Below are 104,379 nucleotides of genomic sequence, written 5' to 3'. Positions count from 1 at the left end.
ACTAAGATATTACAGTAGGTTTCAAGTGCTTATGTTGTTCCCAAGAGCCTTTTCCCAGTTTCACATTTATGTTATTTTTCTTTTATTTCTTTTTAATGCTTCATACAGTGGAAATTTGTGTGCTTGAAACAGCAGAATTCTGGTTTATTGGGATTTGGAGGAGCTCCCAAATTCTCCAACATTCATTGTGACTTGGTTGTCGCACCGGCCTGCCCCAGCAGGTTTTGGTGTACTGAGCTACTGCCTTGCTGCTGCTGGCTTCTGGTGTCACTTTGTCACCAGTCTACGCCCCTGAGCAGCACCTACTTGCTACTCATCCATTTGCTCTCCAGTGAGACCATGATGGACAATAAGCTATGTACCCACAATTCCTGTTTCAATTCTTACAATTTCCATTTACAATTCACATTTCCCTGCCCATTTATGTGTCCACTTGTATACTTACCTCGCCCTCTGGCCAGTCAAAGGGAGATCCACACACTGGCTTTGCTTCCTGCTAAACCATCACACTTCAAAATTGGCTAGAATGGAAATCCATCAGCAGAATGAAAACTTTGAACAAAATTGCAATTCCTAGGACACAGAGGGTCAGGTGTGCCAGCTTGCTTTGCATGGTTCTCATGCCAGCTCCATAGTGAGGAAAGGTTATGTGCTAGAAAAGCTTTATAGTGGATAATATGTATATAGCACAGAATAGTCACAACAGCACCCCTGTGCTGTACTGAAAGACACACTGCCAGGCCATTATTTATTTTTATATTTATCCTCATGTCCTGTAGCACCAGTGTGAATCTAACAAGTTTGCTTACTTATTTCTGCCTCATTTCTGTCTTAACTCAGGCATGAGTTAACAAAACTAGATCCAACCTGTTTAAACAATCCAATATTTTAGCAAAACTAGAACCCAGCTGGTTTTGGAAACTCACTGTGCTGCCCACTGAGGGCTCAGTGTGCTTGTTCCAGGGTATGGTGCTGCACACCCCTCTAATGCCTTGCTCCTGGCTTCTCTTGCATTTGGTATGAGGATTTTCCTTGGTGGATCAGCAGCCACTTGCAATCAGCATTGAGCCCCTGTGGTTAATTGCTCCACAGAACTCTCTCTCCAACACAGCACGACTTCTCAGTGGGCTTGTTTTTTCAAAGGGTAATCTCATAGGAGGTGGTCGGGGTACAGGATTACTCATAGAAGGACAATCTCATTAATAGCTTCCCCTCCTGAGATAGATACATTTATGTGTTTTTGGCAACTCTTCATTGCTGTTGGTAACGTAATTCCACTAGAGACAATGTTGACCAGAAGTTCTCTTTAAGCAAAGCCAGAAACTTCATCTGCCTTTATTTCCCAATGTGCTTATTACACACAGACTACAAAGTAACAGAGGTTCGAATCTAAAGCACCATCTCTTCTCAGAGCAAGGCAATTTGGAAACTGTAAAACCTGCTCTCACTTGGAGCCTAACATGGATGTCACACAGGACTCTGCTCATTATGTTTGTCTAACATTTAAATGTGAGACCTAAAAACCTTAGAGCCCACACCAAACAGCTGCAACAAATGATTCAGTCAGTTTTCAAAGGAGATGCTTTGGGGGTTTCCTAGGTAGCCATTTCAAATACATGCTAAAAACCTTTTTTAATCCCTTTTTCTGTCAACAAATAATTTATCAAGCTTTTCTTCCTCTCCAGTCCTATCTAAGAAAAGTATTTTAATTACATCTGACACCTCCTGCAGAAAATTTCACATGAGGAATTTTACACGGGTTATTTCTGTTCCCTTTGCTTTCTGAAACCTTAGCTCTGTGTGCTATAAACTTCAGTAATATCCCTGACTTCCATGAATAAACTTCATGGTAAAGGAGATGTGCTGCTGGATGTCTGAGGGACAGAAAAGTCAGTCCCAGTTTAACACAGCCTTGCTTTAGGCAGGTTAAATGTGAGGCAGCAGGGAAAGCCAACAGCATGCTGGGCTGTGCCAACTGAAGCACAGCCAGGAGCTGGAGGGAAGCAATGACTGCCCTTTCCTCAGACACAGGGATAACCTGGGGGGGAAGGGAGTTCAGCAGGAAGACAGAGCCAGCAAAGGCAGGTTCTTCACAGTGCTGCATGGCAGGAGGATGAGATGGTGAAATAAAAATGGTCCCATCTAGACACAAGGAAAACATTGTTTCACCCAGAGGATAAACATCACAAGGGAGACCCAGAAACATGATGCCAACTTTGAAGGCATCTGGACCCAGCTGAAAAAAGCCCTGGACAGCCTGGTGTGACCCCAGTGTTGATCCTGCTTTGAGTCCTAGATGACCTCCAAGCTTCCTTCCAAGCTAGCACCTATGATTTGTACCAGTTTCACAACAGAAGTCATGTCAAACCTAAGGGTAAGCAGGCCACCATTATTTGGTCAATAGAAAAACTCATATTGATAGTTTTATCTGAATAACAGCTATCTTGGGCGTATTTATTCTCTGTTCTAAAATGTCAGACTGTGATGCTCTGGAGAAAACAGGCACAAGTACAGCAAGTTTTACTGGAAGACCAGTAACAGCCAAGACTGCTCCTTGATTGATTCTGGCCAATAGATTATTTTTAAATTATTTTATTCTCCAAATATATTTCTGGATAGAATCAAACTGCAGAAGCCCATTTGTCTAGCCACAGATCTGTTAGAGAGAGACAAGCTAGACAACAGAGCTAACTGAAAATCAGGAAAACACAACTTCTACTTGGTGGTTTCCCAAATCTTTCCTAATAAACTAGTCAATTACAGCTACAAGAACAAAAGCAACTCTTGTTGAAATTATTTCTTTGATACCTCATGGTATTTTCATTAAATTCTTAAACAATTAACTACAATATATACAAAGCACTGAGTGTGCCAGTAAGATGCATAGGTTAAGGAGGAACTCTGGCATACAACATTTATTATAGCTGCCAAATAATTAATTCATGTGGAAATTAGCAAGAGCACTAAACTTAATTTGACCCACTATTTTAATGGGAGGTTAGTACATTGGCAGGCAAATCAGCAAGAAGTCTTCCCATTAACTGTGGAAACAGATCACCACTGACACTGCAAAAGAGCCTGCCAGTATTTGGCATGATGACAATGAACAAAGCACTGCCAACTGCCTTTGCCTTAACCAAGAAAGAATTGAAAATATCATCTTCTATTTGTGGATTAAGAGAAAACTGCTAGAAAATTGTTTTCAGTATTTGCAGGTGTTTCATTAGAGAATCCTAACAAAAATAGAAAAAATAATTCTTTTTTATACCTTTCTTTTGGCTACATCTAAAACACACTGCATTTTGTTAGATTGTTGCTTTAGGTAACAATAAAATTTTAAGGTGCCCTGACTTCAGCTGGAAAATTATCCTCATCTCTTTAGAACTATACCACTGGCTGTGCTTTTTTCAGGAGGATCTATCTTGATTTTTAGTGCTGTTTATCCAGATGAAGAAATATGTAATTATCTTTCATTTGGAAGAAAATAAATAAGTGAAGACATTTCTCCATCAGCTAAAACTTCTGGGGTATCTGAGATTCACAGCTCTCACTAGGAGCAGGGTTTGCTAATGAAGCTTTTGAAGCCACAGTGGCAGTGTCTGATTGTAATTGCTGAAAGGTGACTCTTGAAGAGCTTTATTTGCACTAATCAACACCACGTTGTGCCTCAAAGCTAGAGTTCCCTTAGAAGCACTGTCCCTACTGAGTTATTCTGCAATAACTAAACAAGCCTTTCTGTTTACTTCTGTTTTTCAGAAGTGAAAACTTATCTATGTATTTCAATGGGATCCTTTGGAGTCACACTCCAAACCTGTTGTACAGTTACAACTTCATCATTTCTTTCTAATACTTTGCTCTGGTATTCCCAGCCCTTTCTCTTCTGATGCCAGAGCCATAGGGACCATCTGCAAAAGTAGTAATGTAAAATACCCAAGGGCTCAGGGGTGGCCTGGGAATATCAAACCCGTTAGCTGTATAGTCAAAATCATTTTTCTTGACGGTGGCCATTTGGAAACACTACATACACAGTGCTGAACTCAGCTGGACAGTATTCAAGAGTGCTTCTGCTTCACAGCTGAAACAGTTCTGTGCTTCCTTTATGTTTAGTTCCCAGTAAATTGTTCAACTGTTTTCCTGTAAAGAGGAAACACCTGAATTGAGCAGACCTGTGAGCATTTCAGTTACCAAGGTGAGCTTACTGTTTTACACCATGGGGACTCTTGATCCACTAGCAGCCACCAATATCACCAAATATATATTCAGAAAAATAATGTTGGTGCCATGGAAAAATGCAACAACTCACCCCAAATTTGCCCGTAGTATGTAGTTTTGGGCTTATCATCTTGGAATTATAAACTGTTCTAAATCCCCTTCAGAACAGTTTACTGTGCAGTCCATGCTGTCACATTTTACAAAGTCCTCACCCACCAACACTGAGCTCACTGAGTTGCTCTAATGCTGATTAGCACGAGGCAGCACACAGCATTGTCGTGGTCTCCAGCTCTCCAGTCTCTGCAGGCCAGTTCCCAGTGGGTATCTGTGCTTGTGTCATGTGTGTAGAAGGAGTATCTCTACAGCTCCATTTGAAGGCATTTTGAGCTGCGTGAAATCCTGGTCTGATGAATCATAATATCACCTGAAATGCACAGAACACTACATGAAGAACACCACCATTAAGTGAAAGGCAGGACCCACAGTGAGATAACTTTTGCCTGTAATGATGCTAGGTTTGGAGTTTCAGTGCTATTGCTGTGGCAGCCTAAGGCAATTACAGATGTTGCCTTAACAAACAGACCTTTCCTGCATAGACCCATTCCCTGGACAAGTGCAGTGCCTGTGGAAGGCTGTCACTGAAGTCAATTATAGAAAAATATTGAAAAGTCTGTAAAGGTGCCTGGCAAGTGAGAAATAAATCCCACCCGTCACTTCTTACTCAATCCCGCTAGCAAAGCATAATCCTCAGTCATCACCACCTCGGAGCTTGTAGCACGGGAAGGATTTAGCTACGAAGAGCAAGGATTGCACGTCACTTTGGGGACTGTGATTAGCCCAAGGCTTAGGTAAATGAGCTTGGCAGTGTCAGCTCAGTCAATACTGCAAAGCCACTGTGCACGGCCGGCACACGCTGCCCGTGCCCACCGGCGCTCCGCCTGCCACAGCGGCTCAGCGGGAGCGAGCCCCGAGGCTGAATTACGGCTCCTCCCGCAGACAGGGTGAAGCTTTCGGGCGAGGCTGAGCTCATCGGCCAGACGCTGCAGAGGAGCCATCTGCCCAGAACACAAATAGAAGGCAAGCACTTCAGTAAACAGAGGCTTTTGCGAGAAATTACAACCTTCTCAAGAGCGGGACAAACCACACTCGGGTCTCAGCCACAGGACTGCATCGACAGCAGTGTGTTTGAACTCTGTGAGGAAAGGTGCTGCCTGTGTCTGCCGGGCACTGCCTGAGCATAGGGATAAGGGTCACTCACGGGGCCCCTCAGCTCCCCCTGGCTCATTCTTTCCTTCAGCCCACTAAAGAGAATTCCCCTCACCCGGGTGCATTACCAATACTTGGTTTTGGAAAGGCTGTAAGACAAAAACTACCAAATACAACATTATGGGCCACTAGTTGCTGCCTGTGTTATGTCTCTCAGCTCTGGAGAAATATTAAGGCAGCAGAGAATACCTAGAATCTGACCTAATTCGAAGTTGGATTTAATTCCCTTAAGACATAGGTCTGTCAGGACATTGCCACAAGAATATTCAGAACAGCAAAGCCTTCCCCTGCTCATTTAAGTATACAAATGCCTTATTTTGGTCATAGATTAAGCATTTCTCATGGGTACAATTCTACCTTGGACTGGAACAAAAACCAATTTCAGAGGAATTTATTAACATTTTGAGGCTCTCTGAAGGTCATATGTAATCAAGATTTGAGGCAAAAAGAAGGGGATGCTTGTTTAAAGCAAACAGAAATCTGATTAGCCTTGAAACCCTTCAAGCTACTGAGGCCAAAGTCTTTCCTAGTAGGCAAAGGAGGTTTCTGATGTAAGTCAGAGTAACAAACCTCTTCCAAGACTGATATGCAGAAGGTGCAGGTTCATCTGAGTGTTTCCAGGTCTCATGCCAATGACTGGAAACAACTTTAAGACTTCAAAAACTTTAGAACAAAACCAACCCAAAAAAATTCAGTCAAGATTTAGAGCCACAGATGCTGAAGCCATATGACTTTAGGAGGTACTTAGCTGTCATTAGAAACATCTCATCCACATGATTGCTCACAATCAAGTAGTCCAATTTCAGATAAGAAAAAAAAGCTCCAAATCTGTTGCATTTTAAATTCAATCTGCTGGGTTTGGCTGCTGGTTTTTGTGTACATGGAATTGGCAGAATGAGGAAGGAGTGGACTCAATCAATCAGTAGGTCTTCTTTTTTCATCTGAATGCTCAAAGAATTGTCATCACCAACTGTAAAGTCTAAATGCCACTAAGATGAGATTTACAATGTGGATGAATTAGGAACCTCATTTTCTCAAACTTGTGGTATGTTCAATCCATGTCCCGAAGACACTGATTGCATTTTTTCTCACATTTTTCCTCAAAATGCAAAAGTTTCGATTTTCCACAGGATGTAAAATCAAACATCCCTTCACTCCTGACCTACATTTGCTGCAGGTCATTCAATTATGAATGAAAATGCCACTTTGTTTATACTAGTTCAATTTATGACAGAGATTAAGTTATGGAATTTGTTCTCCTGGCATCTTATTAATACAGCTCTGCTGTAAAATTCCTCAGGCAACAGCAAAATAATGACTTAAAACTGCAATGAGATAATTACCTAACAGTGCAGGCATTTTGAAGATAGACGTAACTCTGGATTTGAAAATACAATTTTTAGGACCTTATCCTTTATATAAAAGGGTGTGAAATACTTACAATTACTTTAATTTATGTTCATGACACTTTGGTTTCGATCTAATCAACTCCAAGTGCATTAAAGAAAATTTTGTCATTATTCAATATCAGGATTTTAGCTATTCACAGCAATTTTCTTAACTTTTAATTTTGAAAAGGTAAATCTTCAAATCCTGGTAAAATTAACTTTGTGCCATGATGAAACACTTTGATCTATACAGTGCCTTTATTGCATCTGGTATGCCAAGATGCTTTGATGAATGAAAAAAAAATGAGCAAATTCAGCACTTCCCATCGACTTCCAGCTGACAGGCAGTTGTACATGTGCTGAGGAGCCAAATCCTCATTGATGCAAGGCCATGGAGGATTCTTCTGAAGCATCTCTAAAGCAAATGTCATAAACTACATCTAAATCTTAAGTGGACACAAATAATTAATTTATTTGATTTAGCTCCCTCCCCTTTCAAATGGAAGTAAACAAAACTTCTCTCTCCTTAGTGATAATTCACACAGTTCAGGATCATGAACTTTCCTAAATGTCCCTTTATAGGCAACACCTGATGTAGAAATAGCACAAGAGATTAATCCACAAGAGTGGAGGGGGTTAAACTCCTGGGAAAAGATGTCTAATATAGTCCTTTTCCCCCTGGTCAGTTCTGCAAGCCAAGCCAGAGGAGACACCCTGCTTTCTCTACACATGGATCCAGTTCCTCACTGGCCTGGTTATTCACTGTCACAAGAGAGTGACAGTTATATTAATATGGGAACATTGTGACTGATGAAGATGCACAAGCCCACGGAAACAGGAAAGCCTTATCTCTGGTGTTCCAGGTACACAAAGCAAGACAACTTCAACCAACCAGGCAGCCTGGAGAAAATTTTTTATATTCTTCTTATTCCAATTCTAAAGTTGAAAGATTCTAGACATGTGAGGTGCATAACTTTGTAATTTCCCCACACAGCTCCAAAACAGACATGACTTATTCAGACACTTATGGTCAGAGCTCACACTGGTGTTTTCAGAGAAACATCACTCTTGTGTTTTTTCTCCTCTGTAAGCAAAGCAAGACTACTGTCAGGATCCAGTCAGGACAGCCTTTCACAAATGAAAAACATCAATCAAACAGGCACCAAAGGAAACCCATACAGGCATTTCTGCTTGGACACCAACACATGGGAGATGGCAACCCAACTAATGGAAACAGAAATAAAAATCAATTGCCTCCTGAAAGTGTTTTCTGCCTCTTTTGCAAAGACCTGCAAACTTTGAAACTAAAGGCTATTTGGGAACATACATCCCCATTCCCCTTATAGCTGGTCTTGATGATGATTTCTGAGAGAATCTAAGAGAATCACATTTAGAGAGCGTGATTACAGAATATTACTGTAATAAATGTGAAAACATTGGAGTTTGCCCCTGATTCTGTCATTGCTTTCCTGGTTTACTTTTTTAACAAATACTATTAGCAATTTCTGAAAATAAATGTAACAGTTCCACACAATCAAAATAATTCTCTATCAAGTGAGTGTAAAGAAAGGTGAAAGCGTTGTCTTTGAGCAAGAAGATTGCAGTATTCCCCTGTAGCCTCCTAGCACAATCCGCCACTCTGAAATGATTTCAGATGCTCAAAAGCCATCACAGAGCCCATCCAGACAGGATTTACAGGGGTTTAATTCCTTATGCACTCCAGATGTTGTTCTGAGTGTAAATTACAGTTTATAAAAGCTAACAAACATTGTCCTTCCAGGCAAAAACACCCATAATGCCTGTAACATTTAGCTAAAGTCAGACATATTAAAGAAGTGATGACATATATATATATATTAAAACAAACAGTTTGTAATTTGTCATTACTGCCTTCCTACAAAAATAGCCCTGGAATGAAAGTTCAGGATTTGCACAGGGACAGTGATTAGATGCTAACACACATACGAAACTGTAACATCAGGTATGGCACTGCATTATTGTTTCTTGTTAACTCTAAACATGGACTTTTAAAACAAACCTGCCTCACTGGTCCTTTGTTCCCTTCCTATTTAGCAAATGCAGCTTTTACCTGTACAGAATCTCACTTTGATAATATTAATTACAAAAGGAAGCAGCTGTAGCAGGTATAAAAATTCCAATCATTTACAGAAGGCATCTCGAAAAAGCAAATACAAAAAGATGTTACTGAACTGGGCCTTCCAAGTGAAAACCAGAATAGAGCAGAATAGACACAGCCTCTGTGGTAAGTTCTGTACAGATAAACTAGGTCCTTATCTGCATGTTACATGAATTTTCCAAGAGGAGATTTACATAAAAACAATGTTTATCACTTGGGCAGAAGGAGATAAGGCTTTTCAGTAACCTTTACCCAACCAGGTATACTCTTACTGTTTTACACCAAATGGAGCAATGCCTCCATTGTATTCCATTTCTTTAAAAATTTGAACATCAAAGTGGTCCTATTAGCTATTCAACAATTAAAAATAAAGGGCAAAAAACCTCATCTTTAATATCACCTGTTCAAATTACAACTAATTAATGAATAAAACCACAGGGGAAAAATCAGCACAAAAACTTGTCATTTTTAGGCACATCAGCTATGCAGTTTTCAGTACAGTCCATCAGAGAGAGAGGACAGCTGACTGCAAAGGCTGAGGTGTGTGAACTGTGGATACCAGAGAGCCAACAAGCACGGCCAGCTTGTAAAGACAGTGCAATCTCTGTCTGGGTTCCTGTCCCCTGCTTCCCAGATTTACAGCTGATGAGCTACATTAGCAATGATTCCCACTCCAGTAGTTGATGGCAGCTTCTTTAAGGCTTCTTCAATGTGTGTGCATGCAGAGCACAGTGTACACACACCCACACACATCCCACAGTGTCACCAAGAGGGCTTGGAACACACCAGTGCCTCCTTTAGCTGCAGACCAAGTGCCACTTACCAGAACCGTGCAATGAAAGCCTGGCTGACAGCTCAGCTCAGCCCAAATTGATGGTATTGCTGTAATGGAGTTATCAGTGACAAATACCTCCTATGCAACTTCCAGGTCACACTCACTTAAGCAATGATAAATGAGCATGAAACACTGTTAGCACAAAACAGGATCATAAATACTCAGTTCTAAGCTTAAAAAACCCTACCATTTCAGACAACTGTGCATCTTGCAGTCTCCATGATTTTATGGATGTTCTCACTCTTGTCACAGAGGTGCCACAAAACAGGAAAAGATGACTTTATGCAGATATTAAAAAAAAAAAAAAAAGTTAAAAAAAGAAAGAAAAAATCCAAGTCATCCATCCAGAGCAAACATTGCATCACCCTACATTGGCTAATATACAATTACCTCAGTGAACCAGGCAGAGTTTGTAACAGCTTTTGGAATCCCAAAGTCTGACATCCATCTGTCCATCCTTCTGTCACAGAAAGCTGCTCAGGATGAGAGGATGCAGACTGTGAATGTAAACATGAAAAGTTGTGAAATTCAGGTGTCTGAGATTCCTTTGTCCAAACACCTACGTAGGTGGGAAGACAATGGAGAAAACCAGGAAAAGTCCACAGTGAAACAGCCGTTGCAACTGTGCTTTTTCCCCAGGGTTATCTCCACAGGCTATGGTTGCTTTAAAAGTGTATTCACGAGGGTATTTGCTGCTTACAGCGTGACCAGAGACAGCTTGGGACAGACTGGCAGCTGCTTCTGCACGGCAGCAGCACAATGGGAGCACCTTCTGCCTCCCCTGCACCTGGGATTTCCAAGGTACAACATGAAGGGCATCAACCCTCCTCTGCCTCCCCAGGTGTCACGCAAACAAAGCCCAGCAGCCCTAGCTCATCCAGCACTCAGGCAAACATTGCTTGTGAAAATGGGATCCCTTTGGCCATTTCCATGAGCAGAGTTACCTGGGCACGGTGCAGGAAGCTCCCCGCTCAGCCACAACCCACCTGCTCATTCCTGCTCCCTCAGACGTGTCTGTCAGTCAACATCTTTGCTTCCACTGCTGCTGCTGGTTGATGGATCAAATCCTTTAGTATTAACACCACAAACTTCCTAAGCAGAGATACATACAAAACCTTAAGAGCAATCAAATTATGTTTTTATCTCAATTTCCTGCAATGCTAAAAAAACTAATTCCTTAACATTTCGGAAAAAGTTTGAAATGGTTTTATTTAGGAGGATCTCAGCCTCACTATTACAAACCATAAAAACTCTTATACAACACGTTAATTATTTATAATTTTTAGGGGGTTATTTGCCTTTATTTTGCGACATTTCCTTCATGAATGAATAATCCAACATCTACTTGCTTACCAAAAGCTTGGGAACATCAGAATATCTGCATATAGTCATACATACAGATGAAACCTCACACTTATACTGACACCCTTCCAATTTACAGTAGCTAGCTGTGCTTTACATTGCTATGCAGACAGAAGCAACTACCACAATACTGTACAGGAAGAATAAATTTCTCAGATCTGTGTTATGTGTTAGTTTACTGCTAGAACTATCTGCAGTATTATGCCCTGTGCATTCAAATGTGCTGGAATTCTTCTGTCCTGCAAAGTATATTAAGTGACAAATTACACAACATGGCTTCAGTCAGAATTTTTTAATTGTATTCCTACAAAATTATGTAAACATTAGCATACAGATCCAGAAAAATCAATACAATATAATGGTGCATAAACTGTAAGTTTAGAAGAATGTCAGGAACACTTCAACAGTTTATAAATTAATATATACAGTATTGGATACTCCTCACTGGATAAGGAAACATCAAAACTGAGCAATTTAGGTGTAGAGCTGTAGAACAAAAGTGCTCAGACACCAAACTTGACTATGAGGCAACATTGAAATCAACCTGACTGCCTGTTATTGTTTCATATTAAGCACTCAATTTAGCTGCTAAAAAGTATAAAACAAAAGTTTTGGTAGGAAGTTTATTTTTATTGGAAATCATATAGCAAATATCCCTAAAATAATAAAAAATCCCAAACCTAGAATACTCCATCACCATTTCTGGAAGAGTGAACCTGAAGCTTTCTAGGCTGCACAAGGAGATCACTGGCATCTCCATTCCACACTACTTCCCCCAGAGCACCAAAGGCATCAGCAGCTAAAGGAAACATTTCAGGGAGTTTGGAAATGGGGAGTGATGGGTAGGGGGAGAAAAAGAAAGATGTAGAGCACATATTGGGCTGACATGCAGCAATCTGGGCAGTTCAGCTCTTACTGAATTAGAACATCATGGGACTGTAACACCACTGTTAATTATTTCTGGGCTATTTTGCTTTAAATAAACCCCAAAACAGAAAGCAACAACAACAAAACAATCTTCAGCCTGCCTGTGATCAAAATGATATTCAAAGCATTCTTATAATGTTGCCCTTTACAAGATCAGGACCACACCACAGAATCCAGGATATATCATTCTTTTTCAGAAAACACATGAAATGAAAAAGGAGTTATTTTCCTTTGTTCCTGTCCATACAAGCATAATTCACTAGAGAAAAAGGTACAGTAAACATATCCTAATGAATGATCTCAAGCAAAAGGCATTCTTTCCCATATTAGAAAATGCTCAGTATCACTGAAACTACAGATTGCATAAGAACACTAGGATCATCCTGGAAGCACTTGACACTGCAAGAACTCTTTTAACTGCATACCTAAAATATGATAATCAGAGAATCTCTCCAAAGTTTAAATTTTCTGTTTCTAGACCTGAAGTCGAATTTCATTCCATCAAATTCCATCCGTACATTTTTCATGCCTGACCAATCACTTCTCACAATGACTACACTGCACTAAAGAAGAAGTATTTATATATAATAAAGGGGAGGGGATTTCTAGACATCTAAAACTTTTTATTGTATTTTTTCCAGTTGTTTAGGAACAAATTCTGTTCATCTCTTCTATATGAGATCCTGAGTAATAAGGTGAAAAAGGTTTGGCTGATAGCACCACTTTTCCATCACTTGTCATAATTCCCAGGGTACATCTATCATTGGCAATGCATCTAGAAGCACTATCATACTTGAACCTAAATGCCCAAATAAGAGCTAATAAAAGTTATTCCTATTGCCAGAATCTGAGCCAACACTAAAACACCAGGAGCAGGGGAAAAGACTTCTGCTAAATCTGAGGATGCAGGTTGCAAACACAGGAAAAAAACCCCTGAAATTCTAGCCAAAATATTTTCCTCATAATGTTTAGGGGCGGAGAAAACTACACCTGGTGGGAAGAATAGGAAGAAACCTCTATGTCCATCACTTCCCAAGTAACACACCTGCAAACTGCCCACTTAGAATTAATGCCAATGTACAGCTCCCTGAAGGTGTTTATAAATGACCCAGACTCTTTCCTGTCTCTTCCCCCAGAGCAGATCAAGCAGTGAGTGATTTATTCTACGTCAGACTGCCAACAGCTTCCAGCATTTAATTACCATGGTGTGTTTGAGGCTTGGAGAGTTTTATCTGACATAACTCAAAAGGATTCATTGATTAAGAAACTTAGGTCACTACACTTCCTGCTGCAGATTTTACTTGTATTGCTAACTCGTAATAGCCACTATGACAGACAATAAAAATCTAACACAGAAGAGGTTAAACTTAGGAATCTGGGCTGAAACTTAAACTGGGCTTAAATATGAATAGACAAAAGTCTCACTGGATTTGCCCTGTACATAGACCTGAAAAAGTTTTATCACAGATGTATCTGCAGTTTTGTGTAAACTATTAAAGTACTACAGCAACACTAATTTGGTATTCACACATAGTAAAAGCACAGTTTTAAAATGTTTTGCCAATACTTCACTGTTATTCCCATGTCTAAAATTACACAGGCAGAAATTCCTAACAAGACCTCATGTTCTTATCTGTAGCCTGCAGACTTTCCTCCCACTGATATGTGATTTGTTTCCTCACTCACATATCCCATGGGGATCTGATACTCACATATATGCATAGTGAGAGAAGGGAGAACTGATATGACAATATGAACACAACTAGCAGACCTTAACTCAAATATTGCCAGCAGCAGTGAACCTTGAGAAACTTCCAGTAGACTAACCTGTCTTAGACCTTGTTCAATGTGGTAAGAGATAGCACCAACAAAATGGTACTGATGAGTTTAATATGAAAATCTTTCCCTCTGCTTCCAGCTTTGGTCACATTTCTCATTTTCCCACTCTCGTTGTACTTTCTCTACTTCTTTAAGCTAACTCTTATGTCTAATTTGCAGTTGTGAAATGTATTCTTGGCTTCACCAGAACATTCCAATTTCTAACCATTTATTTAATAAATTAATTAGACCCAGGACATTTTAAGTTAAACAAATGAAAACTTTGGTAAGAACACCAATGGTACCTTGGCACTCCTAAGGATTATGACAATTTTCAGTAAGAACAATCATTAAAATGCTTCTCTCTAACATCATCTGAGAAGTTACATGGCTGTCTGTACTCCAGCTCTAAGCCTCCATGAAAAATCTATATAAGAGCTCTGAAAAATAAAGGCAAAGGAGTACAGGGAAATCAGAAGTTTTTTAGCAATCTTGAGTGAAATGTACATGTGTACTAAAATATTCTACTTAACAAGGTATAACGCAAACCAGACTTACCAAAGAATTTTTTCTGTACACACATGAACAAGGTTTGCATGTATCAAACTACCAAACAAATAAATCTCATCTCTCAAAGGTGTTTGTGGGGTTTTTTGTTTGGGTGTTATACATAACTACCAATGCAGTCAATATAAGTTAAGCCAGCTCATTCATTATGTCCAGCAATTCACACAATATACCAGTGGGAGGAGATAAACATTATTCTGATCAAATACATTTATTTTAATCTTCAAAACACAACCCTTTTTCTTCATCCTCCTCCTCATCATCAGTAGAATGTGCATAGGACTCTAGGGTGTTGTATATGAAAGAGTACAGCTTGACATCTGGTCCTGAAGTAGAACAGTTTCTGCATTGTTCATTGTAGTATCTCAGCAACAGCCTATAAATGTCCCCTTCAAAAACCAAAAAGAAATCATTAACAACCATGTAAGAACATGCCATATGAGCAATATATGATTGCAAAGGAAGGCAAGAAATGCACATGCACAATGAGACAGTGTCTAGGAACATCTGTAAATGAGCAGTGACAGAGGAGGCAGACGACTGTGTAATAGGAATGTCTGCACGTTGTTCAGAACATAGGATGGCCTCTCTCAACTTCCTGCACAAGCGATCCCAACATTAACCTTCCATACACATTACTTACAAATATATTTCCAATTACCCAGCTTTGTGCTTCTGGCCCAGAAATTAGGACACATAACAATTACAATAGGACAATGGATACACTGCTTTTCTTGTATTGCAACTGAATAACACGTCAGACCACATCTTGAAGGATCAAGACAGAACCACTAGAAGACAAACCTATATCAAGAATGCCTAAGCAGCTTTGGCCTTTTCAAAACTTTTACTGAGTTATATCAAAAGCTTTTGCAAATCTTCTACCTACCACATGTATGTCTAGTTTTCAAATTCTTCAGCATAACTCCTAAGTGAATCAGAAAAGCATCTAGAAGTCTTCTAACTGATAAGCACTGTGCAGTAGATCCCAAACCAGAAGAGTTCCCCATTCTGGAAACAGGTACAAATAAACTGAGACTCATTTGCCTGTGTTCAGGACTTAGTGGCAAGAATTAATATTGGAAAATTTCTTATAGAGATGGTTATGTCTCTTTTGTGCACACAAAGATTTCTTTTTGCTCACCAATGGTTTGGCCCTTCTCACAGAGAAAAGTATGCATGCTGTAAATGTCCCGCATCAGCTCCACATCTCCAAAGGTAAAATACACAATATCACGTCCAGCCTCAGCAGCTGCTAATATCTGAATTAAGGCTGAAACAACAAAAAAATTACACATGAACACAGGATAAAACAATGTGCTAAAGGAAAAACCATAGCTTAAGTTGACAGCAAACAACCATAGCATCCATTTCCATTGTAATGCTGCAAAGCACTACAAACAATGGGTATGTAAATATTACTTCAGTGTTTTAAATGAAATAAAGAATGCTGGGCACTGCAGGTCATATGTGTGAAGCATTATGCAAGAGCTGTTAGTGACACCCACCTTTACTTAGAGATAAACACTTTGCTTAAAACTGAGAGGGGTTTATTATGGTCCATGCTGCCCCCAAGCAGCATGCAATCACTAATTAGGCAATAAATGCCTGTGGGGGCATAAGGCAACAGAGCAGCCCCTTCCATCCTGGTATGAGCTGCCCAGACAGCCACAGACAGTGGGGTAAAAAGCATTCATGAGCACTCAGCAATTTCCATTCTGTGCCACCTGTAAGAAGGAATAGAGCCAATCCTTTCACTAGGTAAGGTATGCAAAGTGAAAGCTGACCCAACTTTTAGCTCCAAGAAAAGAACTATGGTTCTAAAGCCTCTTCCTGCATAATTGAAGATGTCCATCATACCTACAACAGAAGTATGCAACAAGGAATACCATGGCTTATTCTGACCTGTGAGGGGTGACATCAGCAATGCAATTCATGTCACTTAACTTCCAGCTTTCTGTCAAACTCATTGGTCTAAGCTGCATCGCAAGGTCTGCCAACAGCTAACATTACAATATAGACTTTTGTTCCTCTATATGTAAAAGAAAGAAAAATATTTCCTAACTTGGAAACAGTTTTTTGAAAATTCACCTTTAGAAATCATCTGGATCAGGAGTGCTCCTGAACCAAGCTAATGACCTACTGCAACAGGAGAAAGCAGCTCTGGTCCACTTCTCACCCAGCTTCTGACTTTTCTGCAGCTCTCTGGTACTCATCAGACATCACTGTGCCAATTTCATTCACCAAACTGGCAAAAAAGTTATAGATTAAGAATAAAAGCAAATTGTTTTCTGCTAGAACAGCAGTTGAATTGGCAGAATGAAAGGTTTGCTAAGGGTCAGAGCTGTGGCAAGGGAGGGCACCAGACCACAGAGGCAGGAACAACGAAGAGGGAGAAGAAATAATGAGGGGGAGAGGAAAACCAGGACCCCTTTAGGCAGCACCAAACTTAGAAGAGTGCAGCTTTTTCACCAGCCAGCACCGTGAGGGTGCAGTGCCACAGAGGCGTGCAATCAATCACAGGTTCATTTCAGGGAACTACAACAGTCCTAACAACAGACCCCAGCAACTATTCCATCTGCTGCAGCCTGTCTTAATTCAGAGCCTGTTGGTGCAGCTCTGGTATTAATTCTTCCTTTTTCTACCCAGTAAGTAGAGTTAATTAAAATGTGATTAATATTATCTTTGCAAAGATTAATTTCAAATAAAACAGTGTACATAGTGCATTACCACCTGCTAGTGGAAGCTAAATAGAAAGCTGTTCAGAGCTCAGCTCAAGAATCTTTCACATTTTTAAACAGAGATGTATTAAAACACTGCATTCCTTAATCAAAAACCCATAGCCAAAATTATAAATTACAAGATTCACATGTGAAATTAATCTCAATCTGGGAATGATATTTTAATTAAACCACTGAACCAGCTGTGGATTTAGTAAAGCTTCAGTAGTTTAGCTTTTAAAGAGTCTAATTAACTAGCTTGCATAGGGGAACAAAACCTAATGAATCTTATTATTCATTCCAAACTGCAGTTTCTCTTTACAAGATGTTAAAAATATCCTAGTGCTTATTTTGAATTGCTATAGATCTTAAGAAATAGGGATCAAAATTTCTGTCATGAGTCAAACTTCACAATCTTCTGGACATCAATGATATACAACACCATGGGAAATTTCCATGCTACTGGTACAGAAAGAATCATCACAGGAAGAGCAACAGAGCCTATGGTACTGGAGCCTGGAGGGATCTGAGCTCTCTTGGCCCTTGCACCCAGCTGATGTGATCCCACTTAACTTCTGGACTTGCACCTGAAGCAATGGCTGTACTGACATTCCTTCTTCTACTTTAAGAAAACATACATGGGATATTCCAGTTCAGATCCAAGATCTTATGCAAATTGAAGTATTTGTTAAACCTTCCTAATATAAATCAAGCATGCTCAGATCCTACAGTAAATATCAGTCCTGATATTGGTAAGATATGCATTTGGCAGCCAATTTTATCTAATGGAAATCAGAAAACAACTGCCAGGAATTCAATGAGCATTGATAAAAAATTAGATGCTTTATAAATTAAGTACATTAAGAAAGAAACAAAGCTAGTAGCCTGATGACTGTCTCACTGTAGCTACCTAAAGCTGTTCTGAAAAGCAAATTTGAAATACTCTTCAAATGCTTGGAAACAACAAAGACATGTAAATTTCTATTTAGAATTATATGAGCCAGGATATGAATTTATATGTCAGGATCCATCAGTTCTTGAATTGATGGAAAAGGTCTTAAATGAATGTAGGCATGTGATATCTGCTGCATTACAAATACTCTAATTAAATATAAAAGAACATGAGAAAGTGCGTGATATAGCAGGCAAGTCAGGAAAGAAAGCAACATGACTGAGTGACTGGAAACCTCTCTGGCATACAGCAATATATTAAGGAGTAAAACTAAACATTAACCATTGCCAGCAAATTTGTGAAGCCTTGCAAATTACCAGATACTTTAAACAGCTTTGCAGAGACATGAATTTCAGGCAGAATCTAAAAAGACTGCTCCAGGAAGGTCAACAGATTTATATGACCGACAACTGCAATGAACATGCTCTTGTGTGAACTAAATCTGCACGTTTGTGATTTGGAAGGTTTCAGTGCTACAAGTCCTTGCTAACCCACCATTTCACCATCATGTGCTTGCCCCAAACTTAAAAATGAAAATAGCATAAAAGTCTACAGCACAAAGAATAGAGTGGAATGCTCTTTTATTGTTTAAGGCCACATTACTCAAGGCCTAAAGATCAGCACTAATGTACCAATTCTGTAGAATGCCATTTCTTGGCAAAGATGTATTAATTAGAACAAAAGCAAAAAATGTACTTGAACAAAAACATATGGCCCAGAATCAAAATGTAAGTGATCTGATTAATGTGAACATTAATTAATTGCTATGATTTACCTTTTAATCGGGAGTCCCCTCCAAAGGCACCACATCCCCAGTTTCCTGTAGCTATTGCAGAGAGATGTTGAGGTGGAACGTTGGGTCGAGAGAAGCCACAGTAGGCCTGCATGCACACAAGAGTCAGAGATGGATTTAAGAGGCAGCCTGGTGCAATATTTTCAAACAATAAAATGATAACAAAAATCAGTATTGTCTTCTAGCAATACCGAATTCAAACTACTTCAATACACCATTAGTTTTCCTTTAAATTCAACATCAATTAAAAAAAATTAAAGGGAGAAAAACTTTCGCCTTATTTGGACCCAAGTTAAAAATTAAGATATAGGCCCCGAGTCCCAGGCATTTCATCACAGCTATAGGAAGCTTTTCAGGATAGCCTGAGCAGAAAATTAACTCGAGACTTAAAATTTTCCTTAAATACCAATCAGTCCTCATAAAAAAAATATCAGCCAAACCAACACACCTTCTAAATGTTGCAGTGATTTACCATAATTTATTTTAACAATTCAAACCAAATCAATACACTGGAAATTGTAGGCAGATCACAAATTCACTGATTTAGGTAATTAGAATTTTGTACTAAGATATCAGTGAGATTTACAAATGTACTTAAATGTCTTTTTTAGGGCTAATTTCATTACCAACCATGAAGAAACAAGCTGATGAATGTTACTTTAGTCAAGATGCTAAAGTTTCACAACTAATTTAAATTAGTTCTTCAGCACTGTACATCATTTCAAGAGGATGCACTGCCTTTCCAGCTGAGTATTAGGGTGGTGTGTTCCTATGTTTGAATTTATTTAAAACACATCCTATAATATTCTATACAGTCTTGTACTGCAGAAAGCAGGAAGCTTTAACAATAGTAGCATTGAGCTCTCATTTTCAACACCCAAGCTCACTGCATCTGTAAATGCAGAAACACACTAAGGAGACTCATCAGCACATTTTGATCCCACAAATTGGCACACTAGCAGACTGCAACTGAATTAGCATTTTTGTACTCCACTGCCCAGTAAAAACAGCACTGCCACTGCTGGAACAGGCCACACACCTCTCACTACCTATGCCTTATACTGGCCATGCAAGGCCCTAATTCTGGCCCATTAACCTTATTAACTTAGGAGAATCTGCTTTGTGAACTGGAGACTGATTCCAGACACAGCATGTCAGCAGATAAAATTTGTGCATGGGATAACAGCAAAGACCTTGAAAAGCTAAGGTCCCATAACCATAAACAGTTCACTGATAGCAATTACTAGTCCCTGTAAAGTACAACCTTAAAAGCTGGGAAAGACTGCTTTAGCTTCAACAAAAGAGAACCAGCAAAACAAGAAGAAAAACAAGTGACAGGAAAAAAAAGTGACAGGCTATGTAGATGACAAAGCACCTGCTACAGCTTGTGAAAGTAACTCAACATTCCCAAAAATGGTGTTTGGGAATCCATGGCAGACACCAAAGACTGGGAAACATCTCAAGTATCTTACTTAAGGAGAAGATGCCAAATTAGGGATAGCAGAGGAGAGAAAAAATGATGTCCACCACAATTCCAGCTTCCCCTGTCAAAGAGCTCTTCAGCCTGGGAACTTTGATGTGTGAGATTATCAAGGACCACAGTCACTGCAAAGTGCAGTTTTTACACACACAGCTGACTTAGGGCAGGGTCAAGGACTGAAAACTTTGAATAAATGTTGATAATGATTAATAATGTGTAATAATTATTAGTAGGAAGCATGTTAGTTTTGAATGTCAGACCAGAAGCTTTGTTTAAAGGATTAACACTGGCCTGCATTGTCAGTCTTCTTGAAGACTGTAAGCTCTGACTAGCATGTATACACATATATGTAGTTACAACAGCCCTTATAGCTGTTGTGAAAACAAAGGGGATTTACAAACAGCTAGATCTGATCTCAAGACAACGTCAATACAGGAAAAGGCAAATTCCCAGGCAATATGTCAATACTCCAAGAGCAAAGAAGAAAGGTGGAAGAAAAGCCAGTGTCAAGATATTTATGAACTGCCCCATGTTAAAACATGAGGCACCTCCTTTTCCATCTTGACTGCACAGCTGAGTAGGATTCAACAGCACGGAATTTAGACTCATCATTCAGAATTACAGAATAGCTTGAGCTGGAAGGAACCTTAAAGATTACCTCATTCCAACCTGCCTGCCATGGGCTGGGTTGCCTTTCACTAGCTCAACTTGTTCAGGGGCCCATCCAGCTTGTGACTGAACTCTAGCAGGGATGGGGCATCCACAGCTTCCCTTGGCAACTTGTTCCAGTGCCTCACCACCCTCACAGTAAGGAATTTCTTCCTAATACCTAATTTAAACCTGTCCTCTGTCAGTTTAAAATCACTGGCCCTTGTACTGTCACTATCTGCCCATATTAAAAGTCCTTCCCTGAAGCCTTCTCCTCTCCACAATTAACAACCTCAACTCTCAGCCCATCATTTGGAAGCAGGACAGGGAAGAATTAACAACATGTATATCCAAGTTTCATTTATATTTTTGGAAGATATATAAAATACACCTTTGAACAGCACACCAAAGGACAAGAAATACATTTGGCAATCTTTTGCTTTAACATTGGACAGCAAATCCCTGTCATATGAAACACAAATAAGCAAGAACTTCCTTAGACGAAGACAATAACATAAAAGTGTTTGAAAAGGCTCTATAAACATTAGACTGCAGGCTGTTGTAAGAAGTTACTGGCCTTGTTGAGCTCTCTTCTAATTTTTTCTGGACCAAATTGATCAAGGAAACGTCTGAAGTGAAATGCATCTATAGCAACAATTTCAGTGTAGCGTCGTTGCCACTCATCCCTAAAATTGAAGGGGGAGAAAAGTAGATGACATTAGTTGTTTAATATCAGCCATATATATAACCCAACGCAAAATGAGCAAGTCCTTTCAGAGCTCCTCTTTAGAAGCAGCTGAAGAGGTGAACTCAAGAGACAACGGAATACTTTCTTTGTGAGTTGGGAATGAAAGCAGCATCAGAAATGAGACAGGCCTCCTCATAAATTTAGAAATACCCTGGCTAGACTTCGAGCATGAACGTGAAACAAATCTAATTACACAACACTATTTATCAAGTATGTAAGAACATTGCAAGGTCAGTGTTTCTCTGTCTTCCTCCAACCTCTAAATGAGAGTACACTGTGTATGTTTCTCTACCAAATGAGTAATTTTTTGTATATACTCTAATGACATTGCTGGAGAAATAAATTAAAGAGCTCAGAGCTTTCTACTCAGATTCATGGTATTGATTCTTATTTTGCCACACATCAACTGCCCTGTGGCATCTGAGGTATCATTGTCAAACTTCTTGTGACATTGCAAACCATAGTTCACTCAGTCTCTTAACAAAAATGTGCATTAAATACATATATCTCTAAACTGTAAAAGATGTTGGTCTAAGAACTGACATAAGTGCAGTTACCACTTATTACCATTAGTATGGCATTACCAATATAACATAACTTAATTAGCTTGTTGGCTCTGCCGAAGAGAGCAACATCAAGCAAATATCCTATTAAGGCAAATGTTAAGAAACACTTAAAAGTTTTCAAACTTCTAACATTTATTTCTTCCTTCACTTAAAATACTTATGTGGAACTTTACCTAGGGGTCTTATCTTCATGGCTCCTTGCCCAGCGGTAAGTCTCTGCATAGCCTGTGTACTCACTGTACTGCTCAGTACCTGAAACAAATTATTTTCCAGATTACATATAAAATATTTACATTTTTTTCACTTGGCAAATCTTTGATAGGAATCACTGCTTATCCAAATTAACACGCAGCTCTCAGAAGTAATGGGAAACAGAATTTGTATTTGCACCACAAATGCAAGATTTCCTTGTAAAGCTCCCTTCCCACAGGTTATGAGCAGCACCCACCACAGAACATTATGAGTGCACATCTATATATGCTGCCCAGTATATAGCAAGAAGTGCTCAGCACCAACAAACTACCTCTGTACAAGCACAAAGACCCAAAAAACCACAGTCTGGAACATACTTGGCTGCTCTTGAGAGGGTCCAAAAGGGTATCTTGGCAAGCATTAAAGGCTGTCAGAAAGTAGCTCCTCAAGGCCACCAGTATTTTAGTTACTATGCTGTGCTATATCAAATCCTTTTCAAAGGTTTATCAAGACAAAGACAAGACAAAGAAAGATTGAATCTTAACTGAGAACAAGGATCATAATCTTTCTAAAAGGTTGCATTTCCCCTAATTTTATAGAGCTTCAAGACCTGCTTGAAAACCTGGGCATTGCACAAATGCTTCAGATAAATACTCCTGAAGTAATGTCACAGCAAAATTACACCTTTTCCCCATTCTGAGCTCACAACAGCTGAGTTTCAGAAGCAATCACAGAATCCTAGAATGGGTTGCAAGGGACCCCCAAGGACCATGAGTCCAACTCTTCAGTGAACTCACAACCTTGGCATTATCAGCACCATGCTCTGACCAGCTGAGCTGACTTGTTTGGAGGTTCATGCAGGTATAATTTGGCACAATTATAAACAGTAAGAGTAAGAAGAAAAGTGTTAAGGAATCCCTTAATTTCTGATACCAGCTATGCCTATAAATAGAACAGAGAGAAACAGGTTTTAAAGAATTGCAACTTGACAGCATGAAACATCTGATTGCACAGATCAGCAATACCCTGAGAATACAAATGTTTAAATTTAATCTGAGTTTTCCAATCTCTAAATAAAAATGCAATGGAAGTTAAACAGTCAAAAATATAAAACTATTAACTTTAAACCTCACTGACAAGGAAATTTGAATGTTTACATCCAGTAGTCTCAAGCATAGGAAACAAGCTGTTAAAAACTGTTTACAACGATGCATATACATCAAGATATTTTCCCCATTTACCCATATTAATTTTAACTGACAAGACTTATCAATGCTCATTTAATTCATCTGCCCTGTTACCCACTTATTATTTATTTAGTCTAGAAGATTAATCATTCTGAAGGCACACAAATCTCACTTAAGGCTATTTTGAAAAGCTGCTATGCAAAATGAGTGGGATGGTAAGAGATTCCTCACTGAGTTCACTTCCTGATAAAAAAATCGTCTGAAAAATGTGGATAACAAAATATGCCTATGTATTCACACACACGCATGCCCTCAGACAAAGGACAACCACAAGCAGCTTCCATATTCTGAAATCAGTCTTCTAATTGAATTGCAGGCTATCAGTCTTCACTAAGACTCTCCGTGACATGAGTAAAATTCAGTTCTCTTGATGGGCTTGGTGAAAGTGTCTAAGCACAGAATAAGAAAAGACAGATAAGGGAAGTATGTGACACTTTTGAGACCTCTCTTTAGAGGACATTTTTAGAGCATTTCAATTTTTAGAGGAAGTATTTCCTTTGGCTTCTAACATGGGGAAAGAAAACTCTAGGTCATCGAGATACTGTACTGGGATAGATTACATGATAAAGTATTAGGCTGGCTTTTTCAAGGTTCATTGTTTTCATTAATTTTTATGGAAGAGTAGTGCCTGATGACAAAAGCACCAGGAAGCAAACAAACAAGCAAATACACACATATAAACACATATCTATTAATAAAAAAATCAATGCTGGAAAAACTCAAGGAAATCACACAGACTCTAAAGTCATGTCCAAGAAACCCAAAGTTAATGAAAATCAATGAGTTTTCACAAGTGAAGTTCTGGAAATTTGTCAGACAAAAATTATTCAACTGGCAATACTTCTGCCTGCGAACTACTAGGATACAAATTTCTGTTGCTGGGAGAACAGAAGCAGTATGGGATAAACTAGATATGTTAATGCTTTTGGTGAATCTTTTTTCTTCCCATAAAAAACATTAAAGAGGTAAAAAAAGGCAAACCACAAATAAAGTTTCACCAGAATTTTAAAAACAAGCTACAAAACCTAGAAAAGCCTAAAGACAAAAGAATGTATATATTAGTACCATTCAAAAATCTATCCTTTGTGAGACTTATATAAGTTACAGCATCAGACAAAAAGTGAAATTGCCAGCCAAGTGTCAGTGTTTATGGGACCTCACCAATTTTGACAGATTTGCAATTATTACTAAAAATAAATATACCTTTCTCAGACTCCATAGTCTAGCTTTACATTTGCATATGATCTGTACAGCATTACAATCCCTAATAATAATTATAAAGGATTGAGAAAAATCTCACCATAATGTTCCTCTAGTATTTCTAATGAGCTAGAAATTATAGCCCTGAAGAGGCAGGATCACTAGCACTAAATAAAAAGTAGATGTGAAAATTGCAAGACTTTAGTTTTGTAGTCACCAACATAAAGGCATATTTAGTGCCATAAGTGAGAGGAAGGTCCTTCTTTCCCTTTCACTCAGTTCTTTCAATTCTTATCTTGTACCACCATTAGTCTTTGGCTCTCCCAACACTGGCACAATCAGCCTGCTAAATCCAGCTGAAACCAATTTTCCTCTCAGTCAATTTTCAGCCAAACCAAATATCTCATCTCATTTGCTGCCTGGCTAATGTGGACAGAATTCTCCAAAACTGTCCTGCTAGATGTCATTGATAGATCTGTAGATTTAAAGCAAACAAGGAACAGAGTTTCATCTGCTCTTAACACTGCCTGAGGATGTGTGAGCTCAAACAGGAGGGGGAATAAAAGAAAAAATCTGAATGAAAACCACTCACACATATTCACAGCTCTACCAGAAATGCAGCTGTAGGAATCTCTGGTGTTGCTGCTGACATGTCTGTAGGTAGATGTCTGTGCTGAAGAACTTGACTGCTTGCATGACCAGTTTCATAGTCATTACAGCAGTGATCTTAACCAGATACTATAAAATCACAACAAATTTAATTTATCTCCCAATTTCTTAGGCTCCTCTGCAAATTTAAGCTACACAGCTTACAAGCTACCCATTAGGCTGCAGAGTCAAGATGCATCACAAAGAATGTAATTTATCAAGAGGATCATGACACAGAAGAGACTTGGCTAAGAACCAAGGTGGAAAAGCTCCAGGGACTAAATAAAAATGATGGAATGGATATTGCCATTAGAGAACTCCATAACCCAAATACTAATTGCAAAACACTGGAAGATAAAATATAAAAAAAGATAAAATGTTGCAGTGAAAAAACATTCTCACCTTTACTTGTCCATGCCAAATCACCCTTTTTGTTTGGAGGGGAATGGAAGGTCTTTCAAAACACTAATTTAGTGTCTCCCCCTAATCAGTTATTACCCAGACTGATAGCTGTGCTCTGTTTTTACCCTTCCCAAAAAAGTCTCTCCCAGAGGACAGTGCTTAAAATATGTTAATGTAGTATCACATCCAAAATACAGAACAGAAGTCTCTGACGGCCAAGACTTATCTTTTAAAAATGTAATCACAAAAGCCAATTTATCAAAACCTTTTCACAGAAAAGGCATTAATTCTGGAAGAGTGGAAAAACAAAATAAAACACTGTCTTAAATAGATTGCCAAGCTAAGACTGAAAACAAAAGATACTCTGCCCAGTACAATCAGTAGCTAAGGACAGCCTAAGACCTGCAAGATTTAAGCTCAAATTTCTACTGTGTATCCATGTGAGAGGAAGAAGTGCTATTGATGGATTTTTCCAAGAAATGTGTTCTAGTACCTACAAAACTCTTGACTTTTGAGACAGCTCAGGTCACTAAACCCAGTATTCTTTATTTTTGCTACAGTAGACTGAAAAATATAAACATAGTGTATTATAATATTTACCCAGAGGATCTCTCTGGGTAAATATTATAATATAGTTGCTTTAGTGTAAATACACACTTTATATATCTTTGTAGTTGCTCTTTAGTGTAAATAAAGTAGTATGATAGCATAATTTTATTTCTTCAGTCATTAAAAATGCTTATTCATGTATAGAACTGAGACATGCAGCATGAGCTGGGCTGCTCCAGTTCTTAACAGTGACATTTGGTTTTTGATGCTGTTTTAATCCAGTGGATAATAAAACAATCCAAGCTCTATGACAGAGTGAGAAGCAAAAGAAAAAACCCTTTCAGCTAAGCTCTGGATAGACAGGACATCTCCACAACCCCTCAGCAACATACTAGAGAAACAGGTTATTTTTGATATAATTAGGAACCCATAACTGCCCTACAAGTAACATAAACACATACATGAAACGTACAAGATCAAAATCCTTCACAGACAGTTCCTAGCTTTCTACCCTTTCCTAATGGATGCAGATTTTCTACTCTTCATCTTCTTCCCCTTTTAGGTAATCAGAAGGTAGTTCTTCTTCTTAAGTGTGTTCAATCCCACTAATCACATCAAATATAACAAACTCAGGAGAGGAATAAAACACCCACATCCTTTAAAATGAGAGAAGCAATTATCAGCTACTAGCTGGAAATTGTGGCTGTTATCTACATTGCTCATCAGCATTTTTTAGCTAAAGACACCAAGTCCTCAAACACATTTACAGAGGACAAAATAAGTTCTTCTGCTTGCTGTCACTTATGTTTCTCCTTTCACAAAACATCTGTGGAACAGCATCCCTTTTGGTTTTAGCTGGGATGAAGTAAGAGGCTCTTTGTCAAATGAGTATCAACATTTTTCTCCTTTTTTTTTTTTTTAATCCTTACAGCATTTAAACATACTAAACTTCAACTTGAAATATATTTTATATATATAAAACCAGAATTTGATGTGAAACATTTTCTGCAAAGACTAACCTGTGATGATAAGACATTCATTGTGATCCAAGACTTCAGTGATGAGCCTTGATACAATCAGTTCTGGATTGATTAAAAACCGAATTTCTTCTTGTACTAGTCCTGCCCCAGTCACACCACCTCCAACAAAACGGTTTGCAAAATCAACCTACCAAAAATACATTCAGGAGGATTATGATAGTATAAGTTAAAAAAAAAAAAAATCCTTTCATTACCAAAGTAAATAAAATCCTGAACAAATTTCAATTGTTGTGTTGAAATCTGCTGCTATTACTTAAAACTACAAGCAGAGAGACTGATTAAACAGCAAAAGAAATTTTGCACCTCAAATACTCCAAATCCAAGTTGTGTGGGTTTCCCTTGAAGAGGCACATATTTCAGAATAAAACACATTTCACTAAATGTGAAAGATGAAAACAGCATTCTTTTTAGGGACATTGAAAAATCATTAGTTTGTCCTTTGGAAAGCATTCTGCCCCAGCTGTCCACACAGAAGTATCTTTAGATTAGCACTGCCCCTGTAACTGTTATATACCCAAAAAACCCTCTAATGAATTCTTCTTGAATGAATTTCTGCTTGAAATAGAGAAGCTCTGGACTATATTTTGCTGCAGTAGTACATACTTTAAAAATTACATTTTCATACAGACAACAGTTTTAAAAAGAGTTTGTTTATTCAATAAAGCAATTATTATTCACTCAAATTAACTGCCCATATAAATTTATAATTTTAAAAAGTTATTTCATCATCCCAATACTATTAGCTTTTTACTGGTTTTCAGTTAGGTAGCTGATAAGAGAACAGGTACAGGAGAGGGACAGAAGTTGCTGGGGTGACATGAACACCTGTGTAGATTACAAACTGAGCAGAAGGCAGAGTCCAAAGCATACCAAGAGCCAGCCACTACAGCAGCATATGTTCCTCTAGTCTATCCTGGAAATACCAGCACGTTTCAGTTGTTTAAGATTTGTTAAACTTGACTATGATAAAAGAAGTTACATGAAAGCCACTGAGATGTACAGCATGCCAGAGCACTGTAACTGTGCTGAGCAGCCTCCCCTGGGGCCCAGCCTTGTCTCACACAAACATCCACCCTGTGCTGGAGCTCACCTGGGACACATCACCTGTGAGCCCAGGCCCAGCCCTGCTGGTGCCCACGTGCTCACCAGACATCCCACACAGTCCTGGTGCCCTGACTCCCACCCTGCCTTTGTCTGATGGCCACCAACCAGTCAGCAGGGGCTGTGGTTGTCAGCATCCCTGCCCACTGAGGCTGAGTGGACATCTGCACTGTCCTGCCTCTCTGCTGGAGTGACTGCTCCTCATCTGAGCAGAAGTATTTTGTTTGATAAGACTTGAAATAGCCAAGAGGAAAAAAATCACATCCTAGGCAATGCTCCCTTATAAAGAGTACAACAATAGAAAAATTATTGAGCAATTGTTGAGTTCTTCATAATTTCAGCACACATTTGAGTGCTCCAGTTTCATAAAGTTATGAGACATTTTAAATTCTGAGCAAAAATCATTGAAGAAAAAAATTCTCCATGTCTCATTTCTCCTCTTCCAATGCAGTACTTGTCCCTGGCTAAAAAAGTTCTAATTTTTACTTTTTTTTGTAAAAGAATTCTAGAAGGCAGACTTTTTTCTTTTAAAGAAAAGCAGAAAGTAAACAACTGATCTGACAACTCAAATGTGTTCCTTCCTCTATCATATCTACAGACAAGACATCCTCCTTATGAATTTCTTTTGCTGACTGCCTCCCAGACTAAAACACTGGTGCTGGCAGCAGCAAGAAAGTCTCTTGGATCACTGACCTGGTCACTGTCTGGGGCACAAGAATAATTTTTTTTAAATAAACTGAAACCGTTGACAAGTCATCAAGATCGCAGCCTGAACCTTTTGTCCTGTCAATCTTTGATCCTGGCTTGAACCAGAAGACCTGAAGCTGTCCAGGACTTGTGATTTTCTGTCAGCCCTTTCTGTAACAGGTACCTGTGCTACTTAGATGAGCTGAGGAACATTGACAGTACTAAGACTGCCCATGGAATTAATTGATAGGGGTTTTTTTGTGCTGCATAACATCTTGTCATTTAAGTCAGTTGAGGATAAACAAGTAACTTTGTTACGCTGGCAGACCATGAAAGTACAACCAAAACATGAAATTCACATGAACTGTTATATGCACTTACCTGTAGCATACCTTGCCCATTATTTTCGATGGTGCCTTCATAGGTGACATGCAATCTAGATAGTTTTTTCTGAGATCTACCATTGAGGAAAAATATAGCACAGAAATGATCATTTAAGAACCCCCACAAAAACCATTAATTTTAAAACAAAATTCACCCAAACCCCAGATGCTTACACACCTTAAACGTAAGGTGGTTTAAAAAAAAAAACAAAAACAAAACCCCTGATGGATTAAAAAAAGGTTTGCCTAGCAGAAACAATGTAATAAAGTTTAACATAGTCATTTGTTCAATTTTTCCACCTTTTACCATAAAATCCCACATCTGGATTTCTAAGTTTTTCTTGTTCCCCAGCAATGAAGCTGCAATACTTGTGCTCATGCTGATCATCACCCATAGTTCATTACACTACTTGTCATTTCTTAAATCAAGAAATGATTGGTAATATAATCCCTCTCCTCCCTCCCCCCCCCACACTCAAGCAACAGCATCCAAGATATATTACTGTTTTAAAACTTCAACTAATACTTGTTTCCTTTACAGACAAACATATGGGAAAACTCAGGACACAAACTACTTGTGGCAATTCAGCCACTGCCCTCTTTATTTCTTTCTGCAACAGTCCATAGCAAAGATTGTTTTCTGTAATACCTCTAGACCTGAATCAAATCCAAATGAATGCCACTCAGTTATTGTGTACTTAAGAAACTTCTTACATTAACAGATGTTTGACTTACCTCTCCCAGTCTGGAAACTCCTGGAGACACTGCCTTGTGAACGTCACCAATCCCGTAGGTTCTACAGGCAAACGAACCCCAAAGGAAAATGTATTAAGTGTGGGAGCTCAGCCCTTAGATTATCTTAACAGGTCATCTTTGAAAACTACAAACATCATTCCTTGGTAGATACCAAGAGCTTAACTTTCCTCAGGAGTGACTCTGATTTTTTCCCTGACAGCCCATGCTCTAATTGAAGACAGGTAACATGAAGACCAAAATATTACTTCCCCTCCCACTTCGCAGTTTGAGTATTTCAGTTTTTCCAGATCTAGTAAAAACTATTTCTTAAGTGATTTCCACTTTAACAACACAAAACACTGCTAGAAAGACCCAGTAGTTGAAGTAAATTGTGCTGCTTTAGAGAAAAAGAGATTGTGAAACTTTAAAATCAACAATGTTCAGTGCCAAAGAATATTCAACATATGGAGGGAAGAAGCAGCAGCTCATATTTCCAAGAAAGTCCAACTATGTCAATAAGCATGCAGTGTTAGCAGATTCCAAATCAGGCAGTTTTTAACCCTGCCAGGATGGAGGTGAAATTCACTGTATTCCAGCTGAGAAAAGACTCCTGCCCTTGAGAGGAAAAGAGGAGCTGCTGCTCATTGCAGGAAGGGGCAGTAGCATCTTTTCTCTTTATTTCACTCAAAAAAGTTCAGTTTCACAACAGAAAGAAAATGTTAACCTTTTATTAGGTGATACGATCTTAATAAAATCTTCAGTTAAGACTTATTTCTCTGCTACAGTAAATCTACTGTGATTTATGAAAACATTAAGAACATTATGTCAAGCACAAATGCATCCTTCTAAAAAAGCCTTAATTAGTCCTATGCTTTGCTTTAAAATTTAGGTTTAAAAAAAGGTTACTTTCTCTGAAAAAAAGTGCATAGCTTTCAAGCAAAATAATCAAGTGCTCTTTCAAAGGGAATACTAGTATCAGTTGTGGTATTCTGCAAATCAAGCATTCACCTTTTAAGCACAAAGTCTTCAGTTTCCACTGTGTTCTTTCACAGAGAACTCAATTATTATTTACAATAAAAAGAGCTACAAACTATTACAGTAATTTACAGAGCTAAGTTACTTCAGCCTTACAAATTCCTGGGAGAAAAAAAAAAAAAAAAAAGAAGAAATGGCATATTTTAAAGGTACAATACAAATTTTTAATTTAAGGAAAGAGCATTCAAGAATCTCATTAAAAATTATTTAAAGTTATAATGTTAGGAAATCTAACATGGTAGTTTCATAAAGCATGTTCCCATCAGAGCTCATATTCTCAGGGGCTCAGGGACAGCTGCATCAATTTTAGGATTTGGTTTGCACAAAAACATTATAACTCAGGTATTAAAAAAAGCTGGTACACTGTATCTCTTCTCAGTCCCACACATAGATCACAAGTAACTTTTTAGCTCAGAGATTACCTTCTATTGCTATTGCTTAAAGTCTGACAGCTAAAATAGGATATAGCTGCATTTATTTTGTGGTGAATTAAAATGATGAAGATGGCCCAAATCAAGTAAGGGGCTTTTGTATTGAATAGTTTAAATCTGTCTTTCTTTTAAAACAAACTCTTCTGAGAAAGTATGAAGTTAATAGTAAACTGCTGACATGTAAAGAGAAAGTTCTTAAAAAAAAGACTATTGTAAGGGTGTTGCTGCTGATCTGATGTATGCTACTACAGTAAAATCTGTCTCCCCAAAAATGCAATATATGAGCTATGGTAGTTTTCAATAGATCTGTTATTGAAAGCTTATGCAAATGTTCAAATCTCTGGTAATTACAGAAGATGTGACTATGCATTAAATTCTCCAAGAGCAGGAGATATCTCATGTTTTGCTATCATTTGTTTTATTTGAACTGGGCAAACCTAAAAACAGCTTTGCTCTGGAACCACAGAAGGGAAAAACCTGAAATACCAACACAAGTAGGGGAAAATCCCTCAGAACTCCAAACATTATAGTCAAAAGACTAAATATGCATTCTGCAGGAAAAATGAAGCCTGACTCAAAATCTGTAATTCTGTGATTTAATGGCTGTAATGGTGCCAAGTTCCCTCTACAGCCTCACTTTGAAGTGGTGATGCAAGTGGTTGGATATATTATTAGCATTATATATATATACATATATTTATATCTACACATCTACACAATGATATATACACAAATATATATACACACAGAGGGCTAAAAGTATATTTCTGTATTCCACACACACCCCGTATATATTTATATATATTTATCAGAAAAAAAAAAAAACCAGAATGAGCTCTGGGCAAATAATTTGCTTGCATGCATCATACATATACTAAGAAGTGGCATTAGTATGAAAATCAGTGTATTTTGCAAGCTGTCTTTTATTAAATACTTCCATCATGGCTGTGTACACATTTCTAAATTTAATGGGATTAAATTTTTCATCTATCTGCTTTGCAACTCAAAAAAAGAAAAAAGGACATACTTTTTTCTGTGACTCTTCTAAAATAGCAGAAAAGGGTCTTAAGTTTCTCAGGCTTTCTTGGTGACCTCCCTTCAAACAACCTGAAAAACAGGAAATAAAACCAAATTACATTTCAGAGACACAATGCAGAGCAATTAGTGCTACTGACTAATTGCAATTTGTTTTTTTGTAATTATTATGCACACATTTTATTAGCTTTGCATTTAAATACTGTACTGTAGAAAGAACACTCTAGACAGCCCCACTGTAATTCAAGATTTTAGGACTAATGAGCTTATTGACTTGCTGTGTTTCTGACGAAGATGCCAAGTGAATGCTTATCTCGCACCAAAATACCAAGAAATGTAATTTCAATAAGAATATTTTGGAAATATACTAGTTTTAGTTGCAAGAAACTGAAATGTTTAACAGGTCATTAGGTGACCAAGGGGTGAAAACATAGATATTGAGTACTCCAAGATCCAAATGTCACCCTCCTTTCAGCTCAGTGAGTTGCTCAGTACAATTAATGCAACCTTGTTGTTTTCAAGAGCTGCACTGCACCAGCAGCATTTCTAAAGAAAAGAACCTTCCCCCAAAAGAAATGGCTCCATCCACTGGCTTGTTACAGCCATTCTAACAGACATTTGTAAAAAAACCTAAGCATTAAAACGAAGGATCCTTTTTTTAGCCATTAAGTGAATGCATTCTTTTAAGGTTAGCTGAAATACTTTTACTGCATCATCTATCTTCCAGCAACTTGAGCACACATTACTTAATTTCACTTCCAGCAGAGTGACAAGGCATTGTTATTGGCAACACATAATGGAATTTATCTGGAAGGAAGAACAGCAGTGACTTCAGAAATAATACCCTTGAATAGGAAGTTTACAAAAAGATGTCTGATCCACTGAAAGCCCTAAGGATATAAGATTCCCCCCCAATAAACAGTCTAAGTAAAGCAATGACACAACATTATTCATTTGTTTCTGTGTAGTGGAACAATAATCTGCCTTTAAAACCAGAATGCTGAGAGGTGAATTAAACTAGATTCAGCAGGGAAGTGAACTAGATTTTTTTCAGCATTTAAAAATCCTTATGATGTGTACAGGCTGAAGAGATCAGCTGCATCTGAAATCTGCATTAAATCACAGAGGTTAATTTTATTAACATTTTATTGTTTGAACAGAGAACAAGTACTTTAGGAAGGTAAACTCCAGACTGTTAACAGTCCATTCAATATGCAAGTTCTATCAAAGCCTTGAGCTTGAACAGGTAAAAAGGGCTTTATAAAAGGAGCCAATGTGTGCATGTGTGTACAGGTGTTGCCTAAATTACCCCCAACCTCTTATGTGGAAGTCTCATTTGGTATGAAGCCTTTAAACTGGTTCGTTTGTCTGTCAGCCTGATGATGTCTTTACTAGTTTTTTTGCCTCTTCACATAAAAGTGACATCTTGCTTACATTGCAAACTCTCAGGTGAGAGTTCTTCATGTCACAAAGGCAATATGTGATCCAGCATAAACAGCAGGCTGGGCAGGAAAGGTGCAGAACTATGCCTGAAGTAAGTCAGATCACTAAAACCAGTCATATTTGTGAATACAACAGGAAAAGCAAGTCATATTTACATGATTCAAAAATGGCCTTGTCCTACCCCATTAACTTAAATGAGGACATCACATGGCAAAGTTACAAACATTTTGACCTTCAGTCTTGTTTCTGAAAGAATCAGTTGGGCAAAATAATGAAAATCTTATTTTTGAAGTAAATACTTTAAAAAATAGAGCTATATGAAGGCATCACTGAGATATTTAATAACATTATGCTTCAAGTGCTGCAACACAGATCCTACTAAAAATTCATCCAAAAATCTAAGTGAAAACCACATGATTTCCTGACAGAACCACCTAGGGCCAAAAGCCATTAATTTCAATTAAAGAACTCATCCAGATGAAGTGCACTGTAAATCAAATGCAAAGCACTGTAAGTCCACTTTCAGGTGAAGTAATTAAAATCTTTGTGGCAACTGCTCATGTAAGCTTTGTACAGGATGTTCCCACTGCCATGCATTAACTTCAATTTATCAGTTACAGGAACTAAGAAAGCCTCCAGGACTGATCACCAATTTCATCTCTGGCTCTCCAGCCATGCCAGGGGAGTAGCAATTTTAATCAAACAGAAGACCTTCACAGAGATACATTTAGGTATTCAAGGCCAGAGATTTCAAAATATAAGAAAGTAGATGTAAGAACTTTGTATTTATGATATTGTAGATTGTTAAAGTCATTGTGGCTAAATGAAAAATCTTTCCCAGCAAATATTCAGACATTTAATTGTTTTGAAGAGAAATACAATATATGAGAAATAAAATACTAAAATTAGTAAGAATGAATTAATGCTTTGTGAAGTAAGCATACAGTAAAGTTACATGGCAACAGTTCATACCATTTCAACAGTTAATACAAAAACACGCATGAGCATTTTCCTAAAAAATTTGGGGTGGAAAAAGAAGCATTTAAAAAGGGCAATCAATATTCTGTTTTTCACAGTCTTGACTGTCAACTGAAAATTGTCATATTTGCAACCAACATTTCCACCTTCTAAAGCTGGAGTCAAAAGCTCCAGAGAACCTACTCCCAGCTCCTTCTTTACTGAGGCAAGTGGACCTCAAACTTGCAAGGAATTTCAAAGGGTGCATTGACAATAACACAAGAGAAAAATTATTTAAGAACATCAAGAGCTTCACAAAAGTGACCTTGGCTTGCACGGAGTTTACTGGGGAGAATTTGAACCAGCTTAAGTAAACACTTCCCAAATACACTGTTTCTGATCAAGCTAAAATTAAAATACAGTATTTACCTGTAAAATTTAATTTCCAAGGAGTTAAATTGCTCCCCCGATGTTAGTCTAAGAACTGGCTCCAGCAGGAGCCATTACAATCACGTGATTTAATCTCCCAGGTCAATAATTTCCTAATGATATTTCCATACCCAGACTGGGCTTCCTTTGAATGTTTCTTTTCAAAGAGAATAATCATGTCTTTACATTGAAGTTGGAACCTATTGTAAGACCCAGAAAGGTGTACACACTGTAATAATATGCAAAAATGTGCATTATGAATCATACTTCAAATAATAATTCCCATTCATAAATCCATGGCATTTCATGGGTACTCTTTGAAGAAGTGTGGATGCACAATTTTGTACTTGTGATTCCTACAATTAACTATGTGTACTGTTTCCTCTACTACCCAAAGGAACTAAAAAGTGCCTTTGTCTTTACTACTGGACTTAAAGAAACACTTGTGTTGTTTTCTTATATTTTAGTGGGATCTCACTAAAGATAACAGAACATCTGAACAAGTAAAAAACATTTAACTAAAACCTGATCTTCTCCTACAAATAGAAGTCAAAGAGGGACTTACACAGAAGTCATATGGATAGATGCATTTCACCCAGTAAAGGGACTGAGTGGGGGAAAGACACGTTAAGGCAGAAATGAAAATACTGGATAGATGTTTCCTTCCACCTCAAGAACACAGCTCATCACTAAACAGTTTTGGTCTAAGGCACTAGATAACAAAACACTTAGAAAAGGGAATAAATCAAGTATCTTGCTTTTTCTATGTTGCTCCATTTCAAGCCTATGCTTATCTGACGTATACATACATGTAGGGGTGGAAACAATATACTTAACTATGTTACTGTCAAACTTGTACTGTCCTCCATACAATTGAGGGCTATTTTGATTAAGTGGGTGAGCATTCTCAGTTGCTGAGCATCCTCAATGGGAGCTGCTGAAATTTCAGGTTGATACGCAGCACTCTAAAGGAAAAACTAATATAGTATTGAATGGTCCAATAACCTCATCATTTAGGATTGCATTTATTGCACTGGGGAGCACATAAGCACCTCTTCCATCTTTCTCCTGCAATTCCCAACCTCTTGGAATAAAAAAGTGGAGTTTCAGGAACAAACAAGAAATATAAAACTCTCTTTTTCAAAACCAGTATATTTCTAAAGAAGTATTTTTTGAGCTTTGACTTCTAATACTAAGCACAGCTTATCAAAACAGTTTCAGAAGGATTCTCTCTCAGTATGATTTGACATTTTTTATTCATTTGTGCTCAAGGCAACCTTAGTCACATCCACATTAAGGAATGCCTATAGATATTAGTGTATCAAAGGTCAAGCAAAGCTGTGTGCATTCATGCGCACAGAGAGAGAGAAGCCCACCATGCAAGATCTGAAATGTGTCTGTAATTATGTGTGCTTATCACACAATTGCATGGGACAGACAACAATTTCATTCTCTAAATATATGAAAGAAAACTTGTTTACCATATAGGAATAACTGGAATTACGTAAATTAACCATATCCTTTGCCTTAAGTGTTCTCTGAGAATGCTGTTTTGTTGATTATTTATTGGGTAGGGTTTCCCCCATACAGAAACATATATCTACATTTTAAAATGGAGTTTTAAATCTCTAAAGCTTCACTTCAGTGAAAAAGACTGCAGACAGGACCAGTCAAGGACTTTTCATGAAGAATGGAACTGCAAAAAGTGTTTCATTGTTATAATTTATGCTTCCTTTCCCAAGAGAAACAAGCTACACTGTATTTTGGGAACAGCAATACCCCAGAGACCCACTGTGGTCTCCAAAGCACCCCAGGTGGTGTGCAAGACAATCCAGTAGGCTGCAGGAAGAATATATTTTTGTCCCATTCATCAAATTAAAAAAAAAACTTGAAGTAGTGGTTATTTCATCTTTATCTCATCCTTTCTGATTTTTTTCCATGTTTTAGAATGCAAATATTAGTAAAGTAGCACATGTATGTAACTCCTAAGTAAATGAATACAAATACATTGGTGTGTATAAATATACATATAGTATATATACAGTACATTGCTCAAAAATGTTTTACTGATAAGCATGTGTGATCAAAAAAGTTTGGAGACCACTAGCTAGAAAGCTTTAAATATAAATACCTAAACATCAATTAGATAATGCAATATGAAGAAAACTTAGCAAGTTAAAAATGGGACACTCTTGTAACTTTAATATATAAACCCTTACTAGGAAGTCCTGCAGCCACTAAAAATATTTTAAGTGATAAACAGAAGGAAAACTATTCAGCATATTACAACTTTATGAAATTTGGACTTAATGGAAATCAAAAGCAGAATAATTCAAATTATAAATTCCTTCCAGAGAGATGAAAGGCAGGCAAACTGACCATCCCTCTGAAAAAAACAAAAGGAAATGCCACTGTCCACATCTGGCATTTCCTGATAGAAAAACAGAGCACAACCTCCCACAGGTCAGGTACAGCAACCTCAGTTCTTCTGTGGTGCCTGGTGTGTGCCTCTTCCACTCAACATGAATTGTATCTGTCTGTATTAAAGCTGCCTTCCTTCTCTCAGGTTATAAAGGATGTCATTTTAGAGTTCTCTAATTTCCTTCATATCAAGCAAGAGAAAAACAAAACATTCAATATTTCAACCTCATGGGCAATTTCTTATTTACTGTGAGGTGTTATAGGTACACACTGTCATCATCTGAGAAGTTATTTAGGAACACTGCGCTATTCAATAACCTCATGTTGAATTAGAATTTCATCTGTAGATAAATAATGACTTTTAAGATGTGTGTAAACAAAAACATGGAGCAATGTAATTTTGTTAGGGAATCTAGATGCAAAAAACTATCTTTTATCTCAGACACTCCTATATACTCACATGTCTCTTCGCTGTGCTTTTCATTTTGTCATTCTGTTTATTTTGGCAAGTAACTTGGTGCACTATAAATCTGTTTAACAAAAGATTTTGGCGATTTACGAGAATTGAAATGCATCAGGTTTTATCTGACCTCAATGAAATTATAAGATGCTAACTGCAAGTACTCAACACCAGAGAATAGTGGGGTAAAATGTTTTATCCTGGGGGATCTAAAACAAGGGACAACCAACAGCAGGGTACAACTAAGTTCTCAATGACATGACTATATTTACTAAGCTAAAAAACACTGAGATTCAGTACTGGTTTAATCACTACAGCAAAATAATTATGCCATATTCAGAAGAATAGTGTCCTTTTGAAGAAGTCTATTTAAAGACTGTTTCCACATTTACCAAACACAAATGTTGATTTAAATTTTTTTACAAAAAATTACACTGGACTTAAAGTAATCCATCCAAGGCTAATCAGTTCACATGCCCAAAGCAGGCATAACAGAATGAGTTTTGTAGGGCCAGTGTCCTTTAACTCAGAAAATCTAGAACCACTTATCAGAGGAGAAATATGTCAGTCCAAAACAAGTCTCTCAAAGTCATTAGATAATCTATTCCCCAGAGAATATTCATTAGTGTTACGAAATTGATGTTGTTTATGGAGAGATAATTGCATTACTGGTAAATTAGATTTCAATTCTCCTGCATAAATGTACCATACAGTTTCCCATTTCCTTTCATATATTATATACTCCATAAAAGAAATACATCTTAACTAGTGTGTTTTTCTCCTCATTTCCAATCACTTGAAATTACTTTAAAGGTTTGTTTGATAAAGATGAAGAAATTTAGTCCCAGTGGAATACTGGTGGTTTCAGACCAGAGCATGCACTGATACATGTGCCAGAAGACCTACCAGGCTCAGGCTGTTAGACTTTACTGCCTTCAGTTATTAATTCAACCCCAGTGCCTTTAATGGGAGCTACTACATCTTCAGTTTAACCACAGAGTTTTTGAACAAGGCAAATGGAAGAGTTCTTCTAACTTGACACAACAGCTAAAACATCTGTAGCAGGTCAAAGACACAGCAGAAGCAAAGCAGGTCCTTGGCAACCCGTGTCATTTTCAGAACAGTAATTCAATATTGCAGACATTTTCCCTCACATTTTGGTTTCATATATAACCAAACTAGATAGTTTCCTAACTTACCAAATTCTACAGTGTCTATAGTGTAATTACAACCATCACTCTGCAATGAACATCATAAATGTAGAGAGTCAATGCAATGGAGGTTCTACATTCAACCAGAATGCAACTTCCAAGATAAATATATCAATAAGATAAATAAAATGGCCAATTCAGTTATTTCTTTCTTTTGTGATGGGTTATTTTGGAATAAAGCTGCCCAATCTAATGTCATCACATATATTATAGTAGCGTTTTTAAAAAGAAAAATTGACCACTCTAAGTTTAGCTTGATATTTTGAACAGAAGCAATATTTTATGCCATTAAGTATGATCTAATGTTTAGCCACTGAATGGATGTCATTCTACCTACTCAAATTCATAAATATTAAAGCTCTTCAACTATGAATTCTTTTATCAACTACATTTGAAATTAATTATCTTATTAATGACTTAAGACTCATAATAGGCTCATCCCTTCCTATTAAAGCAAAAAAAAGGGAAGAATTCAATTAAATTACTGAGTATTTAATTATACACAGGTGACTGTCAGTCTGTAGCAAGACAAGGAATCAAAATGGACAGTCAGTGTCAACACACACCATTAAACCAAGTGTTTCAGTGTCACAGGAGAAATGATCACATTGATTCTCCTCTCATTTGGCAAAACTAACAGCAGGAGAGGAGAGGTAAAGCATAGATGATGTGTGTTAATACTAACACATACAACAGCCTTCCAATCAGCTGCACTTATGTCTGTGAGTCTTAAATTTTAAACTATCTTGCAGTGACTGTCTTGTTTTGTCAAACAGATATGAACCTTGGGAAGAGTAGGGGTAGAACTTACAATATGGTAATTAATAGCACATAAAAACCTAAAGGAGGGAGAAGACGGAGGAAAAAAGGAACATATCAGCATTTAAATGTAAAAACCATAACTATTTTATGGTTTATAAAAAAGTATTAATGTTCAAGTCTGCATAAAGTGACCTGACAAAAGACTTCTGTGTAAAACAAAAACCACAAGAAAACATACACACTCGTGTTTCTAACTCAGAAGTTGCAAATTTCAGTTTCTCAGTCTCAGAGATTTGAGGGGAGGAATGGGAGCCTTTTGTATGAGTGTAGACAGGACATGAATAAAGTAATGGAGGAACACCCCCTTTTCTAAAGAAAAGCCCCTCAAATGCTAGCATCCATGCACTCAGTAGTTTGGCTTTGTTAGGGAACAGCAGCAGATTATTTTTGATACCTTAAGAACAAAGTCATTCACTCACAGAATGTAGCAAATGCATTATGCTGAGTAAAGAACTAAGTTTGAAAAAAGCAACAGACCATAATACTGTGGGGACAAAAGGTTGATGTCGGAACAATCTGTTATGCTCATCCCTAAGCAGAAAGAGCAGAGCAACAGCCTCCAAAGCCTTTACATCAAAACATTTTTATAAGCAGGAAAAAAAGTCACAAATATTTTAACTTCAGTCATTGCCTACTGCCTTTTGAGTACATCCAGCTTCCCAAAATGCTTTTTTTAAGAAGCTGAAAACGCACACTGCAGTGAAACAAATCCTGTCATCTTTACAAGTCTGAAACAATAGCTGAAAACATGACCGTTCAGTCTGTCCTTGCTACTAAAGAAATAACTTTGCAGGGCAGGAAAATACAGGGTTGACAGGAAGAAAGAAAACCATAAGATACTATCTATCCTCCTTCTCCCCTCTCATTTTAAATTTTAACTAAGTCAGGTTATATACAGTAGAAGAAAACTGTACAGTCCTGTAGTATTCTCTCCAGAACTCTTCCTTTTACTTTTATCCTTCCAGTCTCCCACTCTCACTGACACATTTTCTCAAATTTTATCCACTGCCTGCCACACTTTGTATTCCACTTCACTAATCTGCTTATTATCAAATTCAAAATACAGGGGGTATAGGAATGTGGATTTGGTGCAACAAATGGTTATGTAAAACAAGGAGTGGAAAAGGAAACTGTACTTATCTAATAAATGCATAAATTGACAAACACTGAGGAAGAGCCACTTTTAATCCTCAATAACCAGAGGGCATTAGCTTCCCTTCTTTTCTCCAGTTTGGCAACAATATTGCTGTTCTTGCACAAATAAAAATGGCTTTCTACCCAATGTGACTTGAAGCTGAGCATTGCCTCATTCATAATGCAAAAGGAAGGCCTGAAGGTTGTCTGCTCTATTCCCCTTCTAAATAACATTGTGGGACCTTACCATGATAGCACCAGGCAGCCAAGTCAGAAAACAATGTTGGGCTGGCTGGAACAGAGCAGAACATTCTGAATGCTTGATACTTTATTCTGGTCATTCTTTGAGTCCACAGCAGGAAAATATTTATCTAATAATTTGCCAAGGTTTTTTATTTAGAAGTAGTTTGCAATATTATGCCCTGAGTCAACCACAAGTAGCACTCTAATACTATCACCTTACATTGCTCTGCAATTTTACAGAGGAGCATATGGATTTACTCCAGTTATTTAACAGCTTTTTATTCTACAGTTGGTAAGAAATTATCCAACTTGCAAAATTTAATTGCTTGGTTTATAAAATGTTTTAATTACATCAGAAAAACCAGTAGCTTGAAGTCCTTTAAAAATACACCTAGAAATGTGCAGTCAAAGGGAACTCCTTCCAGACCTTTCACTCTCCTCTTTCAATGCTCTGAACATCAGTATTTTTAATGTGACAATGGCACTTTTCATTGATTTGTTCTTAGGAACTATTGGTAGAAAAACACATTGAATTGTATGGCACGATAATGTCCACGCACACTTCTCTTCTGTAACCCACTGCACTCTTAGGATAACCACCCAGACAGTGACCCTGGTCTCTCCTCTGAAATATACAATATGGACAAACCTGTGATAGCCCTTAAAGGCAGCAGCTGCCAAAACCATCATTAGTACATTGGTATGCCTGACAATTTATTCTGAGAAGTCCTAGTCTAATACAGCTTTCATAATACATGCACCCAAGTGTGCTGGATCACAGGCAACACTGCTTTTGTGCTTCATCTCAGCTGTCAGAGCAGATACACTACATCTGTTAACAGGGAGGAATAAGAAAACTCTAGATCAATAATCTATCCAAGCTTCAGCCTAATAAACTTAAGGTTGATCTACACTTGTACGGAAATGCCAATAAATGATGAACTTATATTTCTAATCTACAAGTCCATGTGAACCATAATATTCTGCAGCAGAAAATGCTTCCATCTACTTCCCTCATTTAAAATTGAAATAAGCATATTTAAATTATAAAAAATATGTGAAGAAAAAATTATAATCAATCTGTAAGTTAGCACTAAGAAAAAAAAAATGCTTGCTTAGACATCAGAGTATCTTTAAGTAAATTCTTATTGTGGCCTTCTTAGGCTAACTTGCAGCAAAAAAAAAAAGTTAATTTTAACATGCAGCTCTCCAACTGCCTTAAAATAATGGTATGGATGCTGAAGAATGAAGTCCTCTTGATATGACTTAATGTGCAGATCACCACTGATGACACAGGAGACAACAAATGTGGCTGGGGAAACACCAACCTTTAATTTAAATACACACGGAACACTTGAAGCACAACTAAGATATACCATTTGCAGATGATTGCCTTATGAGGAGGCGGGGAATTATATCAATCTAATTATGCCAGAGCAAGGGTGTGTCTGTGCATGCTCATGCATAAAAGAAAATTTGGAATATTAATCATATCTTCCTGTGCACAACAAGATCCTTTCTTACATAGATGCACAGTTTTCTTGTCCCTTAGAGGTAATAGAAAAAAAAAGACAAAAAGCAAACTAGTGAATTTAGTGACAGAAACATGAAACAAATGAGTTTCATTTCTGTGGCAGGGTTATCAGGTTCATTTACTGCCGAGTTGCCATACCTGTTGAAGTTAATGTCTGGATAACTGGAATACTCAGACTTCATCTTCGCATTGCGACGTGGAAAAGTACAGAAGAAAGCATTGGCCAGAAAACTGGCGATCTGCTCCTGTGACATTGTGATGGAGTGATTCATCTTTTGTTTCAGCAGAGGTATTGGCTACCAACAAAAGAAATGAGGGGGAGGAAGGGGCATGGGAGAAATGAGAGAAATAGAGAGAAGAATAATTAGCTTACCCTTTTTGAAAGAAAAAACAGAAGCACAAAATTGTATTTGTTATATTAGAGCAAGAGTAATTTAGGCTGTTGGTAAAGCCTTTAATCAGCACCACCGTTAAAGTCAAGAACAGTTTATTCAAGACAATTCAGAAGGGCTTGCCTTGCAAATTGCAGATTTCTAATCAATAATAAAAATATCAAGAAAGCATAACTTATCAAACAAAACCATCAGGATTGCAGAGGGGAAAAAATAGATGGGATGCTGCAAATCCTGGGCAATGTTAAAAACTGAAATAAAAAATCCACTTTCAATAGCTGTATAGTTAAGAACCCTCAGGGAATGCTTTCAGCTACAATAACCATCCTTTGAACTTTACAAAGAAACAAGGAAGTCATGCCATAGATCATAACTCTATGACTTGCTTTGAATTTTTTTCCATCCTACTTGAAGAAATAACACTGATGGCATTTGCAGAAAGTGTGTAATTATTGATTCTTTTATAATCAGAATTAACAAAAAGCTCAGCCTCACTTTGGTCTTCAATTTGAAGTTTTATTTTACTCTGGTCATGATTTCCTTAATATAAAAAGAAATAAAGGGGCAGAGGGAAGAAATAACTCCCCAGCTTGAATCATTATACATCTTTCATTTTATCAGGCATTAGACTTCTGATTTTGAGCTTTGGCTCACATTCATGGTATTTAATTTTTAAAATTATGTGTTAATATGGAGTGTGGCAGGGGCACAACATTCTGACTGCTGAGTCCAGTGACCACTATAATAAACCCACTTGGATAGGAGAAAGAGAACACAGTTTTCACTTGCTTCCAAAATTCTCAGCCATCAACATTAGCCTAGCTCCAGTACAGCTACATGTTCATCCTTCTAGTTGTGAATAGAAACTGCTGTTGATTTAGACTGTTGAATACACAGCCCTGTTTACTCCAGAAAACAAACAAACATCCCTTTATTCTTATAACTACTACATTGACATTCACTGAATCTCATTCTGTCTTCTGGCTATTTAATTAACAAGCTATATTATGATGTCTGAAGTCACACAGCTAGAGGGGGGAAAAAAAGCCTGGGAAGCTCATAAGTTCTACCAACCTATAAAAACAGAATATTTTGGATAGTGTTAAATTGGAACAAATTTATCTTTATGTCTAACTAAAAAAATTAGTCTGACAGAGATCTTCACAACTTACATTGCCTAGCAGTACATGATCTCTAAAAATCCTGCAAGTCTTGTGCTTGACTTGTGTTCAGAAACTTCCTAGCATTTTCAAACAGCCTCCCTCATCAAGTTACCAGCAAAAAAAGTAAGAAATATTCATAGCTTGAAATTATGTATATACTTCAGGACTCTTGCAGCATAAAAAAGTAGGGAAAGATTTTCCCTGCTTATTCCTATTAGAATCAATTCAGAAAATGGTAACAAAGAAGTTTACAAATTGTTGTCACCCTGCTAATACGTTACATACCATACATCCTCACTTGACCAGCCCTACTCACTTTTATCAGCTTTACTCCTTAAAGAACTAATTCCCATAGCATTAATATAGAATTAGTTACGGTTTGTATGTGTGCAAGGTCTAAACAGAATAAAGTATGTTCCCAAGTAAATGAAAGTTTTATGAAAATACAGCTTCAAGGATTTAAAAAAATCTGAAATAAAAAAATTAGATCAGATTGAAATAAAAAAAAAAATCAAACCAGATTATTCAATTGTTCCACTTTCTAAGGTTGATTTTACAACCTGATTGGTTGTGTGGTCATTTCATTTAAGAAATGCAAGAAGCAACTTCAGCATATAGAAAGGAAAGGGTTATTGAAGTTCAGGCTAAAACTATGACAGTGAGATTTACTTTTTTTTGCATTCTATTACATAACTGCAGATATGTATTGTCCATTCTGCTCCTTAGGTCTCATCTGCCATCAACACAAAAATTACAGCTTTTATTAAGAACACAATATGACCCTGATATTTTGACCTTAGCCATCAGCCACAGTTTGCAGAGAAGTGCTCTGCCACAGAGTACTTGCAGGCTGGGTTTGCTTACCTGGGTGCAGATACTAGGGAGACAGAGTGCCAGTTTGACCATATCAGGAAGAATGGACTGGAACAGATGTTGAGCCTCTGCATCTTCAAGAACCTGTTAAAAAATAGAAGGGAAAAAAAAACTTTTTACCTCAGAAATAATTATTGAATTAGAAGTTTGCGAAAACAGGACCCATGCAAAAGAAACAAAAAAAAAAAACAGATCCTCTTAGCTTTATACTAAATCTGTAACATTTTCACAGTAGTGCCTCACTGAATTTACCTTGCAATAATCCACTGACTGAGATACAGAAACAAGTCTCAAAAGTTGCAGTTGAGAAAACAAGTCACCAAATGCCCTTTAAAGAAAGCATTTGACTACTTCCAAGGCAATGAACCAAATTTTCATCTGAAAAAATCACTAGCTAACCACAGAAGTACTGGAATGAATTACTCAAATTTCACATTCAGGTCACAGTCCAAGACAAGTACCTGTGACATCCTCCTATAGAGGACAGATAAAATGCACTCCTGACTCAGATCAGTGGACCTGTGCAGCAACAACAGGAAATCCTATACAAGAGGATGCAATCCTGGGCATTTTCTGCCATCCTTCCCCACCATGTTTCCTCAAGAATTACAGCCACTGTAACACAGCAGGTGCAGCCTTGCCAATCCCCACATGCTGAGGCTGCAGTCTTTTCAGTCTCTTCCTGTAGGACACCTGACACTATGACTATTTCAGCTGCCTCACTCTCTCTTCTAACCGACTTTCTGAGAAGGGGAGACCAGAATTGACAACACTGAAAACAAACAGGCACATCCATGTCTCACAAGGCCTCTCAAAGCTTTTATCCCCCAGAACAAGTCACATCAAACCTTTCTTTCCCTGTTCTCAGTTCCCCCCTGACGCTGTCTGGCCCACTGTGATTGTATTCAGTTGCCAAAGCCTATCAAGCCAATATATTCAGAGCAAGTCCAGGATCTCCCTTCCGCTTGCAATTGGCAGTTCTGAGCACAACATCCCACAGCCAGGGTTTAGATGAACCCACCAACATGCCTATTCGTGTATCACACACCTATTTTTCAAAGATGTAAAAATTTATTTAAGGTGGGCAATGGTCTTCTAAGAAAAGCTAGGATAAGGGTTATAAAAAAAAATGCAACGCAAAGTGGCACATTTGCAATACGTGAAGCAGCACAAAAGCCTCAAAACTCACAGTCTGCTGAATGAACAGGCTGAAGGGAGATGTAGAGAAAAGCACATTCCTATGCTATGAAATTTTTCTGTGAAGTTTATCTGTGAATACAGGCATCAGATGTCAGTGGCTGTTAGATTTGATTTGCATGCTGCATTCAAAGCAAAAAGCAGAGAGATCACACAATATGCACTACAGCTGGGGAACAGGAGACAAAGGTCACAGATCAGTTGTCTGTCTCCATCCTTCCCCTTCAGAGAATCTGTATTTGAGACCAATTCTTCCTACCAGTTTCTAGACTAAAATCTTCAAAATTCTGAAATGGTGGCTTTAAAACTACACAATATTATTTTTTCAAGTAGCACTTAAAAAATGTATTTGCTAACAGTTTTGCACAAAACCAGCTGCAGACAGAATGGATGAAACAGCATGAAGGTATTATCAACTTTAGTCTACAACACTTAAGACTAATTGTGAAATCACAGGAACAGATCTTTTTCATCATATTATCAGGGCTTTGCAATTCCCATTTTTATGAAAAGTATCACATAGGCTTCGGAATATAAAAAAGACACTGGCAATTCTCTTGAGAAGGAAAATTCAGCGCCTCTGGCTCAAGACACAGTGATCCTCATAAACACTGAAAATATTATTTGAAGGCTAGCAACTTCTGCTCTTCCAAGATCATTAAAATAGCCATAGAAATATCTTGTCTCTGTTGTCTCCTGCTCCAAGTAATAATATAAAGGAAGAAGAGTACTTAGGAATTTGAAAACCAAAACACAAACAAATGCTCAAAGCACAAACAACTTCTGTTCAGAAAAAGGGGGAAAACATAATAACACCAAGACCTACACAGTTACTTTCTATGCATTATGTATGTTGCTTGTGGAGGCATAAAAATGAGGGTTTAATATAAAGTTTTAAAATGAAAGAAGAACTTACAAAGAATAACAAGCCCAGGAAGCATGAAAATAATTTGATATGAGAAGAATCCAAGTAATAAACAAAGTACTTCAGAAAATAAATTTATATTTAAGATGGGAAATGAGCAAGATGCATCTCTCTCTCCTGTTGCTGGCTACATATGCACCTACATATTTACACAGCATAAGTCAAAACCTGAAAACTATGACCTAACCTTTAACATTACCTGCTCTAGCAGGAAACTTTTCTCTGTTCTTAGGCACAATGTTTTTAAGTGCCATAAAGTAACCAAATGAGCATTTAAAGTCTAGAATTTCAGATCTCAACCCATAAAATGAATACATAACTTACAGCTATTCAAAATCTGACATTTAACCTCAGATGTCTACCAGGCTGTCAAATTCTGATATTCTCTTCCCTTCGGGTAACACTTCCTCTCTTTTAAAGTTGACATATAAATAGTGGCTGCTGTGCTTTGCTGACTGCCACAGACTATACAGTATCACTTATCTGGTGACACATTATGGCACCGGACTCTGTCATAGCTGTCAAGACTTCAACCTTTTCTTTATACTTCTTTGAAAACAACATAATAATAGTGTGAGACAATTTCTTCCCAAAACAGAGGCAGGCCAGCAATTGCACAGCTCAGCTCTGATGCAGAATATTTAATTATAAAGATCACTTCTACTCTGAAATACTACTTTTCCTTCTTCTTACCTGTCTAATAATATACCAGAGTATGCTTTCTTTTCTATAGTATTTCTATGCATGAGTTTTACTCGACCTCCACTTATGAAAAATGTCAATATTTAGAGGCATTACTGCTCAAAAGTGTTCTCCCTGACCTGATTATTCTTACATGTGAATGAAGTTTTTTAAAAGAGTGTTGGGTGCCATGAAGACCCCACAACTACAAATATATGATTATTGAGAATTCACAGACCTTGTCAAGAACTCCTAACTCAGCATTGCCCTCTATCAAATGGCTACATCCACGTAACTAAAGTTTACCCTGTCTGCCCATATACTCTTCCTGTACAGGTAACATTCCTTTGAGGTTTCTATAAAAAAGAACACCTGCAAATCCCTGGCTGCTTGGCCCTCACAGCCTCTTTTGACTTCTCACCCAGCACACCATCACAGGTGCAGCTTTGTAGACCCACCACTGTCACTGCATATTCTCAGCCATGCTGAGTGCAACAAAGAGCCGGGGTTACCGTAACAGTCTTTCCAGGCTTTGAAAGCAGCCTGGAAAAAGGAACACTCAATCATGGAAAGTAAAAGAATTCCGGGACGTGAGTGCTGACAACATAGCAACATCTGGCAGATATCCCAGGATGCAAATGCCAACCTGGAGAACCTAGCATCAGCAGAGAGAACACCTGGTCACAGAACTGAGGGCAGATTTATTTAGAAGGCAACTCCCTTCAGGAAGCAGTGACTTGTACTGATGTAAAATCCAGCATATTTAGAATGACATTGCACATTCTACATATTTGATGCTGCTGAAAGAGGAATGTGTCCATTCTATCCATTCAAACACAGGCACACACCCCCACACACCACATTTCATCAGTTTCCATGTTCATCTGACAATTTCCTGAGATTCTTCATCTTGCTGATTCTACAGAAAAAATCTGGAGGTAGGGATAGTCTGCTCCTGCAGTAATAAGTTGAAGCAGCCTACCCAAAAGTTAAGCATTATTGGAAGTGTGCAGAGTGGGTGTTAAGTGAAAAAGAATCAGTCATGACCATTGCCAATGTGCTGCAAAGGCAGATCTTGGTTGCAACTCTTCCCACTGAAAAAACAGGAATGTTCTAGTCAGAATGAAATTGTTAAAATGAACACCTCACTTGGAAGTCTGTCTGTATGAATTCACTAATGTGCTTTTAATTGTGTACAAGTTTTTCAAGTCCACAACTCTGCAAACATTAAGAGAAAGGACTGAGTTTTCATTTTTAAAGGAACTAACATTTGTTTTACAACTTAAGGAATTCTAAAATGTGAAATGTTTGTCAACAAGTCTTCATAAAGAAAAATATATTTAAGTACTGTGGCAATTTTGGTTTTAAACAATTGATCAGTTTCTGCTTTCCTTATTTATGCACTTGAAATAAAAACATAAATACAGTGTTGACTTTATCAATGCTCCAGCCATGCAAAATATGTAGGAATTAAATACATGCAGGGCTTATACCCTGAGGGAAAAGTATATGGAGTCAGAGTTGCAAAGCATGACTTGCTTTTAACCAAAGAAATAATTTGGCAACTCCATCACCATTTTCACTGGAGTTTCTGATTAAATGAACAGGACTTAGGGCTCCAATTCCTAAGATGCAAATGGCTCAGCGAGCCATAGCAGAGGTATGAGCTCTTGGCCAAACCTGCAGTGCAATTTAGCAAAATGAACATTTATCCTGCAGCAAAGAGGCCTGACTAAACATGGCTGTAAGTAATGGCCCCTTGTCACTATAAACCAGTCCTCCAAAATGCAGCAGACGAATGCCTGACAGCCTAATAAGAAGGATCTGAGGTAGTATGGGGTGATAGTGATGGTAGAGAGTTTAAATCTAAATCTGACAGCTCATCAAAGCAAACAAACTGCACATAGGGTGCACAAATTTGGACAGCTCCATCTATAACAGCCATCATGCCAACAGGCAGCCAGCATGCTAAGACAGCAATAGCTTAATGCTTTCAATTTGTTTGGTTTTATATGCCCATATTAACTTCTGTGGCAGGACAAGGACCAATTGAATCATGTTCTTAAGGATGAAGAGGAAAAGCAGAGTGCTTCCTTCAGACTGTGTGTCTCTTATTTTCTAATTCTAATGGATTTTGACCTCCTGACTTTTTCCTTCACAGCTGCCATAATACCTCATGCTGTCAGTGATCCAAACCATCTACAGTTCCTACACTGAACCTTCCAGTAACAAATTTCCAAATTATTTTAATATAAGATACCATACGGTTAGAAGTGATAATTCCAAACTAAATAATTGAACAAGCCAAATAACTTGTATATATTCGATTTACAGTAGGTTCATTCTCCTAATTTCAGGAATTTGTTTTTTTCTTTCTTCGCTATCTTCAATTTGTCTCAAATAAAATATTTATAGTTTTATAGGATATTTTGAGGCACATTAAATACTTCTAAGCTGAAAACATTGTCCTTGAAGGTATTTTAAAAATGTGTGGCTGTGGCACTTAGGGACATGGTCTAGTGCTGGACTTTAGTAGTGGCAGTGCTGTGTTAATGCTGGATTCTGTAAACTTCAGGGTCCTTATCAACCTAAATGGTTCCATGATTTTGAGGCATTTAAACCCTGAGTGTGCTCAAACAATCACAATCTGTGGCTGCTCCTTTATCACAGTTTTCATTACTCGTCCTTCCAGAGCCTGTAGTTATTTCCTTGTTCTCCTGTCTTATCCAGAAGTCCCCTGCTTTTTGCATACTGTTAAACACTTAAACATGGTGAAGTCTAAATCCATGACTAGAACTCTGCAGTGCAAATAAAACAACGAAGCCGCAGGTTATGACACTGAAGTCCTTTACCTGAAAGTAACCAACCTCAGACGGGCAATCTGTACTCCCTTTAATCCTCTAATCGTTGTCACAGATGCCTTTAAACATTACAGAATCCTAAGAACAGGCTTTCTCAATCTAGTATTTGGAACAGCTGGGGAAAAACAACTAAACAAACACACAAACAACAAAAAGGCCCATGTCTCAGTTCTTACTGAGTGACTTTAAAAAATAATCTATTTAAATTAAACCCCCAAAACAAGCTTCACTATGTAGTACTCTCTACAAAACCTCTCTTTCTGCACAGGGAGATCAATTCTACTTAAAGGCATTGTGCAACAACTATCAGTGTACTCACACCCAGACAGAGATACCAGGCTGCAGCCCAGTAACTCAGATGCCTCTGTAAAACAGACTCATCATAAAGTCAAATACTGTACATATTAACAAGACTGAAACATAGAAGAAATGTGGGGTGGAGGGTGTGTTGTGTGTGCAATCTAGTTCCCATTTTATCATGTTAATGAATTTCCAAAGCTGCAGGAAAGAATACTCTCATCTGCCTCTTCCAGTTTCCTTACAAAACTAATTCAGTAGAAAACACACTTAGCTGTCAAATCCATCCCATTTGCTGAGTGCTTGTCTGATTAGAAATAAAAGGAAGGACAAAGTAATCTTTGGAGGAAAGAAGAAGGAAATTGTAACACTGGATTATGCAGAGAAGAATCTTATTTGAGAATAAGAATGCTTCTGACATTTATCAAAACCACAAACTGACACTTCAAAAGGAAAAAAGAAGACAGCTTACAAGGCAGAGGTTAATTTGGTTATGTTTAATTTTTTTCCCCCAAAAGGCAAATTCATGTCTTCTGCCAATCCAACTCTGGAATAATCTCTCAGGTGTATCATCCTTAACAACTGCTGCTTTGTTCTCAAAGCTTTTAAACATTCTAAATAAAATCTGAGAGAAGAATGTGTGTTTATTTTCATTCTCCTCTTAATGGTTTTAGAAGCCCAATATATACTTCCAAGGAACTGGAAATTTAACCTCAGTCATTTTCACTACCCTTCAGGCTGCCAATAGCCTCTATGCTGCTGCAGAGTGATTCTGTCGTGGCTAGAAGCATCACAGCCATCTCCAAAGCAGTGGCAGAATCCTGAGATGAAAAATCAAATACCACTTTCTATGTACTTTCAAGTTATTCTAGGGAAGTAGAGCAGTGGAGATGACAATGACCATGTCTCTACAGAAGAGCTGTAACATCAGGGGAAGATAAAAGTTACCAGTGAAAGTGATCTGCTTCCAGGCTTATTCAAAACTTTAATCTCTCTCAAAACAGTAATACTGTAGAAGTATTTGAAAGCCTTTATATACTAAATACGTTCTGCAACCACTTTTGAAACCTTGGCACAAAAAGCTCCATGAGACAATACAGCTGTTACCCTTATGAAAACTATTTTCTTTAACATGCCAAAACACCAAACCAAATAAACAAACAAACAAAAAAAAAAAAAACCAACAAGCACAGGCAGAAGGAAAAAAAAAGGATCAAGTAAAGACAAAACTATACCACTGCAGTATACCATTCTTTGCTTGACTGTCAGTATTACACAGGCTCAAAATGACCAATAATTAAAGACAAATATCCAGTAATTACTATTTTATTGGCTAAATAAGACCCTCAGACCATCTTGAGGCTACACACCTTGCCACCTCTGAAAACCTGCTCTTTAAAAAATGCATGGCAGCAGTAAGAAACTCTCCAAGGAAGAGTTTATATATATAAGCAAAATCCAGTTTTTCAGATGAAAAGGAGGAACAAACCCAGGAATATAGCTACAATCCACTTCATTTATACCCCATAGTTATCCTAAAAAATGGCAATGCGTCTTTATCACTTCCCTACCTACATGTACACTTTTACAGCAGGCATTTCTCTTGAAAGCTTTGACCACCAGGGTTTGTTTTGTGGGGCTTTTGTACTCTTAACTGCTCAATACATTATAAATAAAATCTAAAAAAAAAAATCCAAAAGCACTAAGCAGCTAAGGAAAACCCCCAAAACAAATATAAACTTCTTTTAGCCATTTGAGATACATAGGTGAGCACAGATAAATGATGATTTACACATAATCAAATGGAAGTAAAGAAATCTATTCAACAGTCCTCTTTGACCCCAAAACAAAACAAAGCAAATATCAGAAGGTAGCCTTTAAATCCAGAATTTTAGGGTTTTTTTCTTTTGTTTTTCCAAGAGGAATGTTCTCAATACAGTGAAAAACTACGAAAGAGACACTCAGAATGTGTCTTTACATAGATCTTTATTAAAGCACTGAATATCCACAAGCACTTGGGACACAGTATAAGTCTATCTCTGCACCTGCTATGTGCAGCTATCCCTTCCCTGATAATTCCAACTCAACAGTGATTGCAAAAGTGCTTACAAAACACCACTTAAAAAATACTCAACCATTCTGCCAAGACAGTACATAAAAATAAGAATAAGCCTGTAATTCAATGCTCTTTCTCTTCTACAATGCTTAGTTTCTAATGTTTTGAATGTGTACAGATGCATATTCCCCCACCACAGAAAGGCTCACCTTTTGTTCAATATGGGAATAAATTCCTTTCTGTTGCTGTGAAAAGAAAGCCCTTCATGGCACACTCAAAAGACCTTTTCAGTTTAGATTTTAAAAAGGTAATCTGATGTAATGAAAATTGCTTGAAAACATCTGGACTAAAGTAAAATCCAACAAGGAGCAACGGGCAGGCTATTTTCAGCCTTGGGACATTCTGTTTCTGGCTTAAAAGCCTACATTTGTAGTGCTGACATCTCTATACAATGCTCACTTCTGTTAGTACTGTCCAGTCAATTATAAAAATGACTTATCAAAAACCCAGTCACCAGAACAATTTGGTACTTCAAAATTCCTTCTATTCCAGTTTCACTGATTACAGCAATTGTTTTTTCAGGCAGGTCATTCAAACAACAAAACAAACAGGAAAGACTGTCATGGTTCATAAGACCTATGAGGAGACAGGAGTGGGGTGAAACCTTATTAGAACATAAAGATTTCCCAAGATATGCACATACTTAATGGTAGCAGTGTTCTGTGTTTGGTCTTTTTCAAATGAATGAAAATCAAGAGCTCTACCATAATCCAATTAAACTATACTGCATTCGCATAATCTTCACTTGTTGCATTTATAGTCCTTTTTTAGATTAAATTTTGAAAAAACAGTAAAAAAAATGGAACCATAATTTCCAAAATTACCCAGGTAATTTGAAAATTTTCTCAAATTAATTTTGAGGTTATTAAAGATAAGATTATTTAACCACAAAAGACAGTGTGGTTCTGTGGCTGGCTGCAATTCTGCAATTTGAAGTAGAGTATTTCATTGACAAGACAGTTCTTAGTTTTATTCAGTTATCTCAAAATGCAACCAATTCTTCTTAGAGAGGAAAAAGACACACTACCAATATTTGCATGTCTGATTTTTTGCTCAATTTTCTATCATTTAGTGAGCTCTACTGTAACTCAATTACTTGTATCTGACATTTTCTGAAAGTAGCACGTTCAGCTCAAACATGCCAGTATGTTAGGTAGTAGCATACATTTAAATGAGAAACTACACTTCGCACTAAGCACATTCTGTAGTTGTTATCCCAAGTTTTACAAATTTGCACCACAATCAGCAACACACATGTGCTAGGTGTTCCAGTGAAATACATTAGTGTTCTTCTATTTACTTTAATTATTCTTAAGTGCAAAGCATTGACTAACAAGACTCATTGTAGCAAGCTCCATCACTCCTCACTTTCTGAATATTCCCTAATATTCCGGAATCTGCACACAACACCTGCAGTAGAAAAAGTGGATTTTAGAAATTGTACACGGACATACCCATATAAATACTACTAGGCTGAAATTAAAATGGCAAGAATTTGTGAAAACAAAAATCAATTTCTAGTACAAGAGTTAACTTCAATTTCGCAAGAAAATGAAAACAGACTTTTGGAAGATCAAAACATAAATAATATGGGTGTGTGGTATTTTTGGAAAATAGAAAGAGTTGTATTTATAGATCAATTTCTTTACATATTTATCTTACTACTTAGTTTATGTGTTTTAAAATCATATTTATGGAAAATTTTTAAAAGGCATTAAATAAAATTCTAAAAACTTCCAAATAGAGACTTGCATGTAAAAGCAGATGGTAGCAAAGCCTCACATGCCAACTGCTCTGGACTTCTAAAAGGATCCAGCATGCAGTAGCATCCATCATGTAAGTTTCAGTGGAAAGAAGTGAGAAATGGAATTCCTTTTCTAATCCTGTATCAGAACTAATCACAACTGTAATTCAAAGACAACTATTTTTAAAGGGTGTAGAAAAATAGCAATGTATTCCTTCAGTTTGACATGTGAGTTTGTTTTCTTCCTACATGGCTTTTTATCAGATTGTAGAATAAGCTGAGGTTGTGCCACAAAAAAACCCCAACTGCTAGCAGTCAGTTTTGAGGCTAAAGCCAGTGACCTCACACTTGACTGGAAAAGGACAAAGGAGGAGAGAGAAAGTAATCTGGTAAATTCTTCCCTCATGCTGAAGGTTCTCTGTAATTAAGTTTAAGGAAGGGAAGAGACTGGTCTTTTTAGACATTATTACCATTTTTCTTTTAATCTTACAGAAAAATCCAAAGGTAAGAGTTATACAGCTTCTTTAGTAATACAAAAGGATTTCCTGAACCCTTAATTTACATGAGAATCAACAGCAAATATGCAATTTCTGGCCATTAAATAGACCGATTGGCTTCAACAGCTTTCCCAAAAACAAAAAGGCCACAAGGCGTCCATGCACAGGCACTGCAGACACACAGTTTTCTCTATATTAGAAGCAAATCTAACAGTTGGAAACTGAGCATCACCCAGTGGAGAGTGTATTTGTAAAGACACTGATAGCATATCCCCTCTAAGAACTCCTACTTGAGTCAAGTAGGCACCAAGGGTTTAAAGAGAGCTTGGAAAAGCAAATTTTGAAAGGCATAAGTGCCTTAAGTGATTCAAACATTTCAAATGTCAATGACCTTTAGTAATTTTGCCTCTTAGAAAAGTCTGTTGTATAGATGCCATACCTTCCTGTCAGCAACATCTCATATTGCACACTAAGCAACAACAGACCCTGCATGACAAGGCCACTTGTCTCAACCCTTAGCTTCAATCCAACCAAGCCATAAGAATGCAAAAATGGACAATAGTTCCATGTACAACAGAACAACAATAGAATGAAAGCACATCAGCAAAGGATTCCTAGGAAAGTCTGACAGCAAGAAGCAAAAGTAATCAGAAGCACTTCCTCATTTGCAGTAATCAGCATCAGAAGTTCCCAGAGTCCACCAAAATATCTCTGTGAGTGTCAATGAGATCTTTCTAACAGCAATTTCTCCAGATTCCTTCAAAACCTGATGCAAGGCCATAGCATCCTCTAGCTCCCCTGACAAGGGGTTCCACAGCATTCAGCATCTCAATAACTACTTTTGTCTGGTGTTGAGACATCCCAATTCACTTCACTGTACAAATGGGAATTATACTTCCACGCATTAACTGACATTCAAGAGAATCTTTTGGAAAGTGTGAGGGCTCCCTCTTCTGACAACACTTAGATCAAACCACAGAATTTACAGGCTGTGTTATTCCAGAAAAAAAATCTTGGCTCCCACACAGATATTTATTTTCTATTAGTTAAGAAATTTGAGCATGTTTTCCTCTTAAGGGAAAATAAACCAAAGCCAAATAAACTGGTAATTCCTGTTGTTATAAGAAAATTGACTTGGATGTTACAAAGTACTGTTTAAAAGTAATGCATATTTTGACAGTATAACTTGCAAGGAACTACTTAAAATAGGAAGCCCAATGCAAGACTGATATGACAGAATTTAGGAGATTCATAGATGAGGTGAGCTGTGCCCATAATCAGAAGATAAAATAACAAAAGGCACTTTAAAATCAAACACAGACCTATTGAAGTAATATCTGAATAATCTTCAAAACAGACACCACTAGATTTTCAGACATGGCTCCCTTCTAAATCAGACTACAAAATCCTTGGTTAAGCAGGCACTGAAAGTCAATAGTGCCCAATGATATAAATACATACCTGACAATCAGAGACTCTGTTTTAATCTTTTTCTTTCAATATATATTTGTGACTACATCTCCTTCTGTTGAGCTGCTGTCACTCCCTTTGGGCTAGTTACTCAGGCCAGCTTTCCTTTTAACCAACCCCCTAAACCTTGGCTGGACAAACCTGAAACAGCTCCTCTGTACCCTCAAAATCATAGGATAAACCAGAAAATACATAGGCTAGTGGTAACCCTTAATCATTAACTCATAAATACAATAAATTCAAAAGCACTACAGTTCACTATAGCCAGTCATTTCCTCAGAGAACGTTAACTTTCACACAAGAGCTGCTCACTTAGACTGCAAGCATTCTTTGAAAGCAGATGCCTTATTTACAAAACTTGGTAAGTTCACACATCCCTTAATAATGGGAAAATTCAAGCATTTCTCTGCAAAAATCTATCCCCTCACATGTCCTGTTCACTAAACTCACAAAGCAAGCCAGGGCTTGCTTTTGCTCCTGTGGTCTACAAGAGGAGACTCTGTCACAAGCTCTTCGCTGTTTCTTATTTAAAATACAGCTGCACACTCTTTTAACTTGGCTGAAAATCTGTGTATGAAACAGACCTCCACCCTTCATCTGAGAACCACACATATAAAAATCATCATTCCCAGGATACAGAAATTTCCTTTTCATCCTCATGAACGATTGAAGCCTGATCTCTAGTTTATTTCCCTATTGTTCCCTCTCCTCTGGAGACAGCTGATATTATTTACGCTCTTTGGCTATGATCTCTGAGTCTAATCACCCACAGTTTCCAAAATCCCAAATGCACACTGTGAACACATCAGGACAAGCTCAGTTGTGCTTGTAGCAGTATGATTCAAATCTGGTACATTCCCGAGTCATATTTTTAACTGCAGAGCACTCATACTTTAAAACATTGTAAGTATGTATACTTCAGTAACACACAAGTGAGCTCAAAAGGCCAAGTTAATTTCGCTTAGGAGGACAGTCAATAGGAACAGGGACTGAGTGTGCACAGCCTCTAGCATGGAGCCATGTCAGCCACCCCAGGGATGAGAGGGGGGAGCACTACATCTGCAAGATGGGTGAGCACAGTAGCTCTCATGGCTTGCAAGTATGATACCACTGGGATTTTTATAAGTGCCTTTCGTCAGTAATAATAATACTGTGCTGCATGGAAAAGAAAGTTCATTCTGTGAAAGAGCAGTCCCCACACACAATGGAGACAGGCAATGGAAAGAGAACAGAACAGCTCCTCTGATCACATGGCCTCAGCAGACACCTATGTACATACATAACAAAATTCACTTCAAATTAAATTTAGTTTCTGCTGAGTCTTCATAGAGCTTAGCAAACCCCTCCCAAGAAAATAAGTATGTGTGTTTTAGAAGTACTTCTGAAGTATTGAAGAAAAATACAATTTCTACTGCATCTCATTTAACCTTACATTATGCTTTAATTAACATAGTTTCTAATTGTCAGTCAGGATGTACACTAAAATATTAGTCCAACTTGCATTTGAGACATACTATTCATTTATCTTTTCCATTCTCCCCATGAAAGTACTAACACCTAATACTTGAAACTATAAAATCCATCCCAGTCTTTCAAAGGCTCTACAGTTTAAATTCACCATCCCACCAAACAGCAGAATTTTCCTGCTATACCAGCAAAGCAGAGTCTATACAAACACCACTGCAATATAACATTAAAGTTTTACGAAAAAGGAAAAAAAGACCAACACTTTTTAAAAGAAAAAAAAAATTACACTGGAAATATTAATGCAATTTCTTAATAAATCTGGTTGTCCTAAAACAGGAAAAGGGCATTTCACACCCTATCTTCAGGAAGCTTAGAGATTACTGAAGAACCCAAATTACATGTAAAAAATTTAAAATTAAGTCAGTTTATAAAGTATAATTATTGTTTCAGTGGAAGTTACCAGGTAAATAGCTGCTCACTTAGATATCTGACAGCTGGAAGCATTTACTCTAGAAAACGGAAATAAAGCCAAAAGCATTGAGACATGTAGGCAAAACAGTGACTTTTACATTACTTTTCTTCCTATTTTAAATCAACTTGTTTTACCTTCTCACAGAAGTCAGTAAGAGCTGTAAAATCCCATTTCTTGGAATATGCAACGTTGTACCTCAATATGGCCTCCTAAGGAAGAAGCACAACAAAACAGAGCTAATTATTAATGGAAGAAAAACCTTTTAAGGAAATTTCCTTGTTGGAGGAACAGCACCATCTGGTGGCTAAAACCCGCCATGGAGCCTACCAAAATCCATAACACTTAATTTGCTCTATAAATATAGAGCAAATCCTTGATACTGAATCTTGTTTTGGGTTTAGCAATGAATTAGCTTCACTCTACGGGGTTTTTTCTCCTAACACAAAATAAGACAAGGCTTATCTCCCAACAAACAACACAAATGTTCCCCATCCCATGCTTGCTCTTGTTAACACTACTAATAAAAGTTATTTAAAGTATAAAAACAATATAGCACAAGTTGTACCAGTTTAGGAACTTAAGGAATCAGAACCACAGAAATTGAATAGACCCTTTACAACAATACTACCCTTTAAAAATTCACAAGAGAAAAATACCATATAAAATAATGTCAAGGGAAATCTCCTCAGTTGCTGGAGAAGCTCTATTTGTTCATTTAAAGTTTATCTATTATGCCTTTTGCATCCTCCTCCTTCCCTGCCTTTCAGGAACAACCTAAATTACATTATTCTTCACCAAAAAAAGCATAATAACAACTCTAAGCTGCTCCAATATTCGTGTTACTGTAAGACTTTGTGCCAATATAACTGTAAAAGTTATGAAGAGCATTCATCTCCAAAATCTACAGATTTTTGTCAGCAGCTTGAATTGTGATTTTAGTGGAGTGAACTGACGCGAAGAGTTACTATTTCCAACTCTCTCACCTGTGCATCCCTGACCATCTGGCTGCACAAAATCCTCATGCTATGTTTACCACAGACTAGTATATGCTGCTGGACAAACACAGTTTTGTGTAGACTTTAAAATGGCAATTCATTTAAATAATCTGATTAAATTCATTGGTAACACTTAGTACTCATTAAGAACCATCATTCCTAAGAAATCCCTTGAACAGCAGAGACTTTTTCGTAATTTATTTTTTTAAGTCATTAAACAAATAGAACCAAGCCAGAATCACTGGCAGTATATAGACAACCTGAATGTATTTATATGCATATAGACTTGATTTCAAACTGACAGGCTTACCTTCAAATCATGTGAGCAGGTAAATTTGTTAAGTAAGGCAGTTTGGATTAGTTCCCATCGACTTCCAGCAGTTCTATCTCCATTCTTTAAAGTAAAAGCCCAAAACAAAGTCAAAATAAATTATTCAAAACATAAAGACACATTTATTGTCATTTGTAAAACTGATAAATGAAAAGACTGAGTGTATTTAATAGAGGCTATAAAAATTCTTTGTTTTTGAGTCGAGTATCAATAATCATTATAGAGTTTTACTACAGGACACACTTGCTGACTATATTCACCCTAGTCTGAAGTATTTCACTGGGTATGTTTAAGTCTCAAGCAGTGACAAGAAATACCAGACCAACAGGGCTAATATCTGCAATTGTTTTAGCAGAACAACAATCAGATACACCTCACTATCAGCAATACCTGACTGAGTATTATAATCAAACTGTGCTTACAAATTCATTCACTGTTGAAATTGCAAATGGATCCACACACATGAAATTATATATAAATATGTAAGTAAATAAATACATCATTTATAAGGAGTTCAATTTTACACTCCATGTAAGTATAGAAATATATATCATCAAATTACCAGGGGAAAAAAAAAAGTCTTCTGCTCTGTCTGAAGCATCATGACCCAAAATCCAGTTTTTCAGACTTGATTTTCTAATTCCATAGTCAGTCCAACAATTGAGCAAATGCAGTAAACTGAAAACTCATCCATGTGGAAAGAAACTTATTTAATCACACAACAATTAAGTAAATACTTAATCTTACCTCATCCTCTACAGGGTATAAATTTTGTTCGGAGCAGGGCATTTTAACATGCTTGTTATCCCATAAATCTTTGTAGTGAGTTGGAAAAGGTTTAGGTACCTCTCCTTCCCTCAGAAGATCAACCTGTAACATAGAAGGACAGGCAAAGAAAATCAGACTCTACTTTCAAGTTTTTAAGTGGAAGAAATAAAAAGTAAGCAAAAACACAGTTTAAGAAGCTCTCATCTACAGCCATCCTTTTTGGAATGGGGAAAGCTACAAACTGACCGCATGATAGCTACTCAGAAAAAAATCCATCTGTTAAACTTACATTATACTTGTTGAAAACAATGCCATCTTAACACACTCAAATAAAGGCAATATATTCAATTACTATATATCCAATCACTACCTAAAGATTTCCTCATTTATCAATTTAAGTATCTACATTTTTTCAAAACATAGTTACAAATCATATACAGAAATAGTATTTTTAACCTAATGCTGAAAGGGATGAGGAATCATTATAGTTAGAGCAATGTCTCACATTTACTCTACAGAACATCTGAAAAGTAAAAAAAAGAACAGCACATTTTTAAAGACTTAATTTGCTATTCAGCCCTCCAGCAGCACTAAGTCTCTCAGAATAAGTATTTAAACTCAATGTGCCTTTCTTTTGGATGGGATTTATCCATCACTCCACAGTTTTCTGGTCATGTTTTGTTTCAACAATAATTGGATTGCATGCTACTCCAAAGGATTAAAGGAAAACTTATCAGTTTTGATCTAAAATGCAGTGGCAAAATTGCAAGGAACTCTGCTTCGTTTGTTCTCTTTTCCATATCTTGACTATCTTGAGCCTCTTGTATGTCTTGAGCCCAAACCAGAACCACATTAAAATGAAAATATAGCATGAAAATGTTGGAAGCAAAATTCTACTTGTAGAATTTACGACTCAGTCAAAGAAGCACTCATAACCCCCCACAAAACAAAAATACTTGCCCCTAACAAAACTGAGGCAGCAAAACCCTGCTTTTCATCTGGATCTCAATATCCTAATTCTAAGCACCAGAAGAGCCAATTTTCAGGAAATCAGTTGCCCCAGTCCACTTGCAAGGAATGGCAAGACAGGTGGCATTTCACATTACTGAGCACTAGAGGCAGAAGTTTGGCTCGAGGCACTGCAGTGCATCACTGTACCCTGACAGTCACGGTGTGGGTGGCCGAGGGTCGCAGGTGAGGCAGACGGGCTCCACACGCCGGCATCCTCCTCATCTCTTCAATCGGGGTTCCAAACCATTTCTTGTTGGTTGGCAGAGGAGGTGGTGTATATTTAGCAACCTTCCTTCCTGGTCTCTGGGGTTTGAATTCACACTTCTCTTTCCTGCTGTTAAAATACAATGCATTGAAATATTTTATTTCCACTGAAAAAATTGATGGGCAAATATACAAACTTCCACCCCAGGGTTACAATGACAGCCGTCAGTTTATTTGCCCGCCTTTGCTGTGGCCTCAGGCCAAAGATTTATTTGGGGAGAACTCCCACCACCACCAACCTTCCCCTCCCCAGGACACACAAGTACATGTCTACCAAAACACTCTTCTCTACAGGCTGACAAAACCCTTCAGAGAACTGCAGTGGGTTAGCAAAGCAGGGTACTCCTCTGCAGAGCCATGCTCCTTCCCAACAGGACCTGTTTATCCATGGACAATGCCCCAGAAAAGATGTGCAAAACTACTTTCTTGCCCTACTAGAAGGACTTGAGTCAAGTCAAAGAATTGCATGTTATATCAAAATACAGAGTCCCTTTGTTTCTGTTCACTCCTTAGACACTTATCCACCTTCTCAGCTCCCACTGATAACTAAGGTCTTCAAAGCAGAGGTTATCTTTTGTCCTTCCACAACACCTGGCATGCAAAGTCCTGTGTAACACTCAGGGCTCCTGTTTCCATTGCTGCAGTGTAATCACCAGTCCTTCTCTCTCCCAAATTATGAATAGAGCCAAAAAAACAAAACAACCCACCCAAACCTGAAAACATCAACAAAAAACCCCAAACATCTGCTCTCAAAAGTGAATCTTCCCATGTCTATTTCAGTTAAAGCATGAATAGCATTGATAATTCAACAAAAGATCCACTATTTTTGACAGATCCAACTAATAAGAATTCTGAGAATTGCACTGAACAAACACATCCTTCAAAAACCCCACAAATAGCCCCATTAAAAAGAAGCTATTTCAATCTTACATCAATTGTCTTTGTCTGTTAAAATACATTTTACAAACTCTTTATACAATCCAGCCTCTTGAAATTCTATCACCAAAGAGGAAATTTCCAAGCACAAAAAAAACAGGTGAAGAGGCAGATAGAACGCTACCTTTTCTCCTCAACTTTAGGTATCCTCATGAAGTGAGAAGTGATTTTGGAGTCCCTCTTCACACCCTGTTTTGCACCTTTGCATTCTGATGATGGAGCAGGAGATATCCCGGGTGCCTTTGTATGCAGAGTGTCCTCTTTAACAGAATTATTTACTTCCTCAAAGCTTTCACAGCCCTTGGCAGAAAAACATGATTTCCTTGATTCCAATTCTGCATCCCCATATTGAATTCTAAAAGATTTGTTTATGGGTTTTGACATATTAATCTCCTCTCGTTCATCCAGAAAGGGACTTGTTTCTTCATCAGCCTCTGACCCATGGCAGCTATTTTTAGAATTATCCACATCCATCGGTGACTCTGGTTCACTTTCTTTCTCAAAAGCAGGTGAGTCCCCTGAGCTGCTCTGACATTTGCTGAGTTTGCCAGGACCTCCAAGATCAGATATACAGGCATCACAACCAGCATCTGAAAGTGGACTTTCTGGAACTACATCCCCTTCCTCTCGCTCACCCGTTAAACAGACAGAATTGCAACTCTTCAGCTTCTGTGAATCGCATGAAGCCACTTGTCCATCTGTCTCAATGTCTTTTGAAGAAGGTTTTGAATTTCCTGGTTTTGAAGTCCGACCTGCTGATACCTTCCTCTGAGTCCAGGTGGCACTGCTTTCTTCAGAGCCTCTCTGCTTGCCAGTTTTGTGCATCTGATCAATGTTGGCATTTTTCAAGAGGTCTACAGACTGCAGCCCCTTCACAGGATCCATATCTAAGACTGCATCATTTTCCTCAGCCTCCCAGTTACACATGCTGCCTGTCTGAGGCAAATTTACTTGCTTTGCACCAACTTCCACAGATATTTTTGCATAATTTTGCTGACAAGTATTTTCTAGCTTTTTCACATCATGCTCACAAAAGTTCTCTTTTTTAATGGAAGTCATCTTAGGATTTGCTTCAGAATTGTTATTAATTTTGCCGTGCAAGCTGTGGAAAAGAAGTAAGGGAATTCAGCATCTTATTTCCAAATTAAATTTCTGTGCATATTTTTTTAAGGAACAATGACAAACAAACAACAGAAAGTACAGATTTTTATTCATTCTACTGTGTAAGTGAACATTACCAGAAGCAACAGGCTTTACTGCATTGGGGACTGTAGCTCACTAGCAACCTATTTCCATTTAAATGCTCCAAAGGATGATCAATCAGCTGCTTACCTCAGGAATCTATTCCCGTCTTTCATTGTCCTTATCTTAAATCTAAACATGATGAGGCTATTATTTAGCTATTTTCTCCAGATTAAAAAAAAAATAAAAGTTGTGATAAAGTCCTCCATAACTTTTATTTTTATCCATTAAATACAATGAGCAAGGAAATCAATGGTTTTATGGCCATTCCCTCACAGTTACAAATTCATCAAAGAAGAGGCCACAGCAATCCATAGTCTCCTATTACTTCCTTACTTTTATAAGCAGCCCATGACTTCAAAAAAACTCCATACAAAAGCTCAAGTGTAAAATGTATTTCAAACTGATAATAAAAATTAAAAGATACATTGTATCACAAGGTTTTTATGAGAAAAATAACCTGATTTGCCTTTGGCAGGGCAGCATAATAATATGTCCTAATAATAATACAGGGAAATGAATTGAGTTTTGTATGACCAGATGTCAGAAAGTAATTTCTTAGTTACATACTTTATGTGTCACTTAATTTATGTGTCAGTGTATCGATAAAGACAATTACTTAGAGGACACATGAATATTAAAAAAAACCCTGACTAGTCTTGGTGAATACACCACTCTGAACAGTATCTTCTCCTGAATGTATTGTTACAACACTGTATACTCCCAATGCAAACTGAGCACACTAAACTCTGTATGTCTGGCCACTTGCCCAGCTTCCCATTTACATTAAATAAGAAAATATACAATTTCCACACCATCCTAAATTCAGTCACTGGACATTTTAATAGACTATAGGTTCCTGAAGGCATTAACTTTCTCCATGAATGGTAACAGATCCTCTTCTAAAAGACCACTCTGAATAAGGAGAGATGATAGCTTGGAGCTGCATCCACAGGGCAATTCTTTGAAAACAAAAGATCTTAAAGGGCTTTATTTCATGATAATTTGATTTCCCATGTATGCATTTATTCCTGCAAATTTTGATGAACAAAAACTAGAGTTATGATGCTGCTGCCATCTCAATTACTTTTTAAAGGTACTGACAATATCTATCGCCAACTTGAGAAATTAAAATTGTGATGTTAACTGCAATAGAAAGGCATATGAAATGTTTACACAACAAATCTGCTTCTTAAAGTTGCCTAGGCTTTAATCTGTCAGCAGGGATGGAGAAAGGCATAGAAGAGCAATACTCTAAAGGGAATTTAAAAAACCTAAAATAATTCATTCCCTCATTAAGAATCCTCTTAACACCTTTGATTTAGTGGGACCCGTATCCCTGTAATTAGCCCTGCATACTTCTGTATTAATCACTATCACAAGTCCTCCCAGCTATTTTTAGCACTGCTATGGACTTGGATCTCTATTTATTAGCAAACACCAAAGCACATCTACAACTGCAACTACAGAAAAATAATATCTGATGTTCCTCTGCACGAGACAGCTAAACTCTCTGGAGTACAACTTTAAGGCAGCAGTGCAATCACTGCTTCTGACAGACCACATTAGTCAAAAATATCAAACTTTACCTGATATCATTCAGCAGCAAAAATTTGTAACATCTTCCATAAAAAAAAAACTTTAATGCACATTTGAGCACCTGTAAATTCTGGCTGTAATTAAACCAAGCTGCACATGTTTAAATCCCAATTGCAGTCCAATGAGACAAACCATAATATATTTTTGTCTGTAAATTAACAGTGAGTTGGTTACAGGACTATCAGTGAAAATCTGCAACTGCAAGTGCCCTATGTCAAACAAAATGAAAGCAGAACTTGACCAAAGACGGTCTGATTTCATAATTAAATTGATCAAGTGTTTGGCTGCCACTGGAACCAACAGTCTCACTTTGCCTTTCTTTGCTACAAGTTCCCATCTTTTGCTTTGCAGGAGCAGACGTATTAATTGATATAAACAGTGACATGCTTCAGGAACCTATGTCAGCAATAAGTTTGGGCTTGGGTGTTTCAAGAGTTTATGTTGTGCTTTTTACCTTTTGGACTCTGCTGTCTTGGGTCCTTTTTTCTCCAACCAACTGGTAATTGTCCGCTGTTTACAAACTGAAAGCCACAGTTCACTGTTACTACATGAAACATGATAAAACTGCAACATCATTGCATATGAAAAAGGTAACTTGTACTGGGTGAAGATAAAACACCTCCAATCAATCCCTCATTAGCATCTCTACCATAAGGAGCATCCAGACATTAGCAGTATTAAAACTACATGTGATGCAATATTTAATTTGCATCAATCAGCAGTCATAGGTTTTAAAATAATCTTTATAAATTCCAGGCATGATGTGTGGTGGTATTTGTGTCATCCAACCTTTTTTTTTTTTAAATAGTTAAAAGGTTAAAAATAAACAGTGAATGTGTAGAATTCAAAGAAAAGACCAAAGTAACTTGAACTTTCTAGCTCTTGTCATTACCTTTAAAACTACCAGAGAGCCCCAAAAGCTTCTGCTAAATTTTGGAATGAAGAGGCAACATGACATAACTTAAAATCAAAAAAGAACAAACAACAAGGCATCTTTCAGGGCCCATCCAAGAACTTTATCTGTATGTAACATACTGTGAAACATAAGGCTCAATATAAGCATAGCACACCCTGTAAGTGACTCAGAAAAGGACTTTTTCTCCTCCATCAATAAACAGTTTGAAAAGCTTTTCAATACTTACTTTCCTAAATATCAACAAAATGAAGGACACCATTTCTTCAGACTTACTACCAACAACACAGTTCCAATCTTATCTGTGTGTTGCTGCAGCTCACAGATTTCAATACAACAGCAACATGTGAATTAATTATGCAGAGACTTTGGGGGGGGGGAGAAAAAATTCAAAGCAATTATTTCAAAACTGGAAAACAGTCTTTATTAGTATAAGGGATATTTAGTTTTGTTGTTGTTATTTAAAGATATTCTGCAATTCTGGCAACTAGCTTCAATTCCCTTCTTCCCATTTGCCAAGAGAAAGCATCTCCCTGCCACTGCTGATGTGCAAGGTGTTTGCTCACTGCTTTCAGCTGGGTAAGGAGCAGCTGGAGTGCCTTACTGTAGCAAGTTTTGCAGAACTTCAAAACCAGTAAATCATGTCTGGCACTTCTGATTTTGAGTGTTCTGCAAATGGAAGTTGTGTAACTTGTAACAACGATGGCTGAGGCCATTGGTTACTTAAGAGACATTGTTTCATAAACACTTTCCCTAACATTCAAGGCCTTGAAGGCTTTTATACAGCTGCTTATGAAATACCCTCATCAGATGATACCACAATTTTTAGAATGAGACATAATCTCCAGAAAATACTAAAATATTTTTTAGTTATTCTGTAATGGCACAAACAACAGTGCAAATATTATTATTTCCCAAGATTCACTGAACTTAAAACTACTAGTCATTCTGATTAGCAAATTTTCCCTTCTCCTAACATTTGAAGTGTGAATCCAAATTGCCTACAGGTAAGCAGCCAGAAAAAAAAAAACAAAAAAAAAAAAAAAAAACAAAAACAAACAAAAAAAATCTGAAGAGACATGTTAAAACATGGGACAAACAAACCTCTTCAAAGGCAGCTGACTACCTCTTGAGGTGTAAACTTGTGCTGACGAAGAAATATTTATTCATTAGCAGAATAAATAGAAATGATGGCAGCAGCACCAGAACAGAATAAAATAGCTTTAGGTTGAACTTCAACATCTGAGCAGCCATGTAAGCCCTCCAACCAGTATCACACACATCACTCTCATACTTCCAGCATGGTTTTCTGCTACAGATAAGGTGGTGAGAACAAGAGGCAACAAAAAGACAACCATGCTTATTCTCAGCATAAACAACAGAACCAGACTTTGCTGTCTTTTTTTTTTATGGCATCTTTATTTCTACTTGAGATTCCCCACGCCATTTCCATAAAACAAATCATCCCCTACAACCTACTTTTGAGGAAAACACCCAAATTTTCAGAAGATTCTCATTTACTCTGTAGGAGTGTACACCTATAACTCCAAACTATCATCTACTCAAAGCTGCCTCCTAGTTAGGGCTTAGTGACATTTAACTCATAAGCTGCAGATGACAGCAAATCTGGGGCCTTCTTCCCTTTCCATGCATTCCTTTCTATTCCTGAAAGAGGTGCATTAAAATTTTATTTTGACAGCGTTAGCTCCAAATAGAAAACAAAACTAAGAAAGCCACGTGGGAACTTTGTCTACACAGCTTTGTTAGGCGGCAGGAGGAGCAGTCACCCCACCCATGGGGCTCCAAGCTGGCAGCCACGTGCTTAAGTGAGCTCCTGTCATTACTCTTGGCTCTCCCTGTGTGACAGCCTGGCACAACCCCCGCTGAAAGCTTTTCCCGCAGTAAATATTTGTCCCCTCTCTTGTGGAACACGCTACCTTTAGCGGCTCACACATCTCTTCGATGATCTGCATTATGAGTGGAAACTTGCAAAGAATCGGGCACAAAACCGGTGCAAAGATGCTGCACGCAAAGCCGAATCCAAGGGGAAGGAGACGGCTGGGACACAGGGAACACGCTGGCACATGGAAGGGAAGTTACAGACAATTCCAGCCCAAGGAGGAAGAAGGGCAGCTCCGGGAAGGCTCCGTGCACAGGCACACGCGGCGCCCGCCGTCCCAGGCTGCCGAGGCCAGCAGCAGCGCGGCAGCGATGCCCTGAGCGGCAGAGGGACACGGAGACTCGGGACCTCCGGCCCGCTCGCCGCCTCCTCCTCCTCCTGCCCAGCCCCAGGAGCGCCCGCGGGCGGTGGGGCTGGCGGGGGCGCGGAGCAGCGCTCCCAGCCCGGGCCGGTCCAGCGCCCCGCGGGCACCGCCGGCACCGCCGGCCCGTCCCCGCATCCCACAGCGAGCAGGCGGCCCGAGGAGGCGGGGGCTGCAGGGCCGAGCCCCGCTCCGCGCCCGCCGCCCCGGGGCCGGTACAAACCTGTATTCCCCACGGCGGTGGCGGAGCTGCAGCCCCCGGGCCCCTCCTGCCGCTCTCCCTGGCCGCCGCCGTCGGGGCTGCCGGGGCCGGGCCGGGCTTTCTTCCGCGGCGGTTCCCGCCCGCAGCCCGCGCTCATCCTCGGCAGGGCCGCCCTGCCCGCCGGGGCCGGCCGGCACCCGCCCCCCGGGGACGGCGCAACGCTGCGACAGCGGCTCCGCCCGTCCACATCCTCCGTCCCGCACGCCGGGCTCTTCCCAAGCGCGGGGGGCGCGGCGCGGCCGGGAACCGGCGGGACCGGGACCAGCGGCGTCCGGCGAGCGCTGCAAGATGGCGCCGGCGCGCCTCACCCCGTCGCCATGGCGACCCGCAAAGCAGCGCGGCCGGGCGGCACTCGGCGGCGCTTTACGGCGGCGCTTTGCGGCAGCCGTTGGCGGCGGCGAGGGCGGCGGGCGCGGGGCCGCCATGGAGGGCGGCGGGAACTCCAAGGGCACCGGGCTCGGCGGCCTCTTCGGCGCCGGCGGGCTCGGCTACTCGCACGCCGACCTGGCCGGGGTGCCGCGTGAGTACGGGGGCAGCCGGCGGGACCGGCCCAGGGGGCAGCGTCCGCGCCCGGCCGCTGCGGGGCCGGGTGGCCGGGAGCGAGAGCGGCGGCGGTGCCGGGAGTCCCGGGGCTCCGCTCGGGAAGCCGGGCCCGAGCGCCGGTCCCAGCGCCGGCCCCTCCCGGCGGTGGGCGCGGGTGCCGGGCCTCGCCGGGCCCCGTGTGGCACGGGGGCCGCGTTCTGCCCGTTCCGTTCCGCTTCCTGCCGGGGCAGCTCCCGCCGGGGCCGCCTGTTCGGAACCGCGCAGCCCCACGGCACAGTTTCCCCTCCTGCCGCGCACTAAATCTGCCCTTTTCTACCTTACGGGATGTGAATTGTTGGCGTTAAAGTGTTCTCTGTTTTTTCCTTTTAGTAACTGGGATGAGCCCTTTGTCACCGTATTTAAACTTGGACCCCAAGTACCTAGTACAGGTGAGAAGGAGGCGTGTATTTATTGTGCTGAACTCGATTTCAAGGTTTGCATGATTACATGAGCACCTCAAATCTCCTGCGGTGCTGGGCACTGTGCACTGAAGTCTTGAACTGAAAAACAGTGGAAAGCAACCATTTTTTCAGTATTGTCCCTAATAAATCCTGAAGTGCTGTGACATCTAGAAGAAAACGAGCACTGATGATGCAGAGAGTAGGTAGGGCTGTTGTGTCAATCCAAGCCTGCTGCTGTTGGAAAGAGATCTCCCTCCCTGCCTTAAGGCAGACAGCCCAACACCACCTCAAACAAGTTCTGGCACTGCTCACACCTCCACTGAGCCCCTTCAGTCAGTAAGACCAGCCAGAATCTCTCCCCTCTTTTCATGGATGAGTTTTCTGAACTGTGATGAGTTGGATCAGTTTACTGGGGTGTTCAGCCAAGCTCCAGCCCTGATAACAGGTTTTGCCATCACAGCAGCTGCACATTTCACATCACTGTCCTTATGTCATTACTCAGCTGGAGGGAGACCATTGTGAAGTAAAACTTCCCATTTTGTAGAATAATGTAGCTGTCACACATGCACATCTTAAGATCAGTTAATATAAAACAAGGCCATCATAAGGAAAAAAAATATTTTATGTTTTCCATTTTCATAAATATTATCTGTAGCTGAAAATGTTACAGTTAATCCAATTATGATGCATGTCAATTACTTTATTTAGTTAGTATTTTTCTCCATATATGGCTTATAGTATCTGAGAACATGCAGTTTTCTAGAATTAGCACTTAAAGGTCAACAGTTGCATAGTGTCTGCTAACCTCTGTGCCTCTTTTCATGGTCCCCTGGGTCACTGTTTCTCTTGTAAGTGGAAGCTGTGCATGCAGTTCTGGGGCCTAGAAGCTGTTGTAGTCTGGATTACAATGTAGCATTCCCAGAAGGATAGAGCACCATGGCTGTGTCTCTGGTGGAAGTGGATTCAGTACTGTGGCTGCTGTTGAGTGGTCAGAAAGAATCTGAGATTATTTATAGACTTTCTCCAAAACCACCCTCATAAGTGGTTTTGTTTAGTTAGCAGTTTATCTGAGAATGTGTTGGTGTTAAAAACGGTACAGCAGGGATTTTGGAACAAAGTGTGTGTACTAAGAGACTTTTAGAAACAAAAGAGAAGTTTGCTTTAAATGTAGAGGTGTTGGCATTAGTGTCATGAAACAGTTCTAAAAATACCTATTGATGTAACACTAGAGGCTGCAGTCTGTGTTGTAACACTTCACTGCACTTCATGTTTAGCACTGGCGTGTTGAAGTAATAGCAAAGTGCATTGAAATAAAAGGGAATTCCATTCTTTAACCTGATCAAGTTGCTCATACAAGCTGTGAGGTCTCCTTCCTTAGAGAATCACAAGACATGGGAATGGCTCTGAGTGCCCAGCACTGACTGACCCTTCTTTTAGAAATGAGGGTTGCACTAAACAGTCTCCACAGCTTCCTAGGGCTCCAAATACTGAAGGAAAAAGACACAGGTAATATTTCAGAATATAAGAGGTCTTCCCATAATAACAAATGGCACACTCATTACTTTAAGCCCCCATTTTTGGTTGGTCTGTGAATGCAGGCATGGAACAAGCTGTTTTCTGCCTGCAGCAGGTAACGGGTGTTACAAATTTGCATGTCAGCCTTTGGCAGAAGCTTAGAGGATGGGCTTTTGAAGTTGCCTCTAGAAACTTAGATGTTACCTGGACAAGGATTGCTTCATCTTGACTTTGGGGACAGTAGTGAAAACTGTTAGAAACTGCTGACTTGTGTGAACACTGGATTTGTCCAACTATCTAGTTACAAAGAAGATAGAAACCATATTGTAGGTTCATTTTATTGATAGCAGTATTCACAATTTTAGGAACTATTTTTTCTATATTGCCATTCACATTCAGTGTCAAGTGTGGGCCAGTAAAACTTCTTAGAATGTATTTCCTTGGGCCTCCAGCTGTTGGAGTCATGCATCAGTTAGGTAGGGGTGGATAATACTGTGGCTGGAAAGCACAGAAGCTTAAAAGAGCTCTGCTGCTTTAGCACCTTATCAACAACAGGTATCTTCAGTGTCTCCTACTGAAGAAGTGCCTTGGTAGACCTTACCTCTACACATATGCCAGTTTCTCTAGCTTTTGAGACCACTGATTTGCAAGAACACAAGCCTATCCCTGTGGGAAAAAGATGGACAAGTGAAAAATTAACCAAGCTCACAGATTTCATCATTAGTTGTGAGTGTATTCCTTGTGTTTTTCACATGCTTAAAATAGGTCACTTGTTTCAGTGCAAGGAAATACTAAACAAAAACTGCCTTTTATGAAAAGAGGTATCAGAGTAGTGGGAAACTAATGCATTATTGTATCAGACTGGGTTGCTCAGTGAGGAAACAGTGCTGTGTAATCAGACAACAGGAATGTTTTTAGAAGGCTTGTGTTGCCTGCTGCAAGATGTAATTAGTAATTGAGCAAATAGTCATTAAAAACAAAAACAACCAACAACCCACACAGTATGAGTTCCTTGGCTGACTGCTGTAATTTATAAAAAGTTAGCACAGCGAGGGGGAGAAGAAGCATTCCATAAATGGAACTTTTTACAGTCCTTTTTCATGCTTAATACAGTATATTCCATCTCTGTGCTACTGTAGGCAAGGATTTTCCAAAAATATATATCTATGTTTAGAGTTTATTGCATGGATTAAAGAAAAAATTAATATTGCTTACATTTTGAACTAGACTTGGAAAATACAAAAGCATTTGTTTTTGTTTTCCCCCAGGATACAGATGAGTTTATCTTGCCCACAGGAGCCAACAAAACTCGAGGCAGATTTGAGCTGGCCTTTTTTACCATTGGAGGATGTTGTATGACAGGTAGGTGGTTGTGATTTTCACTTTTCCCAGCTGTCCAGGTAACACCTATGCACTACAGTGATGGATGAGATTGTAAATGTCTTGTTCTGCAAGACATTGTCTGTTCTAGTCTTAAGTAAAGAGATACTTGATTTTAGTTTATACACTGAATTCTGTTCTCAGTATTTGCTGCTAGTATTGTTTATTCTTTTTCTTCTTAAAAAGTAATAACTGATATTATTCCAACTAGGGGCTGCATTTGGTGCACTGAATGGTTTGAGACTTGGCTTGAAGGAAACACAGAATATGGCATGGTCAAAACCTAGAAATGTACAGTAAGTGTTCCATCTAAAAAAAATTGTACTTCTTAGTGAAGGAGTTATTTCTTCCACTTTATACAAGGTTAGATCTGAATATACTGCAAAAATAAATGGTTTGGGTTTCTTTTTTTCTTTAGTGGGGACAAATGGGAGTCAGTATTTTGTCTTGACCAAGTTATTACATGTTGTTAATTACAGTAATGTTAAGTTCAACCTTTTTGCTTTTTTAATTAGTCACAAAACAGGTGTGTCCTGTGACTTACCTTAAATATTTGAGAAATAATTACCACTTTGATGTTTACTAAAAATCTACTTCATAGTCAAAGCAATTTTTACATGTAGAAATATTCCCAGAAGCAGTAGTGTGTACTTTCAGCTCTTTTTTTTGCTGTAATTTATCTGAGCACAAGTCTCCCTTCTTTCCCAAGCTTTTCCCAAGCAGGAAAAGATTCAAATGCAGAGCTGGGCCTGCCTGGATTTGCATTAGGGATGACATTGGTGCATGCTGCTGAGCAGGCATTGCAGAGGCGAGCTGTTCTGGGTTATGGCATCCAGGAGCACCCATGACAGTGCTGTGTTTTTGCCTTACCTGATTGTTTGAAAGAACGCAGCAAAGACAGGAATATTTGTTTCAACAGGATGCCTCTTCTTAAAATAATGGCAGCTTAGACATAGTTGTAGGGAAACCTAAGTGAAAGAGACATTGGGGACCAGAGGAACAGAATAACTGGGGGAAAGCATAGGAAATTTTCACTCCCGGAATACTTTGGAACAAGGGAATTTTAGAAGAGTAATTTAATATTTCCTGGTACAGTTTATATTGGAATTGCTCCTTTATAAATTGTTTCTATATTCATCCCCTTCTTTATCAAAATATTCACCACTATAATTATGAGTATTTCATTATGCTCTAGATGAAGAGAATTGTATTTTAGGGTTTGGAATGAGCAGAGATGGAGAAAGCTGTGATGTAAAGCGCAAACCTTGGCAGGTCAAGCCCAGGAGGTGGCAGTCAGTGCACATGCTGCTCCTATCCTAGCTCTCCAAGGCAAAGGTCTGCTAAAGGTCATCACCTTCCAACAGTGCATTAAGATCTGTTTTTCCCCCATCAGGTGCAGAGAACAGACTTTCTTAGCTAGATTTTGTCCAAATTTATCCTTAATGTACACAGATTTATTTCTTAATGAATTTTAATTTTGATGTTACTCACCTGTCATCACATACCTCACAGTATGCCATGGTTGTTAGAATTACTGATTCTCTTATCAATTCAGAATAAATATAAGGTTAAAAGGTGGGGGTTGTAATTAAGGAGAGGATGTCAATATCCTAGCTTCTTAGATTTTTTTTTCCTCTTGTTTCAAAATGAAATGTTCAATTACTGTTTAGTTCATTGTCTAACCATATTCAGTAAGACCTGTGTCCTAATGAAAATTACAATAAAAGAAAAAACAACAGAAAATTAAAGCAGATGGAACATAAAGCAATGAAAGTGTCAGACATTAAATGCTGAACTAAGATCCAGTGGTAGTCAGCTGTCCAGAGCAATACCATGCCTGTGATAGTGTTACACTGCTGGGAGATAAAGATCGGTCATTTCTTCTGGCTGCTGTTGTCACCGTTCTGGGGACAGCTGGTACCAGCAAGAAGTGGCATTGTGCTTCCCTGAGAGTGCACTAAAGATTCTCTTTTCCTCTTTGGTGCTAGTCTGGAAGCCTACACACAGACACACCTCTTGGCCTTGTGCTGGGTGGGCAGGTGGGATTGTAAGGGACTGTCTCTTCCCTTCCTGACTTACTGCAGTCCAGACTTGCTTTTTTGCCCACACCATTTGCTCAGGCATCCCTACACTCCCTGATACATGGTCTTGCAGAGGAGCACTGGATTTTTCTTGGAGATTTTTACCCAGCTAAGTCTGCATAAGTGTGTCAGTTATTCCTGGAGCTGTGTGTAGTCGCCATGTAAGGAAGGACAACTCGGTTAGAAAGTCATTTGAAGGGAAGAGATTTGAATCTTGGAGAGGGTCAAGTTTGCCTTGAAAAGAGAAAAAGATTTTCTTAAGTCTTGATAGGACTGAATATTTGCTTTCAAAAGCTTTTAGTTCATCATTGCAGTTTTGTTAACCACATATATAGTGTAAACACACAAGCCCTACTGTCATAAACACTGCCCTGATGTAAACACAGAGTGCTAAAGGTTTTCATATCTCTTTAATTCCTTTACAGAATTCTAAATATGGTGACACGGCAAGGAGCGTTATGGGCAAACACTCTGGGATCACTGGGTAAATAAAGTCATTCCTTCACAGGGAAAGAAACTTACAGATGTAATTGTTAAGAAAATGTATTTGTGTATTATCTGAATGAGAGTGTTCTCTAAATTTTCATTATTAAATCCATCAGGAAAAAGAGCAATTTTTTTTTCCTTTGAGGGCTTGAGGGTATTTCAGTAGACATGAAAATGGAAATTAAAGGCTAAAATAGGATTTGCAACATAAGGAGCCAAAAGCCTTTGAGTAAAAGCCAAATTTTTTACTATGTTACAAACAAACTCTAGCTATATCAGAAATAACTAGAAATTACAGATAATGTTTACTTGTTAATTAATTCCAATTAAATTAAAACTTAAGGCAAAAAATATAATTTAATAGTTCTGAAATAACTTTAATAACCTACACTGAGACTGTGGTCTCATGTGATCAACTGTCTAATGTTTATGTGAAGAAGAAATGTAGTAGTCAGTACAAAGATTCATTCTTTAAATGATGGTACATTAGCAAGAAAAATCACACATGATACCACTGACTCTAAACCTAAATGTTGTTTATAACTAATGTGAGTTAGAAAAAAAGAGAGAAGAAAATGACCAATAGCCTGATGTATGAGAAAAAAACTTCTATAAACTCAGATTTGGGTGGGAGGGGGCTGTAAAATAAAATCACATAAATTGCCTCAGAAAAACTAAGATTATTTCATAAAAGTCAGTGAAGCAACTAATGCCCTAGAAATTACAATTTTTTTTTTTACCTTCCCCAGTCTTCCATAATCTTAAAAAATGAAAACTGATGCAGTAACTTTAAAAGGAGAAATCCAAAATTGATTTAATTATTTTGAAGAAAAATAATGATGGAACTTGTTGTCCTACAAAGTTGTAGTTGAAGTTAGCAATATTTAAATCAGAGACTACATTATGTTTTAACCCAGTCTACATCTTTTTGACTTTTGAGAAATGCATCAAAGTATAGGCTAAGTTGCATGCATGACATTTATTTCAGTCTTATTTTTGAAGAGCAGATTTAATTTAGGCAGTAGCATTTGAGGCATTGTATAGAGGTCACAGTTAGAGGGAGGATTCTGAACTGCAGCAAGAAAGGCACTTTTTCTATAAGAAATGCATGTTGCCTGCTGAATTTTATTGGGCCTTTTTTTTTTTTTTTGTTCCAAGTCTAACAAAAACATGTCTGAAAACTGAGATGCAGGCACACTGCAGTTCAAGGTTTCAGTTTAAGTGACACATTAACAGGTTTTTTCAGCTGTGTTTGAAGAAAGATTACTCAAGAAAATGTTTGTGCATTCCAGCAACAAATTGTCATTTTTCTTACAAAATATGGCCTCCAAAATCACAGGGTTAAGCAGAACTTTATATTCAGGATTCTAGTAGACCTCTGTCTTGTCCTAGCTACCAGAGAAATTCTTTTCAAGGAACTGAATTATTTTTGCATCTTACTTCACCTGTGCAGCCTTTCTGTATCTCAGAGATTCTTTTTGTCACTACTGACAATTTTTCTCATTTTGTTCCTGAACAGAGAGGCAACATCTGTGTGGAACTGTTTTAAAAAACTGTGTTGAATTCAGCTTTTCCTTCCCTTATTGTTAATCTACTTGCTGCTAAGGCAAACTGAAATACCCTTGCCTGTGCTGAATGGGGAGCAATGCTGCTGTTAACTCATTGACATTATTATGGTTGCTTATGAAGGATTTACTGGAAGGAAATATTTAAAATTCTTGGAGGGCAAGGAATTAATTAAATGGCATTGTCTTTATAGTTTCAAAATGATGACATACTCCACTGTTCTTTGCCAACATGAAATATGAGCATATCATGAGGCATGAGGATAGGGTGGGGGGGCTTTTCCTTTCATCAAAAAAGCCCATGCATTTCTCTTTCTAGTCCTTTCCAGGACAGTCCCTATAGTTATCCCAAAGCAAAAGCCCCTCTGGGCATAAAGATTTCATGCACAAGCAGAGGTGAAACAGCTATAAATGTCAAATCCTAAGCATTCTAGTAGTAATTTTTCAAAGAAACATAGCCCATTGTTCTCCAGCTCTTGGTAGCCTGATCTGAATGCTGAACTTAACTCACATTTCATCACTGTCACACGTGGGCAGCAATTTTCTCAACCTAGAAAATGCTGGGTTTAGTTTCATGTCATCCACAGAGGACTGTATGAAACTGCCAGTACAAATGTAAACACTGAATTTTCAAACAAATTCAAACTAGCAAAATAGGCTTAAACTTCAGTCAGTGCTTTATAACACGTATTGTCATGAAGAATGCTACTTTATAACCAAACTATAGCTCGAGAAAGAAGAAATAGCTATATGGGAGGAGATTTGGAAAAGAAACACCAAAGATGGGATTTTGCAGAGGATTCCCTTCAAAGGGAAAGCAGAAAATCTGTTCTTCAGAAGCATAATCTAAATAGCTACACCAAGCCTGGATTCTAAGCTTTGGGCCTCAGATCATGTAAAGTTATTTAATTTTTTTCCCCCCCCCCCAGCTCTACTTTACAGTGCATTTGGAGTCATCATTGAAAAAACACGAGGTGCAGAAGATGATCTGAACACCATAGCTGCTGGAACCTTGACAGGAATGCTATACAAAAGCACTGGTAGAGTAGCAAAATATATTTCTCCTTTTCCCTCTTATGTGCTTATCCTAGTTATTAAGATTCTCATTACTTTTACTAAATACTGTCCTGCTCCCAAAATTGACAGTGTAAAAATGGCTCTTAGCTCAATGTCCCCTAACCCACAATGCTTTTCACCCAGCTAAAGCTACCTAAGGAAAACTTGCACAAAAAAAACAATCCAGCTGAATTAAATTTGGTTCTTTGCAATTGTACAGGACTAATAGTAACCATGAGAACCAAATTATGACTGGTGTACATATATACTGAAGAAACAGTCATTTATTTCCTCAGACACATGTTGAGGTTGTGTAAAATACATACTCACCTCATTCCTAGTCATGTTTTCAGCAATAGCAGGAATAAATCTATTGTTTTTGAAATCCATGAATGGATGCAGGCAAATGGGAACTACCTTCCAAAGTGAATAGGGACAGGGAAGGAAAACACAGAACACAGAGCTTGATTGCATGAAAATGAAACTTAATACAAGTGTTCCATGTGACAGTAATTCACATGATAGTGGTACCTGGAGCTGAAAATACCCTACACACAGAGAAATTGATGTATTTATGAAAATATTAGTTAGGTTTTCATGAAACTGTTGTCTTGGGGTAGGATTCTAGTCTTTGAGTAGTGGTCAAAACCAACAAAAAAGGTTATTTGAAAACAGCATAGATTTAAGGTTAGAATGCTGGTGCAAACTGAATTGCTTGCAGGAGAGGGTCTGATTTTCATCAGCAAAATGGCTGTCAACACATGTTCCAAGCTTAACAGTTGGAGGTATCTTTTTTAGAGGATTGCTGGGTACCAGAGATTGACATGGAAAAAAGTTTTATGTTTAAGTTACTCAGTAAATGTTTGGCTGCATGACTCACCTGCATTTTATGGAGGAGATAATGCAAGGATTAACCTATGTACTTTTGCATATCTGAGCCTCAGTGTCTTAACAGTGTTCCTGAAGGCCTGCTTTTTGTGGGGGCAAAACAGTTTGAGTAACTCTTTTCCTGATGGCTTAGACTACCTGAAGCCACAAATAATTGGCTGGAGCAGCCTTCATTAATATGAGACTCTTAACTTTGCAAGGGCACATAGCTCTCCTGTAATCCATTTCTTCCTTGGGATTTTTCATGAGTGATATGACAGGTTACCAAGAACAGCTGGAAAGGATAGCATATAGAAGCCAAATATTTTCTGTAGGAGTTTATTAATAAGGAGAATTGTCATCTAATACTTCAGCAGAAGGATCCCCCTTACCTTCCAGAAATATAGAGCTGGCATTATGTGTAATATTTTTTTGGCACAGTGCAACCATGGATAACTACTCCCAGTCACATGCAGAGTCATCTGACACTACTAAGGTTTTTATTACCAGAGCACAGTGGGACATTTGTTTTGTAACACAAGATTTACAGAGCTAATGGCAGTCCTGATAAAGGCAAATTAAGTCAGTAAATCTCTGTTTATTACAATATTGTATTTAAAGTGTGTGTTGTGCATATGACCCATAGTGCTGAGAAACTGCTGCCTCTCCTGTCACCTTATGCCACAGCACCGTTTCTTATTCTGTATGGTAAAACTTACAAGTTCTGCCTTTGCATTGTATCAGTGTATAAATTTACCTTATATATTTACCTTAAAATTTACCTAATTTTTTTATTTATTTTCCATAAATAAAAAAATTATGTAAATAAAACACTTATTTACATCAGTGTAAATATTTACCTTATATTTAAACCATGCAAAATCAGCACACATCTGACACATCAAGACTGTAATAATTACCTGTGCTACATGGAATGCCATGACACATTGTCATTAAGAAAAGGAAAGTGTAAAAGCTGTCAAGGACACTGAGTTATAACTCCATATTTTAATGTCAGCTGGAAGCTCACACAAACATACCATTGCAAATTAAGACTGCTCTGTAATCCACAAGGGGTGGATACAGAGTTGCAGGCAGTGTTATTCAAACATTCAGATTTCCCACTTCCATCATTCCTGCTTTGTAAAGAGATCAGGAACATACTTAAGAAATGGGATATTGTGTGGCAGGGCTTTTATTATAACTTCATGCTTAACCACAGCACTGATGGAGGAATCACATCAGAATCTGTTCTGCACTGAAAAACACTCCTGTGTACACTGCAAAACCTAGACTGAATTTCTGAAACCAGTGATTAAGCATCTGATGAGTGGACAGGGGAAAAAAAAAAAAATGGTTGGGAAGACTTTGTGAAGGCTGAGATTAGTTGCCCCAAACCAGTCCCAGTTTTCACAATTTGTCCTTGTAGAAGTGTTAATCATTACCAAAATGGCAGCAAACAGAACCTGCACATTCTAAAGCCATTGACTGTGAGCAGTTTTGTGTAAAGCTACTTGACACAGCTTGTGTAGGAGAAGGTAAGAGAGGATGGAAAGCTCTGCAAGTGAGGACAGTGGCAATTCATCCCCCTCCCTGCGTTCACTGGCAGTGGCATCAGTCATTGAAACTCCAGTTGAATTGACTGAAGCAGTTCAGTCCCCATTAAAAGTAGGTGACAGCTGGGCTCCATCTCAGCAGTACTGCATGGCTTTGGTCAAAAGACACCTATTGAACAGGGATGGAAAACTTAGGAGTAAACAACTTCTGCTGACCAAAGTGATCTCCAGCTTTCACATTTGTTTAAATTTAATGCCACAATTACTCACTAGATTTTAGCCCAAATGCAGCAATAGCATATTAATTTGTTACACCAGTCTTACAACTTAATGGGAGCAATTTTTTGAGCTCACCACTAAACTTCTACCCAGAACACTGAATTTGGGTAACAGAAGAAAACCCTTTGGGTTCCTCTGCCAGTGGCATATACAATAGAAATGTTAAAGCAACTCAATAAATTACAGTTTTGCTAAAAGGGGGTCTGATATCCTTTATTCTTCAATTTTAGGCAAAGGCAGAAATTAGTATCTGTTATGCTATATTTTTTCTGATAAATGTTACAAAGGACAAACATATCTTTAAAACAAATGTGTAGCCTCCTTGCATGTGCTTTCAACCTCTTTTCTAAACTGACCATCTTTATTTGGCTTTCTTGTCATTGTAGTAGTCATGAAAGTAACAAACTACTGAACAAAAATGATTGTCACTGTGCACTATGTCACTGTTACACCCTCCCACCATGAAAATGCATGGATCCAGTTGTCACAAAGGTACAGCTGGCTGAGGCTCCCACACTCCTCCCCAGGCATGCAGGATTGATCACTCAGGAAGAGATGAACTAGGTGGGACTTTGGTCTGACCCAGTGTGACAGCAATTATTTCTCACTGAAATTCCTGACAGACTTCAGTAAGCAAAAAGGTTAACCAACCTTTGCCTTTTATCTGAGGGTTACACAGGTTGTAGATGTTCTTTCTCTTGGATAATTTTTTTTCCTCTCTTGAGGTTAGGGGTAACAGCAACAAAAGTAAACTAATTCTCAGGACAAACTAAATTCCTTTGTTTACTTTTGTGCAGTAAGAACCTGATCCTAGGTACAGCATCTCATGCTTTGCAACAATAGATGTTATATAATTTGGTAGAGAAAATGGTGTGTCTGAAAAGACAGGAATCACATGCTAGCACTACCTGAAGTTAGTCGTTGTCATTTTAAGACCTCACAACACAACCCTGAAAAATCAATACATTATGAAGTAGGAAGGGCTGAATGTTTTGTTGCCAGCAGTAAAATCTGGCGGGAGCTAAAGATCAGTTTTGTGACATCCAGTGGGTAGCTAAGGGCAGCTGTGTTAGCTGACAGCTTCTTGAGCTATTAAAGCCTGTTCTCTGAGCCCAACCCATGTTTTTCTTTGGGCCAGACAGGGCTGTTTTCTCATTTCTCTTGGCTGGAGAGGGGGAAAGAAGAGCTTTTTGGGGACTGCTCTAGGTACAGGCCTGGGATATCTTACTTTTCTGCAGTATTTGGAAAAAAGTGAAGAACTTGATTGTCACCACTTAAGGGCTGTGAGGCATTTTGGAAATCTAAGAATCCCTTTTAACTTAACAAGTCTATAGAATTATCAATCAAATGATGTTTGGAGAAAGGATTTTTTTTTTTTAATCTGAAATAAGGAAGAGATTAGGACAATGTACAAGCAGCACTACAGATAACAGCTTGTTGAGGCTTTCTTAATTATTGGGGACTGATGTTTAGGAGTATGTGTGGCCACTGAGAGTAATGCTGCCCAGCTCTGCTAGTCAGGAGCAGCAGACTCAGGGCTGCAGGGATTTGCAGATTTTGCAGGTGCCATTTACAGTAGCTGAAGTAGTCTCCTGTCAGTCAGGTGCTGATTCTTTCACTCAGTTGAGAATACAGCAAATTTTAATCATGTTTGCAAAGTAACTTCAACAGCTCTAGTATTTCCAAACCATTAAATTAAATTGTAGATTCTTACTGTTAGTCTCCTAGATTAGCCTTCATACCACAGTAACTACAGGAAATGAACTTGTAATAAGCTTTGTTGTTTCTGTATTCTAAGCACAATACTGCCTTAGCTGCAGCAATATGAAAATGGAAGTTGCTTTTCTGAAATATATCTTGCTTCCAAATAGAAGTTTATCAGTTTCCTCAGTAATTTCTGTATCCACAGACTTTTTCCACTATTTACAAGATTTCATTAAATGAACCCCATGGAGCAGCAGGAGGAAACTCCTGATACTTTTTAATGACATCAGGCCACCCACAGATGTTCAAACAAATGACTGCTTGATGGTTCAGATGGTCTGGTTACTGAGCTTGCATTTGGAGCAAAACTGAGATTGCCTTGTACACTTGAGTTGAGCTCTTTAAATAATTTAAAAATATTTTTGTTCCTGAAGGCCCAGCTGGAAGAGAAGCCGTTTTCATTCAGAGTATTCAAGAAAGATGGAAGACAGAAAACTAATCACAATTTAAAGATTATTCTTCTTTTGTTCAGCGTAACTAGGTCTGAGGTTTTGGTGAAGGTATTTGTAATGCTTGCTATTGGATGGTTCTCGCTTTAAACATTCTAGGAACTATCCCAGAACATTGAAGTAACATTCTGAAAATAGAGACAGTAAGGTTCTAAATGGAAGATTTTGCCCTCATGGTTTTACCTACTGGACAGGAGCAGCTCAGTGCTAGGAGTGGCTCCTGCTGTGCTGAAATGCAGAGCTGTGCTGTTGGAATGCTGTGCCACGGCACAGTGCACTGGAATGTTGAGCTGTTCCATGGCACAGTGTAAGCTGGAACCTACTGAAATACATAGAGCAGGGACAATACTTGGTGAAAGGGTGCAGCAGCAGAAGCCAGAGCTAATTTCCCATTTAGAGAGTGTCAGATGTGTCTTTGGAAACCCACAGCAGTTCTCAGCTCTTGTGCAAAGTGCCTGATCTCAAAATACCTGCTTCTAGAAGTGTCTGTCAGCTGGAACCTTTATCTTACTGGGACATGCAAGATTAGGGGCTTATGGCCATATTTCAGCAGGGCTTGTCAGGGCAGACTTGGTATCAAAGGCTTGCACAGAGTGATTGCAGAGGAGGGGTGGGAACATGTTCTATCATGCAAACACAGCTGGGATGGGAGTGGAGAGTTTATATTTGTTAGCAAGTTAATTTTCTCAGAGGCCTTAAGATTTTCTGCCCAGCAATGGGGGCTGCATTCCAAAGTGCACTATTGTTTGAAGTCTGCCACAGACTTAGACATATTTACTCAAACACAAATCTGACCAGTTAGGGAAAGTTTTCTTTCCCTTTTTAATTTGTAATTACTGTGGGTAGTTCAGAAATCAGGAGCAACTGCTATGAAAAAGAAAGCCAAAAACCCCCCAACATTTTGTAGCAGAAGCATAGTATAGAAAAAGTAGTAAAGGAACACTTCTTGCATGTTTTCTTGGGTATTTTCTCTCCGTCATGCCTATACCAACTGCACAAGTTTAGTATGCTGTTTGTGAAACATCTCCAGCAATATCCCTAAGTTGTCTGCAGGTCTACAGATGGCTTTAGGCCCTGTGGTTGACTTTTGCCAGTGTGTTCAGAGCTGCCATCCTTACCTGGCTGGCTTAGCACATGACAACACCAATATTTGCTGTGGTAGGAGCAGCACATCTAAAGTCCTGATACGTGGATGCTAGAAAACAGCTCAGACCCAAGTTTAAGGTGACACTTTCTTGTACAGCCCTGACTTCACGGAATCCGGAGCCAGGCTTGATCATCCTTCAACTACCTGTTCTTGCATAGGAAGAGTAGGATTTTAAGGGGAAAGGAGAATAATTGAACCCGGAGGGTAAGGAAAGAGCATATAGGGATAGTCGTGTAGTGCATCTCATTCTGTGGGGATGTTCCACTTTCCTTCTACACCTGATGGGCACGAGCCCCTTTTGGGAGTTCCTGCTGTCATCTCTTGAATCCTGATATGTCCAGCAGAAAATTGGGCTTTAATGTTGTATTCATTTACCCCAGCAGCACTGAGGAGTCAGTATTTCTACAGATCATCTCAAATACTTGTTTTGTACAAAGTGTCCTTTAAATTTCACCTGTGGCTTTTTGCCAGACACTGCTTGCACATGGTTAGTTTTGTGTACCCAGCTGCAAGCCCTTCTTATGAAAAGCTTTTTGTGCAACAAATTCAGGATCAATTAACAAACAGGAATATCTACATTTGTTTTCCTAAATGCTGATTTAGGCACATAGATCATATTCAGAAGGGCTTTTCTTAGAGCTGTTGAATTCTCAACATTATAGCAGTGAACTCAGCCTTATACCATAAAAAACCTCTCAAATTGTGACAGCTGGTCTGGCAATGAAGTTTCTAGAAACTATGGCTAGACATGGCTTCTAACACCAAGTCCCACTTCTGCAGCTTCTTGGTTTCATTGCTTGCCTGGGCAGTGCAGGGAGGTTTAACAACTCCGGTGAAACCATTCAACCTTGCAGCACAGGTAACACAGTGTCAATCTAGCTGATGCCGACAGCGTGTTGCCTTACTAAAAGCCCAAGGGCAATTCTGTGAGACATCTTTATGCCCCATAATGGCAAGATAAAAACAAACCAAACACAATCTCTCTGATTACTGAGGTACATTTGTTTTCAGGTTTGAGGAACCCGAACTGCACTGCCAGTTTCTCTAATAAAGCAGGCAGGGGTTTTTTATCTTGCTGTCAGCAAAACTGGCCTTGTTCTATACACTGTACACATTATCTAGCTTGGTTCAGCTGCAATGATAAACATTGCAGAATCAAACTCACTGAAGCTTTCCTAGCACTGAGGGTCATACTCCCAGGTGTTCTGTGCATTTATAGTGCATTCTGGGAGCTCTGCTGAGGCACAGAAGTGTTCTGGTGTTTAGTAAAAGCAACAGAAGTCTCTACTTGTGCCCCTGTACACCCCATTCCTCACATGGCTGGAGTGAATACAGGATGTCACCTGACTCCCAGCTCCAGCCAGGTGCACTACCTGCAGGCAGTAGCCAAACTTGCCCTATATTTCTGCCTTACACTAATTTCTCACCAGCACCTTAACACTTTAATCACCTGTGTGACTCAATTTTTACTATTTCAAGGTGATAATTCTGATTATTAATAAAAGAATAAAGAAAGCTGTTCACTGTACACCATAGTAAATACCTGTCAGTTAATTCCTTTCATCTACTTCCTATTTTTTAGTCAAAATATTTTAAAATTCCAAAGACACAGAAGCAGTGATAGGTTTTGCATGCTAGCCCTAATGAATCTCTGAAACCCAGTGTCATGTCCATATCAGCTGCTGTTCTGTTCACTTATTTCTGTCCTGCCCAGAGCTAATTATCGTGATTGAAAACCTGGAGGAGATTTTGTAATGGGAGGAGAGCATGTCTATCTGTAAAAACAAATGTAATAAGGACAGATAGAATAGATTAAGTAGGACTTGGGAAAAGCCATCTTGGCTTCCAGTACTCTGTAGTGGTTCCCTGAAGCAGTAGTGCTAACACAGTTTGAGAGGAAGTCATTCCAGCAGAATTAGTGTCAGGATCAGGAATGAGTGACCATGAGCCTGGCAACAGGTTTGAGAAGAAGGTAGAAAAAGCACAGGCACTCTTACCAGAGAGATACTCAAGAAAGGACTGTTCATTGAGAGGTCTCTGGAGTTAAAGAGCTTCTTGGAAGCTGCTGTTCACTGACCATTTCCTGACAGTAGCACTAACGAGCTGCAATCTGTTCTGTTTTTTGCAGGTGGAGTGCGTGGGATAGCACGAGGTGGGATCGCAGGCCTGACGCTGACTGGCCTCTACGCCCTGTACAACAACTGGGAGCACATGAAGGGCTCCCTAGCCCGGCAGTCCCTGTGAGCAGGGCAGAGGACACGCTTGCTTAGTCACCAATCAAATCAGTTGTGAGATCTATCTGGTGCCCCTTGCTATTTTATTTACAATTAGTGTGAAACTGCTGGAAGCTGTGCTGGGAGGAACCTCTTGACACCGTGTAGCTGGACTGGCCCTTCCCACCAGCCAGTTGCTGGAGAGGCAGCAATATTTGTTGGACCTGCAAGTGAACAGAGTGGCCACCAAGACAGAGTCTCCCTGCCATGTTCCCCAAGCAGCCCTGGCCAGAGCTGCCAGGCACGCTGGGCCCCCATAGCTGATCCTGCTCGCTGCCAGGTTTGTTGGGTGCCTCTAAGGTCTGTGTCTGTGGAGCATTCCCTGCAGTCCCAGCGCCTCGCCTGGCAGCACAGCCCCAGTAGCCATGGCACAGGCAGGGCTTGCTATTCTGAGAGCACAAGGCAAGCTAGCAAAAGGGACATCATCAGAATAAAAAGGGTGGTACTTACTCAAACCCATTTCTATCCTTTGCTCTTCCTGCTACAAAAGCATTCTGCATCCAGCGACCTTTTTATGGATTCATTTTAAAGGAACAGTGTGATGAAATCCTGGGGGAGTTGGTGGGTGAGGGGAAGTGGACAAGCAGGCTGGACATCTGCTGATGGGTGGCTATGGTAAGGCATACCAGGGCCTGACTTTGCTCCCTTATTTGCTCTAACAAATTGGTTGCTTATGGATGAAATACTGTTGCTGTTGCAGAACAGCTGCCAGTGGATTATCAAAATATTTGGGTGCTCTGATAACCCAGAACTCACTTAGCCAACAATTAGAAACCAAACAGTATAAAGACTGCACTCATTACCTGTTATAGGACTTCTAATTAGCAAGAAACTTTTTGCCTGAAGTACCATATGTAGGTTATTGGCAGAACAAAGACTGTGATGAACCTACTTGTTCTCCAGAGTTAAAATTAAACCATGTACCAAGTATCATTTGCAGATAAATTAAACAGTAAGTTGGGAATTAGTTCAGTAATTAGAGTTATTGTGTAACAACTCACTTCTTCCATACTTAAATAATTAAATAGATTAATTATTGAAGAGGCCTGAAAACAGGGAAGGCAGAAAAAGGGAAAAACAGGAAACTTAGCAGTCAGCAGACAACATAATGCAAACCAAGTTTACATTTGAGTTTTTGCTACTGAAAGAGCTCTTAATAATTACATTACATACACCAAAATAAAAACAACAAAAGTAGTAAAGGAAAGGTAGTAGCTCTTACCTTCAGCCAAGAAGGAATACCACTTTGCTAGGAAGCTTCATTGGTAGCAAATAACCACTGAGATCAGCTTTTTATAGAGCAAGTGCTCCAGCTAAGGAGCCATCACAGGTGAACTCAATTTGCTTTATTTGGCTACCAGGTCAAATTAGTTGCTTTATGCCAGCACTTAACGTGGCATAAAGGAAGCAGGCCCTTTCTCACCCCCCTGTGTCAATGCTGGTTTTGTTAATCCTTATGTTCCACAATTCTGTAGTGCTCTGCATGTTGTTATTGTGGTGTGAGAGCTGGACTTCCTTCCTAGCATGCATTTTTTGAGGGCTGTGCCACCAAAGAAACTGTCCCTCCCCTTCCAGGCTGCAGAGGGGTGCCGTGGGCTTCATCTGCACAGCGCTGTCACATGGGACATCAGGAAAACACGTGCACTTCTGAGCTTTCTCTCCCCACTGGCATCAGTGAGTTCCTCACCTGCATGTTTCCTGGTCACCATTGGTCGGACTTGTGTTCCTGCACTTTTGACCATGCTGGATGAAGGAATGAAAACTGCTTTGGGGGTTGGTGGGGGGGCAGGGGTGGCTTTTTAAATATCAGGAACTCTGCAATGTATCTTAGGTTTTCTTAAGATTTTTCAGGACTAAAATGTGATGCAGGAACTGTCTGCCCTGATTGAAGTGGGTAAACCATGAAGCTTAACAAATGTATTTTCTTCTTCAGGTGCACTGGAGATAATATAGAAACAAGCCTTTCCAAGTTCATAGTTAGCACAACCTAAATGCTAGGATGACTCTTGAACAACTTAGCATGTTATCAGGTCTGCAATTTTCCTGGAACTTAGATTTCCTGGAACTGCTCACTTCAAGGGCAGAGCTGAGAGCATTTTTCTGAAATAGCTGTGTTACAGCTATTCATAATATGTTTGTATATGGAGTAATCTGTAGCTTGAGCTATGAAACACAACCAGCACAGAGGCAGCAGTGAGGGAGACGAATTGTATGATACAATACAGAGAATGTATTTATAATATTCTGTGTCATGACATACTGCATTCATGATTTACTGGAAATCAGTATAAAGTCACTACTTTAAATTGTGACCAAAAATATATCCAAGTCGAGGAGGAATAAAAGGATGTAAAATCAAGTTGAAAACAGAATTTCGCTCAAGTTGGAGCCCTCTCGTGCAGTGTTACATAAATGTGAGCATGGGAGACCTTGACAGTCTTGGAAGAGTGGAGTTTTGGTGCCAGTTGTGGTATCTTTGCTGATAGATCCAAGGCAGCTTTCCATGCTGTGGCACCAAGTGAGGGAGCTGAGACAGCAGGTGTAATGGAAGGGCTTTGAGTCTTGTGAAGCTGGTTCTGCTTAGTCTTTAGAACAGAAAGGCAAATCCACTTACACCATTCCCTGTCAGCAGATGACTTCTCTTATGGTTGGTGGAATTAATTTAAAAATCACTACTTAGGGTGGAAATCTTTGGGCACCCTGAAGCAGAAGCAGCTTCTGAAAACAGGAAGCAGATACATGTTAGGGCAGAAAAACTATCCCATGTTCATAGTCTGTTTCCTGTGATCTAATCTGGGACTTCAAAAGAAGGGGGGGAAATCCTTTTGTATGCTTTAACAGAAGGTTACCCCTGTGCTTAATAAATTCTAGATAGGAAACAAATGTTTTAAGTGGAGCTTTTTGCACTCTGCGAGTATTGGTCTGTGCTGTTCAATGCCAGCCAGTGCAGGGACACCAGAGGGTACCCCAGCCCTTTTTGGTACTTTCCCAGCATGGTTAATACCTGCTCTGTGTTCCTCACAGGAATTTCCCCCTCTGTCAGCTCCCTTCTCTCCCTGGGGGAACAGGTGCCCCACTGACTCCACAGCTGCTCTGAAGACAAGGAGTTGAAAGGGCTGGTGCCCCAGGAGCCTGTGGCGACCCTGCCCTGCTCCAGGGAGGTGTGAGGGAAGGAAGCATTCCTCAGTACAGGACATCAATCTCATAGCTCAGCTATGAACTTTTTGAGAATCCATGAATAACATTCACTTCCTGCTACTCTGTCCTTCTTGGGATAATTTTGAAGTAATTTTTCCCTGTCTTTGAAAGCTAAACATTCAGGATACACATTCAGGAGTTCTGCATGTGACTGCTTCTAACAAAAAACTTCCAGTCCACTTTAAAAAAAAGGTGTGTGTGCACACCCCCACATGAAATTTTAAGGTATCTTGGTTGAAAGGCTGCCAGGCCCAGCTGTAAATATTCTCCTAATGAACAATGAACAGTGCAGGCTGCAGTTAAATACTGGAAAATACTCAGAGGAGGAACCAGTCATGCAGGGAGGCTGATGCTCAAACACCAGGGAGACAGAGAGGAACTCACTTCTAATTGCACAGATGTTCTTCAGCCATGGGAGGAGAGGACCAAATGCCACTGAAATCCATGAATCCTCACTAGGTATTCAAGAGTGCTAAGAAGCAAATGGGTCATTTTGTCCAAGTCTATTTCTTCCAACAGCTGAGCAAAGCCCAGGAGACTGAGACATACCAGCTGTGTGTCCAGGGGGTCACACTGCAAGGCAGTACCTAACACGAGTTTCCCACTGTGTAGGATTGTGCCACTTCCCAGAGTTTCCCTGGTGGCACTGGTGAATTGAACTAAAGCACACAAATGCAAATTGGACGGAAGCACAACTGTAGCAGCTTCCAGACAGGCAAGCTGGACATGTGCCACAGCAGTTTTTGTTGACCATCTTGTAAATGAGACATAACACACACTTTTGTTGAATTATTTTTTAATGGAAAAGACTAATCAATGTTTTACATAAATATTAATTAGTGACAAGTCAGTTGAGTAAAGGAATACATACCCCCAGGTTTCAAAGGCTCATAATGAACTGACAAAGTAGCACACAATGAGGACTACATGGAATTAATTGGAAGAGGTGGGCTGCATGTTGATCCTCTTAATTAAGTTCAACTGCTAGCACATCTGTTACTGGAGTTAGTCACAGTGCAGTCTTTCCATGGAGCAAGAAGAACACGTGAAGGGGAAAGTGAACGCCTAAAACACCTCTCTGCCTCCAGCAGAAAGCCCCTGGCTATGAAAGTACAAAAGCCTCAAGTGTTTGCTGATGTTAAGCCCTTTCAGGGTCTGGTTTCAGATGTGCAGTCTCCCCTTCTCAGACTAAAAATTTACTTTGAAATTAATGCACAGGATTGATCAGACAGGAATGTGTTCACACTGCAAAGTGACACCAAGGTCAGATCTTAATAATAATTTATTTTCTACAGGGCTGTAAAGAACTCAAATCACTTTTATTCCCAGGCAGGCTGCAGGGATGGGGAGAAGGGGGCCTATTTTCATAGTCCTTAAGAGCAATTTGTTAAGTGAGTAGAAGCTGCGCCAAAAACTATGGAGTTCACAGTTTTTCCATGGAGCCTGACAGGCATGATCCACATTTCCATATAATGTCTTTGCACTCGTTCCTACAGGCTCAAAAGGCTAAATATCTGATGAGGTATTGCTTATATTATGTCCACAGCTTCAGGAAGATCCAAGTTACTGGACCCCACTTTCACATACATAATGACATGGAAACCACAGATTAAATACCTTTAAACTGCATCAGTGGGAGCCACAGTTTGCCAAGTTATTGTTTCCCAATTGAACAGCAGGTCATCAATCTGCTGAAGACATCTAATTCCCCAAATATTACTTTTAAATATTATGTGGCTAAGATGCCTGCTTTCCAGTGGTTTAGTCAATAAAAATTCATTATGAATTATCTAGAACTAACAGAAACACACATTTCATTTTACAGCTTTTTCAGTGACATTCAAGTAGTTTGTAAATGCTGGGGACACAGTAGGGTCTGATCTACTGGCACAAGAAGCTACCCTGTTCTCTGAAAGACTCAAAATTCACAAGAGTTTTGATGTAAAACTAAGTTACCAATTCTCCTGTCACATGTTAGGTCCCATAAATCCATGTATTTTTCAAAGTCTGGATTTCACATATTTAGCTGGGAAATGCACTGACACAAGATGTAAATTAAACCTCTGAAGTGAGCAACTGCTCCATAAAACAAATTGCTTGCAAGTACAGCCTAAGTAAGCTGGAACCCAACGCATGACAGTTGTAACAGCTGAAAGAACAGCAGCACTTCTAAAGGTGAACGTTCCACAGCACCAGAAGTATCCTGCTTTATACCTGCACTGGCTTCAACATACTTCAAGTGACAACCCATTAAAGATCCTTGTATTCCCATAACACATACAAATTTGCTAACACCTCTGAAGCATCAGATTGCTTATGGTCAATGGGTTTACATTTCAGAATTAATGACAACAAAAAGGGATCTTCTGCACCAGAACTCTGTTAAATAATTAATCTTTCTTTTTGTTATAGTTTTAGAAGAGAAAGCAGATGGCCAAACACAAAACACAAGCACTCAGCTGGCTGCAGTCACTCAGCGTGATGTGGGACTGATAGCAGGAAGGGGATGATTTCAACACATCCAGTTGTTCACATCTAAACAAATTTAAAATAGGGTTATTATTCTCTTTGATAAATAGCAACACTTTAAAAAAAAACAACTATAAGATACCCTTGAAAAAGTGGTATTAACATTCCTCCTAGAACTGAGGATCCTGCCTTTTAGGGTTTTAAGTACTCCTGCTAAAGGACCATTTTCATTCATTTCAAAAACAACAACAAAGAGTTATCATCAGAAAGGAAAGACATGAGGTCAGCTGTAAATACATTACTAAGGTAAGAAAGAAGCTGCCTGAAGATTGTTACATTAATTCCATGTCTTAGTTACAATCAGAGTTACCAAGTGTCAATCAGTTGAGAAATTTACACAAGGACAGAAGTAATTCCCTCCCCGGCCAGTGATCAAAAGAGGAGGAATAGTAAGAAAGGAGAATGGTCCACGCTGTTAAAAAGTTGTATGGGAACGAAATTACTACACTGTTAAACATAACTTAAAGAACTGAAGGTGACCATTAGCTGCCAGTGTCTGTTTTCTGTACCCCGAAGTTATGATTAGGCTCAGCTGTTCTAATAAATTCTGTATCCTACCTGTAAAGGAGACCGATACAGCCATTTCTCGTTATCTCCACTGAGTTTCATGCAGGCAAAAAGGTCACAAACTGTAGGAAGGCCAAAGTCCTGAAAGAGAAGTTACCTTAATTACCGACCCCAAACATAAATACATTCTGATGTACCTTCAAATTCTGTAAAATGTTCAAAACCAAAACTGATTTATGAGTCTTTGAGATTAATACATTCTTCATTTTGTATAACATATTAACTTGTTAAGTGCTAAGTAACTAATAATTGTGAAAACATTACAAGAGCCAAGAAATCTAAAAACTTTTCAGTCAGTATTGTCCGAAGAGCTATGACTTTGGAAGAGCATTAAGGCATTCAATTCAGTGAAGCAATAAACCAGGCACATAAACCACAAATGCATCAAAAACTTATGCTCACTTGTGCTTTCTTGCGCAGAAGCCATTTATCTTCCACTGGAGGCAGGTTTGCATTTTCTAGGTCATTTGAAGCCAACACCCAACTGTTTACATTTAAGGGCAGGTGAAATGGAGCCAAGAGGTCTAGGAAAGGACTCTTGAAACTCTTGTCTGCTTTTTCCCGACTCTCCTTTTCTTCTGTGCTTTCTGCTGTTTGCTCAGCCTTGGCCAGCCAGCTTGTCAGAGGCCTCTCGAGCAATGCTTTCCAGGGTTCTGCGATCTCTGCTGAATAATCTGTTTTCTCTGCACTCACGGGTTCCCTTGGGAGCTGCTGGGCAGGGCTGAGCCAGGAACTGGCAGCAAACTTGGTCTTCTCATGCTCAGGGTCTGGTACATCTCTCTGGCTGACAGGAACTCCATTTTTGTCCTTCCCATCTTTTTTCAGAAGCCATTTGCAAAGGGCCTCTTTTCCACAGTTTTCATCACACACACATTCTGAAAAGCTGGCACACAGATCATTAGCTTTGCACACATCTTCCACTTTAAAGGGGGTCTGAGGATGCTGAAGAAGCCAAGCATTTACAGCAGATGTAGTGGATGATTTCTTTCCATCAAGATGCTCATTCAGGCACTTCAGATTTCCCAGGTTCTCAATTTCCACGTTTTTGCTCTGGCTGCCACGACAACTGGTACATGTTTCAGCTTTGAGGAGCCAATCATTTAAATTGCATTCCTCTCTAAAAGGTTTAAATTCATTCTTCCATTTCTCATCTGAAGCAATACTTGCATTTTCTGTTTCAGGAGTAAGCAGCCAGTCAGAAAGGTCCATCTCTTCTTGTCCAAGGGATTCTAATTCCTCCACCTTTTCAATAGTGGAAAAGGATGAGTTGAGAGTAGAGGTGGAGTCCTTGCGACCAGGGGAATCTGCCTTCCCAGCAACATCACGCTGCTGATTGTGCAGGAGCCAGTTCTCCAAATCCTTCAGATTTCCCCAGGCTTGCTCAAAATAGCAGACTTTGGAAGAATTCAAATCCTAGTAAAGACACATTGAAATACATCTATTAAAACTAAAAGGCAATGTTCAGCAACTGTTTGTGTAGTTAGAGCTCAGAGCATTCAGCTAGTAAGTGCCAAAACATCAAGTGAACATGAGGCAGAATGAAGAGTACTACAGAAGGTTTCATTCCCACCACATTCTGCTTGCAATCAGGTACTCTTTTCCCCTCTGTTCAAAACTAAATTAGCACACAAAAGGTTTACCTGGCTGGGCTCTGACACACACTTTTGGGTAACCCATTCCTCCAGATTGGTGCTGGGAACATAGGGAGCCTGGCACACACCCCCAGGCCTGCTTCCGAGTAACCAGCCAGCCAGTGAGGCACTCGCTGTTCCACACTGCGTCTGCTGCGGAGAGAGAACGCCCTTGGTTAGAGACAGGCTGGCTGCTGAGCCAACCTATGCTGAGCATCAACACAGGCATCCAGCAGGCAGCAGTACTTGTGCACCAAAAGGAAAAACAGTCCCCTCTAATTATGAAAAAACCCACAGGAATTGGATAGTTCCAACATCAAGGGACATTCAGTTAAGAAATCCTTTCAGTCACAACCCACATAGACTTTCATACTCTGTTCTTGCCTGTCTGCTCCTGGAGCAGCTACAATGTCAGATCACTCTGCTCACCATAGCCACTGTTACTGGCTACTCAAACTTCTTAACAAAAAAACACAAGCCATTACTCAAGCTCACATAACATGCTTGAGTTCTCCTCTTTCCTCTAATGCAATTAAACACTCACACACAGGTCAATCTTACCTGCTCACAGTTCATTAGGGCACAACTCTGCCCTGGGAACCAGGGAGAAGTATTCTCTCTCTCTGAGGTTTGCTGAAAGAAAAGTAAAAATTAATTTAAATCTCCATTTTGTCTAGTTTCTGGGACAAATTCTACGATAAAGCAGAAGTAAAGCACAGTTACAAACGCTCAGTGTTTTATGGCTAACAATGGTCTCAACATTTACAAACAGAATGGAGAAAAATTGACTATAGAAATACTACATTGAGTCTGCTTCCTTTAACAGAATTATCTCCAATAATACAGGAAATATGCCACTTACATGAGAATCCCAAAATACTTTTATCACAGAAAACATCTACTATGTTTTAACTATTCCTATCTAAAGAAGACAGCAACAAATTTTCATCTGCTGGAACAGAGTAAGAATGCAGTAGTCATCCCCTCAGCCTCTGCCAAAATACATTAAAATACATGTACATAACTAAACTCAGTGAAAACTACATGCAATAATGAATAAATCACTGTGTGTTTATTGTACAGCTAAAATTTTATTACTCACACACAGAATCCATTCAAGATGTCACTAAAAGCAAAAATATCACTTGGAATATATTGCTTTACTGAAAAAAAAGTCTTTGAGGCAAGTATTCCAACCCAGGGAAGTCCTGGTGCTTACCATTGTTTTAATAGAACCAAATGAGGTAATAGCTTGGCGAAGGTAAGATGTGTCAGCCTCAAAGTTCAGGATGGAAGACTCTTCAGGTTTAAGTGTAAGACTTTCCAGTCTGAAAGAGAAAGGTGATAGTTACAGGAAGAAAAAAAATTACAGTCCTCTTCATCTGTTCTGTTTTGGAAGTCAATCCATTATTTCATAAAAAGGCTTTCATGCTACCTGGCAGTAATTAGGTAACAAAGAAAACTTTTGATACTGCATACAAGAAAGGAATGGCTATCATCAAACCAAGAACAGAATAAATTGCCAGTAAAATACAACTTTCACCTTCTTACTTCAACTGCCATCAACAACTAATATTTGAAATAATCTGCATAAACGAGTACCTCTCCTGCCCATTACAGTCCTGATTTATCACCTCAGATTGCTGTTCTTATTTCTAGGAACTATTAAAAATGTAGGAACAGTGAAATCTGTTAGTTCTATTAGAATAAGAAATCAGATTAAATTCATAAGTTAAAAGAAACCAAACTGTGTTAACTTGCATCATAAAATATATTTACCTCTCCAGGCAAATTGAAATCTGGTTTGCCAGTTCGTGACTGTAGGAGTGTTCCAGCTGATGAATAAGGCAATTGAACTGTCCCAAGAACTGTATGGAAGACAAAACACATGTTATAGTTTCAGCTTCCAGGATTAAAATTGAACCAATACTTGCAAGAACAATGTTTGCTTGAAAAAGCCAGTGCAGCAACTGACAGCCAAGCCTTACCCAGTAGAGCTGCTGTGCCTGCTGCTGCAAGGCCTCCTCTTTGAGCTGCTGGATGAGATCCACCTGCTCGAAGAGCCACACCTCACGGGAGCGCAGGCATTCCAGCTGCCGGCTGATGTGGCTGTGGATCTTGGCCTTGACCTGCCAGGACACACACACCATTTCTACATCTGTCAAGCAGAGTGGACGTACATGTGCTGCACTGATTACAAACTACTGTTTGTCAGTGGCAAGTGGTATTTTTGGAGTGATTTATTTTTCAGAAGTTCATCACAGTCACCTACAGCACCACATGACTCGGGTCAGTAACAGTCCCAAGGCTACCTTTAAAGAGGTATCAAAGAATAATGTTACTTGTAATCTCTCTCTATTCTGATGTTTCAATCAACAATCAGCTTTTGGAAATTCTGCATGCCTAAGCTTGCAGAATTGATAAAGATATACAGGAATACTTTTATCAAGACCACAGCAAAATGACACAGCAATATGTTTGCAAATTGCTAGGAAAATGTCAGACCACCATGATAATAGTAAATATTCTGGAATAATAAAAACTTTAATTGAAATCATGTTAGTTATTAAAAAATCTTTAAGAAGTCATTTAAAATTACCTCCCGCCAGTTTTCTTTAATCTGCTGCTCAGCTTTGACAATTCCAGATATAGCTGTTTCCAAGTCCTTCTTTGCTTGAAGGCACTTTGCCAGAGTCTCACTGCTGCAGGAATTTCTATTTCTATCTTGTGGTGGACTCATTCTTGAAGTGTTCCTAAAACACAATCGAAAAAACGATTTCTTAATAGTTTCTATTCCTCTTTAACAGAAGAGGAAGGGCATCATATGAAGAACCATCTGCTCTACTTCACTATAAAGGTGAACAAAAAAGCCCCTAATGCCTACACAGATGCAAGTTTTCCAAACATAGATAAAGCTCTCCCACAGGAGCAACAACGGTCTCCCAAACACTTCAACCCACAGAATTTGCACAATCACAGGAAAACCAACAGATATTTGACAACAGCTTCAGCCACAGGAGTTTAGGCAATCCTCCCCCACCAGTCACCTTCCTCCAGTTTTTATGCCTAGCCAGCAAACTCCAGAGCTGAGGGGCTGGTTCAGGGAAGGTTCAGCAGCAATGCTGGAGCTGGGGGAGAATGGCCTGACCAGGGGCAGGAAATATTTCATCACCCTTCTTTCCTCTGCAGGCAAATGAGCCGGCTCAAATAAATGAGAAAATTCCAATACAGTTTCATTAACTGAAAACCTACATGTTGCTACAAAGATCATTCTTTACTAAGCTGCAAAGGCCAGAATTTTCACAGCTACCCATTTTACCCAGCTGTGGTAACTTAGCTTCAGCACCGTTTCAAGTAGAAGGGGTTCAAATACAAAATTTCTACAGAAGTTACACTGGCAAGGACTCTGCAAGTAAGGGGGAAAAGATAGTATGGATTTTTAGCAAAAATGGGAAGGATCACTAAGCACTTTTCCTAAACAGAGGGTTATTTTGTTACCAAAGAGTTTGAATTCTCCTGGCAGTTTCATGAGATTCCTGAAGCACTGAACATTCATAATATTTATTCTATTTAAATGAGTCCTCAGCAATGACAACTACGGAAATTCCCAGCAGATTTAAAGCATACACATGTGCCAATCTAAAATGTCACAAATTTTACCACGACTCAGGAGAGAACTGAGAGTAGTTTTGAATATGACAAGACACCAAGAGCTTCTGTTACTGAGCAGTTATTTAGTCTTCAATTTCCAAGCCACATGATCATATAAACCGCAACCCAAAAGTCCTTCTACAGAAACATATAAAAGACAGACATAAAAGTGTGTGTTTCACATAGAAGAGAGCTAAGAGTGGCTTGCAAGTGGAATGTGACAGAAAAAGCACTGTTCACGGTGGGGCAGGAGCAGAGGCTGCACCTCCCTTAGTTCCCTCAACACCACAGGCTGTCTCTCCAGCACCTCCAGACACAAGACACAGACTAGGCACAGAAGCCACCCCAAGACCCTGCACACAACTCAATCCTATCCTCACCATAACATCTCATCCTCTAGGAACTGCAGAGCACAAATACAAGAGAACTCAAATATGCAGTATTTAAGTTTATGTTATTTTTCACCAATTAGACAGCGCAAAAGTCCAAAATACATCATTCTCCATGCTGTGCTATGAACACCAGTTTTGTGCCAGTATATGTACACTCTAGTCTGTTCACAGGTTCACTTCTACAAGGTTTCATGATCTTCACCATGCTAGCAACATTCAATAAAAGGTAAGCTAAGCTTTTTATCACAACACTCCCTAGACTTTAACTTGCTGTTCAACTTTCATGTACAACTTACAGGAAGTAGGAACCAACAATGACAGTGGGAGCCCTAGTTCTCAGATATAATCTAACAAGTAGATTACAGCAATGCACACAGCCAAGAAAACAAAGATATTAGGTACCTTTGTAAACTATCATATACCCAAAAGTAAATTTTAAAAAATCATATTGTTTCATTTTTATATTCTTACATAACAAGTCAAAGTCTGAAAGGCTAAATAAAATTACCATATTTGCTCACACAATAGATAATGTACTTAACAACTCTTGTGAAAACTATGTTAACCTACTTTATCACATTCTGCATTAGCAATTTCATAATAGCACAATTAAATTTAAGAAGCTTACACACCCTTCTCTAATGATCTCTGAAATTACTGTTTGTCGCTCTTCCTTTTTTCGACGATTGCAAGAGACTCACTCCAGAATGTATAGAGAGAATGAATGCTGCCTTCCTCCAGCCAGCCAGCTCCTGTTAAAATGGCTGTTCTTAGGCTTTGTCGCAAATAAGCCAGTAAAATTCACGTGTTGAGCATGAGACCAAATCCACCCTTCTTTTCAATTTCCACAAGCCTCTAACAAAACCAAGTAGGGGCAAGCACCTATTTCCTTGCTTCCCAGTTACTCCCAAATAGCACTAAGAATTTAAGACGTTTTCAGGTCGCATGGTCTGAAACACCCGCGATCACACAATTCGGCTCAACAGTAACAAAACACAAGAAGACACACGGCTGCGACGCACCATCACCTGCTGTGGCCATTTGCGTGCCATCAAGCGGTTTCCAGGCATACGGGGATCCCCACCAGCCCCCGCTATGCGCATCACGGGATGCACACCCCCAGCAGATGAGCTCGCACTTACTTTCCGCGCTCAGGCAGCAACCCCGCAATGCCCCGTTTATAGCGCGGCCTCCACTCCAGGCGCGGCCCCCGGAACGCTGCCAAGCCTCAGGTTCCGCTCCAAGCCCTGGCTCGCTGGAGCGGCCCCGCGCCTTATCGGGGCGGCGCAGCCCGCGCCGCGCCCGGCCGAGCCGCACGTCGGCGGCGGGGCGGGCCCGGGGCGGGCCGCGACCACCGGCCTCGCCCGCCCTGCTCGGCCTGCCTCCAAACACGCAACCAGCAGTTGAAACCGCGTAACCTCAACGTTTTGCAACAAAACCGCTATTTCTTGCAACTTCCTAAGCGAGGCAATGTATCTTCATGAAACAACAAAGCAGACGCGAGCGCTGAGGCAGCAGCAAGAGCTGGAGAGCTGCGACCGAGCCAAGCTGCCGAGCTCACCCTTTCCTCCCTGGCCACGCACAGCCCGGCACTGAGGCTCCCCATCCAGCACCGAGCCTGCGATGCGCCAGAAGCACACACTGAGCAGCTCGGATGCAAGTTAGTTCCTAGAAAGACCAAAATGGCACGCATACATACACAATTCTTGTCACATCTACTCTTGCTTCCACAGTTTTACACACAAGGCTGAGGAAGGCACACAGAATGGCCTCGGTTGGAAAGGACCTTGAAGATCGTGTGGTTCCAACGCCTCTGGCATAGGCAGGGACACCTCTCACTAGACCAGGGTGCCCAGCACTCCATCCAGCCTGGCCTTAAATACTCCCAGGGATGGGCCATGCACGTGTCCTCACCCGCTCTTAAGCAGCAAAAATGTTATAGCCATGAAACCAAAAGAACTGCCTGAATGATAACAAGACGATACTATTGTTCCTAATATTAAATTAACTACCAGTTTTTGCAGGAAGACTTTTGGCTTGCTGGAGCGGTGTCACCACAAGACCCTGCAGCTACAACTCCTAGTCACAGGTGCTCTGTGCAACCTCCCGGCTGCCTACACTCCAGCTCTGGGATGTTAATTCCCATAGGTCAGAAACACTGAACAAAACTAATTTTAAGCTTTTAATTAAGTATGTGGCTGCTGGTGAGCAGAGGAGGAGGAGACAACACTGCCTCTTCAGCAAACAGGCTGGCAGGAAACTGGTTCTACCAGCTTTTCACTCACAGCACAACCATCCCTGCTGCCCTTGGGAGGACCATTGTTTTTCATTTTAAATGGGTGTGGAAAAATCACCTCAAAAACAGGGCTGTGCAGAGCCTTTGTTGGGGAAAAGCTTCTGAAGGGAATGAAGCCTACCATTGAACAGGCTCTATTTATAAATGTGGAATGATTTCTTCCATTTGGCAGGACAAGGCTGCTCCAAAGGTCTCTCTGACCTGTCTTTATGTGACTTTAAAACAGCTGCCTTGTTTGAACTGAAATCCCCACTGACTTCCATCTAACTCCACCAAAAAACAGTAGTTCCCCTTAAGAAGCTCTCCCAAATTAGACAAGCGGGAGTTGTGGTCAGGGAGTGAAGTACTCTAAGTACACGAGCTGAATCTGGGAACTTCCCTTTTACATCCAAGCATAACAAGCACTTTATACAGTGCAGCATCAGCATAAACCACCAGTATCTGCATGGGGCTCCTGCTAGGGGATTATTTTACTCCAAAACAAGTATATGACACCCTATTTTTTAAATCACAAGCCATGTGAAGAAAAGAAATAACCTTCAACAGTTTCGAGCAAGAGAAAAAGTGAAATAAACACCTTAAGAAATAGTAACAGAAGTTTCAGGTATTACATTTTCTAAAATACAGGTAGTTTTCACCTGTCTGCACAATATATGGTCTGTGCCAGATCTGAACACCTGTGACCACCTTTTCTAACTATTTTAGCTCTGAAACAACCCAGACAGTGCACAAAGCACTTGTTCTGAGACAATCTCACAAGAGCTGGGCTCTGAACAGTCACAAGTCACTAATGTAGCTGTGAAGAAGTCTGATCACCACTTTATTCCGTCCATCGTAAATATGTATTTTATGTATAACAAGCATATAACTGAAATCACAAGGTATCTGAATAAGAAGGCCTGATATCTCTATGCTATAATTACTGGAAATACCAAAGAAGATACCCCAGAGTGGGGAAAACACATTTACCTTAACGCAGATTACACATTACAACGCATCTTCCGAACTATTGCACTTAAAAAATCCTTTGGAAAACAAGTGACAAACCCGTGGTCCTGCCTGAAGCATACGGCCCCAAAGACAGCACTGCCATGCTCTCTGCACATCCATCCATCCAATGTTATGCACTTGCAGCGTGGCGAAGAGTGGTTTTTACATGGCTGCCGGCTTTTCTCCGCTCCCCTGACTGCATACCTTATCGAAAGTCTCAGGGGAAGGCAACCTTGTTCCTCTGTCACCTTTTCTCTTTAATCCCAGCCATAAAGACGGAGTTTAAAGCTGTCAGAATGTTCAGCAAACCCCCGGAAGCTCTGGCTCACACCACTTACCAGCATCGAACAACACACGTCCGACAAACTTTCAAGAAACACGATGAGGCACAACCCCGAGCATTCCAAACCCAGGCATTACTGCTTATATAACCTCTGAGAAGCGCAGCCGCTAACAAAAGACTTTGCCTTTGCAATTAGAAACGTGGCTTTAGGAGCGCTCGCGGCCCAACCTCCGCGGCACACGGGGACCCAGATCAGCACAAGCCCCGTCTCCGTGAGCCCCGCGTCCATTTCCCGACCGACCCGCCCGACCCAGGCCGCGTGCCTGGGCACTTCCCGCCGCGCGCACGGGGTGCCTTACGGGGTTCCGTAGGTGATGACTGACGGGATTCCTCAGGGGATTGCTCCCGGATCCCCGCGGATGTCTCCCGGCCCCGCCGCTCCCGCCGCCCCTCACCGCCGCCCGCGCGCCGCTGCCTCCGCCCCGCGCCGCCCGCCCGCCGCCCCGCGCCGCCCGCCCGCCGGCCCGCGCGCTCTCGCGAGACCGCCGGCCCGCGCGCCCCCTGCCGGAGCGGCGGAGGGAGCGCTGAGGGCGCGGCGGGGCGGTGCTGCCGTGCTGCCGTGCTACGCTGCTCCTCACGGCAGCCAAAGTCCGGGAATCACGGCTGACCCGGCGCGGCAAATCCTCGGAGCACAGAACGTGTATCCTGGGGCGAGCTACTGCTGTGGGTCTTTTTCGTGTCCATGGGAAATTTCCCGGAGTACGTGGCTTTCCATGGTGCAGATTTTGAGTTTTCCTTCAGGGCAGAACACCTCGCGGTGCTGCCTTCCCCCTTTCCAGCTGCGAAAAGCCAGTTGCGGCTCCCTGCCCGCGCTTTGGCCGGCCGGGGCCAGGAGACCGGCCCCGCTGGCCAGAGCGTGCCGCCGACAGCGCCGAGGCGTGGTTCC

The 104,379-nt window shown here is 39.4% G+C and overlaps 3 protein-coding genes and 1 non-coding gene across 9 annotated transcripts; 2 read left to right on the top strand and 2 right to left on the bottom strand.

Moving 5' to 3' along the window:
• Nucleotides 1-11,477: 11,477 nt before the first annotated feature.
• Nucleotides 11,478-70,622, bottom strand: PARG (poly(ADP-ribose) glycohydrolase). The gene is made up of 18 exons (XM_021536153.3): nt 70,457-70,622; nt 67,514-67,580; nt 64,343-65,320; nt 63,166-63,352; nt 61,987-62,109; nt 61,219-61,302; nt 60,048-60,122; nt 46,178-46,270; nt 43,897-44,054; nt 33,097-33,176; nt 30,604-30,664; nt 29,867-29,942; nt 27,677-27,824; nt 22,593-22,671; nt 21,683-21,791; nt 18,960-19,065; nt 15,657-15,785; nt 11,478-14,901 (listed from the first exon to the last, which is right to left on the bottom strand). The coding sequence occupies exons 1-18, from the start codon at nt 70,590-70,592 to the stop codon at nt 14,729-14,731; spliced, it is 2,862 nt and encodes a 953-aa protein (XP_021391828.1). The 5' UTR covers nt 70,593-70,622; the 3' UTR covers nt 11,478-14,728.
• A 258-nt stretch (nt 70,623-70,880) lies between these two features.
• Nucleotides 70,881-90,779, top strand: TIMM23 (translocase of inner mitochondrial membrane 23). 2 transcript variants are annotated; one of them, XR_002465901.2, is made up of 8 exons: nt 70,881-71,015; nt 71,408-71,466; nt 74,262-74,355; nt 74,585-74,669; nt 76,880-76,938; nt 79,435-79,545; nt 87,752-88,176; nt 89,472-90,779. XR_002465901.2 is itself a non-coding variant. In XM_021536161.2 (7 exons), the coding sequence occupies exons 1-7, from the start codon at nt 70,919-70,921 to the stop codon at nt 87,865-87,867; spliced, it is 621 nt and encodes a 206-aa protein (XP_021391836.1). In that variant the 5' UTR covers nt 70,881-70,918; the 3' UTR covers nt 87,868-88,351. The 2 variants fall into 2 exon arrangements, 1 of the variants encoding a protein (XP_021391836.1); XM_021536161.2 differs by lacking the exon at nt 89,472-90,779 and having other exon boundaries at nt 87,752-88,351.
• Nucleotides 76,175-76,377, top strand: LOC116183818 (small nucleolar RNA SNORA74). Its single transcript, XR_004148515.1, has one exon. It is a non-coding gene; the product is annotated as a small nucleolar RNA SNORA74 (small nucleolar RNA).
• Nucleotides 90,780-91,873: 1,094 nt separating the features above from the next.
• On the bottom strand, nt 91,874-103,914 carry NCOA4 (nuclear receptor coactivator 4). 5 transcript variants are annotated; one of them, XM_021536160.2, is made up of 10 exons: nt 103,793-103,914; nt 98,421-98,574; nt 97,810-97,950; nt 97,601-97,689; nt 97,041-97,149; nt 96,383-96,454; nt 95,831-95,974; nt 94,593-95,603; nt 94,182-94,271; nt 91,874-93,629 (listed from the first exon to the last, which is right to left on the bottom strand). In XM_021536160.2, the coding sequence occupies exons 2-10, from the start codon at nt 98,559-98,561 to the stop codon at nt 93,624-93,626; spliced, it is 1,803 nt and encodes a 600-aa protein (XP_021391835.1). In that variant the 5' UTR covers nt 98,562-98,574; nt 103,793-103,914; the 3' UTR covers nt 91,874-93,623. The 5 variants fall into 5 exon arrangements, with proteins under 5 accessions (XP_021391835.1, XP_021391831.1, XP_021391834.1 ...); XM_021536156.3 differs by lacking the exon at nt 91,874-93,629 and having other exon boundaries at nt 93,638-94,271; XM_021536159.3 differs by lacking the exon at nt 91,874-93,629 and having other exon boundaries at nt 93,638-94,271; nt 95,831-95,971.
• Between the last annotated feature and the right edge of the window lie 465 nt (nt 103,915-104,379).

This window comes from Lonchura striata, chromosome 7, assembly GCF_046129695.1.
Source record: "Lonchura striata isolate bLonStr1 chromosome 7, bLonStr1.mat, whole genome shotgun sequence".
In the NCBI taxonomy this organism is placed as follows: Eukaryota; Metazoa; Chordata; class Aves; order Passeriformes; family Estrildidae; genus Lonchura; species Lonchura striata.
Note: the sequence above shows the minus strand (reverse complement) of the source record. Positions and strands in the feature narration are given on the sequence as shown.

Bases quoted from the DNA above. Each gene is read 5' to 3' on its own strand.
- PARG (XM_021536153.3), bottom strand. From the start codon at position 70,592: ATGAGCGCGGGCTGCGGGCGGGAACCGCCGCGGAAGAAAGCCCGGCCC. The intron at 44,055-46,177 runs GTAAGCAAACCC...TTTTGTTGGTAG, and splicing joins TCCCTAGTATCTGCACCCAG to CCAATACCTCTGCTGAAACA. The intron at 15,786-18,959 runs GTAAATCATAGC...TTGTTGTTTCAG, and splicing joins AGGGGACTCCCGATTAAAAG to CCTTAATTCAGATATTAGCA.
- TIMM23 (XM_021536161.2), top strand. From the start codon at position 70,919: ATGGAGGGCGGCGGGAACTCCAAGGGCACCGGGCTCGGCGGCCTCTTC. The intron at 71,016-71,407 runs GTGAGTACGGGG...TTTTCCTTTTAG, and splicing joins CGACCTGGCCGGGGTGCCGC to TAACTGGGATGAGCCCTTTG. The intron at 74,356-74,584 runs GTAGGTGGTTGT...TATTCCAACTAG, and splicing joins TGGAGGATGTTGTATGACAG to GGGCTGCATTTGGTGCACTG.
- NCOA4 (XM_021536156.3), bottom strand. From the start codon at position 98,561: ATGAGTCCACCACAAGATAGAAATAGAAATTCCTGCAGCAGTGAGACT. The intron at 97,690-97,809 runs GTAAGGCTTGGC...TCTTCCATACAG, and splicing joins AGGCACAGCAGCTCTACTGG to TTCTTGGGACAGTTCAATTG. The intron at 97,150-97,600 runs GTAAATATATTT...TTTCTCTTTCAG, and splicing joins ATTTCAATTTGCCTGGAGAG to ACTGGAAAGTCTTACACTTA.